General features: G+C 33.5%; 9 protein-coding genes, 1 long non-coding RNA gene and 1 pseudogene across 16 annotated transcripts; 7 read left to right on the top strand and 4 right to left on the bottom strand.

Annotated features, from left to right (window-relative positions):
- The first annotated feature begins 17919 nt into the window (after positions 1–17919).
- On the top strand, positions 17920–20673 carry LOC114264685 (Pentatricopeptide repeat (PPR) superfamily protein). Its single transcript, XM_028205385.2, has one exon. It carries the CDS (start codon positions 18024–18026, stop codon positions 20115–20117), a length of 2094 nt encoding a protein of 697 aa, XP_028061186.2. The 5' UTR covers positions 17920–18023; the 3' UTR covers positions 20118–20673.
- A 9373-nt stretch (positions 20674–30046) lies between these two features.
- LOC114264686 (calcium-binding allergen Ole e 8) lies at positions 30047–30929 on the top strand. The gene has a single exon (XM_028205386.2). It carries the CDS (start codon positions 30269–30271, stop codon positions 30797–30799), a length of 531 nt encoding a protein of 176 aa, XP_028061187.2. The 5' UTR covers positions 30047–30268; the 3' UTR covers positions 30800–30929.
- Positions 30930–35803: 4874 nt separating this feature from the next.
- LOC114264703 (protein FAR-RED IMPAIRED RESPONSE 1-like) lies at positions 35804–36561 on the top strand. The gene is made up of 2 exons (XM_082908627.1): positions 35804–36002; positions 36122–36561. Exons 1-2 carry the CDS (start codon positions 35804–35806, stop codon positions 36559–36561), a joined length of 639 nt encoding a protein of 212 aa, XP_082764753.1.
- A 103-nt stretch (positions 36562–36664) lies between these two features.
- Positions 36665–37559, top strand: LOC114264705 (protein FAR1-RELATED SEQUENCE 6-like). Its single transcript, XM_082908626.1, has 2 exons — positions 36665–37016; positions 37174–37559. Exons 1-2 carry the CDS (start codon positions 36665–36667, stop codon positions 37557–37559), a joined length of 738 nt encoding a protein of 245 aa, XP_082764752.1.
- A 1559-nt stretch (positions 37560–39118) lies between these two features.
- LOC145813949 (uncharacterized) lies at positions 39119–40589 on the bottom strand. The gene is made up of 2 exons (XR_014357413.1): positions 40356–40589; positions 39119–39435 (listed from the first exon to the last, which is right to left on the bottom strand). It is a non-coding gene; the product is annotated as an uncharacterized LOC145813949 (long non-coding RNA).
- Positions 40590–43249: 2660 nt separating this feature from the next.
- Positions 43250–53177, top strand: LOC145813343 (uncharacterized; annotated as a pseudogene).
- A 21566-nt stretch (positions 53178–74743) lies between these two features.
- Positions 74744–79994, top strand: LOC114256121 (ras-related protein RABA6a). Its single transcript, XM_028195713.2, has 2 exons — positions 74744–75276; positions 79422–79994. Exons 1-2 carry the CDS (start codon positions 75056–75058, stop codon positions 79858–79860), a joined length of 660 nt encoding a protein of 219 aa, XP_028051514.1. The 5' UTR covers positions 74744–75055; the 3' UTR covers positions 79861–79994.
- Positions 79995–83583: 3589 nt separating this feature from the next.
- On the top strand, positions 83584–85079 carry LOC145813948 (uncharacterized). Its single transcript, XM_082910419.1, has 2 exons — positions 83584–84626; positions 84947–85079. The coding sequence occupies exons 1-2, from the start codon at positions 84191–84193 to the stop codon at positions 84979–84981; spliced, it is 471 nt and encodes a 156-aa protein (XP_082766545.1). The 5' UTR covers positions 83584–84190; the 3' UTR covers positions 84982–85079.
- A 3644-nt stretch (positions 85080–88723) lies between these two features.
- On the bottom strand, positions 88724–97712 carry LOC114256122 (uncharacterized). Of its 4 annotated transcripts, none has more exons than XM_082910418.1 (10): positions 97552–97712; positions 97381–97450; positions 95472–95539; positions 94159–94220; positions 91893–91974; positions 91533–91766; positions 90753–90881; positions 90605–90666; positions 90385–90501; positions 88724–89108 (listed from the first exon to the last, which is right to left on the bottom strand). In XM_082910418.1, coding segments are annotated over exons 1-10 (876 nt in total). In that variant the 5' UTR covers positions 97603–97712; the 3' UTR covers positions 88724–89107. The 4 variants fall into 4 exon arrangements, with proteins under 4 accessions (XP_082766544.1, XP_028051516.1, XP_028051515.1 ...); XM_028195715.2 differs by having other exon boundaries at positions 88724–89114; positions 97552–97710; XM_028195714.2 differs by having other exon boundaries at positions 88724–89114; positions 94159–94235; positions 97552–97707.
- A 4378-nt stretch (positions 97713–102090) lies between these two features.
- Positions 102091–103972, bottom strand: LOC114256125 (peptidyl-prolyl cis-trans isomerase FKBP17-2, chloroplastic). The gene is made up of 3 exons (XM_028195721.2): positions 103079–103972; positions 102741–102785; positions 102091–102579 (listed from the first exon to the last, which is right to left on the bottom strand). The coding sequence occupies exons 1-3, from the start codon at positions 103453–103455 to the stop codon at positions 102222–102224; spliced, it is 780 nt and encodes a 259-aa protein (XP_028051522.2). The 5' UTR covers positions 103456–103972; the 3' UTR covers positions 102091–102221.
- A 103-nt stretch (positions 103973–104075) lies between these two features.
- On the bottom strand, positions 104076–122292 carry LOC114256124 (putative serine/threonine-protein kinase SIS8). 4 transcript variants are annotated; one of them, XR_003627065.2, is made up of 14 exons: positions 121068–122292; positions 112721–113155; positions 112354–112457; positions 110734–111974; positions 110588–110628; positions 110357–110425; positions 110105–110205; positions 108794–108872; positions 108588–108686; positions 108426–108494; positions 107984–108072; positions 106477–106526; positions 106175–106351; positions 104076–104638 (listed from the first exon to the last, which is right to left on the bottom strand). XR_003627065.2 is itself a non-coding variant. In XM_082910416.1 (13 exons), the coding sequence occupies exons 1-13, from the start codon at positions 121560–121562 to the stop codon at positions 104482–104484; spliced, it is 3117 nt and encodes a 1038-aa protein (XP_082766542.1). In that variant the 5' UTR covers positions 121563–122292; the 3' UTR covers positions 104076–104481. The 4 variants fall into 4 exon arrangements, 2 of the variants coding, with proteins under 2 accessions (XP_082766542.1, XP_082766543.1); XR_014357412.1 differs by lacking the exon at positions 107984–108072 and having other exon boundaries at positions 106473–106526; XM_082910416.1 differs by lacking the exon at positions 107984–108072.
- Positions 122293–135666: the final 13374 nt, after the last annotated feature.

The following is a 135666-nucleotide window of genomic DNA, read 5'->3' as shown; positions in this document are numbered from 1 at the left end:
AATGCACTGTGTTAGTACAAAACAATTATCAAATTGAAAAAACACAATCCACACAGTACTTTAGTCTGCCATTGTCAAATTTATGTGGATGAATATGAAGCTTCAAAACACAACACACAGAATTTTCTCTGCCATAGGAAAATTTCTCTGGATGAATTTGACAGGTACTATAAACCCACTGCCTATAGTATATATCAACAAACACACTTTAACTGATATTGAAAAATTTCTCTGGATGAATTTGATTGATATTATTATATACACTGTCCAAAAAATAAATTTCACAAAACAAAATACACAAAGTAATCATCAAATGTATTATTCCATCAATAAAATGTATAATCCTCAACTATTTAACAAAGGTTCCTTGCATGTCCTCTTATTATGGTGACCAATACTCTCACAACGACTACACTTAATCACCCTTTTAAACTCTCCAGTAGAAGCAATTCTGTTCTTCTTCGGCCTCCTAGCAGGTCTCTTGCTCAATGGAGGTAAAATCATAGCATCTTCAATGCTACACACAGGTTTTTCAACAGTTGGAACTGGGCCAATCGAAAAGGAGTATGCTTGACGATACATATCAGCATGAAAAAATGGTTCAACAAATGAATTCAAATTCTTTCCACTCCTAAAAATTGCAGCAACAGCATGTTGACATGGATACCCATTTATTTCCCATTTTCGACATGAACAAGTTCTCAACCCAAGATCAACCATAACCGAAGGAAAACAATGCACTTCAAAGACATTATCAGATGATAAACTCACATTCCATGTCCTCCCTTCCAAAAAAGACTTCTCCAACACACTATCCATACGAGGACACAAAATTTTATTCCATTTACTAGAGAGCAGCCTCCTATCAGACCTCATATTCATGATTTGCAACCGTATCATGTCCACCAAATTTGTTATTGGCAAGTGCCGAGCTTTTCGTATCCATGAATTGAATGACTCAGTAACATTTGAATACATCTCACCATAACGTTTCCCTGCAAAATATGCATCACTCCAATTTTCATATGGTAAACTTCTCAAGAAAACACTCACAATGTCTCCTCCCTCACTTTTTAACTCATTTAACTTGAAATGAAATGATGCCTTTGTTGGAGCATATGCACATTCTGAAAACTTGGACACAATCGTCTCCCTAACCAAATTTGTGTTTCCACATGACAACTTATCCCTCAAATTTCTCTTTAGATGTTCCAGACAAAATCCATGAAAGCAGTTAGGGAAAAACCTAGCAATTCCCTCCATAATTCCACAATGTCGATCTGATATGAAACTTATCACCCTTTCTGATCCTAATACTCCATATAAATGTTCAAGAAACCAACACCAATTGTCTTTATTCTCAGCATCAACAACAGCAAAAGCTACAGGAAAAAAACCTACAAAACAAATAGGAACAAGCATATTAGGTACACACATGCAGAGAAAAATAGAACAATAAACAACCAGAGAAGTTTGACACTGCCAACATCCAGAGAAAATTCACACATTGGCAACATCCAGAGAAAATTGAATAAGTGACCAGCTACAGAGAAAATTCACACAATCATAATATACAGAGAAAATTCACTTAGTGACCACCTACAAAACAACAGAGAAAAATAAAACAACCAGAGAAGTTTGACACTGCCAACATCCAGAGAAAATTCACACATTGGCAACATCCAGAGAAAATTGACTTAGTGACCAGCTACAGAGAAAATTCACACAATCATAATATACAGAGAAAATTCACTTAGTGACCACCTACAGATACAATTCACACAATGACAACATCCAGAGAAAATTCATACACTGACAAAAATCCATTGAAAATTCTCACAGTGGCCACAACAATAGAAAATCCACACAGTGGCCAAAACCAGAGAAAATTCGCATTCACTCAATTCCTACATGTATAGAAAATTCACATACTTAGATAAAAATAGATATATTTACAATTACCTTCATTCCCATCTTTCCCCGTTGCAGCAAGCATAACTCCTTTGTATCGTCCTTTCAAAAATGTTCCATCAAGAAAAAGCAATGACCGACAATATTTGAAACCAGCAATGCATGCATGAAAAGTCACAAACACTCTTTTGAAACGCTTGTTATCTTCAAAATCTAACTCAAAACGACTCCCTCGATTGTTCTTCAATGCCTCATCAAAATACTACCGTAATTGATCAAATGACAAACAAGAATCCCCATATGTACAACATTTTGCTTTTTCAACACTCAACCAACCACAGTTATAACTAATTGAGACCCCATACTTGTCTTTCATTTCTTTCACAACATCCACTGGACGAGTTAAAGGTTTTGCACTTACCTTTTCAAGTATCAGCCCAGAAACCAAGCTGGAAGTCATCCTCGAATGTTTACTCGTACGAACCGCCACACCACACGTATGTTCATTGTTCAAAGTCCTTATGTAGAAGAACCCATTTGTTTTTTCAACAGAAGCATGTACACGCCACATACATCCCCTTGATTCCTTATATGCACATTCTGCCGTAACCCTCAGCTTGTCATTTTTAACATACGTAAACTGAAAACCAACCTCAATAGCATACTTGCATAAAAAAGTACGGAACTCAACCACACCACCCTCAAACTTTTGTCCAACACTCGTAATATTATTCCGCCAACTAGCCGACAATAACACCTTTTCTTGGTGAGAACAAAACTTAGAGAGTGAATTCCTTTCAACATCCACCAGCCTATCACACTCACCATCTACAACATCTACCCAATTAGACCCCACTTCATCCTCTTCATCAGAAGTACTACATCTACTAACTGAAACATCAACTATATCAACACCGCGTGCACAAACAACCCTCAACATATTCAGAAAATCAATATTATTTCGAACCATACAATTCAGATGGCCCAAAATAGAATATGAAATACACATAGTCTCAGGTTTCAAATTCTCCCATGTTTTACACAAAATGCCAACCAATTCCTCAAAATTCAATTCGCATGAAACATTAATGACAATAGTATCATTCCCATATTTGCACAGCAACAACACTGCACTGTCCATTGAAACTGAAACAAAAAACAACAAAAAAAAACACAGAAACACTTCTCAATAACAACATAAATGTCCAGAGAAATTTCTAAAAATTATAATTTTCTCTGAACTTAAAATAAAACTCCAAAGACATCTACAAACTGATATTCACCTTCAAGATGATAAAAAACAAAATCACAGAAACTTAATGAATCACAGAGAAATTTACTGCTAACAATTAAACACAATTATAGAAAAAAAATCACATAGAATACAAGTCCAGAGAAATACTTTTCTCTGAACTACAAACTGAAAGTGAGTAACAAACTTACAATTTTCTCTGAACTACAAATACAAGTATAGAGAAATCTATGAACTTACATTCACTTTCTCATATTCTATCTCCATTACAAACTTCTAATAATATGTCCATATGCACTTATAATTTCCTCTGGACTACACAAACAATAGTGCAGAAAATGAAATTTCTCTGGTTTGAAAAAACATAGAACACAACTATAATTCATCAGCATGTTGATAAAAAACAGAGCACCAAAAATGAACTCTAAACATCAAAATCACCTACACTGTCAACACTATCTGAAATTGATCAAAAAACAAAGAATGAAAAATTAATTCCAAAAATAAAAATCAACTCTATCAAGCTGGCCTCTCTCTAAACAAAAATCAAAATACATTTGGAATCTAAATCGAAAATAAACCTAATTCAACTCAACTCAAAAACCTACGCGATCAACACACTGTCAACACTCTTTCAAATTGATTAAAAAACAAATAATAAAAAATTAATTCCAAAAATAAAAATCAACTCTATCAAGCTGGCCTCTCTCTACACAAAAATTCAAAACAAATATCAAAATGCATGTGCTATCTCCATCGAAAACAAACCTGATTCAACTCCACTGAAAATCTACGCGATCAATACACTATCACACCACTGAAATCTCCGACGAAATCTCCAACAAAATCTACACGATCGTAGCAATCTTTCTCGTCAACTCCACTGAAATCTCCGACGAAATCTCCACCATAAAATCTCCACTGAAATCTCCGACGAAAACTCCGACAAAATCTCCACTTCAAATTCGGTTTCCAAAATGTATCAGTTAAGTCAACCATATAATATTCAAACAAATTTATGTTATAAAGGAAGGGTAATTTAGGTACTTTATAACCTAAAATAAATTTGAGGGACCTTAGCCATCAAAACATATTATAAAGGACCTCTCCTCATATCAAAAGTAGAGGAGGGACCTTAGGCCAATTTTCCCTTTATATAATCTATTTTACCTTTTTATATTTTTTTAATTCCAAAATATTTACCAAACGAGAGGTGCGGTCAGCGGTGTTAAAGAACTATTCAACAAAAAAGTTACACATACAATTATTTTTACATTGAGCTGTAATAATTTCTTTAAAAAAAAATGAAGAATTACTATTTAGTCAAAATAATAAAAGAAAATTACACTCCCACTTCTTTGTAATTATTTTTGGTCACTAATTTGTAATTTTTTCAATAAAAAAAAAATAGAAATCAGCGTGTTAGTGAAAAAATAATTACACTATAAATGAAATCTTTTTTGGTGCAATTCTAATATATAAACAACTTGTACCAACCACATAAAGGAGTTGCACCATTTTTATTTTTTTTTGGGTACATCGGAATTGAAAGACTAACAAAAGGAGCTATGTCCTTACTACCTCCTCAGAGAGGTGAACTATATCCGCAATTAGCATGTTACGGATTTCCGCTGGTGGATCATTGACAATTAGTAAATCAGATGGTTGATTTTCTCCTAACTTTGCCAAAGCATCTGCATATATGTTGACTTCCCTTTTGATGTGTTGGATTGAGCAGTCGCAGCCTCTCATGATAATACGCGCATCCTCCACAATGCCCCGAAAGGGACATCGCTCTCCCAGATCTTCACTTAACAGTTGCACCACTTGCTCTGCATCTGTTTCAATGACCACTTGATTTAGTCCACGTTGGAGAATGATTGTGAGCCCTTTATAAACAGCCCAAAGTTCCACTTCAAGGCTAGTGCATATCTCTAGTCTTCCATAGTAGCCACTAATCCATGATCCAGTCTCATCCCGAAAAAGTCCACCAAAACCGCCACCTCCTCTATTGCGTCGAGTGCTATCGTCCGTGTTTTATTTGATTGTTCCTGCACTTGGACAAGACCATACAGTTAGACTTTTATATTTTAGAGGTGTTGTGATATCTAACTTGAAAGCTTGAAAAATTTCCTTAGCAAAAGTTAATATACTTTTTACACTCTGATGCAAGTTTGTATGTTTATTTTCAAAAACCATTTTATTCCTATTCTTCCAAATAGTCCATATGGTAATAAGGAACAGATGAGGAGATTTGTTCCTCCCTTTAACATTCTGAATGATCCATTCGGGCCAAGACAAATTGAGCATGTTAGAGTACCATTCCGGACTGAATATTTGACACCAAACTTGCACAGCATTGGGACAAAACCATAATAAATGATCAATGTCCTCCAAGTTTTCACAACATGGGCATTTTGGGTCATTAGTAAGGCCCCTCAATTGTCTCATAAGATTTGTGAGGATTTTCTCATGGAGAACAAGCCACACAAATCTCTTAAGCTTACGGGGGAGCTTAAGCTTCCATTTCCAACCCCAATCCCCTTCTTGACTTTGGTGATCAACAATTAATTCATATGCACTTGATGTAGAGAATTCTTCATCAGGGGATTTAACCCATCTAGGAGTATCCACTTCATCCCTATTTCGAGGAGGTTACATTTTCAGAATTTCCACAACCATATTCCTTGGTAAAAGGTTATGCATATGATTCAAATCCCATTCACCATTCTCCTTAAGAAGGGAATCCACAGTGGTATTCCCAGAATTTGGGAGTGGGTAAGTGGGAATGCTCAAATCCTGTTCAAGGACTCAATCACCACACCACCAATCTTTCCAAACTCTAACTTTGGACCCTCTTCCAAGGTTCCATCTCACCCCTTTAACAAGAAGCTCCATTGAGTTAAGGATGCCTTTCCATATATGAGAAATATTCTTGCCTTTTTTCTTGTGTAAGAGGGGTTGCTTCCCCAAATATTTGTTTTTGAGCACAGCCACCCATAAACAATTGTCCTCCTTTAACACTTTCCATCCCAGCTTGGACATGAGAGCTAGGTTCTGATCTCTAGCCCTCCGAATCCCAAGACCACCATCTTTTTTCATCCTGCAAACTTGGTCCCAATTCACAAGATGAACTTTCTTTTTCTCTAGGGTGTCACCCCAAAGAAAATTCTGATTTATTTTGTCAATCTTATCACAAACTTTCCTTGGAAATTCCATAGTTTGCATAGCATAATCTAGAATAGCACTGGCCACAGATTAAATTAAAGTGGCCCTCCCTGCCATGGACAAAAGGCCAGATTTCCACCTAGCTAACTTGGTCTTTAGTTTTTCCAGGATATAGTTAAAATTATCTTTGCTTACTCTAGTGTGGAGAAGAGGAACCCCAAGGTATCTCCCTAAGTTTTGAGTTAAGGGGCTACCACACATATTACTCAAACTTCTAGCTCTTCTCCTTTCAATATTAGGGGATACAAACATATGGGAGTTATTTAAATTGATCTTTAAACTAGAGGTAGCACTAAACTCATCCAAAATTTTCAAAATGGTGGAACAATTTTGATCATTAGCTTTAGCAAACAAAATCAAATCATCCGCAAAAACTAAATGAGCTAAATTAGGACCATTCTTAGTCAATCTTAGACCAATCCACTCTTTCTCATGCACTTTCTGGTTAATCATAACAGAGAGCCTTTTCCATGCATAGCACAAAAAGGTAAGGGGATAGAGGATTCCCTTGTCTTAAACCCTTAGCTGGGTGGAACTCATCAAGAGGTTCACCATTCCATAAAATAGCAGTACTCACACTAGTGACACAACTAAGGATCAAATCCACCATCTTCTCATCAAAATGGAACTCTTTTAAAGTTTGTTTAAGGAAGTTCCAAGATATGTTGTCATAAGCCATTTCAAGATCTACTTTAAAAATCATGTAACCCACCTTCCCTTTTTTCTTCCTCAAAGTGTGTATTGCTTCGTAAGTAATGATGATGTTATCATGAGTGGATCTACTCGGAATGAAACTACTTTGATTCGGGCTAATGATATTCTCAAGGAGAGGCCTGATGCGGTTGACAAGGATTTTGGAAATAATTTTATAGGTTACATTGCACAAACTGATTGGCCGAAACTATTTCACGGTCTCAGGGTTAGAAACTTTAGGAATGAGAGCTATAAAGGCTCTATTTATCTCTGGGGGAATGTAACAAGAAGAGAAACAATTTTGAATAAAATCAATCACACTCTTGCCCACAATATCCCAAAAGGTGTAATAGAAAATGGCTTGGTACCCATCGGGACTTGAGGCCTTGAAGGCTTTGATGTTTTTAACCGCCCTCTAAATCTCAACATCAGAAACTTCCCTACTCATCTCAATTTGATCATCAGGGCTTATATGTTTAGTCAAATTATTCCAATGATCAAGGCAAATAGTGTGGCTATAAGTAAAAATCTTGTGAAAATGAGCAGCCACAAGGTTTTTTAATTTATTAGGATCATCATTTTTCAAAACTAAAATTTTTGTCTTCCTTTTCTTCATAATGGTAGACAGATGGAAAAATTTGGTATTGCGCTCACCCTGAGTTATCTAATTTGTGCGAGATTTTTGAAACCAAAACAACTCTTTCTGATATAGGACTTTATTAAACTCCTCAATGAGCTCATTTTCCAGTTGATGTAAATTATGAGAATAATTTTTGGCTTGAGAAATTTGGATTCCATTGATCCTACCAAGCAGCCATCGTTTTCGTCTAAAGATATTACCAAAAACATTTTTGTTCCAATCCATTACTGCAATTGTCATGCAATCCAAATTTCTCAACAAATTCTGTTGGTTATGAATAGGCCAGTTATTTTCAACTAGAGAGCGGAATCCCTCATGAGTGATCCAAGCAACTTGGAATTTAAAAGAAATACGCAGAGGGTTATAAAGTCGCGTACCTTGAGTGTGTACTATGAGGGGAGAATGATATGAATATGTGCGAGGCAAGTTTCGAACATATCCCTCTGAAATAGAGTTCTCCATTCTGTGTTACAGAGGGCCCTATCCAATCTCACCATAGTATTAGCCCACCCTTTCCTGTTGTTAGTCCAAGTAAGCCTAGGACCAACACATCCTAGGTCCATAAGATTGCAGTTGTTAACTCTATCAGTGAATTTTTGACTCCTTCTTTGGCTTTGGCTTGAGTTTTGGCTTTGATTAACAGAGTAGCTCCTTTTTTCTGTTGAGCTTGAATAATCATTAAAATCCCCTGCTACCAGCCATGGTTCTTGTATATTTTGTGCCATTGTTTCCAAATCATTCCAGAGTTCATCTCTTATCCTGGTATTTGGACTCGCATAAATGGCGGAAAGAACCCAGTCCGGGTAATCTTGGCGAGAAATTGTAGTAGTAATTATCTGGGAACATGCGTCATTTACACAAACATTGATTTGGTTAGGATTCCATAATAACCATATACCTCCACTTTTTCCAATGGGATCTACATGTGTTGAGGCAGTATACCCCAAATTATTGAAAAACATACCCATCTTATTTAATTCCACTTTGGTCTCCATGAGTATAAGCATATCAAGTTTATGCATTTGAACCAACTCACGTAGATTCCGCCGGAATCGGTCATTACAACCACCCCTACAATTCCATATCAGCAGTCCATTGGCGACATTGGAATGGTGGGCCAGTTCTTTACCTCAGATAGACCCAGAATGCTTTTCACATTTTTCTAGTCTTTCTCCATTGCTTTTGCTGGTTTCACAAGCACCATGTGTCTCACATTATGCAAGTCTAGCTCCCACTATGGTTGGATCAGAAGCTTCACTTCGTCTAACCACCAATCTATTCTGACGTAGAGATATACTTCTTTCCCGAGTTCTAAAAATAGCAGAGTTCTGCAATGGTCCACACGGTGCTCTGTCATCCGAGTGATCTCGACAACTTCTTCCATCGGTCCTCCAGAGACTTGCTTAGATCCAGTGACTTCCCTCCTCTTGCTCTCAATCGATTTGCTAAGAGTTTATCAACTGGCAAACCAGGTGAGCTATGAGGGCCAGTGAGTGGCTTGGAACCATAATTAGAATTAGGGTTCCCTTGACTTTTGTTATCACCCACTCTAGCTTGTGGGCTTAGATTGAGAATACTGGGCTGATTAGCTTGCTGGAACTCCTTATTTCCACTTAGCCCATGTGCAATACCCATCTCTGTATCATGCTTCCTATCCTCCACAGCATGTATTGAGTCCACATCCATTACTGGTGAGGTCTGCAATAGTGTATCCAGAGGTCCCGTATTTTGGGCACTAGATGTAGCTCCTGTAGCCGTATTAGTGTCCATGTCTAGATCCACATAATTTCCCTGGGCTTTACTCTTCTTTTGGCCATCACTATTTTCACCATGATCTTTATCCAGTTGTAAAACTTCAAATATGTTGCTCTTTTGGTAATGGGCCTTATGTTTCTGCTTCTCTTGTTGAAATTTCCTTCTACTGGGTGCTATAGTCTACGGCCCATATCCTTGTTTCTCTTCCAAATTATATCTTTCCTCCTTCTTTTGCCCAGTGGGCTGTGATGTTCCTGGTCCATTATTAGATTCTGGTTGGGTAACAATCACATTTTGTATCATTTTCTTCGGATGTATCACTGGAAATTCAGTGCACTTTTCTTTCCGGTGGCCAACACGACCACAAGAAAAACACAACGTGTGTAAGTGTTCATATTCCACCACGTAGTGGTATCGTCCAATAGTGATATGCGAAATAAGTGGCTTATGCAAGTCTATCTCAACACAGACCCTTGCATATTTCCCTCGTGCTGCCATGGCAGTGCTAATATCAACCTTCAACGGAGTACCGAGCACCTTCGAGATGTGGTATAGAACCTTATCATCATAATACTCAATGGGCAGATTAGGAAATCAGACCCAAATTGCCATTGTATCCTTCTCTGTCTCATCAAATTTAAAATCAGGTTGCCATTTACGAACTATCACGTATCTATCCATCACTACCCAAGGTCCTCCGGTGAAAACCTTCGTGTAATCCTCCATCATTTCAAATTTCACTATAAAGAACCCATTTCCAATATCCAAAGTTTCAAAACCGACTTGTAGATTCCACACCTTCCTTATTCTGTTTAGAAACAAATTATAGCCAATATTCCTTCCCAACAGTCTTACAAAGAGACATTTCTTCCATGGTTCTCTCACTTTTTAAGGAGGCTAGCAGGTAGTTTAACCATCGGGTTCGATGATGTCCCTTTCTCCTCCAAATTAGCCTTTGTTTCCTTCTTATTTTTCATTTCTTCATCGAAAGAGGGATAGGCCGCTTCACAATCAACACTGCGTTCTCTCTCAGTTTCATTGAATCTGGATCGCAAAAGGGCTTGTTTGAAGGACTTATGGATGCCCATGTCCTTTTTTGATTCCCTAACCTTGGTACTGTTTCGAACCCCCTCTTCCTCCACCATCTACTCATCGTTCTTTTCCAGGAGTTCCTCACTAGATGTTTCTGTAGCTTTCACTTTTTTCTTGCTCCGATCAAGGTGATCTTGCTCCTCTATTGATGTTTCATCGGTGCCAATATCACTACCAACGGTCATCTTAGAGAGAGAATGCCTTAACTACACGCAATAGATTAATGAATTGCACCATTTACACACAAAATTTGCACCATAGTAAAAATGTAGGGATAATTATCACACACACAAAAAAAAAAAAAAAAAATCAGAATTTAACCCTTGTAACAATATAAATTCTGAATTTTTAATTTTATTAATTTAAATCCTACAATTTTGATTTATTTTAAATCTAAATCATTTGCCTATTCATAAACAAAAATTGACCAAAAAAAAAAGAAGTATTTTCACTATTAAACTTGATGTAGGATATATAAAATGTCTAAAAAATCTATTTTTATTAAGTTTAATGACTAAAATATCTATTTTTTTAATTGATTTTATTTAACAAAAATAGACAAATGATTCAGATTAAAAACAAATCAAAAGTTCATAATTTAAATTTATAAAATTAAAAATTTATTTTGTTATAAAAGTGAAACCCGTATTTTTTTGTTATTTCTCAAAAAATGTAAGGGATGGGACCTCTTTAGTTTGGTATTGCAATGAGATAGTCTAGTCTAATCCATTTTGAACTTATTTTAGATCCGTTTTCATAATTTAAACCGTTTAATAGGTAAGTGTGAGACCAAGAATTATCCTCACATGGATTGTCAGTGAAATTCAACAAAGATAGTTCCATGAACCTGCAAGAGAAAAATATTGTTGATGCCATCCAACCGGGGTTACCAGCCGGGGACACTCCGATGATGAAGTTAGAATCTATGAATAAAGAATCAAGAATTATAAAGAGCTTTGTGTGTAAAGTGCAGAGAAAGATCATCTTTATATGCCATGAGGTGCCTTCATTTCATAGACAGAGGGTGCGTTGAATAAGCCCAATAGTTGGCCCTTTGGCAGGCTTTATTTGGGTTAGTCCAATAAGCTAATATTTTTTTTTTGGCTCCCACAATTGCCCCAAAACTTTCATTGTTTTCGGTAGAAGGAATGAGAGTTTTTATTGCCGAGTTATGTTGTTCAAATGGATGTTAGGTCCCTTGACAAAGAATACATTTGATAAATGAATAACATAAATGAATAGATGACTGAATGAATGCATGTACAAATATATGTATATAAGGGAGAGGGGTGAGCTAAAACCCAATGAGTAATACTATCTCTATAACGGTAGGCTACAATATTATAACCCTCAGGCAAGGGTGTAGGCCACAGTATTATAACCCTTGGGCGAGGGTGTAGGCCGCGGTATTATAACCCCCGGGTAAGGGTTTAGGCCGCGGTATTATAACCCCCAGGCAAGGGATTAGACCACGGTATTATAACCCCGAGCAAGGGTGTAGTATATTGTCGAGTGTAAAGATTGTTTCCAAATATGGACATTCGTGCCGAGCTAGAGATATTTCTATATGCCAAGCACGAAAATGATTGCCTGAACCGAATAAGACAGATTAAATAATGTAGATATATCAGCCAAAAAAGTGGACCATGATATTATTATCCCCGAGCGAGGATGTGGACCTTTGCTGATGGCGCTCCGTGCCAAGTACAAAGATTACGCTGTACTCAGACTGATTTTAAATGGCGATCAAGTGCCAATATTGCAAGGATTTTGAATAATGCATCTTGTCAGTGATGGCTTGTACCGAATAAGGTAGACTTGTTAATCACAAATAAGTGAAAATTGAAGAAAGACGATAAGATGGAAGAGCATTAAAAAGTAGCATTGCTCCGCTTGTAAGGCATTGCCAAGTAGATATTGGACCAACTATTTAATTGCTGAGTAAATTTTGGGCCAATTAGTATTGCTCAGTTTGTGTTTAGTTCAATGTAGACTTGCTTTATTGCTTTTGAATGACAGTTGCAAATTGGACTTGCTCTAATGCCCTATGTTGCGGGGCAGCTTCGGCTTTGGTGAAAAGACGGCACACAAAAATATGCGAAGAAATGCCGACTGCCAACTGTGTAATGTATGGCCCCAAAACTGGCGCTTGCTTGGAGTAATGTGAAAAGGAGCAGGAGTTTGTAACTCAAGTAAATTTCCTTGTAATGTTTGTATTGAGTTGGTCGAGTATGCAGGCATATCAGAGGTGCCGAGATAATGATCAGCTAAGGTAACGAAATGAACGATCGGGGAAGATGAAGGATTATTTCCTAGCCCCAAGATCTTACTGCTGAAAGTGCATATCGATCGGATATGCTTTGACCGTTGATTTTGCATTTAATGTTCTCGATTGGCCGATGTTTGGATCTCAATATGTGACTCAAAATTGCAGAATTGGACCGTACGGATGTGTTCAAAAAGTTCAAAATAGTTAGAAACAACTGTTGGATTGTTGAATCAGACTCCTAATGGCGTAGTTTTACCCAAAATGGATCTGGGGGCTCAAATCAATAGGGTATAATGCAACCGCGAAGCACAGGATAATTTCTGCATAGCTTGCTGGGTCGTTTTCTCCTGTGAAACAATTCACTATCCGGGCAAACTTTGATCGGCCCGTATGGCTTCGTTTTAGCTTCGATTTCGACACAGTTTATTGTGTTAGACTCATCTCAATAAGTATTTCACATTGGTATAATCAAAACTTGATTTCGATAATGTTGAAAATTGCATTTTTTTTTTGAAAATATGGGCTGTTGTGCAACTATTGGTAAGCATCGGTTACTTTTTTGCTCCTCTAGTTAGCGGCTTTGGACTCCTTGAGTCGACGCGAATCCTTTGGTATTGTTAGACATGGATTTCGGTAAGCCAAAGTGCTAGTTTTATGCCAAAATCGAAGTGCCAAACAAGATGTCCATGCTAGATAAAATGCAAAGTTGATATTAATTCGCTTTTGATAATATGCCGAATGATTTGTGAATTGCAGCGGTAATATACCGAATAAGTTGTGAATTGAGAATATGCGGATGTAGTTGCTAATATGCCAAGTAAGTTGCCGAATAACCTGAATAATCAATGTTGCGGATTTGTTTTTGCTGAATAATGTTGAATTAATATCCGTGTGTGTTCGGATCGTCAATACTGCGGAGTAATTAATGGTAAGGTTGCGTAATGTAAGTAACCCGGTAAACTTGCTGTGGCTAAAGATTTTGTGAACGGGTTATGATTGCCGAGAACGGAAGTGTTGCGGTCCGATTGTCCATTGCCGAGCTTGACCAAGGTGGCTAAAGCCATTGCTAGAAAACGGATCTTCTTACGGGATGATGACATAGCCGAGTGACATGGGTGATCTCCCCGAGGAACCTTGGTGTGGTCGGAATGAGCTTTGATGTAAAGCATTCTCGACAAAACTTATTCTCGGCCTTTCACAAGTTCGCTTGGTGAGTTTGGAAAATTGGCGGCGATCTGAAATAGTGAACGAGCTACTTAGTATGTCGGTGAACGCACTTTGTTACCATATTGGTTGCTCTTTGATGCCGAATTAGTCACACTTTGTTGCCCCAGCTTTGGTTGTGCACTTGGTGAATCTAATTTGATTTTTTAGCGCCGAGTTATGTTATAATGATTGTAGATAGCCTAGGTGTGCTGTAATGATGCCGAGGATTGAAGGAATGTCGAGTATCCTTGTATGAGCTATGGCACTGCTGAACATTGCTGAGCAATCTTTTAGTAGTTATGGTACTGCTGAATTGCACATACATGGGGTTGAGCGCCGAATACTTCTTCATAGTGAATAAATTATTCTGTTGTCTAGCAATGTTGTACTCAAAGCAATGAGCTAGCGGGTATAGACAATGTTGCTCTGCTGAGATAGGCGGGTTGACAATTCTTCGGCTTACCGAAACAAATTGGATGGTGGAACACTTGGTCGGCTTGTCTGTTTAGTTTTGTCTTTGCCGAAAGTGGTTGGTAACCTTCTGGCTTTTGCCGGGAATTATTGTATACTAAATTAATAATTACCCAAGTTCCAAGACTATTGGTTGTAAGTATTTGGGAAAACATATTAAATTAATAATTGTGATAAATAGCAAGTTGAAATGAGCAAAAGTATTATTGGCCATTGTTGTGGTGCCGAATAAGAAAGTTTAATCCACTCCAAGATATACCAAGACATATGTGAAGTATAAGTTAATGAATTTAGTAGTAGAGATATAGAGCTAAAAGCCAAAAACAGTAATCGCAGATCATGTTACTAAGTGCAGATATATATTACCACGAATCATTATAATAATTCACAGTCTAACTTTGCTGATTTCTCTTACTAAGGTTATTGTCTAGAGAGAGAGTGAATGAAGACCCAGCCATGTGTCTAACTATAATATCTACTTCTTAAGCCAAATAGGTCATAAAGACTGTCATATGACAATTACAAAAATGCACGCAAATATTAGCAAGCCAATAAAGAGCCGACTAGTATTTTATTGATGCTTGGTGCTGAGAATGGGCATGCAGCTCGGCTATTATGTTCATCCATGCTAATAAGCAAATATATTATATTTACTACCTAGTTGGCAAGTCGGCAACTATGTTGGCGTTGGTTTTTTATCTCGCCAAAATGCGTGATCAACAATTGATTTTGTGATATTAACTAATCAGTTGTGTATGGTCAGAATGCCTTTGCTACCTTTCATAACATAACTTTCTTTATTCCACTGCGTGCTCAATGGCAAGCAAATTGCCGAAGTAGGTTGCTGAACTGCCGGAATGGTCACTACAATTGCCGAAGAGGCTGCCACAATGAAGACTACAAAAATGAGTTAATTGTTAGAGAGAGAAACAACGAAATGGACCTTTGAGTTTCTTTATTTGTATCTGATTATAAAATTCATAGCACATGGAGTGCTTGGCATGGAAAGTAAAGATTTAATTCTATTGATGCAAATCACATTAAAATATAAATAAACTTGCAATAGAGGATAGCAAAAGTAGAATAGTATGTATTTATCATCTTCTTCGTTGAACTCTCAAACGATTACCATAGATGGTGGCAATTGTGAGACTAAGAATTATCCACATACATGGATTGTCAGTGAGATTCAATAAAGATAGTTCCATGAACCTGCAAGAGATAAATATTGTTGATGCCACCCAACCGGGGACACTCCGATGACGAAATTAGAATCCATGAATAAAGAATTAAGAATTGTAAAGAGTTTTGTGTGTGAAGTGCAGAGAAAGATCATCCCTATATGTCATGAAGTGCCTTCCTTTTATAGACGGAGGGTGGGCCGAATAAGCCCAATAGTTGGCCCCTTGGAAGGCCTTATTTGGGTTAGCCTAATAAGTTGATATATTTTTTTTTGGCTTCCACAGTAAGGCTCGTCAAATATTTTACTCCTAAGTTCATTGATACCAACTTCAATAATTCAAATTTGTCAAATTTGTGCGAATAACTTATTTATTTTTGCTAGAATAGTAAAGAGAGAGAGAGAGAGAGAGAGAGAGAGAGAGAAGAAATAATATATATTGTATTTAATGAATTGATCTTATACAATCGAAGGCCTGTATCTATAGACTGATAAAAAGTATCCTATTAGAAACATAACTATGAGAAAGGGTATCCTACAAGAAACCTAATTATGACAATACAAATATATCTAGAAAATTAATACCTAATATATCTAGGAATATATACCATATATACATTAACATCCCCCTCAAACTCAAGGAGGATAAACATTTTGAGTTTGGAGAGAGAAACTAAAACATGAAATAAAACTAAATAAAATAAAAGGCAAATAGATTGCAAAATCTGCACGGGAGTGCAACGGCACTTAAGATATATCAAAGACTAGAGCTAATGCTGGGAGACAGTTTATGGTCGTATCGGACAATTATAGGAATTGGCTGGAACTAATGCCGGGACAAGAGACAGTTTATGGTCATCCTAGACCAGTGAAATAGCTGGCTGAAACTAATGCCGGGGCAGTTTAAGGTCATGGCAGACCATTGTAGAAATTGATCGAAACTAATGCTGGGACAGTTTAAGTTCGTGCCGGACTGTTATCAGAATTGACTGGAATCAATGTCAGGATAGTTTAAGGTCGTGCCAAACCAATGTTAGAGGCTAACCAGAATCAATGTCGGGACAATTTAATGGGGTCATGCCGGACCGTTGTAGAGATTGGCTAACCGAAATCAATGTTGAGATAGTTTAAAGGGGTCATGCCGGATCGATATAGAGATTGGCTAACTGGAATCAATATCGGGACAGTTTACGGGGTTATGTTGGACCGTTGTAGAGAACTGAACGTTGAACCAGCAAGCATGACACACACATAACTTATGACGTGGTGTTGAACAATGATGACGACAGAAGACTGAATGTGCTAGGGGTGGCTTGGATAGTGCATAAGGAGTGGCTTAGGTTGTGCGCTGAAGGAGGCAGTTTGGGGCTTAGGTGGTTCACATGGTATATCAATATACAGTTTAAAGGGGTTATGCTGGACTGATGTAGAGATTGGCTAACCGGAATCAATGTCGGGACAATTTACGGGGTCATGTCGGACCGTTGTAGATAACTGAATGTTGAACCAACAAGTGTGACACATACATAACTTATGACGTGGTGCTGAACAATAATGGCAACAGAAGACTAAGTGCGCCAAGGGCGGCTTGGATGGTGCGCAAGGAGTCGCTTAGGTTGTGCATCAAAGGATGCAGTTTGGGGCTTAGGTGGTTCACATGCTATATCACCATGCTCACCATGATATAGGTATAATACCCTCCTCAAACTCAAATAGATTTGAAGATAGAAACCTACTTGAGGTTGAAACAGAGAGAAAGACAAAGTGGAGCAAAAACACACAAAAAAGTGAATTGCGAGTAAATATATATATGATAGAGATATTTGAGATATGAATAAATTAGTGGACAAAGGAAGGGATCACCACAAAGCGATACTAACAGGAAAATATGACAGCGGAATAGGTTGAGGTCCAGCGGGCGATCAAGGCAAGGCTGTCTCCCGCCAGTGAAGCAAAATTACTATGTACTTAACCTCGCTCTGATACCATGTTAGAATAATAGAGAAAGAGGAAATAATGTATATTGTACTTAACGAATTGATCCTATATAATAGAAAGCCTGTATATATAGGCTGAGAAAGAGTGTCTTATTAAAAATATAACTATGAGAAAAAGTATTATATAAAATCCTAACTATGACAATACAAATATATCTAGAAATACAATACCTAATATATCTAAGAATATATACATATATACATTAACAATTGTTCCCATTCCCGTTGACATTTAAATTCAAATGATTTGGTACCAGATACATATTCTATACATCCCAAAACCGTTGAATCAAAGCAATCTCAAACAAGAAATGTGAAGACAATAACAAATGTTTATCTCATCGTTCCCATCACCAAAAACACTAATCAACGACAAAACCACCACTCGATCTCTCTCACTCTTCCTCTCCAACACTATCCCCTCTCTTCCACAATCTCCACAACAACCAACCCACAAACCAGAACAACAAGAACCAGAAGTGAGCATAACCAACACCACCTACTGGACCCAAAAGATTCACAAACTCTGCTCCGTGGACCGCCGCGTCGACGAAGCCCTCCGCCTCCTCCACCACCTCCGCCTCCGCGGCTACACCCCCAACTCTCTCAACATCTCCACCATCATCCACGCTCTCTGCGACTCCCACCGCTTCTCCGAAGCCCACCACCGCTTCTCCCTCTCTATTGCTTCTAATTCTGTCCCCGACGAGCGTACTTGCAATGTCATCATCGCTCGCTTGCTTGATTCGCAAAACCCAGATGCCACATTGGTCGTTGTTCGTTGTTTGATCGCTAAAAACCCCCATTTTGTACCTTCTTTGGTGAATTATAATCGTTTCATGGATCAATTTTGCTCGTTTTCTCGACCCGTTGAAGGGCACGGGTTGTTTTTTGATATGAAGAGTAGGGGGCATTGCCCGAATGCCGTTACTTACACTACGCTGATCAATGGTTATTGTAAAATTGGAGATGTGGGTTCTGCTCAGAAGGTGTTCGACGAAATGTTTGAATGCGGAGTACGGCCCAATTCGCTTACGTATAGCGTGTTGGTTCGTGGGATTCTACGGAAGCGGGATATTGAACACGGGAAGGAGCTAATGGGGAAATTATGGGAGACAATGGTGGATGAAGAGAAGGAATTGTCGGTGAACAATGCGGCATTTGCTAACATCATTGACTCTTTGTGCCATGAAGGGTTGTTTCATGAAGTGTTTGATATTGCAGAAGATATGCCTCAAGGGACGAGTGTTCCTGAGGAATTTGCATATGGGCAGATGATAGATTCGCTTTGTAAAGTTGGAAGGCATGATGGGGCCTCAAGGATTGTTTATATAATGAGAAAGAGAGGCTTTACACCAAGCTTTGTATCATATAATTCTATTGTTCATGGGCTTAGTAAGGAAGGTAGTTGTATGAGGGCTTACCAGTTGTTAGAAGAAGGAATTGAATTTAGGTATTGCCCTTCAGAATATACATACAAAGTTTTGATCGAAGGTCTTTGTCGAGAAGCTGACCTTTACAAGGCGAGGGAAGTTCTTCAAATCATGTTGAAGAAGAAAGGTGTGGACAGTACTAGAATCTACAATATATATCTAAGAGCTCTTTGTCTTATAAACAACCCAACTGAGCTTCTGAATGTGCTCGTTTTCATGCTTCAGACCCAGTGCAGTCCTGATGTAATTACCCTCAACACCATTGTTAATGGGTTCTGCAAAATGGGGACAATTGAAGAGCCCTTGAAAATACTGCATGATATGATGGCAGGAAAGTTTCGTGCGCCTGATGCTGTCACCTTCACTACCATTATCGGTGGCCTGTTAAACTTTGGAAGAGTTGAAGAAGCTCTCGATTTATTTCATAAAGTTATGCCTGAAAAGGGTTTTAGACCTGGTGTTGTGACTTATAATGCAGTTCTTCGTGGGTTATTTAAACTACATCACGTAAGTAAAGCGATGGAGATTTTCAGCATCATGGGGAGTGATGGTGTGGTTGCCGACAGTACTACCTACACTATTATGATTGATGGATTATGCGAGTCAGGCCGAATAGAGGAGGCAAAGAGGCTATGGGATGATGTTATTTGGCCATCAAAGATTCATGATAATTTTGTGTATGCAGCGATTCTTAAAGGGCTTTGTCGCTTGGGAAAATTGAATGAGGCTTGTGATTTCCTATATGAATTGGTAGATTGTGGGGTTGCTCCAAATATTGTGAACTATAACATTGTGATTGACCGTACTTGCAAGTTGGGTTTGAAGAGGGAAGCTTACCAGATTGTGGGAGAAATGAGAAAGAATGGGCTGGCCCCAGATTCTGTAACATGGAGGATTCTTGACAAGTTACATGGCAATGTTGGGGATCAAGTCTGTGCTGACAATTCAACCGAGCAGTTTAAAGAGGACTTACAGGACTTGAATGGATAAGAGTTTTGTACAAGTGAAGCAAAATTGGATTGGACGAGCAAAATCAAGGAAAAAACAGAAAGTTTTCTTATTTTAGAGGATCATGATACAATGGATCTTTTGGCCCACCTTCAATGATTGGGCACCAAAATCTGACCTTGAACAAAATGAACAAAGGCAAGGCTTTTCTAACTGAGCTGGTGGTTTCTAATCTTTAAGGAAATGAAGTACAACGAGAGTGATGAGAAGTCCCACTGTATACATTAGTATTTCTTAGATACCAATCCATTATGGAGAATTGGCAGTCTAGTTGCTGTGGAACTGTGTATAGAAAGAAATAAAAGCTGCAACTGATACACAAACTTTGGGTTCTCGTTTATGTTTTCTGCGATCTACAGAATTGTTCTCTGTATTATTTGATCTAAGAGATAGAGATGTAGATTAGATATTAGACGTTTATTGGGGAAGCTATGAATTGCTTATTGTGATCTACTAATTACCCTCCATAAGGTATTTGTCTTTCTTCTAATTTCAAAGATTTGTTTTGGTATAATTAATATATTGATGATTACTCACCTATTTTACTCCAATTTTAATTCGTAATCTGGGTATAGTTTTGTGCTGCTAACAGTCATCTCTGCTGTATTATGCTATGCTTTGTCTAATTTTGAAGATTGGGTTTGACAAGCCAAAATGTTTATATTTTAACATTTTTTTTTCCCATTGAAATATTAGAGTTAGACATTAATGCTAGATCATCAGACAGTTTTTGCAACTTCTAGAGAGCTTATGATTGTAAAATTTCGTTCTCTATTATATCTTGGTTTTTTGTTTGCTTTTCTTACTGGCCCGTTGCGAGAAGTCAAGCATACCCCATTCACCATATATGTGGGATTTAATGCTTTTCTTTATTATTAATATTAGAAATGAGGGGAGAGAGAGAGAGAGCAACCCTCTTATGTCCATGAAATCAAGTGGTAAGAATAGCCTCTCCTAGAAATTAGAGAGGATAGACTATAGCAAATGTAGAAGAATGGCAAGATAGAGAGAAAAGTGGCACAGAAAGAAAATGGTTTAGAATCTCTCTTTTGGTGGATTGAGTGTTGAGCAAAAATTAGGGTATCAAGATTTGGTCACATGTAGGACCTATAAACATGTAAGGACGAACCAATAAAAAGGGCAGGTGTTGCTATGAGAGAGGAACATAAGCATCTTTCTAATTCTCTTCTTAGAATAAATCACTCTTAGCACAAGGTTGATGTCAGTGTGTATGTATGGGACGACGTCCCTCTTACATCAACCTTTAACTAGTACTCCCTCGTAACCTATCACGGGGCTCCACCAGCGATGATTCATGGGCTTCTATTTAATTCTCTCCATGAAATCAAGTGGTAAGAGAAGTAGATAAGAATAGTCCCTCCTGGCTATTAGAGAGGAGCAAATTTAGAAAAATGATTAGATAGAGAATCTGTAAAGAGGGAAAAGAAAGTTGGCAGAGGAAAGAAAATGGTAGGGCATATGTCTCTTGATGGATAGAGTAGTGGGCAAGAGATGAGGGTGTATAGACATGACCACATGTGGAAGCCGTATGCATGTGAGGAGCAGCCAATTAAGGTATGTGTCCCTCCTTGTGAGAGGTGGACACTTTGGGCCATAGTTCTAAATCGCAGTATCGGATAACGTAGCGGTATCAATCTCAGAGTATCGAAATCGGTAGTATCGGGAATCAGGTATTGCGGCCGTGAAATTTTAAAAATTATTAGTAATCCCTCTAAAACTCAATTTTATGCAATTTTTTTTTTTTTTACTTTTTATATCTTAATTTGTCACATTTGAATCAAAAATTTGATATGTAAGAGCACTTTTAACTCATTTTCAAATAAATAGAAAAAAAATCCTAAACATTTACACTAAAACAAGACCCCCCCCAAAAAAAAAAGTGATGAAATACGAAACAGAAAACAGAGCATAGCATGACTCACAACTCACCAAAAACAGAGCACAACAAAACAACACAAATTACAACTTGCAACTCATAGACAAGCCTTCTTTGAAGAAGCTTGAAGGTCGAAATGAACTCTACAACCCAAAGAAGCTTAGATCTATGGAGCCAAACCACAAAGAAGTTTGATTGTGAACTGCAAATCTGTAAACAAAAGCAAATTTATGGTCCGCAAAAGTGTGAAATTGCTTGAAGAAGACAGAGCACTTGAAGTGAAAGGTTTGAGTGATGTATGTGATGGGTTATTCTTTTCTTTTCTGCAATTACTTCTGCTTTTGTAGGTTCTCTGCGCTAATTTATCTGTATCGGCGACTATGAAACTGTATCGGATTGTATTGCTCTGTGTATCGAATTCAAGTCGCTACGTACCAAGACTCAGACACTACGACTGCGAATTTCATTCTCACCACTATACTGGTCCATATCCAAATCGATACTTTGATTTTTTAGTACGAATCGGCCTATACAAAATGTACCGACCGATATTTAAATCTATACTTCTCCCAAAATAAATCACTCTTAAACTAAAGGTTGATATTAGCATGGAATGAGGTCCTTATCACATCAGCCCCTTAAGTAGTACTCCCAAGTAGCCTACCAAACCACAAACAAATCAATTGGATAGAAGCCAGTTTGACTGTATCACCAAATATGAAAGAAACTTGAATTAAGGAACGAGGATAGAAAGAAACCACTTTGAATGTATCACCAAATATGAAAGAAACTTGAATTGAGGAACGGGAATAAAGACAAACGACACGACAGTAATAAATTGATTTGTTAATTTTAAAAAATATAAGACATGACATGTGAGACATACATTAAAAATATATAATTTTTATGTATTTATTATATGTAGTATAACGGATAAGCAATTATTTTATGTTATATATATAAATATTTAATTCAAATGTAATACTAATTTTTAAAATCTAAAAAAGGATAATAAGTACAAATTTATATTATTTTTTCTTTTATAATTGAATCAAATTATTTTATTTAAAATTTTAATATGTTTAATATCTAAGCAAAACACTGGCATTGAGAAGTGTCATGTTGTGTTAGTGTGTGATACGATACGGCACTTTTTTAAAAATATCTATGCTTCTTAGAACTTGAATGGTCATATTGTGAATGGTCTCCCTCTTCAAATAACACAACGAAGGCACAAGACTAATTTGTTTATGAAGAAAGTAGTGGAAAGTGAAAAGAAAGGGAAAAATAATAAAAATAATAATTTCTGAATTTATTTAGCATGAAATTGAAAATTATTAGAAAGTTGTTTTTTTCTGTTCAACTCATATTGATAATAGAGTGTTTAATTTCTGCAAATAAATAAATAAATGCAAAAAAATTTAAATTTATCTGTGCAAGAGGTTTAACTATAATTAAAAGTAAATTTCCCCTATTTTTTTTTCTGTCAAAATTTTCATACTAATGCAGTACAGTTTCTTTATATTTTTTTTCTTTCACTTTACTTTTTATTTCCTTTTCTTTTCTTGCATTAACCTCCGTGCATATTTGTTTCTTGTCTCTGGAGAATCATAATGCAAAACTCACAAGTCTCCTTTAGTGCTTTATATAGCTCCTAGCCCAAGTAGACAATAGCTCACTTTGGAAACTAGCAGAAAGTTAATTTTTTTATTCAAGTCACTACCTAAAAAGTTAGCATTCTTGACTAAAAAAGTTAAAAGTTAATTTTTTACGAACTTCTCAAAACATCGTAATAAAAAAACATACCTCTTTTTTGGTAAGGGGAGGCATCTTTCTAGTTCAAATTGAATTTGGGGTTGTTGTTAGATTTTTGTAGGCCCACAACGAATTACATATCGATAATTTAAATCATTCAATATATAGTGTTTATCGAGCATTTTATTGTTCTAAATAATCACGTTGGTCGAATATCAATAGTCACTTGATCAAATTATATTTGTATCAATGATAAGTATGATTTTAAAAAAAATTATTGATACAAATATGATTTGATCAAGTAATTATTGATACCCAATCAATATAATTTTTTATAAAAATAAAATACTTGAAGAATTTTATACATTAATAATTCAAATCATCGTCTAAGTTTCGTGATGAGCCATAGAAGCTCAATAACACTTGGAGAGAAAATGTCTAACCATATAGGGGTAACTTTTGTGCTAAACCCTGTAAGGAATCAAGGCCCAAAGGTCACTCTTAACTAACTGCTATCTAACATGACTATATGTAATGATAAGGAATTGTTTGAGATGTTTTAAATAAGTGTATTTTTTAATTTTTTTAGATTAAAAGTTGAGGAAAAAAATATGGTTGTTTGGGTTAATTTTTTAACTTTTTATGAAAAAATGTGTATTAAAAAATTGTATAAATTAGTGTGTAGAGAAAAATTATGATAGAGTTATGCAGTCGTACTTTTTGACTTTTGTTAAATAGTGATAATTTTTTAAATAACTTTTTAATTTTTTAATTTTTTTTTAACTTATCAAACTTGACCTAAGTTACAAATTCGCATACAGATGGAAATTTATACTCACTTACTCACACTAGATACGATTCTTCTAAGCTGGAAAATTTTACCTTACCAACTATACGCTGTGGTCGGACAGAAGCCTCTATTATCTTTTTTTTTTTTTTTTTTTTTTTACAGGAAAATTCTCACTCTCCCACAGGTCTAAGGCAGCGTCTCATGAAGAGATCACCAGGGTGTCCTGTTGTCCGTTCCGAGTAAGAGACTATAACCTGGAAGCTTGTCCCAACCTCCCATGGCAAGTTTCGATTAAGTCAGAACTCGCACAGCAGGGAGCATTAAACCCACACCAAGTAGTTGATTAGACATCCTTAAAGTCCAACGTCCTAATCAACAGTACTTCGTCCAAGAGATTGGTCCAAGAAAAAAATTAAACTTATAATCTTGAAACTTAAACCCCCAGACCTTACCACAATGTCACAACCACTTATTTAGTAAAAGGCAAAACATTAGTTCACTCTGTGTCTCTCACCCACATTGCCAGTAAAAATAGGTACAGATAGTCAAATCACGGTTGTTTAGGTGTCGTTTGTTTGGTAGATTATTGGGTGATATGATATTGTAAGTATTCGTCATAAGATTATTAGATTGTCAGTATTGTAGGGTTGAAGATATAAGATAAATAATATTTATTTATATACCATCGGATTGATAATAATTCTTTTTTGTTTTACTATCTTTAAATGGTATTAATATATGAAACAAAATGCTCTCTCTATTTTAAAATATTAGTTTTTTATTTTATTTTTATTACCTTAAAATATTAATTTATTTTCAAAAATTAATGATTAAAATAATATAATTTTTTTTTTATTTTGACATTCTTCTAAATTCATTAACATTGATATACATAAAAAGTATAATTATTATAATTATATTACTAAAGGATAATTTTGAAAAGTGAGTATTTTTAAAGTGTAATAATTGTATTATAAAAAAAATTAAATTCTCTAAAAATGACAATATTTTAGGATAGAAGGAGTATTTAGTGTGTTTGGTTTCAATTTTCTGAAAATTGACTTTTTTATTTTTTCTATTTTTATTTTTAGTAAATAATTTTAAATTTTTAAGCAATTTTTATTTTTATTTTTTTAGATACACTTACTTAGATGTATCTAAAAAGTAAAATATTTGTAAAAAAAAATTTAAAAATCAATAAATAGACAAGAATATAAAAAATATACTGAATTCTTATATATATATATATATATATATATTTGTATTTTTGATATTTAATAAATTTTCTAAAATTTTTTTTTACAAATATTATACTTTGAAAAAATCGTGCTCCATACCCCAGCACCCCACATACACGTGGGGGCAATGAGAGGAAGATCCAAAATTTTTTTTTTTTTTCAGCCAATCAAAAATCAATGAGGGTGGTGGTGGGTCACCCTGCTGGGGTCTAAGTCATTTTTCTATTTTCAAGTGTATTTAAAAATTAAAAAAATTGATTAAAATATTAAAAAAATAAAAAATATGAAAAATGAAAAAAATTAATTAAAAAAAAAATCTTAAAAATTCAAACCAAATTTTTTTTTGATCTTCAAGACTTTGGACCTTCTTCGTGCCCTCCCATCACGATTCACATCAAGCGTCAATGATATATTATGGGAGGTTTTGTAAAAATGATCAAAAAAATTAATTTTTTAATTTTTTTTATATAAGAGAAAATGTGAAACAAAATAAGTTAATTTTTGATTTTTTTTTTATAAAAATTATGGTTTTAAAAATCAAAATTTAAAAATAAAATTATTTTTTAGAGACCAAATATTTTTGTTACGAAAAGTGTCATTATTATATTTTTAGCAACAAAAATTAAACATTAGTGATGAATTATTATCCTTTTAGGACCAAATTTTTTGTCTAAAAAAATAAATTATTTTGAAACCAAATTATTTTATCTTTAAAAGTCTATTTATTAATGACATTTTTAAAATTTTGTCACTAAAAGTCTTGTTTTGGACTTTTCGGGACGACCTTTTAGCGACTATCCTTGTAACGATAGAAATTGATTCTTAAATATTTTTTGTAACAAAATTTTTACTTTTAGAGATCAAAATATTTGATCTCTAAAATTCTTATTCGTTGTAGTGTCATATGATAATGGAAGACCAAAAGTTAAATATAAGGCGTTTTGACGAGCAGATAAAAAGTTAATTTTTTAACTTTTTAATTTTTTTTAAAATTACATCAAGTCCCTATTTTTTACACAAAAAAAATTAATAAAAAAATTAAAAAATAAATTTTTTATCAACTTCTTGAAACCCCACGTATCAAAGTTTATTTTCAGTTTTGTCTGTTATCTGTTGGTTTGATTGATGCCCACCACCAAAATTTAATATTACAAAATAAATAAACAAGTACGGAAAATATTTTATTAAGTACAAAAACGCGTCAAACCCGTGTCTCAAATTAGTCCACACGCGTCACCAACACGGATCGCCTCCACATGCCCACGCACGTGTCTACCATTCGGCATACCCAAATTATTCCCCCTTTGAGAGCAAGAATCCCCTCCTTGTATCATTTCCTATTTGCGGGGTTATTGCGCCTACTTTTACATTTAATTTTAATAATTTGGATAGTTTATATTTTAAGATTTATTCAATATATCATACTTATAAAAAATCAAGTTAATCGGATATTAAAAAGTATGTGTTCGGAAAATCAAACTAAAAACTATTTTTTTTTAAAATTTAATAAACAGTTTTCCGAACACATACTTTTTGATATTCGATTAACTTAATTTTTTATAAGTATGATATAATGAACAAATCTTAAAATATAAACGATTCGAATTATCAAAATTAAGCCTAAAAATAAGTCCGATGACCCTACAAGTAAGAAATACATTGAGAGAATCTTGACTCCCCTCTGCTGTTCACTGCGCAACCTATCACTGTCGCGACCAATCTATTGAAAAATGAAGAATAAATTATAAATAAACTTTTTAAATTTTATTTAAAATATGATTTGACCTATTGAGTTGTAGAAATGGTTGGTGTTTTGAGAATTTGATAAAAAATTAATTTTTTAATTTTTTTAAATTTATTTTTTTTATAGATAAAAAATGTGAGGGGTAATGTGATTCAAAATGAATAAAAAATTAAAAATTGACCTTTTTTTGGCTTTTCAAAAGTCTCCCATATATCTCGTTTTTAAAATTTTTAATTTCATAATAAATAATTTATTTTATTAATAATTTATTTTATTAATAAATTATTAAATTAATTAATATTTTTTAATAATATTAAAATTTTATTTTTATTAATAATTTAAGTAATTTTATTGTTGTATATGAGAACAGTTAAAAATTTTATTTTTTAATTAATTCCATTAAATAAAAAAAGTTGATAAATGAATATTTGTAATTTTTCAGACTACAAAAAAAATCTATATTTTAAATCAATTTCAAAAAGTATATTTGTAATTTATCTACAAATGATTTATCTTGAGGTTTGATAAAAATATAATTAATCTTACAAAGTTGATATAATTATATTAATAAAGTTAAGTGGGTGTTTGGCATTTATTTTTTGGTGACTCTTTTAGAAAGTGAGTTAAAAGTCATTTTTAAATTTTTAACTTATTTTGAATCAGATTATTTTTCATATTTTTTACACGTTTTTTTTCAAAAAAAAAGTGTCAAAAAAACAAGCTTTCATCTTTCTAAAACACCCCTTTTTGTTGGCTTATTTTCATGTAGTGATTTTGTTGGCTTCTTTTAGGTCTTTCAATTTTCGAAAAAAATTTGTTGGCTTATTTTCATATTTTAGTGATTGTTTTTTTTTTTTGGGGGGGGGGGTTTTAAGCTTCTTAATTTTACCCGATGCGACGAATTAAAAAATTTAATTTTTTTTATAAATTTTAGAAAAGACAAATAAATTAATTTTTTAAGTTTATTTTAGCTCTTTTAATTTTATTATTTTTTTAATAAAAAAAATACTTTTCAAATTCATTTGCACAAGATAGATCATAAAAATAAAATTTTAAAATAATTTTTCAAAAGATACTAATGATAAAAAAAATTTAAAAAAATAAGCGACTTACTGAGCTATTCCAAACAACCTATAAAGTCATCCGAACAAGTTTGCTCTAAATATTCGATAACAATAGGATGTTACTCATATTTCATTAGTGCAGGAACTGAACAAATAGCTCTGTTTGGGAAGAGTTATTTGGGATTTTTTTAACTATTTTAGTCACAAAAGATAAAATATATTATTTTAGTCACAAAAAATAAAATATTACATTTAACTCATAATCATTACATTCTTCTCTCACAAAAAAAGTCAAAAAAATCAAAAAGCCAAAAAATTCTTCCCAAACCAAGCTTTTTAACCTAGGCTAAAATAACCCAAAAAAGTCAAAAAGCTAAAAAATCAACCCACTTTCTAAACGACACCTTATTTTTAATGAGAATGTTGTGAATGTGATATTTTAGTAATTAAATATTATTTTAATATATACTCTGTTTTCAAATGATAAATACGAAGACAATTACATCATACAAATTTTGTATTTTTTTTTCTTTTTTAATTTGTATTTTATATTACATGTTAATGATAAAAATAAATTTTGAAATAGAAGACCACTTCGCTCTCTATGTTTGGTCAATTTTGTCTATTCATTTACAAGGTATTCATAACTTTGTCTTAATTAATCTCTCTAAGGTCTCTTTTGACAATATTAAAAAAAAAAGAGATTAATTTATTAACTTATTGCTCACATTATTTTTTTACATTTATATATATATTTTAAAAAATATATAAAAAATATTAATAAATTAATTATTTTTTATTTCTGAAAATAAGTCTAAATACATATCAAATAATTATTAAATTAAAGTCTCCTTGAGATTCGAATCCATAATATCCCCCATGTGAAAGTTATAATTTATAGCTGACCGACACAATTATGTCAAATTTAGCATGGAAAGTAATATTTTTCTTTGTAATTTTATTAACATGTCTAAGATTAAAAATTGAAAAAGTGTGGCTAGAAATTTTTTTACACGTGAAATCACTTTAATGAGAGCAATAAGAAGTGAGATAATACGATTTATTTAATTATCTTAAGAGAATTTTACTATATACACTTTATATATTATATATTTTTTTAATTATATTATTTTTTTCATTATGATAATTTTTTTAATTATGATATTATTTTAAAATATCTTATTATATCTCATGTAATGTTTAATCATATTTTTTAATTTTTTTTACTCAAATAATATAAAGTTATATTATTTTTTTAATTATAATATATATATATATATATATATATATATATATAGTGCAAACTATATACCTTTTAAAAAATATATATCATAGAGCTTGTTTGACATTTCCTAAATAGTCTTTCCCATTCTTTTATTATTATGGTTAGAAAGGAAAAAAAAAGAAAAAAAAAAACATTTCCTAAATAGTCTTTCCCATTCTTTTATTATTATGGTTAAAAAAGGGTAAAAAAAAAAAAAAAAAAAAAAAAACAAGAGCGAATATCTTCTCTCAATTTCTCTCTAAAACGGTCGTTATCCCATTCTCCCCCTCCACTCATTCTCATGTATAAATACAGGCAACCTCCCTCTCTAATCTCTCTCACACACACACACAATTTTGAAACCAAAATCGGGAAGCAGCAATGGCGACAATCTCAAACCCTAACCCTAACTCAGGTTCAAAGCCATCAGTATACCTGCAGGACAAGGAGGAGGTGAAGAAGGTGTTCAACCGCTTCGACGCCAACGGCGACGGCAAGATCTCGGCGACGGAGCTCGTGTCAGTCATGAAAGCTCTCCAATCCAACATATCGGAGGATGAAGTGAAGCAGATGATGGAGGAGCTCGACACCGACCTCGACGGCTTCATCAGTCTCGAAGAGTTCGCCAGTTTCTGCAAGGGCGGCGGCGACATCGCCGGATCCACCGGAGACGACGGCGGTATGGTAGGGCTGAAGGATGCCTTCGAGTTGTATGATCAGGACAAGAACGGAGTGATCTCCGCCGTTGAGCTCCACCAGATCTTGCAACAACTTGGCGAGAAGTGCTCTGTTCAGGACTGTGGGAGGATGATCCAGTCCGTCGATTCGGACGGCGATGGATTCGTCAATTTTGAGGAGTTCAAGAAGATGATGACCAACACCACTGCCAACGCTAACAGGTCGTCGAATTAGTCAGGGAAATAAACGGTTGATGTAGGGTCAGGCACATGGTATATTTAATACCTGCGTGTGTAGGGGATCCTTCCTATTTACTGATCTCTACGATTTGCAAGATGAATGCGTTTTAATATTTTCATTTTTATTTGACTAGTCTACTAATATTACTTTTTAGTTTAAAAGTTAAAAATTATTAAAAAAATAAAAAAATTAATAACTTATATTAAAAAATTAATTAATTTTTTCTCTTTATGTTTTGTATTTTATTTTGAAAAAAATTAAAATATCATCCCTAATATATTATTATTTTTATTTTATATTTTAATCAAAAAATTAAAAAAGTATTAAAATAACTTGTTCATAAACAAACCCAAAAGTGCCTGAAGTTAAAAAAATAGAATAACGCTAATTTTATTGTAATTAGTGGTTGACACACGCGATGTATGTGCAAATTAACTAAATAAAATAAATAAAATATGTAATATATATTGGTTGTAGTCTCAAGTGATAAGAATCTTCCTCATCAAATTTGTGGTCTTTGCCCATTCTCTTCTCTAGTTTTTTTTTTTTTTTGGATAGATCACTGGCCACTTGGCATGAAAAGAGACAAAATTTCAAGAAACCAATCTAAGTGCTCACATATATAATAGGTGCGATCTTTCTTAGTGACATATTGTCTGTTTGGAAAGTTGTTATTTTACTAGATTATTTTAATTTTTAGCTATTTTAGTAAGTTAATATTTATATATTTGAGAAGATAGGTGGTGTTTGCCAAGATTTTGGTTTAGGTTTATTTTTTTTATTTTTTTTACTAAAAGATAAAGTTTTTGCAAAATCAAAAAAAACAAATACAAACAAAATATCACATTCAATCTCATAATCATTTCACTTTTTTTCTCACAAACATCACATTCAACCACAAAAAAATTATCTTTACAAACACTAAATTTTTTTTATACAATAATATCCTACAACTAAAAAAACTTCCATAAAAACTCACTTCCCAAACACTCACATAGTTAGATTTTTTTATAGTTAGATGTGATGTTTGTGAAAGAAAAAATAAAATAATTATAAATTTAATGTGACATTTTATCTTATTAATTACTTTAATTTATTTTATTTTTTTTTATAAATTTTAGTCAAAATTGACTAAAATCTCAATTGCCATACACCACCATTATATGCTTGAGATTATTCAATCATACAACGCGTTATGCACAGATCCCTGATGAATAAGTGGCCCATCACAGGGTGAATTTTCAATGCTAAACACGTCAAACAAGCACATGCACATATATTGGAATAAAATAAATGTTACAAAATTAAATATCAATGGTTGAAATTGGATTTTTGTAGGTAGTGGTAAGTCTGATTTTTCCCTTGTTTTTTAGTGCATTGTCTATGTTTAGTTTTCTTGGGTCATGTCTTAACTTTTAGCTTCTGTTCCATGTATGTCACACTGTTGTTTTGTTTTGGATGATTTGTATTTGTACTTGCACACTGTTCTTCATTACTGAAGTTCTTATATTTATATTTTGATAATACATGCACATAATATTTATATGGGAAATGATTTGTAGCCCTAAAAAGTTGCCCCCTAATCCCCTAATTTCCAATTTTGGAAACTGTTTTCTTTTTTTCTTTCTTTTTTCTTTTTTTTTTTTTTTTTTTTTTTACCTGAAATGGAAATTAGGGGGATTCGGGCTCCCCCATTTTCGGGGGATGAATCACTACCCTATTTATATTTACAGCCGTGATTCAGGGCCCGAAAACAGGGGGCTCGAATGCCCCGTATTTCCATTTAAGGTAAAAAAAAAAAAAAAAAAGGAAAAAGAAAGTAAAAAAAAAAACAGTTTCCAAAAATGGAAATTAGGGGTATTAGGGGCAACTTTTTTAGGGCCACCAATCATTTTCCTTATATTTATTGATAACAACAATTGGGTTGAGTTGGGCACCGAAGGCACATTGAGCTCGTGAGGGCGTTTTTCAAATTTATTTTGATAATTTTAATGGTTTATATTATAGGGTTCATTGTGTAGACGGATTATTTATGAAAAAAATCAAGTCAATCAGACATTTATAATAACATATAATAATATCATATTTATGTTTTTAAAAAAAATTGATTAGTATAATTTTGATAATTTTTTTAAAAATAATTATAGTTTGATCATGGAGCTATAAATATTCAATTAATTTTATTTTTTATGTTAGAATAGTAGAAAGAGAAAAAAAATAATATGTATTATATTGAATGAATTATATTGAATGTAATTATTCTATACAATAGAAAGCCTCTATATATAGGCTGAGAACGCGTATCCTACTAGAAGAGTATCCTATAAAAGACCTAACTATGACAATACCTAATATATCTAGGAAATCAATACCTAATATATGTAAGAATATATACCATATATATATTAACATCCCCTCAAACTCAAGGAGGATAAACATCTTGAGTTTGGAGAGAGAAATTAAAACATGAAATAAAACTAAATAAAATAAAAGGCGAAAATAGCAAAATTTGAATGGGAGCGCAAGGGTGCTTGAAATAGATCAGAAATCGGAACTAAAGCTGGGAGACAGTTTATGGTCGTGTCGGACCATTGTAGGAACTGGTTGAAACTAATGCCAGGACAATTTAAAGTCATGCTGGACCAATATAGAAATTGGTTGGAACTAATGCCGAGAGACAGTTTATAGTCATGTCGGACCATTGTAAGAACTGGCTAGAACTAATGCCAGGACAGTTTAAAGGGGTCATGCCGGACCGATGTACGAGCTAACCGGAATCAATGTCGGGACAGTTTGAAGGGGTCATGCCAGACCGATGTAGGAGCTAACCGAAATCAATGTCGGGACAGTTTGAAGGGGTCATGCCGGACCGATATAGGAGCTAGCTGGAATCAATGTCGGGACAATTTAAAGAGGTCATGCCGGATCGATGTAGAAAACTAGATGTTGAACCAGCAAGCGTGGCACACACATAACTTATGACGTGGTGCTGAACGATGATGGCAACAGATGATTGAGTGCGCCAGAAGGCAGCTTGGATGGTGCGCTGTGGGGCAAGTTTGATGGTGCGCCAGAGAAAGCGGCTTGGATTGTGCGCCAAAGAGGGGCGGCTTGGGTTGTGCGCTAGAGAGTGTGGCTTGGATTGTGCGCCAAAGGAAGCGGCTAGGTGGTTTGCATGGTCTATAACCATGTTCACCATGTTATAGGTATAATACCCCCCCTCAAACTCAAATAGGTTTGAAGATAGAAACCAATTTGAGATTGAAGTAGAGGAAAAGATAGAGTGGAGGAAAAAAAAAATGTATTGCGAGTAAAAAATAAAAAAGGAAAAAAAATATGATAGAGATATTTTGGGTAAGAATAAACCAACGAATAAAGGAAGAGATCACCACGAAACGATACTGACAAGAAAATATGACAACGGAATAGGTTGAGGTCCGGCAGGCGGCCAAGGCAAGGTTGCCGCCCGCCGGTAAGGCGAAGAACACAAAGAGTTTAACCTATAGCTCTGATACCATGTTAGAATAGTAGAGAGAGAGAGAAAATAATATGTATTATATTGAATGAATTATATTGAATGCAATTGTTCTATACAATAGAAAGCCTCTATATATAGGCTAAGAAAGAGTATCCTACTAGAAATCTAACTATGAGAAAGAGTATCATATAAGAGACCTAACTATGACAACACCTAATATATCTAGGAAATCAATACCTAATATATGTAGGAATATATACCATGTATACATTAACATTTTATATGAATGGTATACTCAACAAATTTTATAATATGAATAATTTAAATTATCAAAATAAAAATGATACAAACCTAACGGGATTGTCACAGCCCTGTCCTGATTGAGTTGACTTCAAAATCAGCCCTGGTATGTAACCTAAACTAATGTTACTTATTAATCAAACTTGAGTAGATGTCGGCTTGATTAGATAAATTTATATCTATTATCAATAATGCTACGTTTACTTATATTCTTACTAACAAGTCTATAGAAACCTTACATGGCATTCCACATCACTTTCCTAGGCCCACTGCCATAAACAAAAGAATTAAAAAAAAAAAAAAAAGGAAATAAGAATTTGCAGAGTCGTCCGAAAAGTTGCGGAATCTTCGACTTCCTTTCTTCATGTCGTTTTGGTGAACTGAGTATTCGTTCATCTCTCAAGTTCTCTTTCTTCGTGGGTTTGACTATGTCTCTCTCACATCTGTGGTAATCGACTGAATCAATGATAAATTAAACCCAAGAGAAGAATCGAACGAAGGCTCTTTCCCTGGCCTCTCTCTTGCCTACTGATTTCGGTAAATCATTCACTGTTGCTTCCTGTTTTATTTAAAATATGAAGGCTATTAGTGCTCAATTTTTGTTCAACTAGATTTGTCAGTATGGCTAGTCCTCTTGTTTATTATTTTTGTCCTGATGGTTTCAATTCAAAGTGTATGTGGGGATGATCTTGAAAAAATATATATACGAGATGCCCATATACTTTTATTGCTTTTAAATTGGGATTGGGCATAATTCTGTTGTATACATAATTTGTAAACAAGAAGTTTAAAACATGGGTAATACTATATAATATATATATATATATATATATATCCCTCAAAAAGAGTGTATCATATTATGATCAAATGACTTTCTGTCATAATTTAATGGATCAAAACCAAACACCTTTAAAACATAATTAAAGAGCTCTCATAACTCAATTATAACCAACACCACTAGGGGCGGAACGATGGATTTTGTTCGGGAGGGGCTAATGTATATGCATAAAAAATATTGAATTGGTTTTGATACATTAGTAATTGAATATAATTTTTTATACAAGTGTTGCTAAAGAAGTATTTCCATATTCTAGTTAACAGTTAGATGTATGAATATGTTACTTTTTAATTGAAGAAGACTGGTTTAACAAAGTAGACTTTCTAATTTATGTTGTTTTTGTTTTGTTCATTGATTATTCTATATATTATAATATAGACACATGGAGGAAGTATCAAGTGGTTCTGAAAGTGTTGGCTTAAATGAAGGTCATAATGAGATTGAAATAGAGAAGGCAAAAAGTGTAGAAGATCCTAAAGTAGGAATGTTGTTTGATTCCATTGATGACCTTGTTCAATTCTATCAAAGGTATGCGATGGAAAAAGGCTTTGGCATGCGTATAAAAAGCTCTAAAAAAGTAGGTATGTGACAGTTGCTTGTACTCATAGTGGAAAGCCAAAGATTAAATCAAGCAAACTCCATCAATTACATCCACAATAAAAAACGGATTGCAAAGCTAAGATTTGTGCAAATCTGTTAGGTGATGGAAAGTGGATTTTGAGATCTATGGTTCTTGACCATAATCATGGGGTGAGTCCAGGAAAAGCTCGATTTTATAGATGCCATAGGGTTCTCAATTCAGCTGTGAAAAGGACGCTTGAATTACATGCTAAAGCCAATATTAGAATGAACAAGAGTTTTAATTCATTAGTGGTTCAGGCAGGAGGGCATGAGAAATTGACATATTTAGAGACGGATTGCAGGAATCATATGGATAGGGTCAGACGTATAGAGCTTGGAGAAGGAGATGCTACAACAATGCATAATTACTTTTTGAAAATGCAAGCTGACAATTCTGAATTCTTTCACATGATGGATTTAGATGAAAAAGACCGATTAAGGAATGTATTTTGGGCAGATGTAAGGAGTAGAGCTGCATTTAAAGAGTTTGGTGATGTAGTTACCTATGACACAACATAGTTAACAAATATGCAATGTCATTCGCTCCTTTCGTAGGAGTGAACCATGATCAGGTGAAGACACAGAGACCTTTACATGGCTATTTCAGTCATGGCTCACATGCATGTCTGGATGTCCTCCTTCTGCAATCATTACGAATCAAGATCAAGCAATGAAAAATGCTATAGAGGTTGTTTTTCCTAATGCACGACATCGGTGGTGTTTGTGGCATATCATGAAAAAGCTACCTGAGAAATTGAGAGGTTACAATCAATATGAAGCAATTAAGTTTTCAATGAAAAATGTTGTTTATGATTCCTTAACTATAGGAGAATTTGAAGAAAGTTGGGGCAAATTCATTGAGAAGTATAAACTTCAAAGCAATAAATGGTTATTTAGCTTGTATGATGAAAGGCATCGTTGGGTGCCTGCCTTTGTGAAAGATACTTTTTGGGCAGGAATGTCAACCACGCAGCGTAGTGAAAGCAAGCATGCATTTTTTTGATGGGTATGTTAATTCCAAGACCACATTGAAACAATTTGTAGAACAATATGAAAATGCTTTGGCAAAAAAGGTAGAAAATGAGAACAATGAAGAATTTAATTCTTTCAACTCTTGCATCCCATGTATAGTTGGTTATGAAATGGAGAAGCAATTTCAAAGTGCTTATACAACGGCAAAATTTAAAGAGTTCCAGCAAGAGCTAATGAGGAAGATTTCTTGTGATTTATCTTCATATAAGAAAGATGCTTACATTTCAAAATACGAAGTGGATGAAGATATATTATTTGGAGAAAGTCGTCGACGTGTATCTTTTAATGTGTGCTTTGATGAAGATACTAATGAGGTTTATTGTAATTGTCGGTTATTTGAATATAGGGGAATATTGTGTAGGCATCAAATTGTGGTGTTCATTCACAGGAAGGTTGATCAAATACCGGATAAGTACATTTTGAAAGGATGGTCCAAAAATGTTAAAAGGAGCCATACAAAAGTGCGAATCAGTTATGACAACTGAGCTCTCAAACGTGAAGCACGCCGATTTAATAAAATGTGTAATGTTTTCTATGAGGTTGCGAATTTGGATATAGTGTCAGAAGATTGGAGTGAGAAGTTCATAGAAAGAATATGTGAGTTTCGCGTATGTATGAAGCAAGATAGTTGCCGAAGCGATAAACAAATTTCTGTACGTACTCGAAATGGGTCTATGTCATGTGGAGATGGCATTGGAATTTCAAAAGTGAGCACAAACATACTTGATCCCTTGGTAGCTCATTCAAAAGGGTGCCCACCATTTAAAAGAAAGCAATCTATGGTTGAAAAAGTTACTAAGAAAAAAAAAAGAAGGAAAAAAAAAGATTTATAGCCAAACTTGCAAGGAAAATGTGCACAAACATATTGTGAGAAATCTAGAGAAGGTTGCAGTGTTAATGAATTTTATTGATTACTTATAATGGTTATACTATTGCTCTTAATAATTGCTAACTTTATTAATTTACATTTGTGTAGGAGCTGCAGGACAATGGGAATATCCATGGTGCAAGAGTTGTTGAACTTGTGACAGAGAAAAATATTCACTTACATGTAAGTAAAATGTTTGTATCATAAATAGTTGGTAGTAACTTTAGAAAGGGTGAAAAGGTTTGACTTTAAAATATTTGTATCATAAATAGTTGGTAGTAGCTTTAAAATATGACTTTAACCATTAGGAAGAGTGAGTTATGGCTTTAAATTTTGGGTTGTAGAATTCTGAAATGCAACCGTCACTGCATATCGGATAGGAAAGTTATGACTATAACAAGGGATTGGGCATGTGGCCAAACATGACTAGTCATCCAAGTATCATTGGGATGAGTCCATATTTCGGTCAACCAAATCTACTACAAAGAGGAAGTTCGTCATTTCAAGCAAGTATGTTCAGACAAGGGGTTGGCATGTATCCATTCGAGGTATGCACTAATTTAATTATATTAGTAAATCATAGCTTAGTTTAGTGTATTCTTTAATAAGAGTAACACTTTTTATTTTATTTTATTTATTATTAGGGTCATCATCATCCGTCTCCATCTTGGAGGCTAGACTTAGAGATGGAAGGAGTTATGCATCCCAACAATTTCAATGGAATGTTGACAATGAATGATATAGCACAAGCTAAAACTCCAACATTGCACAAAGATGACAAAAGTGAAGAGCATTGACATCACAGTTGTATTTTTTTAATTTCATTACACATTGTGACTACTATTTGAACTCAAGTGATATTGTTGAATCTCTATTTGAAGTTAATGAAGATTGATTGTTTTGTTTTGTTTGATATATGTTTAACCATTTCGACAGCATTTCTGTACCATTTCAGCGACATGTGAACAAAAAAATAGCACATTTTGACAGCATTTCGACAATATTCTGACAATATTAATCTATTCTGACAATATTTCAACAACATTTCGGCATGTTTTTTGTGAACAATAAACAATAAAATCACAACCACCATAGCACATTTCATTTATTCAAAACTACAACACACAACAAAACCATCTTAGCCACTAAGAACAATATTTATTACAACATGAAGCATTCATTACAATCACATAACTGTTTCATTACAATATAAGAAGGCAAAATAATTTCATTATAAAATATACAAAAAAATGCCTTCATCTCACAAACAAAAATAACTACTTCATTGAGAGTACAAACAAAAAATTTACATCATTTTGCAAAAAAGAGCACAAAAAAAAAAAAAAAAACATTCCTTCATCTCAAAAGCAAAATCCAGCCTCCCTTAGCTTGTCTTCTCCAAATCTACAACTGTAATTGTTGCTCTCACATGAAAATAGGATTTCATTATTGATAGCTGATATCAAAGTAGTCACCACCTTCACTTACACAACCTGTAAAAATAATGCAACTAGATAAAAGCAATATCCAAATATGCATGCCTAAAAGAGGGAGATAAAAAAAAAACAATAAATAAAAAGATAAAACTTAGCTATGAACAATCTTAGAGCTACTACTGTATCAAAATAGCAAATTTGGAGCTTTCCTTGAACAATCATGCATTTTTTTTATTTATAATTTGGATTGGCAAAAGATAAAATCTTATTCAAGAAAAATAATAAATGATAACATGTAAAAAGCTTGACTATGGAAATGGAGACAAGCTACCATATAACAAATGTTAATAGCAAAGCTTCCAAGTAATAAGCAAAACAGAGCCTGAGACATGATAAAATTCATCTAAAAAGAAGAATAAAAAAAGAATTCATAACCACAAACTCCCACCAAAATAATACTCCTCCACCAAACATAAGAACATTTCCTATCCATCCAAAACTCAATCAGCAGCAAACACATTGATTTAATTGTGTGCTCCTATTTGTGGTGGTAAGCTCATGTTCTTGAACAAACCATTTGAACTACCCAACAAATAACATAGTAGACAAAGAGAAACTTTTGTTACTAGTATTCTTCTTGGCTTTTAACTTCATTGCATCGATATTAAAAGATAACCCTTGAATGTTGCAATTGAGTCTTAGCAAAATACAGGGAATTCAAACTAGACAATACCAAAATGAATCATAAATTTTAGTTGGATGAAGTATGGATTTCAACAAAATTTGAAATCTTAGCCAAAACCCAAATCAAACGAAATTTTAGTTGGATTTCAAATTAGAACATTTTGAAGTCCAATATTTGATGATTTTCAGTAATATCATGAATTAAATTTGTGAACTCCCAAATCAAAATTTTGAAGTTTCTACTCCAAAAATTATTCAATCAAAACAAGAAATCCCAAAAATTGTTAAATTACCTATCTTTTTTATTCTTCTTCCTCTCCTCTTTTTCAGATATCTGTAGATTTCACCGGAATATTAGCGTTGATCATTAGTTGAGAGAAAGAAGGGTGAAAGATTGTGTGTCAGCCGAATCGTTTTCTTCACGCGAGAAAGAGGCGTGTAATGGAGAAAAGTTGCAGAACTCTAAATTTTGTTCTTCAATGTAATTGTAATGAAGGAATTGTGGGGCCCATGAAGTTGAGGCAATGGATTCCTTGTGATTCATATTTTTATTTTTTTTTAATTCTTTTGTTTATGACAGTGGGCCCAAAAAGTGATATGGAATGCCACGTAAAGTTTTTGTAGGCTTGTTAGTAAGAATATAAGTAACCGTAGCGTTATTGATCTATTATACATAGTCAAACCAAATTTAAATATGTTTTGATTTATTTATTAAGATTTTAATGAGTTTGAATTCGAGCTCGAACTCAATAAAAATTTAACGAATCAAGCTTGAGTTAAGTTGGTTTAGACTTGACTTGAGTTTGAACCTGTTTATGAGTCTTAAAATAAGAGAAAAAAATTATAAACTCATATTTGTATATGAGACTAAAGTTATAATTAAAATTTTGATTATACAATTATATTATATATATATATATATATAAACATACTGAAAAAAATCAATATCTTATTAAAATAATAATATCTACAACTATTATTATATAAATATATTATCTATAATTAGTTATTAATAAATTTAGCTATTGTTTATAAATATATTAATAAGATATTTATCCTATTTTTATATATTTTACATTATTTAATATATAAATAATATATGTATTTTTTATTTAAATAAATATTAAATAAGCCAGCTAACAAATCAAACTAATAAGTCGAGTTTTATTATGTTTGAGCTTATTTATTGAAATTTTAACGAGGTTGAGTACGAACGTAATAAAAATTTAACGAATCGATTTCAAATAAATCCTTACGGAGTCAAGTTCGAACCTATTCACAAACAACTCTGTTCATTTGCAGTTCTAATCACAAAAAATCAAAAAATTTAAACTTGATTCATGTTCAACTTGTTAAAATTAGTTTGAGATAAATTTTTTAATAAAAACAAATTAAATTTAAATATATTTTGAAACTTCTTAAATTTTCAAATTTTCATACACTAAACTTGAAGAATTTATTTCTTGACTTACTCAACTTATTTACCGTCGCAAAGTTATCTACAAAATACAAGATTATTGTCAATTTGTCAACCTTAATCTAAAATTAGCCCAATTATATGACCTTTTAGCTATTGGCCCAATTACTTTTCTGGATGTTTGGGCTAGTCCCTGTCTACTTGGGCCTATTAAGTTTGGAACACTTGTGAGAGATATGGTGGTGTAAATTAATTTATGATAATAAAAACCACACTAAAGGTTATGAGAAAATTTATGCAAGTATAGATCAAGCATGAAACAAGCCATTGGAAAGTTCAATGTCTTACTTTTTTGGTTTTGGTATTGAAAAAAGGGGTGACGCAGGCTCCGCCAAACTCCGGCTCCGAGTTAAGACATTGCTTAAGGCAACGTTAATAAGGACATCACACCGATAACTGACGGAGAGTCAAATTAGGATAGAAAGTATTTTTAAGCCGACCCTTTCCACTTAATCCCCCAGCCTTGGGACAATCTAAAACTTTAGTTTGACTCAACTATTAGTCTACTTAGGCCTCGTTTGGCAAGTGTTCCTTTTAGCCAAAAAGTTAAAAAGTTATTAAAAAAATCAAAAAGCTAATAATTCATACCAAAAAGTTAAAAATTCTATTTTCTCTCTACTTTTTGCACATCTTTTCGTAAAAAGTTAAAAAGTCATCCCAAAGATACTAATTTTTTTTACATCACATTTTAGTCAAAAAGTCAAAAAGTTACTAAAAAAACATGTTCCCAAACGAGGCCTAAGTCACTTAAGATAGATAAAAAAAAAATCTTAAAATATTCTTATTATTGAAGGCCTCAAATTTTAATAAACACAATAGAATAATATTGTATTTTAATATTTAGCTTAGAAACTTTAAAAAAAATTTGAGCCGTTAACTTTTCTATTGTGGAAAATTCACGACAATTAAATTTTTAGCTCAATAGAGTAGTTTTAAACCGTCGGATCATCACTAAAAGATGGGCTACTCTTGAACCTTTCTCACCAAGCATGAGAAATCATAAAATTGTGTAGTAATGCTAATGTACTGATCTTCTAATTTTTGAAGACATGATGCGTAAGATAGGTTATTTTGGACGGCTCAATATTTTAATTTATATAATATTTAATTTTTTTCATTAATAATTTATTATTTCTGTAAATATAAAAATAGTATTGTTATATATTTACGACAATGCTACGTAATTCAAATTTTGTAGCTCAAAAGTGGCTCAAATGGCCAAAACGACGTCGTTTTGAGTACAGAACAACATAAAAATGACCAAAACGACGTCGTTTTGGCCATTTGAGCCACTTTTGAGTCACAAAATTTGAGTTACGAGACATTTTCCATATATTTAATATTGAAATGTATATTTTACCTATATACATTTATTATTTCAGTCTAATCCAGATTTTGGACTGGAGGGGATCCTCTTTTAATTATGAATACATTTTTTGAGATTTATTTAAAAGGGAAAATTATCAAAAAGTCTTATTTACCAATCTATTACTCCATTTGGTCCCACATTCATTCTTTTGGATTGACAAGTCTTGTTTGACATGTTTTGTGGACAGTCAGGTCTCATTTTGAATTTATGTGATACGTGTGTGGACAGGTTTGTCCCCTTTTTTGTTTTTTCTATAGAGGTGTATATTGAGATTGAATGCAGATTTTGTGGGATACGTTTGCTGATTCACGTTTGGTAATTTGGATCTCATGTTTTGAACATGGATGAACACTGTAGTGCTGGTGACTTGCATTTGAAACTTCCGCAAAAACAGAGGACCTGTTTCGGGGATTCTAAAAGGGTATGTGGGTTTAAGCATGTCACGACCCAAACCCGGCCCTATGGGTTTAGCACCGTAACCGGCCAGTAATCCGAGATTACCGAAGGCTTGCAGAACAGTAGAATAGTAAAACAGAGTATAGGGCCTGGCGGAAGCCAAAACAGTAAATAAACAATGTCCAATGAGCTGTGACAGTCTGTATGCAAAAAGACTTTCATACATACATACATAATCAGTACAGAACAGTATGCACAAAATACACAATCATTCAGACTAGGGAATCAACCTTTCACATCACAGTACAGTAAGCATTCGGTCTATACAAAACAATAAGACAGTACAGAAGGGGGAATTGTAAAACACCCCTAAGCCTTAACATGATAGGCTCGGAACCTCGCAGTGAGGCACATAGGCTGGCTTGACAAAACTGGAGTAACCCTGACGCTCCTAGCCACGGTCTGGTGCCTGAACACCTACATATATATATGAGCAGTGAGCTAAAGCCCAGTGAATAACATAATGCGTAAAAGGGTTAAGAATGAATGTCCTTACAGTATGAAAACAGTTCATTTAAACAGTATTTCAGTCATTCAGTCAGTACAGTCATATGTGGTACATCCATTAGCATATCAGTGCAGTAAACAGTAGGTCTTAAAAGACCGAACAGTAGTGATGGCCATCAGTCAGTAAACAGTGGTGGTTCCAACAAGGGAACCGACAGAGATCTCTGCAACAGTAACAGTAAACAGTAGATGCTAAGGATGCCACAATACAGTTCAGAATATAGGACATACATTCATTCAATTAACAGTATCAGTTCAGAAAGCAGTACAGTTCAGTCGTTCAGAAAATAATCATTTGTGAACATATCTTTACACGATCGTTACTCACAGAGTTTGGGTTACAGTATGCTAGAGCGTGCCTCCCCAGTCGCCAACCCTACACAGTTAACAGAGTGAATACACTAAGCTACACAGCTGGGAAAGATAGTAACTTAATCCCTAAATGCCTCGGTGTGTTCTACATTTATATCCTCAACAAGACGCCTTAAACTAGGCCTAAGAATGCCTAGAATGGGATGGGGATGCAAAGATGTACTCAAAAAGCAGTTTCAGAAGTTTCAGAAAAACAGAGTCCCGCTCGAGCAGACATGCAACAAGGTACACGCTCGAGCGTTAACTTTCCCGCTCGAGCGTACTGTAAAAGTACTGGATGGGTGAAATCCCCGCTCGACGGACGCTCGACGCCCGTTCGATCGTGAGACACATGCCTCCGCTCGATTGCCTAATCCTCCGCTCGAGCGGACTGTAAAACAGTGCAGAGAAAATACTGGATGCTCGGATTCCCCGCTCGAGCGCCACTTTCCACGCTCGAGCGGGAGTGCAAAATCTGGAAAAACCCAGATTGCACCACCAAGCTCAACTCACATTCAAATGCATCAAAACCAATCCTCTTGGGCCCATTTTCTGGAAAACATTTGTATACACATGAAATAACATGGTTCAAAGCTCAATTTGAGAAATCAAAGCCCAAGGGTGTTTAATTCAAACTCAATTCCAAACCATTTTTCAAGAACAAGATGAACATGCAAACATGCATGAATTCAAATCATTTTGAAGCTTCAATTTGATGCTCTAAGGAGCCAATTGATCCAAAAACAAGATGAAAACATGGACCATTACAAAATTATGGACATGCATGTACCATTTTATCATGAAATCAACTCACAACTCAACAATTCGAACATGCATGCACGAATTATGCTCTATATCAACATGTATGAACTAAAACATGACTTAGCTCTACAATTTAACATGGACCATGCACGAATTAGCTCAAACACAAGAATAAGAAGATGAAATCCTTACCTAAGTCTTGTATTCAAGGTTTGGGGAGCTCAAATATGCAATCTATACTTCAATCACCAAGCAATTCTTCAAGTTGACTAAGCCAATCCCTCAAGGACAAGTCTATTCTCTCCCTCTCTCCCTCAAGGTCGGCAAGAACAAGAGATATGGACTGATGAAATGTTTGTTTCAATTGAAATGAACTCAAATGTGTATAGGTAGTGGCCCACTCAAGGGCAAGGTTGTAAATAAGTCAAACTCTTTCAATTTCGCTCAATTTAATCTAGTTTAATCATACTTACTCAGTTTTCAGATGAATACACCATAAAATCCCATTAATTATGAGGGTCGTGGAACATCAATCAATTCCGGATTTGGCCGCCGATAAGGCCTTCAATTAGCAGTTTAAACACTAAAATACGAACAGATCAAATAATCAATCAAACAGATAGAATACAAATTAACATACATACTTAGTCAATTCAGTTCCAATTTTTAATCAGTTAGTTCAGTACTTTAATCAGTTCAATTATCAGTCATAATCAGTTCAGTTCAATGGTAATCAGTGTTCATTCGGTAAGCAGTGGTGAGGGTTCTTACAGTCTCCCCTCCTTATAAAGAGTTTAGTCCTCTAAACTCGAGTTACCTTCGTTCTGGAAGAAAACAGGATTCAATGGAAACAGTTCAGGATATCTTTTAGCCATGTCCTCTTCCCTTTCCCAAGTGGTATACACACCACCATGGTTTTGCCAGTCGACTTTCACCAGTGGGATCGCTTTGTTTCTCAGCTTCTTGATCCTTCTGTTCACAATCTGTATAGGCCGTTCCTCGTAAGTGTAGTCATCACTCAGCACTATACGAGTAGGCTCTATTACATGGAAAGGATCCCGGAGATAGTCTCTCAACATAGAAATGTGGAAGACGTTATGCATATGCTCCATTTCAGGAGGAGGCGCAACTTGATACGCCACCGGATTGATTTTCTCAATAATCTCATATGGTCCAACGTATCTCGGTGCTAACTTGCCTTTGACTCCAAAACGAGTCTGGCCTTTCATCGGTGTCACTTTCACAAACACGTGATCACCCACTTCATACTCTCTGTCTCGTCTTCTAACATCAGCATAACTCTTCTGTCTGCTCTGCGCAGTTTTCAGTCTCTGTTGTATCAGTTTTACTTTCTCAGTTGTTTCATAAACAATCTCGGGTCCAAGCAAAGGCCCGTCTCCAACTTCTGCCCAGCAAATCGGAGATCTACATTTTCTGCCATACAATGCCTCGAAAGGCGCCATACCAATACTTGAATGATAGCTGTTGTTATAGGCGGATTCAGCCAATGGCAAATGGCTTTCCCAGTTTCCCTGAAAATCAAGGACACACATTCTCAGTAAATCCTCTAGAGTCTGGATGGTCCTTTCTGACTGGCCATCTGTCTGAGGATGATAGGCACTACTCAGTCTCAATTTAGTACCCAATGCAGTCTGTAGGCTTTGCCAAAACCTCGATGTAAATTTCGAATCCCTGTCAGAAACAATGGACACAGGCACTCCATGTAGTCTAACAATTTCATCAATATAGAGTATAGCCAATTTGTCCGCATTATAAATTGTCTTAACAGGTAAGAAGTGAGCAGATTTAGTCAGTCTATCAACAATAACCCAAATCGAGTCCATACCTTTACTGGAGCGAGGCAATCCCACAATAAAATCCATAGTGATATGTTCCTATTTCCACTCCGGTATCGGTACGGGCTGCAATAAGCCTGCGGGTCGTTGATGTTCGGCTTTAACTTGTTGGCAATGAAGACATTTCGATACAAATTCTGCGATTTCTTTCTTCATTCCCGGCCACCAGAAATTCAATTTCAGGTCTTGGTACATCTTCGTGTTCCCTGGATGGATAGACAGTTTTGAATTGTGGCCCTCTTGCAGAACTCTTCTTCTCAGTTCAGTATCATTCGGTACACACAGTCTTTCTTGAAATTTCAGTACATCATTCTCAACCTTGAAACCCGGTCTAGGTTTAGTTTCCCTTTCTTTGATGATCTTCTTCAAGAAGTCATCCAATTGCTGTTTCTCTTTAATTTCTTCGATCAGTGCCGGTCGAGCAGAAATAGCAGCTAAGGTTCCACCTTGTTCTCGCAAAATAATTTCAATTTCAGATTTTTCAAGGTCACAAAGCAGCTCTTTCTGTCCAGTGAGTAAACAGGCTAAGTTTCCAATTGATTTCCGACTCAATGCATCGGCAACGGTATTGGCTTTTCCCGGATGGTACAAAATCTGTAGGTCATAGTCTTTAATCAGTTCTAGCCATCTCCGTTGTCTCATGTTCAGTTCTTTCTGTGTGAAGAAATATTTTAAACTCTTGTGGTCGGTATATACTTCACATGTCACCCCATACAGATAGTGACGCCAAATTTTCAAGGCAAATACCACTGCAGCAAGTTCCAGATCATGGGTCGGGTAGTTCTTTTCGTGCGGTCTCAGTTGTCGGGAAGCATAGGCGATTACTCTCCCATTCTGCATTAAAACACACCCCAAACCCTTACGAGAAGCATCACTAAACACAGTATAGCCATCCGTACCTGAAGGTAAGGTAAGAACAGGTGCAGTCACTAATCGAGTTTTCAACTCCTGGAAAGCAGATTCTCTTTGGTCAGTCCAGTCAAATGATATCCCCTTCTGAGTCAGTTGAGTCAACGGTAAAGCAATTTTGGAGAAATCTCTGACAAATCTTCTGTAATATCCAGCCAAACCCAAAAAGCTTCGGACTTCAGTCACGTTTGTTGGTCTAGGCCAGTTCACTACAACTTCAATTTTCTGCGGATCAACAGAAATTCCATCTTTGCTAACAACATGCCCCAAAAACATAACATGGTCAAGCCAAAATTCACATTTAGACAGTTTAGCATACAGTTTCTGTTCTCTTAGGGTTTGTAGGGCAAGTCTTAGATGATGTTCATGTTCTTCTATACTCTTGGAGTAAATCAATATGTCATCAATAAATACAACAATAAAATTGTCAAGGTATGGTTTAAAAATTCTGTTCATGAGGTCCATAAATGCAGCTGGTGCATTCGTGACTCCGAAAGGCATAACTAAAAATTCGTAATGTCCATACCTCGTTCTAAAAGCAGTTTTATCAATGTCATCTGATTTAACTTTCAACTGATGGTATCCGGATCTGAGATCAATCTTCGAAAATACTTTAGCACCTTGTAACTGATCAAACAAGTCATCAAAACGCGATAATGGGTATTTATTCTTTACAGTTACCTTATTCAGTCCACGGTAGTCAATGCACAGTCTCAGTGAGCCGTCTTTCTTCTTTACAAACAAAACAGGCGCACCCCATGGTGAGGTACTGGGTCTGATGAACTTTTTGTCTAACAGTTCTTGCAGTTGCACTTTCAGTTCTTTCAATTCAGTTGGAGCCATTCGGTAAGGAGCTTTAGAAACTGGCTGTGTTCCGGGAACCACATCAACAGTAAACTCAATCTCCCTGTCAATCAAATCCCCTAGCAAATCGTCTGGAAAAACATCTGGGAATTCTCTGACTATAAGAATACAGTTCACATTAGCATTATCATCAGTAGATACAGTCAGTACAGAACACAGATACCCTTTACATCCCTTCCTAATCAATTTAACAGCTTTCACAGATGAAATCAGATATGGGGGAGGTACTACTCCAACCCCATTAAACACAAATTCAAGCAAACCAGGTGGACGAAAAACTACTTGTTTCGTTACACAGTCTATGGTGGCATGATATTTCGTTAACCAATCTATCCCCAATATCACATCAAAATGATCAATGTTCAATGGCAGTAAATCAATAAATAGATGTGCATCTCCAACAATAATTTCACAAGCAGGATACGTATATGCACAAGTCATAGATCCCCCAACGGGTGATGATACAGCTAACAGATAGTTCATGGGTTCTAAGGGTCTATTCAATTTTCAAGAAAAGGCATGCGATACATAAGAATGCGTAGACCCCGAATCAATCAGTACATAAGCATTCTGAGTACAAATAGAGAGAATACCTGACACAACGGTCTCGGTATTCTGGACGTCTCCCGGTACTAGGGCGAACACTCGGCCCTGCCTCATAGGCTCTTTCCCAATAGCTTTGGGATTCGATTTTGGTGTAACAGTTGATGCCGCTACGCTTGGTGTAGCTTTACTACTAGCTTGTGGAGCAGAGGGGCAGTCTTTAACCATGTGGCCCACCTTGCCACACCTGTAACAGGCTCCTGATATCTTATAACAGACTCCCTTGTGATTTTTACCACATTCAGAATAGGGCGGTATTGTACGGTTTCCTTGACTAGACGTAGTCGTTGACCTCGTATTCTGTTTCTTGTTCAATGAACTATGCTTGCCTTTCTTAAACTTGAAACCCTGCCTTTTTCCACGCCATTCAGACGCTGGTGCTTCAGTCTTTAATGCTTCAATGTTCGATTCAGCCATCAAGGCTCGGTCAAGGACATTCACGTAGTTCGGTAACTTCAGTACATTTATTCTGTCAAGAATTGCAACATTCAGGCCGCCTTCAAATTTTCTGGCTTTCTTATAATCAGTATCCACCATATGCGGTGCATATCTAGCAAGCTCGGTGAACTTCGTTTCATATTCTGCAACGGACATTGTGCCCTGTCTCAGCTATTCAAAGTCAATCACCTTTCTGTCCCTTACACACTGAGGGAAGTACTTTTCAAAGAAGGCTCCTTTGAATTGAGCCCAAGTCAGAACGGTATTTTCATCACGGATGAGTATCCACCACCTTCTAGCTTCTTCTTGCAATGTAAAGGTGGCTAACAGTACTTTGTGTGCTTCAGAGCACGGGAAAACTTCAAACAATTTTTCAGTCTCCAGAACCCAAGCTTCAGCTTTTAACGGTTCAAGGCCTCCCTGAAAGGATGGCGGTTTCATTTTGCTGAACTTCTGGGCGAGAGCAATTATGTCCCCATCATTTACATTCACATTCTATTCCGGTACGACTGGAGGAGGAGGTGGGGGCTGTTGATTCAGTTGTTGGTCCAGTCTTGCAGTTATCAGTTCCATCATTTGTTCCAGTCTGGCCATTCTGGCCTCAGAGGATGAGGTTTCAGTTTCGTTTGCAGTGTTTGCATTATCCATTTCACTATAAGCAGTTATGACAGTTATTAACAGAGGCAGTCATATGTTTAACAGTTTAACACGTTAGCATATATTCAGTCATAACATAACCACACACTTATCATGCTCATGCGATGCCCTAATTACTTTTCTAAGACACCCTATAGCTCATTTGGACACGTGTGTGCGGTATAACTCGTGGTTAAGTATCGCTCTGATATCACTCTGTCACGACCCAAACCCGGCCCTATGGGTTTAGCACCGTAACCGACCAGTTATCCGAGATTACCGAAGGCCTGCAGAACAGTAGAACAGTAAAATAGAGTACAGGGCCTGGCGGAAGCCAAAACAGTAAATAAACAATGTCCAATGAGCTGTGACAGTCTGTATGCAAAAAGACTTTCATACATATATACATAATCAGTACAGAACAGTATGCACAAAATTTACAATCATTCAGACTAGGGACTCAACCCTTCACATCACAGTACAGTAAGCATTCGGTCTATATAAAACAGTAAGACAGTACAGAAGGGGGAATTGTAAAACACCCCTAAGCCTTAACATGATAGGCTCGGAACCTCGCAGTGAGGCACATAGGCTGGCTTGACAAAACTGGAGTAACCCTGACGCTCCTAGCCGCGGTCTGGTGCCTCAACACCTACATATATATATGAGCAGTGAGCTAAAGCCCAGTGAATAACATAATTCGTAAAGGGGTTAAGAATGAATGTCCTTACAGTATGAAAACAGTTCATTTAAACAGTATTTCAGTCATATGTGGTACATCCATTAGCATATCAGTGCAGTAAACAGTAGGTCTTAAAAGACCGAACAGTAGTGATGGCCATCAGTCAGTAAACAGTGGTGGTTCCAACAAGGGAACCGACAGAGATCTCTGCAACAGTAACAGTAAACAGTAGATGCTAAGGATGCCACAATACAGTTCAGAAGTTTCAGAAAAACAGAGTCCCGCTCGAGCGCAGTTTTACCCGCTCGAGCGTCAACTTTCCCGCTCGAGCGTACTGTAAAAGTACTGGATGGGTGAAATATCCGCTCGACGGACGCTCGACGCCCGCTCGATCGTGAGACACATGCCGCCGCTCGAGCGGACTGTAAAACAGTGCAGAGAAAATACTGGATGCTCGGATTCCACGCTCGAGCGCCACTTTCCATGCTCGAGCGGGAGTGCAAAATCTGGAAAAACCCAGATTGCACCACCAAGCTCAACTCACATTCAAATGCATCAAAACCAATCCTCTTGGGCCCATTTTCTGGAAAACATTTGTATACACATGAAATAACATGGTTTAAAGCTCAATTTGAGAAATCAAAGCCCAAGGGTGTTTAATTCAAACTCAATTCCAAACCATTTTTCAAGAACAAGATGAACATGCAAACATGCATGAATTCAAATCATTTTGAAGCTTCAATTTGATGCTCTAAGGAGCCAATTGATCCAAAAACAAGATGAAAACATGGACCATTACAAAATTATGGACATGCATGTACCATTTTATCATGAAATCAACTCACAACTCAACAATTCGAACATGCATGCACGAATTATGCTCTATATCAACATGTATGAACTAAAACATGATTTAGCTCTACAATTTAACATGGACCATGCACGAATTAGCTCAAACACAAGAATGAGAAGATGAAATCCTTACCTAAGTCTTGTATTCAAGGTTTGGGGAGCTCAAATATGCAATCTATACTTCAATCACCAAGCAATTCTTCAAGTTGACTAAGCCAATCCCTCAAGGACAACTCTATTCTCTCCCTCTATCCCTCAAGGTCGGCAAGAACAAGAGATATGGACTGATGAAATGTTTGTTTCAATTGAAATGAACTCAAAGGTGTATAGGTAGTGGCCCACTCAAGGGCAAGGTTGTAAATAAGTCAAACTCTTTCAATTTCGCTCAATTTAATCTAGTTTAATCATACCTACTCAGTTTTCAGATGAATACACCATAAAATCCCATTAATTATGAGGGTCATGGAACATCAATCAATTCCGGATTTGGCCGCCGATAAGGCCTTCAATTAGCAGTTTAAACACTAAAATACGAACATATCAAATAATCAATCAAACAGATAGAATACAAATTAACATACATACTTAGTCAATTCAGTTCCAGTTTTTAATCAGTCAGTTCAGTACTTTAATCAGTTCAGTTATCAGTCATAATCAGTTCAGTTCAATGGTAATCAGTGTTCATTCGGTAAGCAGTGGTGAGGGTTTTTACAAAGCACCGCTATATTCACCGATCTCTGCACAACTCTGTCCTCCTCCGACCCTACAACTTTCCTTCTCATGCTCACAATCGTCCCCTTCCTCGTCTTTCTCATCGCCATTCTCTTCCTCTGCGAAATCCCACATTCCTCCACCGCCGGCCAAGACAAAGAAGAAGCTTGGTACTTTGGAATCATCAACGCCGTCGCCGTCGTCGTAGTCTATCTCTTGCTATTCGATGTCACCGGAGCTCACAATCGTTTAATTTCTCAATCATTCGCAATCATCCTTCTAATCCTCTTAGCTTCTCCAATTTCAATCCCACTGTACATCACAACCCATAATTGGATTCGATATAATTCCGAATCAAATTCGGACCTCGAGGGGGTTGTGACTGAACCGTTGCTGGGTATGCCGGAGAAAGAGAAGACGGCGATGGAGGCTGCGGTGGTGGTGGAGAGGAGAGCGCAGGTTATCGGAGAGGATCACACGATAATTGAGGCGTTGAGGACGGTTGATTTCTGGGTATTGTTTGTGCCATTTCTGTGCGGAGTTATTTCACGTCCCACATCACGCGCCTGTAACCCACACCGTCAAAAAAGAATACTATTACCTTTTTTTGGGAACGTGAATCTCACACACCCCTTCCCATAAATACATGCGCCACATCACGCGTCTGGAACCCACACCGAACGTGAATCTCACACACCCCTTCCCATTAATACACTGTCAAAAAAGGGTATTATTACCTTTTTTTTGAAACGTGAATCTCACACACCCCTTCCCATAAATACACGCGGGTCCACAAACTCAAATTTGCACTTTAATGGCAAAATAGTAAACAAATAATCCAAAGGACTAAACGGTTTAAAAGAAAACAATTAGGACCACATGATCAACAAGATGACAAAATGGGATTTACTGGTCAATTCCCCTATTTAAAATATGAAATACTCATTGTAATTTTGAAAATAAAAAATATTTCACTGTCAATTTTTTTTATTTAACAGATTAATAAAAAAAATAAAATTTCTAACTACTCTTTTATATAATAATAAAATTATCCGTATTGTTAATTAAAATATATTTATAATATTATTAAAAATAATTAATTGACTTGATTTATTAATAAAATAAGTCATTTGTTATGCAATAAAAAAATTTGTCATTCTTTCTTAAAATTATAAGAAACAATTCGTATTTTAAACAAAATTAAAAAAATATATTTATAATTTATCATTCTTTTTTCTAGTAGTTGCCGATATTTCTCTTTCAAAAAACATAGACTTGGACAAGCTGCCAGTTTTTATAATTAAAACTATTTATATTGTAATGTTCGTCGAGTAGATTATTTATATAATAAAAAATTAAGTTTATTGAACATTTTATAATCTCATGATCAAAGCTTAAATAATAAATAGTCTATTATAAAAATTAAATTTACGGTTTATTTTTTAAAAATTAAATATAATATTTTTATGTCGCTAAAAAAGTCTGATTAATCTATTTTTTATATTTTTTTATTTTTTTATAAATAATACTCGATAAAACCTAAATATCCTTCTCCCTAAAACAGTTCGTTGCCACCTTCTCCCTCTCTACTCATCCTCATGGATAAATACAGCCAACCACACACACACACACACACAAACACAAATACAAACAATTTTGAAAGCAAAATCGAGAAGAAACAGCAATGGCGACAATCTCAAGCCCTAGCCCTAACCCTAACCCTGTCCCAAAGTCATCAGCGAACATGCAGGACACGGAGGAAGTGAAGAAGGTGTTCAACGGCTTCGACGGAAAGATCTCAGCGAAATATGTCGTAGACATCATAAAAGCTCTCGAACCCGACACATCCGAGGAGGAAGTGAAGTGGGTAATGGAGGAGTTTGGCACTGGATTCATTAGCCTGGAAGAGTTCGCCAGTTTCTGCAAGGACGACGGCGACGATCTCGAAACGCTGAAGGAAGTCTTCGAGTTTTTTGATCAGGACAACACCGGACTCATCTCCGCCGGCGCGCTCCACCTTATCTTCCACCGCCTCGGCGATAACTTCTCCATCCAGGACTGTGGTAGAATGTGTAGGACAATCTTCACTGTATTTAAAAGGATTTAATTCTGTTGTGTACAAAACAACAACAAGAATAAAAGAAATAGAGAAAAGGAGAGAATATGTTTGATTACAAAAATCAAACTCGAAATAAAAAATAAATAAATAAAAACAGATTTTATTTTGTTACAAAAACAAAATTAAAATCTGAATAAATAAACAAATAAAAACAACACTGAAAGTAATTAAATAACTTACTTGATTTAATTTCTTCGAATTATATTTCTGATCAAGTCCAGTGTTTAACACTGTGTCCTTAAGACAGATTTGTCCTCTCCACGGTGCTTTCAGAATTGGGACGTCTATCTCCCAGGATGAAATGATCTACCACAAACAATAGCAGCACTACTAACTGTTTGCCTTACGAACACACTAGGTGTTTACACTCTTTCTTTCGGAAATAAAATGCAGCAAGATGAAGAATAGAAAACAGAAGTGAAATACGAAATTTCTGAATGCCAAATATCAAATGAGGGTGGTCCTATTTATAGATGTGAAGGTGGCTCTTGGATTTGAAATAAACAGGTATGTAGCTCTTGGTTTTGAATTGAACAGGTATCATACCTGTTGGGTTTTAAATTCAAACAGATTTGAATTAATTCAAACAGATAGTAAAACGGGAAGGGCCCTGTTTGGGTGTGCATTAATTCCAAAACAGTTTATTTCTGTTTGAAACCGGGAAGGGCCCTGTTTGGATGAACAAAAAATCCAAACTAATTTAATTTGAATTCTGGATTTTATTTTAATAAAAAATAAAATTAAATTCAAATGTTTTTGGCCCAAAAAGATTAGAAGCCCAACCCAACCACGCACCACGCACCCGCGCCCAAGCCCAGGCCCAGCCCAGCCCGCCCGACCGACCTGACGGACGGCGGCGGCGGCGCGCGCGCGCGTGTGTGGTGATTTTTGGGTCCAATGGGTCTAGCCCATTTTGCCCATAACCTCCCCCTCTAAAACACTTGGGTACCCCTTGGGGCACACCCCAAGTATCTCACCCTAAGCCTTATAAACCCTTTCAAAACCTCCCACCAAATCAATGTGGGACAAGCCAATTTACAACCTTAAGGAATTTCCACCAAAACTCCATTTCCATGGAGCACACTTTGGCTTCAATTTCCCATTCACTCGGTAATGGTTTTGAGCAACCAAATATACCACGTGAATCACAACGCGGCATAGAACGCGTTACCACTTTGACCCGAGTAAATCGACACTCGGGGCCCACCTAAAAAATAGACCAAACTTGAGGAAAAATTAACCATTTCCAACAATCCCCCACATGAATGGAATTTGATGACAACGGAAATGCAACAATATGCAGACTTAACGAAAGAGTATAAGTCGAAAATATCTTGCATCAGGATAGGTAGTTTTCGGCCTTGAACCTTCCCTAGTGATAACCTATCGGACTTACTGGCTAGCCAATGGACGCGATGCCTTGAATTGTTCAGCCGTTTGTGTAAGCCAAGACAATAGATTTCACACAAAATATCTTCTAACACATCGTGGTTCTCACTGTTGTGTTCATTTTGGCCTTGAACGCGCCTGGTTTTCATAAGTGTTTCTAGAGAATTTAGCCTTTGCATTCTCATAGAACCGGCCCCAGTTCAACACTCATATAGGTGATTCTTATTGTGAGTATCTCTTTATACTCGTCTTGATTTTATGCCTTAATCAAGATATAAGTAATCATTAAAAGCAAAGCTTATCCTTATACCCCTGCAGACAACATATGTTGCAGATATCACTCTCACCATAGGAATGGGTAGGAATTTTAATCCCTTGGTGATTTCTGGCGAGCCATACATAACTTAGTTGTCCCTTTGAACTTAGTTCTTGGGATCTCCAGTCATATAAGTAGGGTTACCATTATGACGACTCTTATGTAATAGGCTTTAATCCCATCCCCTTCGATGAACTATACACTAGCTCTTTTGTCAAACCTTTTGTTAACGGATCCGCAATATTCTCTTTAAATTTTATATAATCTATTGAGATTATTCCGTTTGACAACAATTGCCTTACGGTATTATGTCGACGACGAATATGTCGTGACTTACCATTATACATATGATTCTGTGCCCTGCCTATTGCAGATTAACTATCACAATGAATGCAAATAGCTGGCACAGGTTTTGGCCATATTGGAATGTCTTCTAAGAAGTGACGAAGCCATTCTGCTTCTTCACCTGCTTTGTCTAAAGCAATGAACTCGGATTCCATTGTGGATCGTGCAATGCACGTTTGTTTCGTGGACTTCCAAGAAACAGCAGCGCCTCCTAGAGTAAAGACATATCCACTAGTGGATTTTGAATCTTTAGTATCCGATATCCAATTGGCATCACAATAACCTTCGAGTACTGCTGGATATCGAGTAAAGTTCAAACCATGATCACGAGTAAATCTTAGATATCTAAGAACTCGAATGATCGCTTTCCAATGGTCTTCTCCAGGGTTACTAGTGTACCTACTAAATTCACTTATAGCATAAGCTATATCAGGACGAGTACAATTCATTAGGTACATTAGGCTTCCAATGATTTGGGAGTATTTTAACTGAGACACTGCATCACCTTTATTTTTCGATAAATAAAGACTGATGTCTACAGGTGTTCTAGCTAAATTCAAATCATCCTTGATAAATTTATCAAGAATTTTCTCAATATAATGAGATTGAGATAATGCATATCCGTAAGATGTTTTAGTAATTTTCATTCCTAATATAACATCTGCGACCCCCATATCTTTCATATCAAATCTTTTGTTAAGCATCTGCTTAGTTGATTTGATCATGTTTTGACTGCTTCCAATGATAAGCATGTCATCCACATAAAGACAAACTATGACATATCCTTGGTCAGTGTTCTTAACATAGACGCATTTGTCACATTCGTTTATCTTAAACCCATTAGTAAGCATTGCATGATCAAATTTTTCATGCCATTGCTTAGGTGCTTGTTTTAATCCATAAAGGGATTTTACAAGTCGACAAACTTTCTTTTCTTGCCCTGATACTACAAACCCTTCGGGTTGTTCCATATAGATCTCTTCATTTAGATCACCGTTTAAGAAAGCTGTCTTAACATCCATTTGATGTATTTCTAAATTAAACAATGCTGCTATAGCAATAAGCATGCGAATGGATGTTATTCTTGTCACAGGGGAATATGTGTCAAAATAATCCAGACCTTCCTTTTGTCTGTAACCTTTAACAACAAGTCTTGCTTTATACTTGTCAATTGAACCATCTGCTTTCATTTTTCTCTTGAATATCCATTTATATCCAAGAGGTTTAGAACCTGGTGGAAGATCCACCAATTCCCAAGTATGATTTTGCATAATGGATTCAATTTCATTATTAACAGCCTTTTTCCACAAAGGTGCTTCAGGACCTGTCATTGCTGCCTTAAAGCTTTGAGGTTCATTTTCTAACAAGTATGTCAGAAAATCTGGACCAAAGGATTTTGATGTTCTCGCTCTTTTACTTCGTCTTGGTTCATCATTAGTTAAATCCTGTTGGTCGAGACTATTACTAGTCTCTTGTGTTTGATTGTCATTAGTCTCTTGACTTTGTGTACAATCATAAGTTCTTTTCTCTGAACTTAATTCCTGTCCTTTCTTGTAAGGAAAGACATGTTCAAAAAACACAGCATTCCTTGACTCTATAATAGTGTTCACATTTATATCAGGTATATCTGATTTATAAGTCAGAAACCGATATGCACTACTATTCTGAGCATAACCAATAAACACACAATCTACTGTTTTTGGTCCAATTTTAGTCTTTTTAGGAACAGGTACTTCAACTTTTGCCAAACACCCCCACACTTTTAAGTATTTGTAGGAAGGTGGTCGACTTTTCCACAATTCATAAGGAATGCTTTTGGTTTTCTTGTGGGGTATTCTATTAAGAACATAATTAGCAGACAATATTGCTTCCCCCCACAAGTTCTGTGGTAAGCCTGAACTTAGTAACATGGCATTCATCATTTCTTTTAGGGTTCTATTCTTCCTTTCAGCAATTCCATTTTGCTGTGGAGAATAAGGGGCTGTAGTTTGGTGAATAATGCCATGTTGTGCACAAAATTCATTTAATGGTGCATCATATTCACCACCCCTATCACTTCTAACCATTTGATTGTATATATTTTTGCAACTCAATAACAAATAAATGTCACTGTCATAAAAATATTTGTGACAAAAGAAAATTAAATTATCTCAACTAATGCAAGAGATACACCCCCATATTAATAAAATGGTTCATGATTTAATAAATTCTACTACGCAAGTAAAATAATTATTAATGACATCTCATGTCACATAATTCAATAATCAACATAAAAATTTCTTAAATTACTTCCCAATTAAACAGACCGATATAATTACATACATCTTCATGTTTAAATTTCTTTGGTGTTTAAACACCCATTCAAAATTGATTAGAAATATTCAAATTAACATGCTTATGTCCAAAGTCGACATAACAATTTATCATTCCAAATCACTTGAAATAATTGTTAAGAAATAACTTGAGTTGATATCATACATGCATATCAAACGCATCAACTAAAAAATAATGATTTAACAAAATAAATTAATCATGCACGATCCCATCACTTGCATCATGAAATAAAAGGATTCTCAACTCATAAATAAAATCCAACGCATTTAAACTTTAAACTTCAAAATGACAAAACATACCTTCATTTAATAAGTTTGATTTGTACATCAATAAACAAATTAAATATGCATTAAAATGTTCTTGTGAATATATATATATATATATATATATATTTTTCCCAACTCAAGTGCAGAAACAATTCAAGACTATGAATCCACATTATAATAAAAATAAAATTAGTTTGTAAAACTAATATTTTTACTCTAGAAACAAATTCTTCCATGTATACTCACGATGAACTATGATAAAGTCAAAAGAATTAACACCTTTTCACAATAAAACTAGTAAAATAAAATACCGAAATAATAACTGATTACAAAAATCAGAAAACCAAACCACAACTTAATTTTCTAGTTACTTAAACCAGAAAATAAATTATGACACAAAATCATTTTACTTTTCTTGTTACTAAAACTAGAAAATACTGTAATTTTATTTTTCTTGTTACTGAAACTAGAAAATAAAATACCACAAAACTATCTGATTACAAAAATCAGAAAAAACACAAAATAATTTTCTAGTACCAAAACCAGAAAATAAATTAAAACACAAATTAATTTTCTAGTTACTAAAACCAGAAAATAATTATAACAACAAAATAATTTTATTTTCCTTATTACTAAAACTTGAAAAATAAAATATCACAAGAATTTTCTGTAATACCAAATAATATTCTGAATTGTTAATGACACCAGTATCGTACTACTAGTAGTTGTCAAAGAAAAGAGACAGTATATTACTACTATCTGTCAAATAGCATAAATCACTATTTGTTTTTCCAACCAGAATATTAATTTGAAAACACAGAAAATTAAATACAATGAAGATACCGAAAAAGGGGTCTGTCTTAAGATTGTAGGACAATCTTCACTGTATTTAAAAGGATTTAATTCTGTTGTGTACAAAACAACAACAAGAATAAAAGAAATAGAGAAAAGGAGAGAATATGTTTGATTACAAAAATCAAACTCGAAATAAAAAATAAATAAATAAAAACAGATTTTATTTTGTTACAAAAACAAAATTAAAATCTGAATAAATAAACAAATAAAAACAACACTGAAAGTAATTAAATAACTTACTTGATTTAATTTCTTTGAATTATATTTCTGATCAAGTCCAGTGTTTAACACTGTGTCCTTAAGACAGATTCGTCCTCTCCACGGTGCTTTCAGAATTCGGACGTCTATCTCCCAGGATGAAATGATCTACCACAAACAATAGCAGCACTACTAACTGTTTGCCTTACGAACACACTAAGTGTTTACACTCTTTCTTTCGGAAATAAAATGCAGCAAGATGAAGAATAGAAAACAGAAGTGAAATACGAAATTTCTGAATGCCAAATATCAAATGAGGGTGGTCCTATTTATAGATGTGAATGTGGCTCTTGGATTTGAAATAAACAGGTATGTAGCTCTTGGTTTTGAATTGAACAGGTATCATACCTGTTGGGTTTTGAATTCAAACAGATTTGAATTAATTCAAACAGATAGTAAAACGGGAAGGGCCCTGTTTGGGTGTGCATTAATTCCAAAACAGTTTATTTCTGTTTGAAACCGGGAAGGGCCCTGTTTGGATGAACAAAAAATCCAAACTAATTTAATTTGAATTCTGGATTTTATTTTAATAAAAAATTAAATTAAATTCAAATGTTTTTGGCCCAAAAAGTTTAGAAGCCCAACCACACACCACGCGCCCAAACCCAGCCTGCCCGACCGGACGGACGGCGGCGCGCGCGTGTGGTGATTTTTGGGTCCAATGGGTCTAGCCCATTTTGCCCATAACCTCTCCCTCTAAAACACTTGGGTACCCCTTGGGGCACACCCCAAGTATCTCACCCTAAGCCTTATAAACCCTTTCAAAACCTCCCACCAAATCAATGTGGGACAAGCCAATTTACAACCTTAAGGAATTTCCACCAAAATTCCATTTCCATGGAGCACACTTTGGCTTCAATTTCCCATTCACTCGGTAATGGTTTTGAGCAACCAAATATACCACGTGAATCACAACGCGGCATAGAACGTGTTACCACTTTGACCCGAGTAAATCGACACTCGGGGCCCATCTAAAAAATAGACCAAACTTGAGGAAAAATTAACCATTTCCAACAGAATGATCAATTCCTTCGATTACGAGGGCGATGGATTCGTCAATTTTGAGGATTTCAAAAAAATGATGACCACCACCACCTCTCCGTCAGTATAAGGTAAATAATAATAATAATAATAATAATAATAATATATATGTTGTAGTCGCTTATTGTGGGTGATAAAATAGAAAAGACACTCGTTGTAATTCAAATAAGAGAGAATAAAAAAAATAATAAAATAATTAATATTATAATATATATGTTGAATTCAAAAAAATAATATGTATGTTATATAAGTGATATGAGCTAAAAGTCAAGGCCACATTACATAAGAAGATGATTTGAATAGCAAGTTCAGTCTTTACTTAGGTTTATTTTGAAAAATAGGTTAAAAGTTAATTTTTAAATTTTTTTAAAATAAGTTAAAAATCAATTCAAAAAAAAGGTAAAAAGTTAATTTTTTTGGACTTATAATCCAATTACCAAAATAGGCCTTAATAATAATAAAAAAGAGATGATCTAAATTTTTTCCCCTGTATAAGAGATAATCTTGGTATAATAAATATTTTCTAGCGAAATATCACTGTTTTTAGTGAAATATAAGATAGATTCACTAATAGATTGTTTTATTTAATTTTTCACTAAATTTATAAATCAAATATTAGAAAAAAAATTCTCGATCATTTTTTTTATCATTGCTCACTAATTGCCCTAACCAATCATGTCTCACCAATCACCCCTATATAATCCAAATTGAATGTAACACCTCTTCAAACATGTTAATCTAATAATTAATCTTTTTTTATGGTGTTAGTTTGTTAATCTTTCTGGTCTTTCTTTATGTGTGTTAGTTTGTTAGTTTTGGTTTTCTTATGTTTGGGTGAGGTTGGCTTCGGTGTTTGTGGTTGGTTACTTACCAACCCTTGATGGTGTGCTAGCATATGATTGGGCGGCCTTATCGGTGCCAACCTAGTTGGAATTGATTTGGATTGCTATGATGCTTTTTGCACTCATCATTTTCCTTTCTTTTATTGATGTAATTGTCTTCTTCTTCTTCATCAATAAAGTTATTTTTCTTTGCTGATCAAAAAAAGAAAAAAAAATTAATCCAAAAAAAAAATTTGAAGATATGAACGGTTGATCTAGGATCAGGCACATGTATATTTAATACATGCTTATGTAGGGTGTCCTTTCTATTAAGATTTGGAAGTTTAATGCTTTCAACCTACATTCACACAAAATTCTCCTCACAAAATCCCTAATGATGTCATAAGATTGGTTGAAAGATTTTGAGAGAAAATAGGATTGTAAGAGCATGGGCCATTTTTCTTGCCGCACCAGTTAAGGGTTTGTAAAAAGAAATTGTGTGGATGAAACATTTTTTTAATAATTTTTAGTTTTTTTTTTTTCTTCAGAAAAATGAATTGTTATAAATATAGAAAAATGCTGCTAACTGATGTATTCAATTTTATTGTCACTAAAGTATTTATTAACATGGGAACTTAATGTTTAGGTGTTTGTTGGTGGAGAGTAATCACCTATGCATCGAGTGATTATTTTTTCGTGACGTGTTGTGATTGATATTTAATGTTCAATCATAAAACATGTCACTCTAAGAGATGCATAATTGGCCATCACAGGTTGAATTTGGGCCTTCAACAATGATATTACCATTATAAACCTGTCAAACAAAAATGTTACAAAATTAAACATCAATGGTTGAGTTTGGATTTTTGTAGTACTCTCAAGTCCGATTTTCCCTTTGTTTTGTAGTGTATTGTCTTATGTTTTGTCTTCTCGCAGGCCCGCTTTTGGCCGAAGTCAGCAAAGTTGCCCATTTAGGTCTCGAAAATTGATTTAAAAACAAAACTTCAAAATAATTTTACATATTATCTATGAATCTATAATAATAAAAAAATTCACTTAAATTTAAAAGGTTTCGATAAATTTCGATGTAGATTCAAAATTAATAAATAATTAATGTGGTGCATTGTTTAAAACTAATTGATAACTTCAAAGAATTAGTCTATAGGGCCGCCTTTAACTTTGTAGGGCCTAAGGCGAACTCAAAAGATGAAATTCTGACTCTCTACATATTTATATATATATATATATATATATATATATTGGTAAAATAGTAACTATCCTCAATTTATTTTTATTTTTTGCTTGTACCTTCTATAAATTTTTTGCATATAATACACATAATTATTGACATAAATCATAATTATTGAGAAAAATTTTGAACATTTTCGGTTGTTAATACTATTAATTTATTCACATTTTTTTTCTAACGTAGTAAATTAAATTGTAAAATTTGATTAACTTCAACTTAAAAAAATTATTTCTCCATAAACAATTGTAACTCGTATAATCAAATAATATTCTATAAATAATTCACACATTTTGCAAGCAACTATCCATTATTTTAAAATAATTATCCAATCAATTGTTTGTTTAAATCTTTATTTTTAAACTACTAATACTATAATGGAGTCTTGGTTCATTGAAATGAAATTTAATTGAATGTAATGGTCATTCTTTAATCTCTTTATAAAATTATTATTCTCTCACAATGGTAAATAATGATTTCGTTTGTAATTTTTTTAGTAAATCAAACTTGAAAATAGACATTATGATAAAATGATTACTCTATTCAATTTTATTTTAATAAACCCAAATATAACTTAAGACCAAAATAATTAATCAAATATAACTTAAGATCCAAATTATTTCGGAGTCTTATTTTTAAGATAGAATTTGGGAGGCCGAGGCGATGGCCCTGGTCTAGTGGCAAGGCTTTGAGTCTTTAGGCCATCAAACTGAAGGAAAACCCTTTGAATTAATCGTGGTGTATTTGCAGGAAACTCTTTACTGATGGTCTGTGCACCTCTGGAAATTAATTGGGTTTTGATTTAAACACCTCGGTGCCAATTTAAAAAAAAAATATATATATATATATATATATATATATATATATTTAAAATTAATAAATGGTATCAAAAAGTGGAAAACCCCTTGTCGAGGGTTGTGCATCTCTGGGGTCAGACTTTGATCTGGAGAGTCCGGTGTCAATGAATATATATATTTGAAACTAATATATGATATCAAAAATCCTATTGATATGAAGAGTTATTTGAAACTAATGGATTATTGTTTTTCAAATTTATGCACTGTGTATAAAATATGATTAATTATATAATTACAATTATTTCTAAGAAAAAGAAATTCCAAATTTAAAATGAGTTAAACCTTACATTTGGTAAACTACATCACAACAAAGATTAAATAAATTAACAATTTTATCTATTGGAAAATATTTGTTGATAAATTATACTATGCAAGTTTGATTAACAATTTTACAACTAAAAATGTTAGAAGGGTGATATTTAAGTAATATTTTGTTATAATTTGTTTATTTTTTATTTGGTACTTAAGTTTAGATTATTTTAACTCCGTTATATATTTAAATAAATTTTATGTGAAATTTTTTTTAATAATTTGGGTGAATAATCTTTTGATTACAATTTTTTTTTTTTTGCTTCAATGTATAAAGTATCCTCGTTAGAAAAAAAAAAAAAACAATTCAGACCCAGCCCTCCTTTCTCGGGACATGCCTTAACTTTTTGCTTCCATGCGATGTTACAAATAGCACTGTTGTTTTGTTTTGGATGGTTTTGTATTTATATACTGTTCTTCATTATCTCAAGTTCTTATATTTTGATAATATATGCACATAATATTTATATTTATGTGATATTGATAACAATAATTAGGTCGAGTTGATCTGAAAATCAACCCAACCTTATAAATGAAAATATTATTCATCGAGTTTTTAAGTCACATTTAAATAATTTATTACTTGATTAAATAAGTTTATATAAATTATAAAAAAAATTAAACTACTTGAGTTATACTCATGTTTGACTTGTTAAAACTTGTTTGAGTTCTTAAATATATTTTAAAATTTGTTAAGTTAGTAAGTTAAACTTAAATAACCTATCGGTTGCGCTCATTTACACTTTTAAAATTATCTACAAAATACAAAATAGTAGTCAACCTTAATCTAGAATAATGCTTGGGACCCCCTTTTGGGGGTCACCCCCTCACCCCCTTTGCCACGTGGCAAGGGGTGATTGGAGGAGCAGGAAAAAAAAGAAAAAGAAAAAGAAAAGGTAATCAATGAGAGAGAGGGGGGTCAAAGGGGTGGGGGAAAAGGGAGGATGAATTATTACTCCCTTAATCTAATATTAACCCAATTATATGACCTTTTAGGTATTAGCCCAATTACTCCTCTGGATGATTGGCCTAGTCTGCGTCTACTTGTGCCTATTTATTTTGAAAAACTTGAGAGGTACCTAGTGCAAATTCTGAAATGAGAAAATTTATGGAAGCAGAGATCTGGCATTAAACAAGCCATTGGAGAGTTCAATCTAAAATTCAAGCTTTTTTGTCATGGAAAATCCACAATTAAATTTTTAGCTTTATTTAGAGTTTTTATATACCGTCCGATCATCAGTAAAAGATGGGCTACTCTTGCACCTTTCTCACCAAGCATGAAAAATCATAAAATTGTATAGTATGCACACTAATCTTCTAATTTTCAAGACGTGGTCTGTAAGATAGGTTATTTTGGACTGTTTAAGACTTTGATTTACATAACACTTAGTTTTTCTTACATCAATAATTTATTAGTCTTGTAAATTGGGAAAAATAATAGTCATCTATTTAATATTGAAATGAATATTTTATTCCTGTTTATTCATGTGTTTGCAAATTATTTGTATTAATTTTGGCTCTTTTAACTTTACTTAAGAGGAGATCGGTGTAATTGATGGGGCTTATGCTAATTTTATTTGATAGAAAATTCCAAATAATTAACAATGCGATTTAGGACATGATCTTATGAATAAATTCTAAATAAATATAATTATTATAAACCGCGTGTATCACTTAAGTCCGAATATACCATAATAAAACTCCAATGTTCAACTGGGTCACTCAGTGCATTTTTTTTATTCATTTAATCCTCAATTGTATTTTATTGCCTCCAACCCAACACATGAACAAATCTAAATGAAAATGAAAAGATTAAAAAAAAAAAAGAAGTTGTACTAACTAAATAAATACCCAATTTCAACATAAATTTTCTTTAACAAATAAACATTATTTTATAAAAAAAATTTCTCCTCGGTTTTTTTAACAAAAAAAATTAAAATAAAAAAGATATCTTAAATTATTTCAGCAGTAATTTTATAAAAAAAGCTTACCCTGAAATGTTAAAAAAGTTTACCCTGAAATTTTTATAAAAAATTTAAACTAAAAAAGCTATACTAACGAAGGATCAAAATTTTCAGCAATAATTTTATCTTCCAAAAAAAAAAAAAAAAAGCTACTAGAAAATTTCTTTATTGTTGAAAACAGAACTGATCCTGTATTGCTTGGAAAGCAATGTCACGGCAATATAAATTTTAAAGAAAAAATTCACTTTTAAAGAAAAAATTCACTTTTATGTCATTGTACTCTATCATGCTTTCTAACTATTGGAAGATATTTTTTAAAAAATTACTATATAAATTTTGAGATTTTAGGAAAATGTTAATTACTATTGACATCCCTCAAAAGATAGCTTTGAACCCTTTACTTTCAACCTCATTATCTGAACACTACTTTGAATACATCATAGAAAACATTACTTTTTGATTATTTATTTATTTTTTCATTTTAATAAGTTTAGAAATAGTGGAAAAATTAAATGAGAAGAGATACTTATTAATTACAATTTTATTTTTGGGCAAATTATATATACTTCCTTCGAGGTTTAGCTAAATTACAAATACCCTCCTGATGTTTGAGAAATTACAGATACCCTCCTGAGGTTTATATTTTCATAACAAATTGCCTCATAATTTATCATGCAAATATAACCTTCAGGGGGTATTTATAATTTCTCAAACCTCAGGGGATATCGGTAATTTTACTAAACCTCGAGGGGGTATATGTAATTTGCCCCTTTTTTTTTCCATAACCAACAATAAGAAGATAATAATAATTTTTAAATTAATATTAAGTACAAAAACTTAAATATATTATTATAAAAGTATTTCACATAAAATGTTTTAATTAACTTCAAGTATAATCAAAAAGAAAGTATTGCGTATAATTAGTATATCATGAACAATGTAAAAAGTCATAAATTTAAGTTTTAAAATAAATTATATAATGGTAAGATAAATTAAATTTGGGACATTTAACACACAAGTCCTAATTTATGAATTTATATTTCATTAAATCCTAACTAAGAACTTTTTGACCTTTAAGTCCCATTAAATTTTTAATAGTTGAAATTGCCCTTCAAACAATGATTATTTATCATTTATAGTTATCTATAAAGGAATACGATGATTTGATATTTGTTTTGATTTTCAAAACTTTAAAATATCAACTTTCAAATTAAAAAAACTAAAAAAAAAAATGAAAAAATTGAAAAAGCTGATTTATTTGTTTGTGCAAAATTGAAAATTTTGTGTCTATAAAGGAGCATGATGATGGAACATTAATGTGCAAAACTATAAAAAAAAAAAAATTAAAAATGAAAAACTGATAACGTTCTCAGTTTTATTGGATAGTTGAATTAAACCAATAAGTAAAAGGGAAAAAATGTTTAATCTCATACTATGTTTTTTTTTTTTTTCCACTAGTTAGTGAAACAATTATCTAGAACATTACTATGTACAATTAATAATGTTCTTAGTTTTAAAAATTGAAAAAAATTGATAATATTCTCAGTTTTACAAAATAAGACTTGTTAGTTCAAAAAAAATCTTAAATAGGACCTGAACTACCATAATATTTGTAAATAAGACTTTTAGGTAATTAACTCATTAAATTTTTATAAAATTTGAGTAAAAATTTCATATAATAGTGATATCACGTTATCATTGACATATGATATCACCAATCAATAATAAAGGAATATATGTATGGTGAACTCCACATGCAAATATGACTAATACTCTAATAACTTTTACATATATATAATGAGATTAATTATATTTACATATCAATGATAATGGCTATTACTTTTATATTGAGATTTTTTTCACAAAATTTTCATACATAAAAATATAATTTGTTATGGTCCTTCATTTTCAATAAAACAATAACTATTGTTCTCATAAATTTAGAAATACCATTAACAATTTTATTCTAAATATTATTTTTTTTTTAAATTTATTTATATACATATATATAAAAAAAATTGTAAATCCAAAAAGTCGGGGGAGGGAGAGGACGTGACCCCCTGGCCTCTATGTAGCTCCGCCACTGTTTAGAAATATAGAACTCATCAAAATATTAACCACCAAGAAGAACAAATATATATATGCACATCTATAAAAGTACTGGGAGCTCTCATTTCATGCACGAGCCAACCTTTGGTCGCTCAAGCCAAGGTTGGAAATAAAGGGTGGCCGCTCGAGTAGTCTTTTGATTGCTCGGGCCAACCATCATTCTCTGTAAAACTTCTGAAAGATTGAATTTTACGCTCGAGCGAATCTTTAGTCGCTCGAGCCAAGTGCTCATGTTTGCAAAACTATTGGGAGCTTGCAAACGACTCTATAAAACAATATTTGAATTTAAGTATTTTCTAAACAATGTGATATGATTTGTTTTCTGAAATGCTATTTGTGAATCATGAATGATTGTCCAGTTTTCTAAAATGTATTTGTGGCATCCTTAGTATCAAGTATTCATGTGGCCTTTACCTGGGAATAACAATATTGAGGTCTATGTTCATGTGACCCTTATTCAAGGGTAACAATACTAAGGTCTATGTTCATGTGGCCCTTGTCTGAGAATAACAATACCGCGGCCTATGTTCATGTAGCCTTTGTCTGGAGGTAACAATACCATGGTTATATATGCACAAAGTCGATACCGACTATGGTCTTATTAACCACGTACTCTGCATGTGAGTCTTTATGATCAATCTGATCTGTTAGCTAATAGATGTACCACGTATAACTACTTATGAAATCTGTATAAGTATGTGAATCTGAATTTATTTCTGATATGAACTCTGATTTCTGAATCTATGTTGTACATTATTCATAAAAACCTTTACTTTATTATCATTCACTGGGTTCTAACTCACTGTATTATTTATGTATGTAGGTGGTTAGGCCCAGGATCAGGCCTAAGATGTTAGCCTGGAATTCTGTTTGTCAAGCCAACCACCGTGCTTCCTGAGGAGGTTCCCAAGTGTTTCAGTGTTCAAGTCAAGTGCATGTGATGTCTGTCTTTATCTTTTCTTTCTTTTGTTGAACAAGACTTTTGTAAATTCTGTATATAAGACTAAGTCCCTTTTGTTTATCGGTACATGGGATGACATGTGTATGACGTTATATATAAGATGATTATAAGTTTAAATCTTCTATCTCATATAAGTCTACACAACTCTATGGACATTGTATTTTGATATTTGCTTCCGTTAATCCCTTTATTTTGTTTATCTGTTTCAGAGGCCTTCAATAATCTCAGAATTACTGACCAGTTACGATGTTAAACCTATAGGAACGAGTTTGGGTCGTGACAACATCGGACGTTAAAATCATCATAAAAAGAATAATTTCACTCAAATTGTTCTATTTATATTTTTTGTGGTTGGTTATCTATATGTTAGTGTACTTTTTTGTTTAAAAAATAGTAATACATTAAATTTGCTTTGGACAATTATATATCACCAGATCATTTCAAAACTCTTCACATTCTAGATAGTTCTCACTAATTTTTAAATGTGATAAGTCTTAGACATATACATAATTTTTATTTTGTTATATCCATAAGAGGCGAAATAAATTCAATGAGAAATAACATTTCTTATTTTCGTTTGTTTGACTTAAGAATTTTAAATTATTTGTTGATTTATTGAAAATAAATATGATATAGGATTTACAAAATGTTGGCTTGTTCACACTCCTGAGAATCACTCTACTTTTTATTTAGCAGGACAAATTGCATATAAGTACAAAATATTGTGTGTGTGTTTTATTTATTTATTATTGAAAAAGGGGTAATAATATCACTTTCATGAAACTTAAATTTTTAATTGACACTACGGACAAAAAAATTCTAGAGTCGCCACTGAACTAAGTTTACCTAATTTGAAAAACTAAAAGTTTAAATATCTTATTTTAAAATTAAATTTTAGAACAAAGTCGGAAAAAAAAATATGTTATATTTCTCCACCTTCTTGAAAGTTGGGTTGATATGGAAGATGGAAGATGGAAGATGGAAGATGGAAGATGTTGATATGAATGGTAAGTTTGTAGACTCAATGCTTGTATCAATGCAGGTGTTGTCGTCCCCCACCTTCCACGCGGAGAAGTTATGTTTTATCATATCTACGGAAGATGTAATAATTGGTTTGATATTAAGGATGGTAAAAAAATTCATTACCAAACACTTTTAATTGAGAGAAAGATTTGTTTGGACGGATTAGATAAGGAATGATTGTAATCTTTCAGATTATTAATCCTTAGATTATTTGGTTGAAAATGATATATATCTCATGTTTATTTTCTCATGTAATTAGATGTTTAGAAATAATTATTATATTACATCAAATATTAAAATATTATGAATAAAGGAAAATGCTCAATAAATTATGTTACCATCTTCAATTGTTTACTAAGTAATAGTAATATTAAATCTGTCATTAATATTTTAATTTTAAGGAAAATTTATCCATAAGTCCTAGTTTTTGAAAAGTTGAACCATTTAGTCCTAAAAGTTTTCTTATGCTCCATTTAGTCCTATTTGCACATCAATCTAATGTTCGAAACATTAATATGATGTTCGAAAGCTAATGTTCGAAACATTAATCTGATATTTGAAATCTAATATTCGAAACATTAATCTGATGTTTGAAACATTGTAATGGGACCTTTCAGTCTATAAGAAAACTTTTAGGACTAAACAGTGTATAAGTTATTAATTTGGGATTTATTTGTGCATCCCCTAATTTTTTTTGGTTAGATTAAATGAAATTTTATTTTATTTTTTAAAAATTAAATAAATTTATTTTTTAAAATCAAATAAATTAAATAAATAAAACATTAATAAAACTTATGTTATTTTTAAAATAAAAATTTAAATAAATTTATTTTAAAAACTAATAAACATTAAATAATGAAATTAAATAAAAAATAATAAAAATTATATAAAATATCAACAAAAATTTAAAATAAAACATAATTTATTTAAAAAATTAAATAAATAAACATCAACAAAAATTAAATAAATTTAATTTATTTTATTTTTTAATTGAGATTTTTATATTTTATTTTATTTTACTAAATACAATACATTATGAAATCAAATACTTGGAAGGTAAATGTATCATTTTACAATTTAATTTCTATGAGATTCCAATCCCACAATTTCTATTCTGCATTCCCTTTAGAACACAATAATCCAACATATATAACCAAAAAATAAACTTGATGATGGATTGGAGATAGAGTCTAATTTTCCCTTCAATCCTTCTAAACATTCAAAAGGACAGCAATCAAGCGGGGTAGGGAAATGGGTTTGTAGTGCCCTTGTCCTATATTATACAGGGACAGGATAAATCAGGGATTGGAGGGGTAGGGCAAGACTAGGCCGAATTAATATTTTACATATGTAAGAATAGTAGTATTAATAAAAGTACAAAATGATATGGTATATATGAAAGATGATTGATAATAAGTGACGAGAGTTTATAAAATTTAAAAAGATGTGAGATAAGAAATGAAAAAAAAGAAAAAAAAAAGAAAAAGAAAAGAGTTTATATTAAAAAATTGAACAGATATAATCAAGGTGGGAAAAAAATTCCATCTTTGCACTTTCTGATTAAAATGAGGAAAATTCATGCAGGGAGGGACAAGGGTTGCAAGAAAGAATCATGACATCCCTAACTTGAAGCATATGTAGAACTGCAAACGAACTGAATTATTTATGAACAGTTTGGCTTATTTAAACTTAACTCATTTATTAAATGAATGAGTTCAAACTCAATTTTTAAACTAATTTATTAATCGAGTCGAGTTTGAGTAATTTTAAACTCGGCTTGATAAGACTCATGAAAATAAATAAATATTTATTTTTAATAAAATATCAAATCAATTTTTAATAATTTATTTTATTTTTCTATTTGTGTTTGGTGTTTATGTAAATTTATATACGTTGATTGATGAGATTTATTATTAATATAAGCATTATTGAATATTTTACTTATAATTTTATAGGTTTTTTTTATTAATAAGTAAATTAATTTAAGTTTTTTTTTTTTTTTTTTTTTTTTTTTTTTTTTTTTTTTTTTTTAAGCTCGAGTTCAAACTCGAATTTGGTTCGTTTATGTAATTAAGCGAGCTCAAGTCAAGCTCAAGTTTATTAAATATTTGACGAGTCAAGTTCAAACTCAATTATTTAAGCTCGACTAATTATTAATAAACAAATTTAAACACTCAAAATCTCTCGATTTGTTTGTAGTTCTAGTCATATGTATCTATCTATATGTACCATTGAATTTAAGAGGCATGAAAGTCATTAAATAATTGACAAAAGGTTTGGTTTGATTTGGTTGGAGTTCAAGGGGGGGGTTTTTAAAATTGAAAAAAGTATTGTACTCTCGGTAAAGTAAAGTAAATTTTGTCCTTTCATTTGAAAACACACTAAACCAACCTTTCCCGAAAATAGAAATTAAAAAAAAAAAAACGCAATTATAAAGTTTTTGACTTATGTGGTGGTAAGTGCAGTGGCTCATTCCCACAACACCCCCCCCTCCCTCTTTCTTTATATGATTATATGATTAGGATTTGTTTTTTATTTTTTTGGCAGCATATGATTAGGATACTTATTAGAAGTGGTTGGCTTTTTGATTTTTTTAGCTATTTTAACTTGGGCTAAAAAGCTTGGTTTGGGAAGGATTTTTTGACTTTTTGGCTTTTTTGACTTTTTTTGTGAGAGAACAGTGTAATAATTATGGGTTAGATGTGATGTCTTGTTTGTTGTGACTAAAATAGTCTATTTTGTTTTTTGTGGCTAAAATAGCCAAAAAAGCCTCAAATCTTGTTTCTCAAACGGTGCCTTAATAAGATATTATTTCTGATAATTTAGTATTCAACTAATATGAGAAATTGGCCCCATAAATTGTTTACACTAAGGAAGTTTTGAATACGAGATCTTGGGGGAGCACATTCCCAAATTCCAAACTTTGACAAGATATTATTTGTTATAAATAATTACTTAATGATAGTCTTTAAATAAAAACATTAATTATAAGTATATATGTAAATCGGGATATAAAATAATAATAAAAAATCAATAATATATAACATTTCTCTAAATCAATTTCACAACTACTCAAAAATGCAATTACCAAAAGCATATCAAGTTTGGTGATTGATACGGGGATTGAAATTTTATAACCAAGTAATCAAACCATGGTCAAATCCAACCACGGTCAAATCCAACCACATGTTTTCTAAAAGGAGAGAATGGTGAATGATTGTCCATAATTACTTTATTCTTAAGCCACTATTTTGATTGGATTCTGTTAAGCTCACTGTCTCACTAGCAAACAAGTTGAGGAATGCCCAATTAATGAATGCCATATATGCATGAAATTGATCGCATATTAATGCAAACCCAATAGGCACAGTTTCATTGGCCTTTCTAAGAATTGTGAGAATGGTAATGTAACTCGTAAGGTAACTAACCAAGTGAAAATTATTAGGTAGTGTTGGTACTTAAGTCGTGCGTCTAGCAAATAAAAAATTACAAAACACAATGAGTCATTCATTATTTCTGAATTACCTGATAAAAGTAAATAAGTATTATCATACCAGTAAAGTTTTATAATATTGATTGAGAGTATCGTATAATTATCATATGATATTTTAGAAGTATCAAATAATTATACTCGTTATAAAGTAGTGTCATCCAAAAATTTTGGTGAATTAAAACTACATACTTAGAATATGTATTCAAATTTTAACTGTAAAAATATTATATAGTCTAAATTCAACTCTTTTATAGTGGGTTCTATAATTAAAATGAAAATCATTATACAAATTAATAAATCTTATAATAAATATTTTTTACTATCCAATATGTCATACAATAATTAAATTCTAAGATTTGAAATATGACTCACTTCAATAATATGATAGATTAATTAAAACAAAATTTGTAAAGTTTTATTAATTTATGTAAAATTACTCACTTAAAAATCAATCTAAACCATTGACTTTTTTAAATAAAATTATGGACAAATATTAGTATGCAAAACAAAAGACTCTGACAACATCAAGGCATAGCCATTGAGTCTTTATCAATGTTATCACATGCAACACTCAACACCTTTGATGGCCAATGCCAAACAAGTCCTTATGAGCTTAATTCACATTTAAATATCCAACCATGACATACCAACATACCTTGGCTATACATTCTTTTCCCTCTCTCTTGTTTTTCACAAAACAAAAAAATGTTCATTGTTTCCAATTCATCTTCTTCTTGAGAGAATATCCACCTAAAAAATTCTTCTTGAGACAATACACAGAAAAAAAACAACAACAGCAAAAACAAAAACAAATATGGCAGGTGGTTCATTTGATGATGAGTGTGATTACCTATTTAAGGCTGTTTTAATCGGAGACTCGGCGGTTGGAAAATCAAATCTTCTCTCCAGGTTTGCTAGAGATGAATTTTATTTGGATTCAAAGCCAACCATCGGAGTCGAATTTGCCTATCGGAACATCAAGGTTGGTGATAAACTCATCAAAGCTCAGATATGGGACACTGCAGGGCAAGAAAGGTATGTTTTTGAATTTTTCTTTTTTAATTGATTGTTGAATTGAACTAGATTGAAATGTATTTTCTTGGTTTTCTTGTTTTGGAATAAGCGAAAAAAGTGCTTACAATTGAGCAGCTCAGGCGAAGAAGTAGATCGGAGCTGCTAGTTAATTTTCTTGATTTTGAGTGTGAATTGTTCAAAAATAAGTTCATCATCTCTCTCTCTCTCTCTCTCTCTCTCTCTCTCTCTCAATTCTTGGTTTTTAATCAAGAAGATAAGTATACATGAATTTGAATCTTAAAAAAACAAAAAAATAGAAGGGTTACTCTTAAGGTTAGCCTTTCAAGTAGGATATGTATGCTAATTTGTCATCTCGATGTGAAAACATTGAGACAGATTTGATCATGTATTGGTACGATAATTAGATTACAAAATGAAACATAATCTTTTTACATGGGTGAGATTCACATATTTAATGGCTCTTCATTCACATAAAAAGTTATGTGTCTGATACTGTGATTAGAATTAGTATAGTTAGAATTATTCTATACTTTTAGTATGTATTATTTGATTAAACTTATGTGCTAATGTAAACATGATTTCTTGGGATCAAATCATATTAGGCTTCTAAAGTGAAGAAATAATATTGTCCTTCCAACCATGAAGAGATCTTATGGAGAATTTTCTAGATTAGTGTATATGAATATTTTACAACATTAAATCCCAAAGGATGTTTTTTTTGCAAGGAAGGTCCAATTTTAATCTGTGGTCCAAATCATGCTTGCTGGACCACACCTCATTTTGTTTTGAACTTAACCATTGAAAGGGTCAACTTTTAGTCTGACCGCGATTTGCTCTTAATTTGAAATAAGTTTGAAATATAAAAATCGGTAATAAAATTAAATATTTGTATATAAATAAATAATATATATTTTAAAAAAAAATAGGTCTCACCAAAAAATTGTATAAACACTGGGGGAAATTATGTAAATAGTTTTTATAGTTTACACGATATGTCAATTTGGTCTCTATTGTTTCAATTTGCTCGATTTAATTTAGCGGATTGTGTCATTTTAGTCCAATAAATAACGGTTGTTAAGTTAATTTAACGAAAAGTCAAACAATGTATCAATTTGATTCTTGTATTTTGCACAATATATCAATTGGATTCCTGTATAAATCGATAAAATTATAATTCTTTCTTTCGGTGGGAGCCTATAGATTGCTAATTTTATTTCCTTTTCATAGGGCAGGTTTAGCTACAAGTTAATTTGCATACAATGTGTATGTTTTTCAAAGCTGAAACTGCGACCCCACAAATTACATTATTTATTTTATATTTTTTTAAGGAAAAAAAAAACAAAAGAAAAATGACTTTTCCTTTTGAGGTGTTAGGATAGGAGTACCATTCAAGTTAGACAAGATGATGGTGCATACTGCATAAGCAAAGGCGTTATTATTAAAATGTCACAATAAATTTTTTTAATTTGTTTTATACTTTTGATAGATTGCAAAGAATATTATTCCCAAAAAACGCAATATGTAAGCCAGGTGGCAGTCACATAATGTTATGCCATTTGGTCAGGATAATTATAATGATCTTATTCCAAATCACTATCAGTCACATAATCTTGTGCCATTTGGTCAAGATAATTATAGTGATCTTATCCCAAACCGAAAGTTTAACTGAGTAATTTTAGATGTATAAGATATCAGTAGTTTGTAAGTACCTAATTTGTAAGTCATGCTAATGAAAATTTCAAAAATTCTGAGAAAGTGGATTATTTTTATTAAAGTTTTTTGAAAATTATTTTTAGAAACAATTCACTAAATAAGTTTTTGTGTTTTTCAAAAAATAAAAATAAAAAATGAAAATGATACCAAATATACCCTAAACTTTCTTTCCAAATTAGTTTTTCAATTATTCAGAAAAACTCTTACAAATATGTGCACCTGCACCCATGCTCTCTATTACAGTTCTTTGCATAGGAAACTTCGTGAATGGTCCTACTTCGACTTTAGCAATATGTGCACTTTCATTTGTTTTTTTTTTTTTTTTTTTTTTTTAAATTCATAACAAAGGGTTACTAATTTGATATTTTAGAGAAAAAAAATTAGAGCATAAATTGTAATGGGAATATGATTTGAAAATTTATATTCTTTCAAGTGTCACGGGATCAACAATACTATGAATTCAAAAAACTTATCTAGAAAATATACTCAGAAAAAACACGGTATAATTGTGATTTATTTTAAGTGTAGGTACCACTATACAATAATTATATTTAGATCACTCATTACTTTTCAAGATGAAATTCTCGACCAGTTTTGTTGGTTCCTAACTTTATGAGTCACAGGATTCATAACCTAAATTTTAGAAAGCAATAATAAGATTTAATTCTCAAAAGCAAAAGATTTGTATTAATAATAATCTATATCATACGGAGGGAGTCACGGGGTGCACAGACAGAGTGAGCCGTGAAAAGGTTATTTTTAATCATTCCACATGAAATCATAGTGTTAGTTAACATGGGTTGTGTCTTTAGCTGTAACATTTATATCAACTTTCTCAACCCTAGTATTATACCTAGATCTGTTGGTTTGTAAAATAATTTAGTATCACGTGATTATGTCACAAATTAATTATCGACTCACCCAAAAAGTAGTCTAATTGGTCAGTGAGTATGCTCTCCTCATATCCAATTCAAGTTGGACTCTTGTTAGCCTCTTTCGGTTGTCTGAATCATGTGATTAGGAAGTATCGCTCGATCCCTAAACCCCAAAGAATCCCTATCTATGATACGATTTTCATTTATCCAAAATATAAAAAAATAAAAGTAATAATTTAGTCTCTGTCTTCCCAATCCCAACATAAGGTGATAAATCCTATCGTTTTCATTAATTAGAATATTTGATGTACAACTTGACCGTGCCCGGTTTAAGGTGAAATTTCAGTTAGAAATTTTTATGTATAACTATTAGTTTTAAAAAATATTTGATAGCTGAATTTTTAATTTTTTGTAAAATTCATTTTTCTCTTCCATTATTATAACTAAAGTTCTAGGGATTTATTTAGGGGGAATTACAATTCAGTGAACTTTTGAAAATATATCTACAGGTAAATGAAAGGTTTAAAATTTTATTTGTTAATATTTATAAAGTTTACCACTAATGTGTAATTATTTTTCGAAGTTTATATTGAATAGTAATTTCCGCATTTATTTATATGTGTTACTATTAGGGCTTCTGGATAATGAAGGTTTTTTCTTTTAGTTGGGCTTTTGGGTAAGAATTTTTTTTTTATCCGTCATTCATAAGGATAGTTTTTACTAATAGAGGTCTTTAGATAGAGAATTTTTATTTATTTATTTATTATTATTATTATTATATGTAGCTGATTTTTTAGACGAGGTTTACCCTTTACAATTTGGGAGCATTTGAACGAGGAGATTTTTTTGCCTTATCCTTTGCACAAGATATTTTCTCGAGCATTTGGACAAGATATATTTTTGATACTTCAGACAATGAGATTTTTTCATATTAGATTTTTTGATAAGAAATTTTTTATTGAACGTTTTGGACAAGGAGAATTTGAGACATGTTTCAAAATGGGGGAAGAACCATGGGCATGTTTGATATAGTTTAATGTAAGTTAAAACTAATAATTAAAAAGTAAAAGTTAAAAAGTTCCTCTCTCCATTTCTAAATAATTAACATATGTCGATTTATTTAAATTATTTCTACCTTAATTGTAAACAAAAATTGTACCAAATAATTTGACACAGGCTCTCACAATGTATTAGGGAATTGCCAAAAGATTAGCAATGGAAAGTAACCCTTCATTGAATATTACAATGGTTATGTTTTTGGACTTGTTGAAATTCTCTAATTCGGAAAATAAGATCAAATTGACCATATGTTCTTCTATTAAAAAAAGTAGCATACCATGTGTCTTGTAGATCAAACTTACTAAATAATTTTTTCAAAATTCTAAATACACATTATTTCTTATAAGTTAATATCTATTTTTCTTCCATCTCTCTTTCTTGTGTTTCTGCGATACGTAGTGTAACGATGATACTACTAAGATTGTTTTGCTATTTATGTGATCATTAAAATTCCTTCTTTTATTTATTTTATTTTGTGTGTGTGTGTGTGTGTTGCAGATTTAGAGCCATAACTAGTTCATACTACCGTGGAGCACTAGGCGCCTTACTAGTCTATGATATAACTCGCAAAGGGACATTTGAGAATTTGAAGAAATGGTTATATGAACTTAGAGAGTTTGGTAATCCGGACATGGTGGTGGTTCTCGTTGGCAACAAATCCGATTTAGCTCAATCGAGAGAAGTTAGCTTAGAAGAAGGGCAAAGCCTTGCGAAGCTAGAAGGCCTATTCTTCCTAGAAACGTCTGCACGTGAGAATTTGAATGTGGAAGAAGCATTTCTACATATGATCACTAAGATCCATGAAGTTGCAAGCCAAAAAACCCTAGAAGCAAAGACTAATGGTGATCACAAAATGCCAACACTTCATGGAGGGAAGCAAATCATCAATGTTGATGAAGTATCTGCCACTAAACATACAAGTTGTTGTTCAAATTGAAACAAAATATGTATTTTGTATTTTTGGAGACAGTGTGGTTGAAAGAAGGAAACGGAAAAGAGGGGAGAAAAATGGAAAAGAAGTAAAATAGACCCAAAAAAAATTCAACTAAAGAAATTATTTATTTTCTTTCATTATTGGTTTGGTTGTCTAGCATTTCTTTGTTACGTTTGTTTGGGTCCATACGATGGAGAGGATTAAGAGTACGGTGGGATTGAGTAAGAAAATAATTAGTGTGGTGGCATTAGGTTAGAGATGTAGGACAAAACGTGTTTGTTTGTATACCACAGGATTACGTTTACTATAGATAGTATTAATATATAAAATTAATATTTTTTAAGTTTTAGTATTTTTTTAATATTATAATTATTTTTTTATTCTAAAACATATAATTTTTGCTTAAAAATCATTTAAAATTTCACTAATCCCCTCACTCAATTTCTAATCCCAATCCTCCGATAACTTTGTTAGTCCTACTACATGGGGAGATTAGTAGGTTGCACGGACTATTAGTATAATATCCCTTTCTAAAGAGCCAAACAAACATGACCTATAAGGAAACAAAGAATTTTTTATAACAACCCAATGTTAGCCCGATGATAGACTCCTTGCTTACCTCCCATTCATAGTCGGTTCCAATTCCCTCCACATTCCCTCTCCCTTTAAAATTTTACCATTGAACTTCTCAAGATTTTTTTTTTCAAAAAAATGTCATGCAAATCCCTTCAATTTTGTTTCCCCTTTTATATAACTAAACCAAAGAAGGAACAATTTTTCAATCTTTTCCTTTTTAGTATTGAAATTCAAACAATCTAAGTTGACTTAACTTGTAACAAGTTTAAAAGCTAAGAGTAATGTTAGAGATTTTAAAAATTCGATCAAAATTTTTACTAAATGTCTTATATGGGAGTAGGGATAACAATTTGAACCCGACCCGGCCCCCCAACCCTGATTAAAATGATTTTTTCTCAAAAAATACTCCCGACGGGCAGGGGATGGTATTCGAAACTGAATCCCTAACAATTTTCGAGCCGAGGACAGTGATAGGTTCCCCCATCCGGTCCCCATTTCCACCCCGAACTGAAATTACTACTATGCCCCCATATATTTGTGTGTGTGCGCGTGTGTGTTTTTCTAGAGATTTTTTTGACCCATTGTAGGGTTTAGCTGATAATATTGGTTGTGCATGCTACTTTGCAAAATTCACAAGTTTTTTTTTTTTTTTTGATGTGGTGTGGGTGTTGTTTTGTGTCTTGTTTGTCATGTTGTTGTGTTTGGATGTTTATGTTTGGACATTACTGGATTATGCTTTTATATATATTATTTTTATTTGCCTAAATAAATAAATAAATAAAATAGGATATGCAAAATTCAAAAAAAAAAAGGGTCGAGAATTTTTCGAGGTCGGGAAAATCTGATCCCCGTCAGGGGGCAGGGACGGGGGTGATGGGTTCTCTGTCGGGGATCGAGGGCAAGGACGGAAAATTTTATACCTTCGGGGATCGAGAATGGGGAGTATAATCTCTGGTCCCTGCCCGGCCCGTTGTCATTCCTATACGTGGGTAGAATTCGGACCATGTGGATCTCATGTGAATTCCACATCCAGATAAGACATTTGATAAAAAATTTAATAGAACTTTTAACATCTTTACTATTTTGAAAAGTTAATAATCTGAACACTTAAACCGAAAGGGAAGGAGATTGTTTGCGAATGCCATCTTGTAATGTTCTATTACTTTTAATAAAACCTTTACTTTTTGCCGAGTAAAAAACATAAAACAAAATAAAATAACAATCGTTATTTTTTTTCCCTAGGAATTGAAGAGGTTTTGTAATATATAATTTTTTTATTTCTTTCTGTTTTACTAAGTTGGTACTATCAAATTTTTTTTTAAAGAAATACTAAGCTGGTAGGTGGGCCTTTTTAAATTTTTGGAGTATTCTTAAAGCCAGACAACATCATGGTGCATAAGCAAAGCATATATGATTGTAAAGTTGCAATGATTATTTTAATTAATTAATTAATCTTATGATTATAAAGTCGCAGTATAATTCTATTTTTAATTTTAAAAATTTTGATTTTGATAGATTGAAAAACAAGGACGTCTAAAAACCATATAATTTCATCATTTGTTACTAGTCACATTAGCAAGAATAAAATAAAGACGTTACAACTTTGATCCAAAATATTTTATCAACTATCAAAAAATTAATGTGATATTTTTGTGAAAGTCAAAATATTGGAATATAAATGTAATGAGAGTATGATCAGAAAACTTCATAGACCTTTGTAGTTTTGTTATTGAACTGAGAAATATTGCATAGAAATGTAATTATATCTATAAAAAAATAATTGTTTCATTTATATACAAAATGTAATGTTATTGTTTATAAACTGTTTAAGATGTCAGAGAGTTTCACAAACCTGAACTTTACTAAGCAATAGAGTAGGTACGTATGTGGTTAGGTGAATTTCAGTTTTTTGTGTGTTAACATTGAAAAATTATTGAATATTCCCGAAATACCGCGTGTTTGTACTCCCTAAATAATTATCATTCAATATACCACTCATATTCCCTAATTACCCAACACAATACCCACCCACTCACATTCTCTATCAATTATAATACTATAGAATATTACGTGTCTATATTTCAAAATTACTGAATAATTACCCGTTAACATTATAGCCAACAATTAAGGTTTTTATTTTTAAAGCAAGGTTCACGGGCTGCGCAAAAAGCCATAAAAAGGTTCGAAACACGTGATGTTAGAGGCATGTTCAATCACTAACATCTATTGTCGAAAGAAATCTAACAGCAAAAGGTGTTAGTAAAACCTAAAACAGAATGAAGTCATGAGAGAGCAAAAGGAGAAACGAAAATGAGACAGCATGATCTAAGCATTTGTTGCACACAAACTAAAAATCATAATAAAGGTGATTCCGTGTTTAATAAAAGTTTTTCTTCTCCAGTCCGTCCGTGATTGGACTGGAGGAAAGCCATCCCCTTAATTATAAATGAGGATTTAGGTTCATTGAAGGGTAGGGAAAAAGGGATGATCTTTTCAAAAAGGCCTATGGTGTGAGTGATGGAGCTAGAAAATTAACCTAGAGGATAATTATTAATCACAATCTCAATTTAAAATATATATATATATATATATATAATCCCTAATCAAAATTGCTAAATTTAGCACAAATCACTACAAATCGAAATCCCTTATGTCAGTACATCAAATGTTGAAAATCAAGCCACGTTTTTCATCAGATGCCATATGCATCAAGCCCTTTTCTTTATTTCATATGCTTTCGGTGATTATTTAATTCATATGCTTTCGGTGAGTGTTTATTTAATTCATATGCTTTCGGTGAGTGTATGCTGATATATATGTAATATATATTAATGTATAGTTAAATATGTAGTGGCCTCGTGGCCTGCTTGTTTGTGTTTTTGGCCTCGTGGCCTCGTGGCCTCCATCTGATCATATTGTATAAACCTCCTATATAATGGAGTAGCATTGTAAGGCTTAAGATATTGAAAATAAAAAGTCTATGTTTAGTCTTTCAATCACTCTCTCTCTCTCTCAATATTAATATTTTTCATGGTATCAGAGCGAGTGTAATCCTGTCTCGTCATTTTCGCCTCTTCAGTCAATATTCGAATTTTTCTCTTCTACTCAAATATATCCTTCTATTGCATGACTAAATACGGTCCAGCTTTCGGAATGACTATCAACTCATCCTCCTCTTCTTCTGATATTATCATCTCATCATCTTCATCCTCTCATCAACTGGAAACCTCTCATCTTCCGATCACTGCCCATAAACTGAATGGGCAAAATTATTTGCAATGGTCTCAATCCATGTTAATGTTTATACGGGGAAAGGAGAAAGATGACTACATCACCGGAGCCTCGGCGCTACCAGAAACCACAGCATCAACCTACAAAAGGTGGATAGCTGAAAATAATATGGTCATGTCGTGGCTCGTCAACTCTATGACCACTGACATTGGCAAAAATTTTCTGTCATTTGATACTGCCAAAGAGATCTGGGACATGGCAAAAGAAACGTTTTCAGACAAGGAAAACACATCTGAAATCATCCAGCTTGAAAAACTCCCTCCACAATTTACGTCAAGACAATCTTACGGTAACTGAATATTTCAATACCCTTACTCGTCTATGGCGTCAACTTGATACGTTTGAGGTTCATAACTGGCAGTGTGTTACTGATGGTCTGTTATATAAAAAGATTGTCGAAGGGAAGCGTGTGTTTAAATTCTTGTTAGGATTGAACACAAATCTTGATGAAATCAGAGGAAGAATTATGGGAGTAAAACCGCTCCCTAACCTTAGAGAGGCATTCTCTGAAGTCCGTCGCGAAGAAAGTCGGAAAAAACTCATGATGGGATCTCATCAACAACTAAATATGGCAGAAAGCTCGGCTCTTAAGACTCAATTCGCTCCTATCGACAACCGTCAGAAAAATAAAGGAGGTAGGCCTTGGTGTGATCATTGCAGAAAGCCGGGTCACTCGAGAGAAACTTGCTGGAAGATTCATGGAAAGCCAGTAGATTGGAAACCACGTCAGCCTCTTGAGAAAGAAGGACGAGGTAATCATGTAGGTACAAATGAACCATCACCACAACCTGAAGCAAGCCCTTTCACCAAGGAGCAAATGGAGATGCTCCAGAAACTACTACAGTCACAATCTGGTTCGTCTTCCAACCACATCATAGGATCCGGAACCTTGGCTCACAAAGGTAATTCTTTGAACGCCTTTACTGTTAGTAAGAAACGTAAAAAACCTTGGATTGTGGACTCAGGAGCATCTGATCATATGACGGGAGATGCAACGATTTTTGATACATATAACTCATGTCAAAATAATTTAACGGTCCGAATAGCAGATGGTTCACTATCAAAGGTTGCCGGTACAGGTTCAGTTGTGCTGTCTAGGAATCTTATTCTCAACTCTGTTCTCCTTGTTCCTGACTTGGACTGTAATTTATTGTCAATTAGTAAACTCACTAAGGAAAAGAGGTGTGTTACTAATTTTTTCTCCACTCATTGTGAATTTCAGGATTTGGATTCGGGGAAGATGATTGGCAATGCTGAGGAATGCTCTGGACTCTACATCCTTAAGGAACGCCACTATCCACAAGAACAACCTCAAACGGCAATTTGTGGTAGTTCTTTTTCGGTTTCGTGTCAAAATAACGATAGAACAATTATGTTGTGGCACTATCGCTTAGGTCATCCTAATGTTATGTATCTCAAGCATTTATTTCCTTCATTATTTAATAAAAATCCAAAACCTTTTGATTGTGAAATCTGTCAATTTTCTAAGCATGTACGGTCCCATTTTCCCATTCAATCCTATAAAGCGTCTCGTCCATTCTCACTAATTCATAGTGATATCTGGGGTCCATCCAGAATAAAAAATGTAACTGGTACTAGGTGGTTTGTCACATTCATAGATGATCACACTAGATTAACCTGGGTCTTCCTCATGAAAGACAAATCTGAAACGAGCCAAATCTTCAAAAATTTTCAAATTATGATTCAGACACAATTCCAGTCAAAAATCCAAATTCTAAAGTCTGATAACGCTCGGGACTATTTCAACTCAATTCTAGGAGATTTTTTAGCAGACAAAGGGATAGTTCACTTAAGTTCATGTGTTGACACCCCACAACAAAACGGCATCGCTGAACGGAAAAATCGGCATTTGTTAGATGTTGCTAGATCACTCATGTTTTCCACAAATGTTCCACAATTCTTCTGGGGGGAAGCTGTTCTTACAGCTGCCTATCTTATCAATAGGATGCCATCTAAGGTACTACAATTCCAAACTCCTTGTCAACTTCTCCTAAAATCCTTTCCCACTACTCGCCTCATCTCCACCATCCCACCCAAAATTTTCGGGTGTTCTGTCTTTGTTCATGTCCATCAACAGTATCGAGGTAAACTTGATCCCCGGTCGCTCAAGTGTGTCTTCATTGGGTATTCGTCACATCAGAAAGGGTATAAGTGTTACTCTCCGGTCACTAGGAAATTCTACACTTCCATGGATGTCACATTTTTTGAAACCCAGTCTTACTACCCTAAAATTGATATTCAGGGGGAGACTCCAACCCAGGAATATCAATTTTGGACCCCTGAGTCATTTAGTGAGCCATCCATCACCACCAAAAATCCCACTCAATTTTGGACCCCTGAGTCATTTAGTGAGCCATCCATCACCACCAAAAATCCCACACCTCCTGAGTCATTGAATCCATCTGTACCTGCCGAAAATTCCGAATTCATTGTTGCCTTGCGGGATAATGAACACATCCAAGAGGAAATGGAGGAAGGAGCACTTTCTCAACAATCCCATGAGGCTGAACCGGGTTCTAATCCAAGCAACATTCCAGGTAACAATCTTCTTACCACAGATAGTACTGTTGATTCTGAGTTAGAAAACAGTATTCTTAATATGCCCATAGCTTGGAGAAAAGGAGTTAGATCATGTACTCAGCATCCCATTGGGAACTTTATTTCTTATGATAATCTATCACCTTCGTTCCGTGCCTTCACTTCTAGCATCACGGAGATACACATTCCTCGGAATATTCAAGAAGCCTTCAAGTCTCCTCAGTGGAAGGCAGCAGTCATTGAGGAAGTTCGGGCTCTGGAAACGAATGGTACTTGGGAAATTACTGATCTTCCAAGAGGTAAGAAACCCGTTGGATGTAAATGGATTTTCACAGTAAAGCACAAGGCAGATGGTAATGTGGAACGTTATAAAGCTCGGTTGGTTGCCAAAGGATTCTCCCAATCCTATGGCATTGACTATCAAGAAACCTTTGCTCCGGTTGCCAAGCTCAACACTGTTCGTGTACTTTTATCCTTGGCAGCTAATCTCGATTGGTCACTTCACCAACTTGATGTAAAAAATGCCTTCCTCAATGGTGACTTAGCGGAAGAAGTTTACATGGACATTCCGGCTGGACTTGAGACGACATCAAATTTCAACAAAGTTTGCAGACTCCGAAAATCCTTGTATGGTCTCAAACAATCTCCCAGGGCCTGGTTTGAACGGTTCACTAAGGCAGTAAAAGGGTACGGTTTTGTTCAATGTCAATCCGATCATACATTATTTGTGAAGCACTCCCTAGGAGGGAAATTGGCAATTATCATTGTTTATGTGGATGACATAATTCTAACAGGTGATCATGAAGAGGAAATTGGCTTACTTAAAACATTCCTAACAAAGGAATTTGAGATTAAAGATCTTGGAAATCTTAAGTACTTTCTTGGAATGGAATTTGCTAGGTCAAAGAAAGGTATAGTCGTCTCACAACGTAAATACGTTCTAGACTTACTGAATGAAACAGGGATGCTAGGATGCAAGCCGGCAGAAACTCCTATGGACACAACTATCAAATTGGAAGAAAGTGACGGTAGTGCACCAAGTGATAAAGGGAGATATCAACGTCTTGTGGGAAAACTCATTTATCTTTCTCATACAAGGCCAGACATCGACTTCTCTGTTAGTGTGGTCAGTCAATTCATGAACAATCCTACCGACAAACACATGACTGCTGTGACCAGAATATTGAGGTACCTAAAAAAGACACCGGGAAAGGGTCTCTTCTTCCAAAGAACAACAAATAGAAAAATTGAGATTTTTTCAGACGCAGATTGGGCAAGTTCAGTAACTGATCGAAGATCAACCTCTGGCTATTGTTCATTTGTTTGGGGGAACGCGGTTACATGGCGAAGCAAGAAACAGTCAGTGGTCGCCCGTAGTAGTGCTGAGGCAGAATTTCGTGCTATGGCCCTAGGTATCTGTGAGGGAATCTGGTTGAACAGACTGTTAGAAGAATTACGAGTTCCATCTGAGCATCCCATGGTTTTATACTGCGACAACCAAGCCGCCATCAGTATCGCTAAGAATCCTGTTCATCATGATCGCACTAAGCACGTGGAGATAGATCGACACTTTATCAAGGAAAAGATTGAAGAGGGAGTTTTTCAAGTCAGCTACACTCCAACAAACTGTCAAAAAGCTGACATTCTCACCAAAGCTCTTGCTCGAGTTAACTTCGAAGATCTGACGGACAAATTGGGCATGATTAACATCTACAACGTTGCTTGAGGGGGAGTGTTGAAAATCAAGCCACGTTTTTCATCAGATGCCATATGCATCAAGCCCTTTTCTTTATTTCATATGCTTTCGGTGATTATTTAATTCATATGCTTTCGGTGAGTGTTTATTTAATTCATATGCTTTCGGTGAGTGTATGCTGATATATATGTAATATATATTAATGTATAGTTAAATATGTAGTGGCCTCGTGGCCTGCTTGTTTGTGTTTTTGGCCTCGTGGCCTCGTGGCCTCCATCTGATCATATTGTATAAACCTCCTATATAATGGAGTAGCATTGTAAGGCTTAAGATATTGAAAATAAAAAGTCTATGTTTAGTCTTTCAATCACTCTCTCTCTCTCTCAATATTAATATTTTTCATCAAAATTCCTAATTTTGACACAAATAATGACAAATCAAAGTTCCCAAATTTTTGCAAATCATAACACATTTTTAGCACAAATAAATTATAATATAAAATATATTAAAAATACTATTACAAAATAAGAGGAGATTTCTTGCTTCAAATGTATGAAAACCGGGGTTTTCGGAAAAATTGTGTAAATGGATAAAGGAGTGTGCTGAGTTTCATCATCTGTTATTATTAATAATAACCGCCATCACAATAATTTGGTCTGAGATTCAAATTCAGATTAGAGCAATTCCTGAGAATATCAAAACTGTACATACCACACCATATGCACATTGTCACAAAATGAACTATGACAGAGAAAAGCAACTCCCTTGGCCAGATATTAACCATCATTCATGGTTTTGGTTCCTCTTTCCAATTCAAGCTTTTATAAATTACAACAATTAAACAACCCAATGCACTTTTTTTTTTTTTTTGTCTCCGGGGAGAAAAGAATAAGGAAATATAGAAAACATGAAAAAAGTACTAGAAGAGAGAAAAGTAACTACAACTACTACAAACATCCCTCGCCCAACTCACCTGGGGCACCGTTGGAATGCAACATTAAGAAGGAAACCGTGATAAATGCGACTGAAGTTCCCGAGTTCCATAAGCAGGCCAGTGCAAGCAAATAAAACATGGAATACACTTAGTTAATGCATCTTCAATCCACTGCTTGTCTGTCCAAAGCTTGTTCTATTCCTTGCACAGAGAGCAAATCAAGTGAAAACCCACATTTATTTTCAGAGAGAGAGAGAGAGACTTGTATGTACATATTGGGCATATTTGATTGGATAGATTAGAGTATGAAATTGGGATTATTAATCCATGGCCCAATTATTCTATGTTTGTTTTAACATTTTGGTTTAGGATTATTAATCCAATGGATAATTAATCCAACAAATTTATAGGATTATTAGTACTGGGGTAGGGTTGAGATTATTAATCTAATGGATAATTTATCCTATTAATCCAATGGATAATTTATCCTATTAATCCAATTAGATAGTGAATATTATTAATACCTCACTATTAGTCTTGTAAATCAAACATGGCCATTGTGTATTGAAGACTTGTATTCTCTCATCCTTGGGCAGGAGGAGCTTTGTATGGTTTTTGGAGGAATGTACATATTGAGACTTGTAGTCTCTTTTGGTTCGCACTCCTCAATGCATATTGTGTTATCTTTTGTTCTTGAGCCATATGTTAACAATGCAAATATAATGTATCAAAGTTCATTTAATGACCGAGCGCTTGCTCTTATGGGGAACATGACGATTTATAGGTTAAAATATGTATGCTTCCACCATTAACACAACTTATATCCCCTATAACTAGAGTACTATACATTTTGTACAATTAGGCCTTTGGTAGTTAGTGACTAATGACCAGTCACAACCCTATCCTTGTTGAGGGTAGTGACACTTCTATTCCCCTGTTGTACTCATGTCCACTAGATATGTAACGGGTAAAGGTATGGGATAGAAATCCCTTTTTCTTAAGTAATAACATCTATGTCATTATATAATACACTATACAAATGTATTAGATGTTCAAGACATGTTTGCATACACATACCTAACTTTTGGATGCCAAAAGAAATCCCTTCACAAGTTTTGGATGTTCAAGACAACATAGTTAGAAAACCCTTCATATGTTTTTCTTTCATTCTTTCATGTGTCAATTACAAGAAATTAACATTCTTCCATGAATTGACATATAGATTGCCAAAAGAAGCATAAAAATGATTAGAAAAATGGTAATCAAACAGTGACATGGTGGTGGTGTACTTGTAAACTTTCAGGTGGCATGATAAATCTCAACATCCTGTAAAAGTATTGCATATATATATATAGCACTTCTCAAATGATTAATCTGAAGAACAATGAACCCAAACATAGACATACACGATTTACCCATATACAACAAATTTTATTAGAATTGCAAACATGTCTTGAGGAATGTGTATTACCAGTTTTGCCCTTCTTGAGGCAGATTTCGATTGTACATAGGGAACTCAAAGAGGAAAGCTTTCTTGAACCATGAGGGCAAGTTCCCATAAACTACAGGCGGCAGTGGAATCAGAGGGCTGGAACAAATAAGGTGCTACACTTAGTTCTTTTTGAAGGGTAAAAATAAGATTTAAAAATAAAATAAAATAAAATAAGCAAACAAACAAAAATGAATCTGACCTGGTTGTACTTTTATATACCCTGTATCCAGCCACATTGCCAAACTTTTTATCCGCTGAAACCTGTTTCAATGTGTAGTTAACACCATGAGCATATCCTCAGATGGCACTAATATTTGTAACTAAACCAAATGAAAGGGATTACAGACCTCAAGCAATGGTATGCCACTGACAAAAAGAAGCAACAATGTAAGGAATAACGGCCCAAGGATAACGAGCCAGTCAGCACCTTTCAATACTGGTGTAGAAGCCACGAAGATTCCCCACCAAAGCAAAATCTGAACACAACATACATCAAGAAACAAAAAATGAAATCAAGGGAAAGAAGTGTTCCACGTGTTAATATATAAAACCTGATAAGGTACAAACGTCTATTATCCAGAAATTTGAGATGACTCTGCCATGCACAGCCAGCTACGTTCCCAGGCCCACTAGAATTAACATAAGTAACTTTCCTCATTTGAATCAATGGCCGCTGTATCAATTATCATAGGTTGGGCAGAAAGGGAAAGGATCTTGGCATAAGCTTAAGCTTAGCCCTCTCTAACAGCTTAAGCTTTTAGATGAGTTGGTGTGTTCAAACCTCACCACCCACCATATAATTAAGATATTTGCATGTGTTTGGCCAGCCTATGAAGGAGATTCAGGTCACACGTGAGGGGCATGTTGAGAATATAAATAATAAAGTTACCTGCGATCAAGGTGGTGAGGTAGCTAAGGGTCGCACAAACAAAACTAACTAGTATTATCCACAATCAGTTGTTGCATCAACAAAATAAAACTTCAACCACAAGATATTTATTTACAAAATAGTAATTTTAATATTGTCTCAAAATTTGTGGCACATAAGTCTAGCTTGAATTGATGAAAAATGAGTGAAGCATTATTTGGGCTCCACATATAAAAGCTGACAGAATAAGCTTGCTAACCTCACCAAAATAGTTTGGATGACGAGAGTATTTCCAAACTCCAACACTGCACCATTTTCCTCTGTTTTCTGGGAAGTTTTTGAAATTCAGCTTTTGTTGATCAGCTGTAGCTTCAATAATGATACCAATGGACCACATAATCCACCCAATTATGTCCTGAGCTTGAATAGAGGGATTTCTGTCACTTGCATTAACTATTGTCACAGGTAAGCTCACAGTCCAGACCCAGACAGCCTACCACCGTTGAAGAATAAACTGGTTACAAACTAAGTAAATATTTTTAACACTGAGCTATAAACTGCATGAACTGCAAACATGTAGTTATAGAACATCCAATGGTCAACGAGGAGGCTAGAATACCTGAAATGTCCAGAACATTGCCAATTTGCCGAAATTGCCACGCATTTCATCAAAGCGTCGATCTTCTCCCCATTGTAAAATCCTGAGAAAAGACAATCAAGAACGATGACCGAAATTAATCTCCAAATGATACTTCTAAAGGAATCTTCCCAGTTCCACATTGCATCAGATGGCACTTGTTAGGTTTTTGTAATTGGCAATCTCGTTTAACAAAACTCTTTTTAGTTATAATTTTATTCGATCTTCTATTTTTTTTTTTGATAAATAAACCAACTTTATTAAAAGGCATCAAGGCGATGCAAAGAATACAAAAGGTAGACTAACAAACAAAAAGCAGCCTAAACCGAAACTACACAAACACATGAATAAAAGCAAGCAAAAGAACTATGAAGACAAATTCTCTACAAATTCAACAAAACACAAAACAGCCGGGTCCACAGTCAACGCTAAGTGAGGCTATGAGTTTTTAGATATGAATCCAACCCGAATTGTGCCTATGTAGAGGATTTTGTGATTTTAATCCTATCATATTTGCCACTTCGCTGACTATGTCGGGGATCAAGCTGTCTGATCAGCTCGCGAGGGTCCAGGGGGCAGCGCCCCATAGCGGGTCCGAGGCAACGCCCCTGAAGCAAAAAGCAAAATTGCAGTTGAAGTTGTTTGTCCGCTCAAACGGCCGATTGTGCGCTCGAGCACAGATGCAATCCTTTCAGAAGTTTCACTCGCTTACAAAAGTACTGGGAGTTGTATTTTTTCGCTTGAGCGGCCTTTCTTACGCTCAACCGTAGATCCTTATTCTGAAACACACGTTTTAGTCAATCCGCTTGAGCAGCCATTCTTGCACTCGAGCAGAGATCGCGATTCTGTTTTTTATAAATCTACAATGAATTTAGTTTCTAGGGTACGGCTTCCAAATCTTTTTCTTAAACATTAGGGTTTTCATGTGGAGCATCTTTGCTTGTTTCCTTTGATATCTGTGAAAGTTTATATCATGAATTGAGTATATTATATCAAAGGATTTGTTTATTTTGTTTTATTCAAAAAGAGAGAGTTGTTCCTCGGTGGATTCCGTAGAATTAGAGCCTAAAGCTTTGGTGAATTCCGGAGTGGCTCATCGTCGTGGATTCGACATCAGTTTTATGGATTCAACGTTGGACAAGACAATTCCGAAGTGAAGACGGTGGTGGAAAAGGCACATTGAGGTCGGTTCAATTTGGGCGTGGATTCGCTCGGTAATTGAGAGTATACTTGTATAATTCTTTTTTGTCTTCTTAGTGGATTGTTTTGTGGCTTTGTTCCATGATTTTTTTTTATCACAATTAGAGGTACTCCAATTATGGTTTTTCCATGTTAAATCGTTGTATCGATTTGTCTTTGATTGTTTGATTGGGATTGTTATTTATTGGTTAAATTTGATACATAATCACAAATAAACATATCGGGGATTTTTAGATTTTACGAAACTGACAAAAAGAAAAACAAAAAAGCATGACATCAAAATAGACTGTGCATGTACACTCACAAATCCTTGTTCTTTTGTAAGAATAAAACAACCAGACGTCATGAACTAAATTTCAGAGATGAGAAAAAGTTCTGGTGGCAAGGATGCACAATTGCATTCTCTCTCCACCTACATGAAGATTCTTGCACTAAGGCGGGGGGAATAGAAAATTTCCAATCCCATTTCCTTGGACATCATTTTCTCATAGATATGGGCATATCAAATTTTCCAAAAATGTTGCAGCTCAAAAAGAAGATGCTCCCCCAAGCATAGTCACTGAGACGGGCAAATTGGTTTTCACAGTGAAAATTTGATGTTAAGCACATCAAGAGGAAAACTAACTTCATGATTATTTCTCCAGAACCTAAAAAATCATTTTCCCCATTTTGCACGTTACTTTCACCCTTGAATCATTAAATCTCCCATTCCACCTTCGGTCTCAAATCCTATAGAATTGACCGAGGTCCTGTCTATAATCATCTTTTCCATCATGTCTATCCCTTTCTCACCTCCATCGAACTAAATGAGAGAGAGAGAGAGAGAGAGAGATTGTAAAGGCGCTCTAAGGCATCATTATAGAAGGCTTTGTTTAAAGGAGTTGCATACAGTGAAGAGAATATAATCAGAATATCCAACAAACGAACTTCAAAAGTGTGAACACTGGGGCAGCACAAATCTAATACTATTTCATGAAGATAGAAATAGACATTTATGAAAAATAAATAAATAAAATAAGCTTTTCATGCAATATTATCTCAATCTTACCTCATCAATAGAAATAGTCCCAGACGAAGACCCCATATTACTACAAGCAATGACAAGACAACCTGGAAAAAATAGTACTGTAATTTCATACATAAGGAAAGAAAACCTGAAAAATAAAACCGCAATATCATACATAAGGAACAAGGTCAAATAAGAAAGTGGGCAGCGTCCGACTGTCGGGTAATATTCTACAATACACTTTTAGACAACAACTCATTTTCTTTCTTTATCAATTTATAAGCATTGGTTTATAGTTTTAATCCAGCATTTATAGTTCTGAAGGAACAACAATAAACATAAGAAGACCTTGAACATTTTCTAAAATGAAAAGAAGCATGGGAGTTGAGTAGTACTATGTTACTAAACTTACAACAATTTGCAGCTTTTTGTAAAAAATTAGCAAGCAGGGAAAAAAGGAGTTTTAAGTTGTGAAGCCGAGGGCCTACACATACAGCTAAAACAGATAGATGGGTGTTTCTATTTTGGGACAATAAATTGTCATCCACATTTAAAGATTATATGAGGGAGAAGTGGTGCAGGACATAATAGAAAAGTCATACTAACATCGCCTACAATTGGTTTTGTAGTGGGCTAGGGTTATAGAAATTTAGTGGCTTTAGGCATTGGAGAAGGTCACTACATTTTCAAGGTGTGAAATTTTTAATTTTTTTAATTAAAATAGCAAACCTATTGTTGATAAAATTAAATATTTGACATAAAATAAATATTAAATATTTAAAAATATGAAATATAATAAATATATAAAATTATATGTTTCGCTTGTCTCGCCAACGTGTTGTGTCTTGCAGTTTTTGAAAATTTGAATGTCCACGTGTCTGTGCCGTGTCGTGTGTCTGTGTCCGTGTCCGTGCTTCTTAGCTATTAAGTTTTATAGGATCGTTATATGGCAGTGAACAATAATTTAAGAGTACCAACTTAACGAAGAAGAAGAAAAAGAATCAAGAAATCCCATCAACAATTCCTTAGGGATCATTCCATGAGGTAAGGTAGCTTGAGTATCACACAAAGTTTAGAAAGTTTCAGAAAATTTAATTTAAAATTTACGACAGCGCTTAGAAATTATATCATTGTTTGTGACGTACTACTACGTTGGACCTTCTCTTAACTCTACTAAGATTTAGACTACAAAATGTAAAACCAAGAAACTTCCTTCATTAAAAACATTCTAGAGCTAACAAATACTACTTCTAAGGCCCAAAAGGATAACTTGACCCAGGAAGGCTAGTGAACCATTACATCGACCACATCTAGCAAATCTCAGATTCCAGAGAGAGTGAGTGAGGTCCATTTACCTGTCTAAAATGCCATGTTCCTTTAAGAACCACGGTCAATACAGCAAGTATAATAAAATTGGTACTACCTGGCAGAAACAACCGCAACTAATCAACATAACCACATGACTGATAAAACAATTTTAGGCATCAAAACTAAAAATTTACAACAATCAAAGCTAACATAATTCATCACTGTTAACATGGAATGGAATTAATACAATTGGGAAATTAATTATATTAAGACAATACTAGCTTCAAATTTCCAAATAAGGGCATATCTTCTTTATACTTGAAAATGGTGAAGGGAAAGGAAAAAGGATAAAGAAAAAGAAAAAGAATTCCCTTGCACTTTCCACCTACTTTGAAAAAAAAAAAAAATTAAATTAAGAAATTCTCTAGATGATCACAAATTATGGAAAAGAAAACTAAATTTAATAATTTGATATTAAGAATTTCTCTCTGGCTTGACCTTATTCATTTATTTCCCTCTCCATTTTCCATCCATTGAACCAAACAATGAAAAATGGTTTCCTCTATGTTTTATTTCCTTTCTTTCCCTTTCTTTCCTTAAAGATTTACATTATGTGAGGATCGACTGATTTTTCAGAAATATAATCAAACCAAACTCTCTAGTGAATAAAATAACAAAACAAAACAAAAATTTCCAGAACAAATTTTCTTCAAGGCTCCACAAAAATAACCAGAAACTACGTACATAAAGTACCTTGACAGTTCCTTCGTGTTTGCCTAGGCCATCTCCAACCCTTACTTATACTTTAACTTAAATTGAGTCAAAGTTCGAGTAAAAAGCTTCATTTGGTATGAGGCACTCCAACGGATAAATTCAAATTTGAGTAAAATTGCCGAAGTGTCAAGTTTTGAGTGGGTGCTAGGAGTTGGAGTAAAAGAGAATTAGGAAAATCTGAGTAGAAGTGCCCATGTGTCAAATTTTGATTGAATAGAAATTTGAGTAAATGAAATGGATATCCCTTGGTTTGAGTGAAAATTTGAATAAAACTCAATTCGTATAGGTTTGAGTAAACGAGTGGGGTGGATTTTAGTGACCTTTTACTCAAATTTAAGTTTGAGTCAAGATTTGGATACGGGTTGGGGATGCCCTTACAAAGAAAGATGAACCAAAATTGTAATTCCGAAACTTGCTATTATGCACTATTTGAAAATTTACACCCTGTTTGGTTTTGTTTTCAAAATTTGTTTCCTAAAAAAAAAATGGTTTGGCTATGTTACATGGACTCTTCAAAATAAATCAAATACTAGACAACGGTATGAGATATGTGTCGGCTACTTTTCAACAGACATTTCTTATTAAATTATATATAACACTATTATTATATATACATATTGTTGTATAATTGTTAGAAATGTCTTTTTGACACCGTAAGTTACGTTACATATGGCACTATTTTATCTCACACCCTTTATGAAAAACATAAAAGTATAACATTTTTTTGCCGAGTCAACGTATTTTTAAATTTATGGTTTGATGAATCTGACCTTTAGATACATACGGCACCTAACACCCGTACTCGAGTCCGTTTGGTGGGGAGAAAAAAAAAAACTGGTATGGTGAAAAAAAATGGGGGGAAAAAACCAACAAAAAAAATACTCAAATGATTTTCTCTTTTTTTGAAAGAAATAATTTTGAAAATTCAACAAAAATAAACACCAAAACGATATTGTTGAATTTTCAAAATTAAATTAATTTCTATTTTTAAGGGGAAAAAAATTAAAATTAAAAACAGATTTTAAAAACAAAATTATCTAAAAATTGAAGCTCTAAACTATTTCCTTATACTTCTGAGCAACCAAAAGCACAAAATCAACTGAAATTTTCAGGAACCACGATCAATTCGAAAACACCACAACAACAACAATAACTGATTATTAAAAGAGAGAGAGAGAATACCAGCGAAGTCAGTAACTTTGTCGAACTTGAGAAGAGCTGTGATTAGGAAGAAGATGAACTGATACCCCACCTGTAACACACAATTCATACAACCTCATCTATACCTACATACATATACATATAGAGAGAGAAACAAAGAGAGAAACTAGAGAGAGAGAGAACGAGACATACAGTCACAAGAGCAGTGAGGGCAAGAAAATGGGAGTCGATTACGGTTCCCATAATCTTCTGCAACTGAAAATGAAGACCACTCTCCTACACACACACAGATACATGATACATACCCATAGCTATATATAGAGGCTCTGTTTGGTCGGGGCTGTGAAAATGTGCTTGTATTTAAACAGCTTATAACTTATAATTATAAACATAAATTAATTTTTAACTTATAAATTAATTTTTTGACCTACTCAAAAAAGAAGTTGACTTCTGATTTTTAAAAAGGTATAAGTTATAAATTATAAATTAAACCAAACACATTAAAATAACTTAAATTAAATTAAAAATTAAAATAAACAGTTTTTAAACGGCACCTAACATGCCATAGACATTGTTATGGCTATTACCAGAGCATAAATTTCTTGGGGGCAGAGCAAGAGCAAGAGGTGCTTCAATAGGATGTACTGTACAACTCAATTAAGCTCAGATTTGACTATCATTTTGGAGCTAAAAAAACACACAAAATAACAAAATAGTTTAAATAAATTAATAAGATAAAACATTAAATCCAACTTAATAATTATATTTCTTTTCACAAAAAATAAAAAAATAAAAAAATTCAAACTAAATAAGACTAAAAAAAAATTTAATATAAAAAATTAACTATATTAACCAATGTCAAATCGTTGGTCCACTGTTCCGTGTGGTTGGTATTTGAACAGCGCTTCCTCCATTTTTTTATTTTTTATTTTTTATTTTTTTTTACAGTTACTTGCTGTTGTATTAGAATTGAAAAGTATTTTGGTCTCAAAAGATATTCTACTTCTTTTTAAGCTCGGGTTTATCTATCATTGTGGAGCTAAAAAAATATAAAAAATAATAAAATAGTCTAAAGAAGTTAATAAGATAAAATATTACATCTAATTTGATTATTATATTTTTTTTTACAAAAAATAAAAAAATTCAAATTAAATAAAACTAAAAAAAATTAATATAAAAAATTTACTATGTTAACCAATGTCAAATCGTTAGTCCACTGTTCCGTGTGGTTGGTATCTGAACAGCGCTTCCTTTATTTATTTGTTTATTTTTTTTATTTTTTTTATTTTTAACAGTTACTTGCTGTTGTATTTGAATTGAAAAGTATTTTGGTCTCAAAGGGCTTTATATTCTACTTCTTTTGTTGAATTTTCTAATTTTTTTTAAATAAAATTAGAATTAGTTTGATAAAATTAAATATTCAAAAAAAAGTTTTAAAAGTTATTTTAGTCTCAATAAAAAAAAAATTCATATAAAAACTTTTTTCACCAAAATATTTTTAAAAAAATTGGTGAAAATTTTAATTTAAAGAGAGTATAAGGTATTAGATTCAAAGTAAAATTTTGTTTGGTAAAAAAAACATGTTAGAAAAGTCGGTGTCGATGACTGGCAGCAACAAGTAGTGGTGGTGATATAGAGAAATGTGTAATATTCAACATATAAAATATTGAATAAGTAACGTGTTACATTTCAACAAATAAATAATTTGATAAATTTCAATAAATAAATATATAGTTGCCCTTTGAAAAAAAAAAAAAAAATGTGTCCTTTTGCCCCCAAAGAAATTAGAGCTTAAGCCCTAATGGCCCAAAAGATTAAGAAATATGCCCCTTTTTTTTTTTTTTTTTTTGGTGAATGTTAAGAAATGGACCTACGACCCAAGTGCCCAATAGTTTAATTGAATTATTATTTTTTAGGTCCTATTTTTCTCATGTGATACTATTTTAATTTTCAAAATGATAAATTATACTGATTGCCTCAAAGTTGGAAAAAAAAAATTCAAGTAATCACATAATTTTGATATAATTATATATACTTTCTATTTTAGTAAGGTTAAAGAGACCAAAACTAACACAAATAGTGTGGAGACAAAAATATAAGTAAGGAAGAATATGCATTTAAGTAAAAAAAAGATGGCAATATAAGCTTGCGTTTGTTTGTGTTTTGTAATTATGATTTGAGAATATGAGTTGTATTTTGAATTTGTGGGGTTTGGAATTATGATTTGAGTGTAAAAAATTTGTTTGGTAAAGAGTTTTGAAAATAGTTTTGATTTGAGTGGGGAATTGTTAATGTGACATTTGATATTTGATACAAAAATTTACAACTCATAACTAAACATATAACTCAAAATTATTTTAAAGCACATAAAATATTTTAAAATTTTCAGAAAATGTTTTTTTCGATTATACAAAAATTAACATATCAATTGCAAAAAAAAAGAAAAAAAAAAAATCACTATTCCGGTCAATTGGCTGGACGACCGGCCAGACATCCCGTCAGGCAAAATTTTCAAAAAAAAATTCTGAAAAGTGCGGCTGAGAAAGCGGCTGAGACAGAGCTCTCCGCAGAATTTTCGAAACGTGATTCTAAAACACTAAATAAACACCATATTCAAACTCTGGTGTAGAAAACTAGTTTGAAAACATATAATTTAACTGATTTTTGATGAAAAGAAAATTAAATATTATGTGAATTAAAGCTTAATGGAGGCTAATATAATTATATCAAAACTATGAGACTTGTTAGATTTTCTTCAAATCTCATGAAAGATTAGTGTAATTTACCCTTTTAAAAATTAATCAAGAGTGCTGCTATTAGCACCTCATTTATTACTTTGGACAATCTATTTTTTTGGAACCCCACTTACAAATTTTGAAACCCTTAAAATTTCTTTCATTCCTTAAATAATACTAAAATTATCCTTACGAAAATTTTACTCCTACTCAAATGCACACTCACACACCCTTAAAAATTATTCTCTCTCAAAACTCTAAAAAAAAACAAATAAAAAAAATAACTCCTCAAAACTCATTCTCTTTCTCTCTCAATGGTGGAAGGAAAATGTTTGTGAAGTGAATTGATCAATACAAGAAACGTGTTCTCTATGACTTCACTTTTTCCTTCGCATTAAGTGCAGATGCCTTCAATTCCAATCAATTTCTTTTATCAACCCTAAACCCTAAAGACAGATATAAATATATATCTATGTCTATGTATAGTTCGAATGGAGCAAATTCGTATTTTGCTCAGTTTCAATCTCGCCCCTCTCTTATCCTCCAAAGTCTCTCTTCTCTTTCTCTCTTTCACTAAGAATGTTCGGATCTGTATTCCCAAACAAATAAACTATGTTCAGGTATGTATTCCCGAACAAATAATCAATGTTCAGGCTTGTGTTCCTAAACTTGATAGAATGAAAACTCCTGCAAATGTGAACATTTTTAACCCTTCAAACTGTATCAATTTTTTATGTTCAAACTTGTGTTTTTGAACAAATAACCAATATTCAGGCTTGTGTTCCCGAACAAATAAGCAATATTCGGATATGTATTTCCGAATTTTGATCATATGTTCGGAAGTTCAATATCCAAAAAAGTACAATAGTTTTCATCATTTTTGACGTGTTTTTCAAGAAACTATCCTTACAAAAACTATCCTTACAAGGCTAACTTCCTCCGAGCTGAGAACACCATCAGAGTTATGAATCTTCTCTAAATTTACATTGTTGTACTCTTCTTGTTTCATAAAATTATGGTTGGTGAAGAAACTTCTACTCATTGTCATTGCCGGAGAAGTGTGTGTAATTTAATGATTGCAATCATTGTCACCGGAATATCGTTGCCGGAGGATTCTCAAGGTTTTGAGGGTAAGATTTGGGAAAGATTGATGGATAGTGATAGAGGTGGGTATTCTCATAAACTCTATCTCATGATATGGTGTGTGGGCTCAATTATGAAATGGAGTGTCCCAAAATAATTAATATCCTCTTTAGTAATTTTTTTAAGGTTATTATTGTAATTTTAAAAAGGTCAAAAAATAGGAGTCCAAAATAATAAATGGTTTGTTAATAACAGCACTCTTAATCAAATATATTTTGTGGTGAAAAGGGCATGGGAATAGAAATTTTTTGAACATAACTAAACACCAACCAAACTATTTGAGTTCAATAGTTGTTCAATTTGTTAAAAATCTGTTCAAAATCAACTCACTATGAAAACAAACCAGTTAGGAACACATTTCCAATCCTAAAAGATTTTCAACTCAAATTTAAACAATCTACTACTCTATTCAATAAATTTATATTTATATCCACTTACAAAAAAAAAAAAAGTAGAAGAAGAAGAAGAAGAAGATACTTGAGTTGGGTTCATTTGATGAATATGCCATTTTTATTTTTTTTTATTATTTTATTTTTTTATAGAACTAATGGTGAATTAGTTCTATGCCATTTTCCTTCACTTCGATTTCTGGCACACAAAGGTTTCTGTTGTATTTATTTTTCATTCTTTCCTAGACTGTATTACTTGACAGATTTGCAAATTCTGAGGTACTAAAATTTGGGTTTGTTTGTACCAGCATAATCAAACAACATAATCAATCTGGGCCTCTTTGTATCTAGGAGACAATTCACTGGTAACTCAGTGCACAACATCGAGAATTATATGCCAATTGGAAGCCGTTTGACAAAATTTGACTGGTAGAAAACAGAATTGACTCTCTAAAAGTCACAAATAACTGTCAAATGCAATGGATTCATTGAAAACACTATCTATTAAGCAGAATGAACATGCAATGTAATGTTGTACTTTTATGTAGTTTGTTTATGATCACTTTGACAGTTGCAGACACTCGTCAACTAAAAATCAAGCTGGTGCAATGGAGACCTTGTCGACCTCAACAATGTACTCAAGAGTCGCGTTCGGGGGAATTTGAACGCCAGAGCCTAAATCAGAGCCCTGCTCGCCAAATCCCAAAATCGGAGGAATAATCACTCTCCTTTTACCACCTGCCTTCATGGACCTCAAAACATACTCTATGCCTTCACACATTCCCTTTGTGTACGGTCTTGACCCCATTACTAGAGCCAATGGCTTTTGTTTGTCACCATTGAACGTGTCTACAAATGCTTCTCTGCTTCCTTCGACATTTCCCTTTAGATCAATCACAACTAGGTCTCCTAGCCTTGGAGAAGCACCGCCACCAACTCTCAATTCATAGTACCTGATTGATATTGCCATTCCTTTTATAAGGAAAACAAAGGAACAATTGTGCTATGTTTGTTTCGGCAAAAAATGTAAAATATTTTCTGTCAAAACAAACAAAGTATGTATTTGAAGTTCAAATATACACCAAGTTAGGTTGGTCACTTGAGAAATTTTTACCTTAGTCCATTAGGCAATAGCACCTCTTCTTGCTTCTCAACATCTCTGGAGCACATAAAGTCAGTTTTACATTAATTATGACGTCAACAATGAAGTTGAACTTCCATAATTGCAGACCAAACAAGAATTTATGCAATTTATTAGATGAAACATTGGAACATCATAATTTATGTATGAAACATGAAGATTTTCTAGTTTGAAAGGTAGAGTTGATGAATGCATACAGACATCGGGAACTTGTTTATTGAAATTAAAATTTTGAATAGCTTTCCAAACGTTCTATTGACAAGTTTAGTAAGAAAAACGAAAAAAAAAATTCATTCTTTGGTTTTACATACCTTGTATTTGTTTCTTGTTGGGAAACTTCAAGGCGGGTTTTGATTTGTTCAGAGACAACACCAATGCCAAGGAAGGCAGCCCAGGCGAGGCCGGCACCAAGCCCAAACCTCCTGGTTAAGGAGGAAGCTATCCAATCTGTGGAATCAGCAGTTGAAGTAGTTACAGGGTTGGCAGGCTTCTCCTGTTGTACTTTTACTGAGACGGGGGACAGTGGCTCTGTTGAGGTTGTACTTAGCTGTGGAGATGGGGAAGGAGATAGGGGTTGAGAAGGTGGAGTTGGTGGCTGAGGAGGAGGAGGTGTTTGGGAAGAAGAAAAGTGGTGAGTTCTTGTAAGTGGAGGAGAGAAAAGTGGTGGAGATCCAAAGAAGGTAGCCATTTTGGGGGATACAACTTTAGTTTAAAAGTTTTTAAGATATGGGGCATGAGGATGCAATCTGTTGTGTCACTGCAATGAGTGGACAATGGTCCCAACCTTATCCTCATGTGTGATGGAAGTTTACGTGGTAGGTTTCTTTAGCATCTTCAGATCTTTTTATGCAGGGTGCTTGGCTGCAGGGAAACCTAAATTAGTTCTCTCCCAAACATACAATGCAATGACAAGAATGTATAGTGTTCAATTGTGATGAATCATGACAGGGCATCGCGATTATGTTTTTTCATCGTTAACTTAGGCAAAAAGGGACACAATTCACACCCTAATATGCTCCATCACAACAGCTTGTTTGGTACAACTTTTTACAATTTGAAAGCTGATAATTAAAAAGATGATAAAACTAACCCATACTTTCCAATAATCAACTTCTTCAGCTTATTCAAGCTATTGATGCCTCATAATTTGTCGACATAAATTTTACCAAACATGCTGACACAGATTTTCCACCCAAAAAAAAACAAACAAACAAACAAAACTATAAGCACTGCCAAACAGGACCAACAAATTGCAAAGTACCGGTTACACATCTTGCATAACTTTGACCTTCTTGAACATAACCCACATAAATTAAATCCCTCTTTTGGTCACTAATTATGGCAACAATATGCTTTACAATTTGTTATATTATTTCACCTCTTTTTTAACTCATGCCATCACCTAAATTGACTACAAGAACTCAAAACCTTAATTACAATAAATTCAAATGAATTTTACAAACAAATACACAATTTTGACAACGGCTGCACGAACAAGCCAAGAATATAAAAGAAAGGGAAAAAAAAAAACCAGAGAGAAAAAAAAGGAAATGTAGCAAGAAGAATCACATTTATCTCAAATTTGAAGTGTACGACTGTCAGGATCTTTAACCCGGTCTATTTTCTCACACCTGTCCCGAGCAATCTGGGATTTGCATCCATTTCTAGGCATTCCAAGAGTCGCGATTTGGCTTTGCTTCTTCATTGACTCTTTTCAGCCTGTCGGGTCTTCTAAAGTGCGTGATGGGTGGCCCCTCTGCCCACTGCTTATCGGCATACTTGGTCTAGGCACTTGTGCAGCGTTTACAGGCTTTTGTAGTGGCTTCAGAGTAGCCATTATCTCAGCAAACGAAGGCCGCAGTTTTGGATCTCTAAAATGTTAAAAGCAATGAGCATTACTATTAGATACCAGTTCATATAGTAGGCTGATAATTGCACATCAAGTGCGTCTATAGTATATTATATACTCTGCAATAAAACCACAAACATTTGACTTTAAATAAATAAAATATTGTTGGTCAGCTAAAATGCTTTACTTGCACAAGCATGGAAATACTTTGATGCTTCATCACATAAGTAGTTAGCTATGAAGCATAGACACTCCAAAATCGGTGCTGTGACGTTGTCCGACAAGCGGACACGCTGGGGACATGCCAGATGGCGTGTCCCTTTAATTTAATGATGTTTTTTGTAGGGGCCAAGGCGGGGACATGCGTATCGGGACACAGCGGGGCTCACTTCTTTTTTTTTACTTCTTATTTTGCCTCTTTAGTGCTTTTGTGAAAAATATTGTTGGATGCTGAATGTTTTTCCCTTCTCGTCTTAGTTATTGTTATCGTTTATTATAATTTTTTTGTGAATGGATGATCTATTAATTTGTTTAAATGTAGTGGTTATATTTATTGAATTAATGTTACTATATTAGTGTTTGTTAATTTTGATTTTAAAATGAATGTAATATGAATTTACATAATACATAAAAATATATAATAAAAAAAAAAAAATCGCCGTGCCTATGTTTGTGTCTATGTCCTCATTTTTTGAAAATTACCATGTCCGTGTCTGTGTCCATGCTTCATAGGTAGTCAGTAATAGTGTTCCTGGTCCTTTAATATATAAGGGAGGAAGAAAACTGAAGCATGTATTCACAAAGAAATAATAGGGACAAACTTCCAAAAATAGTCTCTCACAGGTACAGACTAAGAGGAAATAATGCCACTTGTCGTTTTTCCATCCAAAATATTAATGGCAGCCAACAAAAGGACCACATTAAAATGAAATTGAAAGTTTGAGGTTTACATTGATGAAATTGAAACAAGGACCAAAGTGAATTACACTCGGATTAAAGGGACCAAGCACGAATGGTATATTTTACCCTAACAAATAAATTATGAATTTCATTTTGATTTCTCTAGTTTCACATGTGCTGTTTTTCCATTCAAAATGTTAGCTGCAACTGATGGAGGGATCACATTAAAACAACATTCACAGTGTAAGGTTTAAATTGATGAAATTGGGACAACTAGGACCAAGGTAAAATTCACTGAAATTAGAGGGATCAATGGTACAATTTATGCTAATAACTAAACTCTGAATTTTGCTTTAGTTTCTCTAGTTTCACATGTGTTGTCTTTCCATCCAAAATGATTACGGCAACTAATGGAGGGATGACTTTGAAATGAAATTGAAAGTGTGAAGTTTAAATTAATAAAATTGAAACAACAGGAACTAAAGTGAAATTTCACTCAAAATAGAAGAACCAGTGGGGCAATTTACCCTAATAATGAAAAACAATAAACTCCTACTCTAATTAGTAATCAAGTCAAGCAGAATTACTAGAGGGGTGAAATTTCACAATATATCAAAAAACAGATTGCCTGGAAGGCTTAAATTCAGAATTTACTCACGTTTGCCAGCATTTCATAATAATATTTGCAATAACGGGATCCATATCATCGGGAATGTCAAGACGACGATGCTGAAAACCCACCGCACCGACAACTTGCATTGGGTTCATTCCCCCCCACGGCTGCTGCAATGTACAGAGCTCCCATAAAATAACACCAAAGCTATAAACATCACACCTGAATTGCATCCAGTAATAATTCAGCACTGGTGAACAATTCACAAAGATAAATATACAAATAAATAAAAAATTTAAAAACATAAATGATTTACGTAGGGAAAAAAATGAAAAAGAACAACCTACTTTTCATCTGAAGGTTCATTTCTGAGCACTTCTGGGGCCATCCACTCAGCCTGTAGAAGAGTATAGTGCACAGCAGCATTATTAAAGCCGTCTTGATGTTATAGTTGTGTTTAAAGAAGTATCAATGCCAACAAAACATTTATAAAATGACAACAACAACAACACAAAAAAAAAAAAAAAAAAAAAAAAATTTCCAATCAATTAATAAACACATATAAGAAAGGAACATAACTACAATACACTATCAAAGTTTATATCTTAATACCTAAACACATAATGAAGTTAGTTTAATGAAAGTACACTACAGAAAAAGCTTAAATTCCTCCAAATGTTTTGCATCCCAACAGCAAGCTCTGATCTTGGGTTAGGCATCCTAATAGCTATCAAACTGCATACATTTTTTTTTTTTGTTTTTTTTTTGGAAGTCCTTGAAGATGTAATTTACCAACCATCGGATTAAAACATTCAAGTCAATATGGTCCATATGATCCTATAGAAGGGAGACATTCTTGCCTTGTTCTTTCCAATTAGCCTTCAAGGATGCCACAACAACACATACCAAATCCCATGTAATGTTTTAAACTTTTAGGCCCTAATTGATTGTCAAGATTGGATAAAAGGGGGTGAGAAGGATAGGTAATACCTAAGGATATAGAATGGAATATAATATGCTTAGGATGTGAGATGGATTAGGGCAGGATATAGCATGGGATAAGAGGAGAGTGATTATTTTTTCCTGTTAAATGTATACACATCTGTGCAAACAAATATGTTGATATCTCATTTTATTTTGAACTTCCATCATTACAATTTGGCCATACATTTCCATAATTGTCACAACCATGTGCTAATTTTTATTTTGCATATATATGTTTTATTGTAAAACCCCATTTGTGGGCATGTGAATTTCATGAATTTAATTTTTTTCGTTCTTTTTTTCTGTATGCAATTTTCATGACTTATTACAAATGGTGATTTTTTTAGTTCTCATAAATTATCTTCTGAGGAAGTGATTTTTTTTTTTTTTTTCCGTAAAATATTTTAAACATGAAAACTTTTCTAGTGTAAAACATTTCACATCAATCTCAACTCAGTTTCCGTCATATGGAAAGCATATTGTGAATTTGAAGGTATATTTTAGGGTAAATTACACTGACCTCCCTTGAGGTTTGAAGAAAATATAGCAAGCCCCATATTTTTTACATAATTACACTAAGCTCCCTTTTAGAAAGGCTAAAGGAACCATGTCTAATGCAGATGGTGCGAAAAAAACAAAGATAAACAACGTAGAATATACATTTCAATGAAAAAAAGATGATGCCATCATTTTTCCATCCATGACTAACAAATTTCTCATGAAAAGGGGGCTAAGTGTTATGTTAAGTAAAACCTTAAGGGAAACCAATGTAATTATGTCAAACTTGTGGGGTTTATTATATTTTCTCTAAACCTCAGGAGAGGTCAGTGTAATTTACCCTATCTTTTAACCATGGATCACAGCAACCACCTTGTTGAAGGAGGAAGTTGGCAACCAAAAACATCTCCAAAGGCCTGGGTACTAGTACCAACAGCACTGGGGTATCTTCACCAAAATGGCTGCTAATAAAATGATGTAAAAAAGATTAGCCAATTTCGTATCGCGGCATTACTGTATTCCACAAGGAAACACACCAAGTAATATAATATGCAACAGAAAGTCACACACAAGAAACAAACCAAATTAAATCCATATAAACGTAAAATATGTAAACAAAATAAGCATGCCTGTTATTGCAGGTATATAATGGACTAAAAAAATGGAAAAAAATAAAAATCTAGCAATGCAGAGAAAACTATAAAACAAAAAGTTCGAGCAAAAGTAAACAACAAAGAGTTAAAAATAAAGAAACAAAATATAAGCATGCAGCAGAGGAATAGGGCTAAATTACAAATTCACAAGTACTGCTTACCGTCCCTGCAGTTGACCTTGAAGAAAGAAATGTGCTGTGTTTCATTCGAGATAACCCAAAATCACAAACCTAATAACAGTAAAATTCAAGTCAAGATTGGTTAGCTTTGGAACATGGGTAATATTTCACCAAGTAATCTTAATGATGAGATAAAGAAGCCACCTTCACAACCCAATTCTTATCAACAAGGAGGTTTGGAGATTTCAAATCTCGATGAACTATCACCGGTGTGCAGTTGTGCAAATAATTCATTCCCCGAGCCTGAACATGTAATTATTTAAGGGAGGTACATTAATTATTCTAGTGAAGTCACCAAGTAAACCAGAAGTTCCAATGATTTATATTCAAATAAAAGGCAAAGATCATACAGCATCGAGAGCCATCCTCAAACGCCTCCGTTCATCTAATTGATTGTTAGGCCGGTGAATCAACCTATACAAACTGCCTCTGCAAAATGTAAAGCATGCTTCAAAATTCTAAATCTAAAGTAGTTACAATTAAAAAATAAATAAAATAAAAAAAACTGGATTACCCCTAACAAAACACAATACAATTTGATACTTCTTTAATGATTATGGTCATCCATGAATTGAGATTGCCTCAATAACACAGAAAAACATAACTTTGAGTCTTTGACCATACAAAGTGTTAGGAATCTGTAACACCTAATCAAGATTGGTGAAACACAAAACACAGAAATAAATAAAAACACAAGAAAGATAAACACATGCACATACAAAGAACACAAGGTTTACATGGTTCACCCCAAACTAAGGCTACGTCCACGACTATAGCAGTTTTCATTATGATAAAAAAAGGTTACAAAAGATCACAAAGATAGTTGTCTCCCCTCAACTATAAATACATCAAAAATTAGGGCTATAGGTCACAAGAGAAAGAATACCATAGATACCCTTACTCCACGGTCAAGTGGTTAGTGTTAAGTACTTATCATGATCCATACTACCCCAACACAAAATAAACTTCTCATTGAGTGAGCAATCTAGAACGGTAATATGGAGAAAGGAGTCAACATATGTGGAGGTTTCATAGTGCAGTGTAGGAAATTGTGCTTAGATCCTGGGGGAAAACATATATATTAAGAGAAGATGGTGACAGGTACAAAAAGTAACCCTATTGATCATATAGTTTAAACTCATGCAACCAATTAATAAATCTCCACAATTTCCCTACTGAAAAAGAGTATAGACAGAAATAAAAATCTCTCTAAGCAAACAACCCCACATAGTTGGAATAACTCTTGCTGCTCAATGTTTCGGAGCAGAGCTACCATTCTTCACATTTAGGCTTGTGTCAGCAGCACTCAAATGTTTTGTGGTTACCTTTCTTCCCTTTTATCGTAATCTGATTAAAAGGTCATGTATTGTTTTGACGTAAATTGATGTACAGTGATAAAGTATTTTCTTTTAAGGACTAAAACCATTAGATACTTGTCAACAACTCAATGCAATGAAGGTTTCCGAGTCAGATTAAAAACTAAGTGCAATGCAAACTCAAGGCATTTGAAGCGTTTTTTTTACTGCTTTTCTTAATCTGAGATCGGGTATTGTCATGGGACACAAAAATAAGATATTACACATCTAAACATTAAACATCGTCAAATGCATTGGTTTTCAGAAGATCTCACAAAAAGATAAAAGTATATTGTTTCAATATACCTAGGAAGAAATTCAGTAACAATTGAGAGATTTGGAGGACGAGTAACAGCTCCCATGAAAAGAACAACATTAGGGTGCCGGAGCCTTTTCATGATCCAGACCTGGCAAGCCAAACCACAAGTAATATAATGCGAATTCAATTCAACGCACTCAAATTAACCAATAGAAGGTAGCATCAATATACAAACTGCATTTTAGGCTTTGTTCAAAGGGCTTGTGAAGATGATATAAGTCACAAGACAGGGCTTGTACCTCACTTTTGAATTCTTCAAGGGATTCACCAGATATAGCTTGGTTTAGGAACTTCTTGACAGCAACTTCCTGAAAAATGATAGTGGCAATAAGTTTAAATTATTACCTTTTAAGAATGCGAAGTTGACATATTAACAAGTAAGGACTAATAAGAATACGAAAATATGGAGGAAAGAAAATAAAGAAAAATAATAGAAGTTGATGTATCAAAATTAGCATGAGAAAACTCACAGTTCCATGCCACTCTCCACGATATACCTCCCCGTATGATCCTGCAACATGAAGAATGCACCAAAGAATTAAGTCAAAAATGAAAATACCCAAAAATGTCATTATGAAACACATAAATTGACACAATATAGAGGACAGGTAAGTACCAAGCCCGATACGCTCACCCAAGGTGATATTTTCCCATGGGATCTCATAGTCTGCTACATCGTCAAGCACAGCATCAGATTTTGTGCTGTCATTACCTGCTGATCTATCTGACATTCTCTCACCCTCCGGATTTGTACCCAAAGCATCATGCTTCTGGTCACCACTACCCCGTGGCTCATAAACTGCACCATCTGCATCACCACCACTTCTCATGCCGTCCACTTGATTAATGAATGCAGCCGCGCCACTTGGCGAATGGCCACGTATCTCCAAGTTTTCACACTGCTTACTGACAGCTGCAGTTGTTGCCACTACAGCCGCAGCTGTAGCAGTGGCAGCGGCTGCAACGGGTAGTTCAAGGCTTGACTCAGTGCTTGTCTTTGCCGCGGCAACTACCATTGAAGATGCGACAACTGCTGCAGCAGCTGCTGCTGCGGCGGCAACAGGAACATTCTTTACATATTTTGGTGGAGTTACTTCACATTGTGATGAAACGGGTTGCCCAGTTACTTCTCTTAATTCTAGCTGATGCTCTAGTTGACCACGAGGACTGCCTTTAGAATGCACACCGTGATAAGGAAGAGGTGGCAAAAATCGAGGTTGATTAAGATCATCATGTCCTTTAGTTCTTTGCTTATCTTCAGTTGGGCACTTGGCCTCGACCATTGAGACATCTAACTGCTCCGAATAAATTTCAGTAAACAAGTTTGGAGGAGCAACAACACCACTTTCGAGTAACACATCGTGAAGTTTTTGAGCCAACTGAGGATTTTCTTTGGCAGCATCAATCATGTATCGAGACACATCTTTCACCTTCATTCTGCGTACAGCTGGGGAGCTAACACCTTCAGTCCAGGAAGGAGATCTTGCATGCACGTAAGGATAATTAGGCCTGCTGGGAACTTCCCAAGCCAGTTCCTTTAAATCAGAGGGATTTCTAGAATCATCTGACATCTTGGATACTTCGTCACCGTGAATAGGTCCAATTAAATTTGTAGAAGGAAGGTATTCACCTCTGTCATCAGATTCATTTCTTGCAGTACTAAGATTTCTAGACTCTGAATGTTCTTCAAATAAACTGAGAACCCCACCTCTACTAGAGGAAGCTATATGTGATGAGTCAACACCCCTAGAAAAAGGGCTAGTGGGAAAGAAAGATTCTTCATATTCTATATGTGATCCTGCTGCATCAGATGGAATAAGTGTGCCTGGGTCCGCCATTAGATCAACAATATATTCCCTGAAATACCCATTATCCATTGTTTAAAATAACAAATTAATGTTTTACAACTCCAAATAGAATAATATGTTTATTTAAGTGATACATCATTCACTACAAAGACCATTCAGTATCATTCCCTCAACAAAGATACATACAATCTGTTCATCGCTAGAGCCTGGAGATTCGTCTTTTAGAGATATCTTTACAAAATTCTTAAATCACTCTATTTCATTAATGGTCTTACTATAATATGGCGTATAAGCATTCTATATCCAGCAGGGAAAAAGAAGTTAAAGAGCCCATAGTTCAGAGGTATAATAAGTCATATCCTCTTATGCAAAAAATAGGAGACATAAGGTGACTTGCTAGCATCAGGAAAAGATAAAACAGTGATAACCTTCCATCATCCATCTTTACGAAGTTCATTGCTGCATCGTCAGAACCAGTATATTGCTTTCCTTTCACTAAGCGGCAAGGGATACCAACGCTATCAGCCAAGACCTACATTTCCATTCAAAATAAACAGCGGTTGGAAGGTGAAGCTCAAGTCTACAACCAACACCCCCAAAAGCAAAAAAGATAAAAGTGACAAAGATTGTCAGATACATCTTAAACAAAAGGCTCACCGACCAAGTTTTGTGAAATCATTCACTTGTCTATAAATAAAATCAATGGCTCACTAGTAACAAAGAAATGTCGGATACATCTTATGCATTAGATTTTAATTTTCTAAATACTTAACTACCTAAAACAAAATAAAGTACCTTGAACAACAGTGCACGGTGACGGGCCAATCCGATTGTCAATGAACCAAGAGGCAAAACCATGCTCCCAAGTGTTGCCTTCAAACTGTTACTTAGACTTTTCCATGCTTTCAACATGTTGTCTGGATCCCCAACTGGTCCCCCCATGTTATCAGAAACCAAAGCAGCAAGCTTTCTCACCAAATCACGGCCTAGAATATTTAGAAATTCCGACCTTGATTTGACAGCCATCTCCATTGCCTTCTGTTCAAGTTTTAACAGGTTCGCGTCAGCTGCCCTGTTGACCAAAATTGCTTCCCAGATGATGTCTGACACCGGTGGTCCTTGCAGATCAACAAGGGATGGCATTGTTGATGGAGTGGACTCCATCAAGATGCCATAAACGTCATAAAAACCATCCAAAACTTTGTCATCGTAGCCAAGAGCATTGTAATTCTGTGAAGCATGGATAAATCTATGATATGAGATAGGTTAGAAAGGAATAAACATATGACAAAGTAACAACGTGAAAACAAACCCAAATATTGGAAGGATTCCACCACAATATATGATACTTAAAAATTGTCCAGGTTTTGGTTTTCGGTAACTATAATAAAAGGAAAGTGCCAGAAGGGGTGTAACCTATATATACAGGCATATACCAAAGCCAAAACAAAAGAAATCCAAAACTGCCTATATATCTACAGCGATGTGCAAATTCCCCAAAAATTCAACAAAAGAATATAAAGGAAAATGACAATCATCCCTAAGCCAAAAAACAAGGATGTCAGCATTGCTCCTTTCAATGCACATGTGGAAACCTTCTTCCCCCTCAAAACATTTGCAGTTCCTCTCTCTCCATAAGTACCAGATAAGGCATAATGAAGCCACCTCTCAAGCCTTTCTATTTCCCATCCACATCATATTTTTATCTCAACTATCACAGGCATCAACCAGGCTATAACAAAACTAAAAATAACGAACTCCATAACTTCATGATCATTGTACAATGAAGAAAAGATGATTCGCTAACTCTCCTGCACAATTGTACAAAACCAATCAAGCAAAAAATTTCTTTCTTTTTCAAATTATCAATGGTCAAGATAGCCTCCATTATTGTATCTTTGGGGAGCATTTGGGCACCACACTCCTCTCCAAGAAAAGCAGCTATCACCGTGCCTAAGAAGATTCTGGTAGAAAGAAGCCACCAGGAATCTACCATTCTGACCATAAACCCTAATAAGAGAATTATGTCAATATTCTCCCCAAACAGAGCATCCTGAGGGCATGCCAAGCAACTCTGCCATTAAATTCACATCCCAATCCTATTTATCCAAATAAATAAATAAATAAATTCACATCACAATCCTGGAAAACCCTCCTAAACTTTGGCACCCAACAACTACCCCCTAAGGAAATGATCAAAAGAATGGAAAGAATTATTTGGCTTACCAATTAATGAGGTAGAGGCCATATATATATAACATATTCATGATACAATTTAGGAAACAATATACACAAGGTAAGATTCCTACAATCAAAATAATTCCTATTCTAATTCCTATTTTAATTTCCATATTCAAACATAATATTTTGATTTCTATATTCAACACTCCCCCTCAAGCTGGCGTGAAGATATTCAACATACGCAGCTTGTCAATGGAAGACTGGAGCAAAGTTGGTCCCACAGATTTTGTGAACATATCTGCCAACTGCTGAGAAGAAGAGACAAAGGATGGATGCACAATGCCAGTCCGAATCTTTTCTCGAATGAAACGTATGTCAACCTCGATATGCTTGGTACGCTCATGAAGTACAAAATCAAAGGATAACATAATGGCAAATTTGTTATCACAAAATAAAGAGGAAGGAACAGTCTCCTCACTGCTAGAATAAAGCAAATCCAAAGAATCTCACAAGTCCCATGTACCATAGCTTGATACTCAGCCTCTGCAGAAGATCTAGAAACCACTGCCTACTTCTTACTTTTCCATGAGATAAGATCATCACTGTAGAAAGTACAGAAGCCAGAAGTGGAACGCCTATCAGTCCTAAATGATGTATAGTCTGCATCGATGAAACAGGAGACCCCAGATTGGAGACTAGCGGAAAAGAATAATCCAAAACCAGGAGAAGTCTTCAAATACCTCAAAATATAATGAACCGCGTCAAGGTGCTCTTTACGAGGTGTATGCATGAACTGACTCACAACACTAACTGCAAATGTCAAGTCAAGTCTAGTGTTAGTCAAATAAATGAGGCTTCCAACAATACGCTAATACATGCCTAGGTCATCTAGCAACTCACCAGACTCTGATGTGAGTTTGACATTAGGATCCATAGGAGTAGAAGCAGGTTCACACCCTAACATATCAATATTTTGAAGCAAGTCGAGGGTGTACTTTCTTTGAGAAAAGGAGATCCCCTCCCTTGAGCGAGTCACCTCAATTCTCAAAAAATATTTAAGACATCCCAGATCCTTAATATCAAAAGTTTGGCCCATGTACTTCTTTACTTGACCAATGCCAACAGAGTCATCACCTGTGAGAATATTATCATCCACATAAACTAATAAGACCATATGCTGACCTCCAGAATCTGGCGAATGAAACAAGTGTGATCAAAGTGGCACTAAGCAAAGCCCATAGGTATAATAACAGAACTGAAGCGACCAAACCATGCTCGTGGAGACTGTTTCAGACCATACAAGGATTTGCGTAACTGGCACACTTTTCCTGAACACTCTCCCTCAGTCCAAAAACCGAGTGGAGGAGCCATGTAAATCGTCTTAAGGAGATCTCCATGGAGAAATGCATTCTTGACATCAAGCTGATGAAAAGGCCAAGAATGAGATGCTGCAAGAGAGATAAAGAGATGTACAAAAGTAAGCTTGGCGATAGGGGCAAAAGTGGCACCAAAATCCTTACCAAGAATTTGTGTGAAATCTTTGGCCACCAAACGGGTTTTGTAACTGTCAAGTGAGCCATCAGCAAGGTATTTTATAATGAACACCCATTTGCAACCAATTGTGCTTTCCCCAGGAGGTAAAGGTACAAGATCCCAAGTGTGATTCTGTTCTAAGGCCGCCATAGCCTCTACCCATTTGGGATTCTGAAATGCCTCAGACACAAAACAAGGAGTGGACTTCAACTCAAGCTTACCAAGAAAAGAACGGTAAGAAAGGGAAACCCTGTCATAGGAAAGATACTGGAAAATAGGATGATTAGTACTACTCAAATAACTCAAACGATTTGGAGGATGTCGATCCTGATGTGGGTTACGATGAGGAGGTGGAGGAGGAGCTAAAGGAAAAGAGTTACTAGACCCAGAGATTGGAGAGGCGGCAGGGGGGACTAAGTGCATGGGCGACGGGAGTATACTTGCAATGGGGGAAGAGGCGAAGGTTGAGAAGGAGGAAACGGGACAACCTCACTCTCAACCTCATCCAAAATGGTCACCGGACGAACAGTGGAAGTAACAGAAAGAGAAGCCTGCAAAGAAGGGTTAGTACCAAAGAAAGGAAGATCCTCACAAAACATAACGTCAAAGTGTGGTGAAAGTGACGAGACACAGGATCATAACACCAATACCCTTTGGACATGGAAGAGTACCCTAAGAAGATACAACAAATAGATTTGTCATCTAACTTTGTACGAGTAGGACTCTAATTTTGAACAAAACAGGTACACCCAAAGACACAGAGTAAGAGTGGAAACAGAGTGATGGTAGACATAAGGGTATGAAACGGAGTGAGTCTATGCAACACACAACTAGAGATCCTATTAATGAGGTAAACAGCAGTAAGGACAACTATATGCCAATAAGACTTGGGCACACCCATACCCGAAGAAGGCACCAAACAACAAATATAATACGACGGTTTTTGCATTCAGCAACACCATATTGTTCAGGTGTCTGAGGACAAGTAAGTTGTTGAAGAATATCGGTTTCATTAAGATGAGAACGAAATGCATTAAAAATATATTTCCCACCATTATCAAAACGAATAGTCCTAACAGCTGTATGAAATTGAGTTTTAACTATCTATAAAATTGGACAAAAATGGGAAAGACATCAGACTTACGACAATTTAGATAAATCCAAGCGCACCTAGTGTGATCATCAATAAAAGTCACATAATATCTATGGCCAGAAAAAGCAATGACAAGGGAAAGACCCTAGACATCAGAATATATAAAATCAAAAGTACTAGGAGCACAAGTCATATGAGGGATATAGCTAGTACACGTATGCTTAGACAACTCACAAACTACACAATGAAACTTAAAATCTTTCCAAGCTTTATTAAATGAAGGAAAAAGTTGACATAAATACTAAAAATTAACATAACCCATACGAGCATGCCATAATTCTAAAATTTGAATATAAAAAACACAAGACATGGAAATAGGCAAAACAGAGGCCTGAAAACTAGCTAAAGAAGAAAAGGAAGGTTGGTCCAGTGGATCCCCAAAGTAGTACAAGCCATCATGCTCATAGCCCTTGCCAAAAATCCTCTTCGAACTCAGGTCTTGTAAAATGCAAGAGGAATAGCGGAATACACTAGAGCCACAGTGCGAGAGGTGCCAGCACCACGAGGGCGAGAAGAACATTGCCTCAACTTAGGATAAAGTTTGAAGCAACGAGCCTTAACATGACCAGAAACGCCACAATGATGACAAGTAACTGGACCAGTAGAACCCTGAGAACCAGACTTCGCAGCAAGAGCCATCTAATTAGATAAAACTGGAGACAGAAAAGAAGGATTCGGCTGAACCAAATGCCTACGACGCTCATCACTATCAATAGTGACAAAGGCCTCATAGAGAGAGGGCATAGGTGATATGTTTAAAATCTGAATTCGAAGGGATTCAAACTCAGAGTTTAAACCCATCAGAAACTACTACGTATGCTGGCGAGCAAGGCATTTGGACACAAGAGAGGTAGCATCTGCTGGTAACTCGGTCAAGGGCTCATATTAAGCCAATTCTTCCCAACGAGCCTAAAGATATCCAAAGAATTCTGACACAGAAAGACCCAAGCCAGACTGGGAAGCATGAGCAATATCCTGATAGAGCTCAAAGATGCGAGCATCGTTATGAGCATGAGCATACATCTGTGATAAGGCATGCCATAGATCGGAAATTGTGTCGCAATAGAGAAACATGTGATAAATACGATCTTCCATAGAGTTGAACATCCATCCCAAAATAGTATAGTTATCAATATCCCACTGTGCACAGGTAGGATCTGTTGCAGCAGGCTGGGTAGTGGAAGATAAACGTCAACGAGCTTTTTCCTTGCCCCCTAAATAGAGTTTAAAGGAGCGGCTCCAAGCGCTAAAATTTTTCCCATTCAACACCACACTCGTAATATGATAAACAGGAGTGTGATGAGAAAGAGAAAAATCAAAACTAATTGGGCCAGGCTTGGTGGGTACATCAGCAAAGGATGGATCAGTCATGGTGGGAGAAGAGGGGCTGAAAAACACACAAAGATAGCAACACAGCCCAAGAAAAAATAAGAAGTCAGAAAAAACTCAACGGCTTATCCAAATAGATGCTACTGAATAAACCCGGTAACCCAAAAGAATAAAAGGACAAACAAAGGAGCTTAATACATCAGTCCAATCACCGCAACAAAGGGAAAAAAACAGCCACGGACCACCTAAAGAGGCAGTCGAAGCACGTAAGAGTAGAACCAAGTCTGGTCGACAGTAACTAGAGCCTCAGCAGGGATAAAGAAGGCCTGCCGAGGTGAAGACAAGGAAGGAGGGGGGCTACGAAAGTTGGATTGAGGCTGGGCTGAGGCTATTAGAGGCTAGAGAGAAGAAAAAAGGCAGACGGTGGTGATCAGTGGCTGAGAGAGAGACGGCTAGGGAGGCTCTGAAACCAAAAAGAATGGAAAGAGTTATTTGGTTTACCAATTAATAAGGTAGAGACCATGTATATATAATATTCATGATACAATTTAGGAAACAATATACACAAAGTAAGATTACTACAATCAAAATAATTCCTATTCTAATTTCATATTCAAACATAATATTTTGATTTTTATATTCAACATGACCAACCAATTGTACAGCCAAAATCTTACTTGATGATGTTGCCACCTTAATAGAGGTGAGCTTATGGACTTCATCTCACAACTTCACAATGCTCTTCTATACTCCTACTCCATGAGACCTTCAAGTAGGCCTACAATCCACTTCCCCTATCGCCCAGACTTCCTCACCACCACCCTTGTCCACAAACCTTCCTTCTCAAGGAGAAACCTCTACAAAACAAACATTTGCCTAGATGGGCCTAATTAAACAAAACCAAGTCCCTAATGCGCAACACACCTCCTTTAACACATGCACAACTTTTCAATCATCAAGATGATATTTGTGCTCTCCCCTAACCCTCCCAAAAGAAAGTCCCTCATTAGTTCTCCAACCTATCAACCACCAACTTGGAAACAGTAAACAATGACATAAAATAATTAGTCATGTTGAATAACGTGCTCTGAACGAAAGTCACTTGGGCATCCTTAGATAAATAGTCTTTTCCATATCACCAACCTCTTCTAAAACCTTCCACAAAAAATTCCCAACCACCTTGGTTATTATTTTTTTTTGATAACTGGTAGTCTGGGCCGACTTACGGGCACTTCGACTAATTTCGGAATCTACGCAAAGTGCCCTCTTCACATAGATCGGGTAAATCTCGAGCAGAGTCCGCAAACGTGGCCCCAAGTTGTTGATAACATTTAGTGAGAGTTGAACTTGAGACCTGAAGGGAGCACACCCCCAAGCCCTAAGTTGCACCTACTAAACCATCCCCTTGGGGTTCCCAACCCACCTTGGCTTTAAATGAATTCCCAAGCATCAAACCCAGATAAGAAGAAGATCAAGGAGCTGAATTGATTTCAAGGCCCACCAGATAATCCGAGTCTTAGCCAGGTTAATCCTAAGTAGCCTCAAAGCAAAGCAAAATACACCTCACGAAATTCCCCCACTTTCAATCAAACCATTCTTGAAAAATGTGCCTCCAACACCTATTCTGGTTTGTTCCACTCACTAATCCAGCCAACCAAGCATCTACCAAGGAGGCCACCTTGAAAACGAACTCAGCTCCACCTCAACATACACACCGTTAGAGCTTTGTGGGATGTTCAATTACTAACAAGAAGCAGCATATGGAATACACATCTAGATGCAAAACCTGTTCCCAGTTTTGTGACCATAGTTTATCATAGGACTCTCCTAACAGCTGCATATTACAGTTTCAGTCAATATATAATTTGGCAGTTTGCACATCTCCTTAATGCTAGTGTTCCATACATTGTGGACATTGCAAATATAAGTAAATCTTTTGCTACCCCCGCCTGCTAGCAGGAAGAAGTGATACATAGTTGTGGGGGCCGAATACATGGAAAAATCAGATGGTGCGTATCATTGGAAAACTGATATTAACCGGTTATATCCTACGAGAGTGGGGAGCCGAATATAATATATGTGCCGAATAAGTGTAAGTCATTAGGGCCCAATAAAAGAAAGGACAATGATTAAAAAGTAGGCCTTGGCCCCGAGGATCAAAAAGAACAGGTATAAATACAGGAACAATGGTTGTAGAAAGGTATGTAAGAATCACTTCACAAAACTTAGTAAAGAAGCTATCCTGAGTGTCTGAACTAACTTGTCCGTCGGAGTGCTAATTCCGGCACCCCCGACCGGAGTGTTTGTATCTTTTCAGGTGACTAGATGAGGATCACTAGTGTCTCCCAAGATCCGAAGAGTATTTCCAAACCACTTCTCCACAATAGTAGTTCGGATTTTATTGTACTATCAAATATGGCATTATCTGCAAAAATCAGATGCATTTACTTTTTCATAGTTGGTAAGATTTCCCATACCTGAGGGCCACCGACTTATTTTATTTATGCAACTCTATGTCTTGATTGCTATTACTACCATAACATAACTGAGCCCAAAAAAAGAAAAAGAAAAAAGCACAAGCATAACTCAAGCTTCACATTGGAAGTCATTTATGTGCTTAAAAAATGACCATCCAGTTTACTGACCTTATAACAACGCTTGGGTTTTGAAAATTGAAGCAGTGGATTAAATTGAAGTTAATTAACGCATCATAATACACCTCCAGAAAGAAAGAACAAATGAACATCTTCTCCCATTATTTGCCAAGAGGCAACCATATTGATTTCATCTGGTGACATTGAAGTTGACTCAACACCACAATTAATTTAAGCACATAGTCAAGAGGAACATGTCATCTAATCCATCATGATTTTTCGAGCATCAAACAAATGGCATCAAGTCAACTACATTGAACCAATGAGAAAGAAAGCTTGAAAACAAACTTACCCAGTATCGATATGCAACAACTTCTGCCGGAGTATTCTCAGATGGACAGGAGCCCAAACTAATCTGCTTAACAGCTTCAATCTGAACTGCTTCAGGATCCTCCCTTGCACTCAACTCCAAAGCCAATTGTATTTGATACTCCTCCTCAATATCAGGATCCCTCGAATTGCTAGAACCCGAATCACGCATTGTGGCTTCCAAAGCAGCATCTAATCCACCACTGCTAACTGAATCAGACGGTTCCAATCGCTCCGCTCTCACAACATTCAAAGACGATGAAGGACTAGGACTGTTTCTATTTGTCACTGAATTCAACCATCCTGAAAGACCTGAAAACGCTTTATTCTCGGAATTGTGATGGGACCGAGACTGGGAAAACCTCTCAGGTGGTGACCCATCATTCAATCTATTATTGCCCTTTGATGAAGCAGACCCCCCTTCTGAATCTTCAGATTGATTGGACCCAATATGGAGTTTCTTTAAAAGGTTCTTCATAATCTTTCCACAAAGCTAAAAGTATTCAATGCTAAAGGAGAAAAAATCTGGCCATAAACCTCTCCATTGTCTTGGACCAAGCATGAAATCTCAATCACAAATCTCTACAGCAAGTGCAAAGTTGAAATCCCAAAAAAAACACTTTGGTCAACAGCTCTTCCACCCCCACAAAAGACTCCAAAAACACAACCCATCAAATCCAAGAACAACCACACCTATTTCGAGCAATACCCAGTAAAGGTTGCTTATATATAACACTACCCAGATGCCCAAATTGCAAGAAAACACCCTTCTTTTTCACAGAAGATCAAAGACCCAATCTTGAAGATAATACAAAAACAAAAAATTCCAACGAGGAACACAAAAATATATAATACAAACTTTGACAACAACAACAACAACAAAACAGATTGCGTTTCTACTACCACTGTAAATTAACAACAACAAGAACAAGAAGAAATCAATTCAAAAAGTAAAAAGAACTGAATACATGGGATTGCGTGAAGAGAGAGAAAATTGATATTTGTATCGAGGTGGGGAAGAATGAGAGCATTAAATTAGAAAAGAGAGAGAGGGAGTCGGAAAAGAAGAAGGGTAGAGACAGAGAAGCACCAGCAAGTGGGAGAGAGTAGGACCTCAACAAAGATGACCCACTTGGGTTTTGAGGCATGGCCGCACAAGGATTTCACGGTCCCAGAAAAAGGTTAAAGGGCAAATTACATATACACCCCTCCAGGTTTGACAAAATTACAGATACCCCTGAGGTTTGAGAAATTACGAATTCTCCCCTGAATGCTATATTTGCATAAGAAATTAGGGGGTAATTTGTTATGAAATATAAACCTCAGGGGGTAAATTGTTATGAAAATACAAACCTCAGGGGGCGGGATGTAATTTCCGAAACCTCAGGGATATCTGTAATTTAACCAAACCTGAAGGGGTGTATATGTAATTTGCCCAAGGTTAAATTGGTGGGAAAAACATAACCAACTCGTTCTCTCTCTCTCTCTCTCTTGCTGGCTGGCTCATGCGCCCTTTCTTTCTCTCTCCAACTGGCACTTTCTCTCTCTAAACACCATTCTCCAACTCGTGGACTGGCAGTCACAAACTCCAAGATGTGGCCCTGAGTTGGAAATTTGTGGTTAAATATTCTTTAATAATGAAATATATATTAGGGAAACTATGGGTTGATTTGTGAAATTGATTATAAGTCAACTTCAAATTTTTAATTTATTTTAGAACATATTATTTTTTTATATTTTTTACTTATTAAAAGATTAAAAAAATTTAAAAATTAAAAAGTCAATTTTTTATTAATTTCTCAAAACATCCCTGAGTATTGAAAAAAAAAAAATATATATATATATATAAGAGTGTAGGTATGTCTGTAGTGAGGTGCAAATGAAAGAATGTAAGGGTGTAAGTGTCACTTGTATCCCTTTATATATTAATAATTTTTTTTCTAACTTTCACCGGCAGTTCCCTTTAAAGGTAAATTATAATTTGTCTGTCTTATGCTTAGTTATATTTTACTCTTTTTTTTTTATCAAATGTTCGGCCTATTTATGTGTATCTCGACTAATTTCGAGAACGTGACCCCAAAGAATTGATAACAACTAATAAGAAGTGAACTTGAGACCCGGAAGAAGGACATCCCAGACTCTAAACTACACCGATGAGGTCAACTCCTTAGAAATTTTTGACCTTGTCTTTAAATTTTTTTGTTGTCATTTTAGTCTTTTATGTATTAATTTTTTCTTAATTTACTCTAAAAATTAATTTATATTCAAAATTAAATATCACACTTCTTAACAAATCTAAATCTTAATAAATATATTTTTTATATTGACAATTAATAAATATATTTTTATATTGACAATTAACCTAATATTTTATGTTTAATTTTGAACATAAATTAATTTTAGATGTAAATTGAGACAATAATTAAACATAAAATGAAAAAATATAATTTATTCTAAAATAAAATAGAAAAATTATATGTAAGTGGGAGAAGAAAAAAAAGAGTAATGTTAGGGACACTAAATTTTCTACCAAACAAATGACCAAATGTCTCACATGGGTGTGGGGTCCACAATTTTATGGACTCCACACTCATGTAAGATATTTGATTATTTATTTAATAAAAAATTTAAAATCTCTAACATTTTTCGAAAAAAAATAACCATAAAAGGTGCAAGTCACACTTGAACTCCACATCTTTTATTTACACCTCTTTACACTGCTACGTGTCCCATCTGCATGTAGTTTCCAATAAAATAAGCAATTTTAAGATGATTCTGTATTTCCAGCTTAACTTTTGCTACTTTCAGAGATGAATATTATTTTGTCGTATACGATTTGTGATGTCTTTTTCACTAAAAGACAAAATTCATGTGATTGGGAAGTAGTAAAGTCTTGAAATCAACCAATGGCAATCAACGGTGGCTTTTGCTTTGTGTTTTTAATGCACGCAATGGTGTGATTGGAGAATTTTAATATGCACACCACATGTTTTACTTTCTCCAAATTCATTTTTGAGAATAAAAAATATTTACGCTTTTTAGTAACATTTTATTGTCCTATATAGAAAGGGTGAAGTATTCAGAGATATTTGTCAAAGAATAATTTAAAAGTAATATTACAAATTCATCTTTACCAATTCAAAAATTAATCTTCTTTTTTTGGTAAATATGGATAGTTATAAATATATAAATAACTGAATTAGTACAAAATAGTTCTAGGATATAGAATTCTCATAGCATCATACAAAATCGTCTGCGATACAAAGGTAGATAGAGGATAGGGGAAGACATGAAAATTCACATCCATCATAAGCATCCCATAAGTTGCTAGGGCATCCATTCTTTTATTTGCTTTCCTAAAAGTGTGTTTAACAATTGGCGATCTGAGGCTGTCGTGGAGGAACCTGCAGTCATGAACAATATTACTAAGATGGTATTGATCATTACAAATGTTTAGTATCATGTGTACATGAGAGCATCAGATTCGACTTCAATTGATGTGAGGTCCAGGTCAAGAACCAATTTGAGACCATCTCTAAGGACCCATAATTTAGCGGTTAGACTGTTGGTTTTGCCGAGAAATTTGCAGAAATTCGAGACCCAATTGCCATGATGGATGGGAATTAATGTTCGCCACATTTTATATGGATCTCACGCTATATAAATTAATTTCACCACACAATACTCAATCAAAAAATTCTGAGTAGATAAGTCTAGATTACCAAACTTTCCTTATATTTAAATTAAATGAATGTTAGATAAATTATATTACAATTAATGATAATCAATTTTTCAAAATTTAATACAATATAATAAAAACCGTTTTTAATTCTCAATATGATTCTTTTAATTATCTTGACTTTAAACAAGGATATATGATTCTTTTATTTATCTTGACTTTAAACAAGGATATATAAATAGTAATTAATACAGCAAATACAAGTGGTTAAAAACCTCGCATTATGACTTATTTGATAATAATTAAAAATTAAAATATTAATTCATTTTTTTTTTTTAATATTAACAATGTTAGAACACAAAATGATTCACAAAAAACACAATAAAATATAGGGGTTAAATTCAGTTGTAGAACGGTCTACTTTAAGAATAAATGAGTCATCACCCGTGTGAGGCACAAAAATTTATTTTTAAAATAAAAAATTAATTTTGAGTCTTAATATTTTATGTGTAAAAAATTTTAACAATTGAAAGTCAAATATAAACAGATTTGCTAATGGCTCATAAAAAATTTTCTCACGAAGTGTAATTCTATATAAAATGATCATAAAAATAATTCATTTCAAAGTTTTTTTTTTTTTAAAAATGTATTCTCAACCTGAAATCAAATTTTTATTTATATTAATCAAATTTATCAAAAATTATAAATTCCACTTGTATCAAAATATTTTTTTTGAAAAAAATAAAAATAACAAAAAATTATATAATATAGAAACTATGACTTGGTTAAAATTTATTGTGAATTATATTGTGATATGTTTTACAAAAAATAACATTAATTTTAATTTTAATGATTTAATAATTTTAGTTTTATAGTTCTATAAAAGTGTTATACTTATATATAATAAATTTAGTTAAATTATTTATTTATTTTGATAATTCAGCTTTATTGTGTTATAAAAATGTAATTATCATATAATGATTTTATATGATATATATTAGATTATAAGATAGTAAAATAAACTATCATTTTGATATTAAAAATAATAGTTAAATTAGAAAGAGAATTAGTAATATAAAACTAAAATTGATTCTAATTATTTTATTTTTATATTTGTTTGAAAAATATGTTGTGATTGGATTAACAAGAAAATACATAAATTAATTATGTAGAGTATTAATTTTTTCTTCAATATTCTTTTTGAATTATTCATACATATTGTATATAGGTATATAAAATTTAAATTAAATGTAAATATTTTGTAATAAATAATTTCATGTTAAATAAAAATGAAATATAAAATAATATTAAGACATCAATAAGATATACAAAAAATAAAAATAATAATAATTTGATCAATGTGATGCGCATAATTAAGTACATTTATTGTGCTATAAAAATGTAATTATCATATAATGATTTTATATAATATATATTAAATTATAAGATAGTAAAACAAACACTCATTTTGATATTAAAAATAACAGTTAAATTAGAAACAGAATTAGTAATATAAAACTAAAAGTGATTATAATTATTTAATTTTATTTTTATTTTTATATTTATTTGGAAGTAGCCACAATACTTGAACCCATAACCTTAAGGTTAGGTGCGTACTCAATTTTCTCCTCCCAAATACACACAATGTGTACTAATTGGACGTTGTTTTTATTCTTTTTGAATTATTCATACATATTGTATATAGGTGTATAAAATTTAAATTAAATATAAATTAATATTAAGACATCAATAAGATAGACAAAATATATATATATATATATATAAAAGAAAATTAATATAATCTGTGCGATGCACAGAACTCGTTTAGAATGTGGGTTGGCTTTTTAACTTTTTTGACCTTTGTAAGAGGAAAAAATGAAATGATTATGGATTGGATATGACATTTTGTCATATTTGGTTAAAATATCATATTTTATCTTATATGGCTATTTTAGCCCAAAGAGGCATGCCAAACAAACGCATAATTAAGCATATTCCGTCTTATTTATTTATTTATTTATTTATTTATTTATTTGTATATCGGGATAATTTTTTTTCAAATATTATAATAATTAAATTAAAATATTAACTGTATAAAAGAAATCTGATAATGACAAAATTGAATACACGATGAAAAATATATAAAAAATAAATATTTCTCAAATAAAGTTCATATAAAATAATATATATATATATATATATATATATATATATATATATATATATATATATATTATTAAAAGTAGTGTTTTTTTCATGCAAAGGTGGCACATTATAAATGCTTACTTTTTTCTAAAAGAACCACGCCAACATATATTTTTTTAATTATACATAGAGTTATACACAAATTCAAACCTGATTTAAATTATACTAACTTTACTTATTTTATATGGACTCTATTTGACAAATATTTCTTTTTTATACATTTTTTCATCATAAATTGAGATAATCCACAAACTCAATACCAATTTTATGTTCACATTTATTTGTTAATTCTTTCAAGAGTATTAAGATTTTTTTTTAATGCTAAATTGTCTTCTTCTTTTTTTCTTATTTTTTCGTGCATTATTCTATACCCAATACCAATTATATATTATTTTATATTATGAATTTATCATTTAAATTTTATAGTGATTCTATATATGAAATTATACTTCATTTTCTACATTATTTTATATAATCACAACTCATGGGTCGAAAAATATGCACAATAATAATATTCTTGAGAAACCTCTAAAGTTTGGATTTACTATCTGAGTTACTTTTTTAATTATTGAACAGTAAGTTTTTTTATTTTTTGACATCATATTACGGATTATTAGTCACTTCACACACTGAGATGTATCTATCATTTAGATGTTTTCATTATTTTTTTTTTCTTTTTGGATTTAGATGTTATATGATTCTTTCTTGATTAGTCGTTATTGAATTTCTTTTATATAGTTCATGTTTTAATTTAATTAAGAGTGCGTATTTTACAATCTTATATATATATATGTCTCATATAAAATCATTATATGATATTCCAACTACAATATATTTATATTTAATTTTTAAAATAAATTTTATATAATTTATGTTTCTACATATTTTTATTTTCTAAATAAATATAAAAGAAAATTAAATAGTTAGAATTAATTTTAATTTTATGTTGCTAATTCTTCTTCTAATTTAATTATTATTTTTAATATCAAAATAAGTATTTATTTTATTATTTTATAATTTAATATATATCATACAAAATTATTATATGATAATTACACTTTTATAATACGATATAATTAAAATTATCAAAATACACAAATAATTTAACTAAAATTAATATATGTATATATATATATATATATATATAAGTATTCAAGTAATAATTTTATAAAACGATAGCGTCAATATTATCAAAATAAATAATCAAAATCATAGTTTAATTTTAATTTTAATTTTAATTTTAAATTTAAATTTAAATTATTCTTTTATAACACACATTGTACCATCAAATATTTTTTGAAAAAAAAAATTGTACGTACATTGCACAGGTCAACTGTTAGTTGGTTATTATAATTGAAATTGAGTTTGTGTAGAACTTTATATATAAATGGAAAATGCATCCTAATGTGGCTTTTTTAGAGGGGAAAAAAAGAGAGAATGTGCTGCCTAAGTAAAGAAAAAATGCTACTTTTAATATATATATATGTATATAATTTGACTCAACCATTATATTTTATGTCCCACATACACATTCTATGTTTTAATTAGAGTTTTAATATAAAGATATCATTAATTATACCTTAAGAAATGCTCTAGAGACACTTTAATAAGAATTATCATTTGACCTGAAAGCTTGCAACCCGATTTAGGCATGTCCAGCTTTGACCCAACCCAAGTCTATATCTAGGTAAATCGAACTAGTCAAATAAACTTGGTCAGGCATCAAGCCTGAGTGTTGAATTCCAACCCAACTCAATAGAGTTTTATTGACCTAAGCTCGCACCCAAACGGATTGGGCTAGCCGGATGGCCTTGGGTTTTGCCTAAGCCTAGATCTTGAAGCTCCCCTTAAGAAGCTTCCCATAAGTCAATAGTGGCATTTTGAGCTCGCTAAACATAGAAAAAATAAATAAATAGAAGAAAAAATAAAAACTGGTTTTGGTAGAAGTAAGGGCGTATAGCTGGAAATATCTTTCCGTCTCATAATAATTGGAAGAATAATATTAGGAATCATAAAAAAAAATATTATAAAATTTTTCATAAAGATTTTTTCTCTTTTGATTAGTATATAGTGTTTTCTTATATATGTAATCTGATGATGGAAAATCTTTCATAATTATTTTCATGATATTTTTTTCATGATACTTAGCATTACTGCACATACACTTTTCAGGCTTGGTTTGGGAAGTAGGTTAGCTTTTTGGCTTTTTGGCTTTTTTGGCTATTTTAGCCTGGGCTAAAAAGCTTGGTTTGGGAAGGGCTTTTTGGTTTTTTGGCTTTTTTGACTTTTTTTGTGAGAGAAGAATGTAATGATTATAGGTTGGATGTGATGTTTTGTTTGTTATGGCTAAAATAGCCTATTTTATTTTTTGTGGCTAAAATAGCCAAAAAAGCCTGAAAACCATCTTGCCAAACAGAGGCTCAAAGGTTTTGGCTCTGTTTGGTATAACTTTTGAATCATGATTCTACCTTTTAGTTTGAGTGTGGCATTTGTTTGCGGTTTTCAAAACACATTTCCACACCCGCATTTGAAAATTCGTGTACCCGGATGTCCCCCGAACGTCCGGTCGATTGACCGAAACAGTATTCTTGATTTTTTTATTTTATTATTATTACTTTTTTTTCTTTGCACTAGTTATTTTTATATGTTAAATAAAAAATATTTTCAATTTTTTTAAAAAATTTTTATGAGTTTTAAATAGAATTTTGAGTTGTATATTTGGTTATAAGTTGTAAATTTTTATATAAAAATTATGTCACATCACTCAATTCAAAAATCATTTTCAAAACTCATTCACCAAACAAATTTTTTACATTCAAATCATAATTCCAAAATTCACAAACTCAAAATATATCTCATATTCTCAAATCATATTTAGAAAACTCTACCCAGCGCAATCTTTAGGAGTACTTCTTGTGGTTCTCTAAAATTGATTACTTTCAGCTACCTTTCTTAGAGTTCCCTACTCTTCATGAGTTAGTTTTTAGGTTATAGTTTAAACAAGCCATATGTTTGATATATTTATATTTTTTTTAATTTTTATAATGATTAAAATAAATCATGTTATTTGATAATTTTATTCACCTTTTAACTTTTTGGTAAGGAGGTTTTTTTTTTTTTTTTTGGTCATTAGAGATTTTTTTTTTTTTAAATTTTTAGTTTCTTTTAACCTAGATGACCCTAAGAATTTTTAAAATAATTGAAAATTGAGAAAAATTACTAAATAGAAAAATAAGCTAAAATATCACAATTTTACTCCCAATACTTTTTTAAAAATTCTATTGTGTAAAGCTCCACAATACTATAAAGATAATGAATAAAGCTTCGGACCCCAGTGGGGTGCTGGGGTCCCTTCCCATTGGTCAAAAAAATAGTTTTTTTTTTTTTTTCAGCCAACCCCAGGCCGACACGTGGCACTGGGAGGTCACTGGGAGTCTGTAGCATTGCTGAAAGATAATATAATAATTTTTCTCCAAAAACCAGTTTGGAAAGACTAAAAAATAACATTTTTTTTAGAAATTACGAACAAAATGTTTTAGATTCTTAAAAAGCAAAAAAATTAAAAATTAAAAATTAAAAAGCAAATGTCAAACTCCATATGTTAGTGCCAAAGAAAATAAGTCTTTTTTTTAAACTAAAATAAATCAAATTATATACTCTTTAATTTTTTGACTAATTGTATAAAAGATAAAATAATTTAATATTCTTTTGATGTGTGATAAATAAAATTTTATTAGTATTATTTTTACTTATTAAGCTAAAAACACTAACTTGGGTGATTGGGGAAGTTGGTTAAAAATTGACTTTTTGATTTTTTTGTCCTTTTATGTGTAAAAAATGTAAGAGACAATGTGACTTAAAATGGATTAAAAACTGAAAGCTAGCTTTTAGTTAGTTTCCCAAGTATTTCTAGAAGAAAGACCTTATAATACTAAATGCATCACATAGGGGTAACTTCTAGGGTTAAATCCTATAAGGAGTCAAAACTCCAGAGATCACTCTTAGGTGATTGATATATAGTAAGGTTACTCAACCATATAATAGTAAGTTACAGACTCGTATATAAGTGGGGATTCAAATCCACACACTTAACACTAGGTATGATTCACTCAAGTCTAAAAAAATTATTCTACTAATTATATGTATTGTTGCCTGAGTTAGTGATCCTAAAAAAGTGGAACTTTGTATCTCAAAGCTTACTCTCTAAAATTTTACCGAAGTGTCACACGCCTGTATCCATAAATCCCATTTATGTTGATGCCTTTCTTTTATCCAAAACTAGGGTTGGAAAAACAAGGTAACTCATAGAAGGATAATACCAACAGAGATTTAGGGGGGCTTGGGACGATGGTTTGTTGTTAAAATAGTCAATAAAAATAAATAAATTAAAATAATTAATAAAATAAACATCATATCTTATATATTATTTAATCCCTTATTCTCTCAAAATTATCTTTTTAATTACAAAAAAAAATTATAAATTATCATAAACATAACTTTTTTTTTCATTAACTAAAACAATTAAAAAATCAACTAATAACCAACCTCTCACACGAGCCGTCATACTCCCCCACTCCTCTTTTTTTTCTTTATCTTTTTCTCTTCTTTTTTTTTTTTTTTTCCCCTTTTTTTGTCCCATTAATCATCACTTGTGAGTGACTTTGCACACCTAATTGGATGCATGCATATCCTAACTAAAAATGGATGATGGATGATGGATGATGGATGACTACTTTATTGTCCCCGTGGAATTTTCAATTTTGTTCTATTCCCAACTAGATATGCATCTATATGTGCATATATATATTTTTGAAAAATAGAATTGCAATATAGTCATAATTTAGAGATTGTTTTGGAAAGTAAATTAAAAATTAATTTTTGAACTTTTTTAGTTTTTTTAAAAAAATATATAAAAAAATAAAGATGTGATATAACCTAAAATAAGTTTAAAGTTAAAAAATTAACTTTTAACCTATTTTCAAAAGAGATATAAGTTCATAAATTTATTTATAATGATATGATAAGAGAGTTAAAATTTATATAATTAAGTGTATAATAAATTAAAAGTCAGTTCCTATCATATAACGTCATTGTAGATCTAGTTGGGCGAGTTATTTTAAGAGTCTCAAATTACCTCTTAAAAAAATATTCTCATAATTTAGCCTACAATAATTTGGCAAGTTAAATATCAACTTTTAATTTGTCACACATTTAATTTAATTATATAGGACTCTCTTACTGCATCATTATGGGTGAATTTGTACCTAAAATTTCATGAAAGTCTTATAATTAAGACCCAGGTGTAAAAATGGTTCGAGACTCGTGGGCAGCCCAAAGCCCGCTCAATGCCCAAGGTGGGCCTGGCCCAGTTAGACCTGGGCATAAGCCCAGCCAGGGACCTTAGGCCTAAGCCATCATTTTGAAACTCAGCTCGACACAACCAAGCCTAAAAGCCCACCTGCCCTCTTCTTCTCTAACTGAGCAATGATCAAAATTCAAAAAAAAAAAAATATATATATATATATATATAATAAATAAATAACTATTCATTGTCTGCTCATACGCAAACTGATGCGCTATAATTGCCAAATGAAAAAATAACAACAATGATTCATCCCACTAAAAACATCACCACTAATAGCACTAATGCATTAAAAAAGTAAAAAAAAAAAAAAAAGCACAACTCCAAGACCAAAACATCACATCATTAATGGCGGGACCCACTGCCACCTAATTAGTGGGAGCACTAATTAGTGCTCCTAAGCATTTTTCAAAAAATAATAATAACAATTATTTAAATTTCTGCTGTTGTAGACTAACGTTATATATATATATATATATATATATAAATTCAAACGGTCACATGACCGTTTAACACAACGGCCGAAAAAAAAATTATTTACAAATTCACCCCATCCTCCCAAACTCCAATAAATATCCCCCCTTTCATTTTATTTCTCACAAATAATTCTCTCTCTCAAACTCTCAATTTCTCTCAACTCTCAACTCTCAACTCTCTTAATTAATTTTGAAATCTCATCTCTAAGTGGCAATTACAATCATGCAACAAGAAATTTTTATCAGAAGAAACTAATTTTTGTATCGCATTCGCCAGTCGGTAACATTAATTAGTTTAATTAAATTTATTAGCTACTAATTTTTTTTACATTAGTTATTTCTTAACATATATTAGTTGTTATTGTTTACTCATTATTGTTTATTCATTATTTAAATTTATTGTTAGTTCTTATATGTTATTTTACTTATATTACTATGGATCTTAATATTCCTAATGTTTATGTCGATATTGATGCATATACTACACAATATGAATTTGTTGATTCTCCTCTAATATACCTAATATCCCTCTTTCAACAACTGGATCATCATCTAGGGGCACAACTAGTGGTATTTGGGAACATTTTGAAAAAATATCTATAAATAATTCTGATGGTACAATTACATTTAAAGCAAAATGTAAATATTGTACAAATTTACTTAGTGTTGCATTTGCAGCATCTGCAGGGGTACTAATCTTCTAAAAAGGCATGCTAACAGATATTTACAAAGTCAACAACCTGATATTATAAGTCAAATACAATTAGGGGTTTCATCAATCAATTATTTGCAAGCATTTTCATATGATTCTATACTTGCACAAAATTCTGTAGTTGATTATATTATTAAAAAAGAACAACCTTTTACTACTAGTGAATGTCCCGATTTTGCCCAAATGATTAATAAAGTTTTGCACCACAATATCAAAAATTTTCAAGAAATACTACTAGAAATAGGATTTTAAAGAAATTTAAAGCTATTAAAAATGAATTATTTGAAATTTTCAAAAAATCGAATGGAAGAGTTTGTTTAATATCTGATTTGTGGTCAAATAATGATTTAGAATATCAATGTATCACTGCACATTTTATTGATAATGATTGAAAATTAAATAAAAGAATTATTTCATTTAGATTACTTGAACTTCTATACATAGATCATTCGCTTAGTGTAGAAATAAAAAGTCTATTATATGAGTGAGTTTTGCAAAATAAAATATTTACCATTAATTCAGATAATGCCAACATATTACAATCAGGTTGTAACCCATTTGAAGTCAACTTTAGAATTACTTGTTGGTGGTGATTTATTTCATATTCGTTGTTGTGCCAATATTTCAAACTTGATTGTTAAAGAAGCTATGCACGTATATGAAACTTCCGTACTGGTAATAAAAAAATACGGTTGTTACTATTATGTCTTTTGCTAATCAAATTTCGGAATATAAGAAAATTTATCAACAAGAAGGTATACCATTTAAAAAATTAATTTTAGATATAAATAGCAAGTGGAATTTAACGTATAATATGTTAAAACTAGCTTGTGAACAAAGAAAAATAATAGATTTATTTTTTGCAACAACATCAATAGGAAGAGTACTGACTCCTACAAAACTTAATTGGTGCCAAATAGCCTTGTATAAAGATTTTTTAAAAGTTTTTATAGTGCAACAAAATTATTTTCTTATATATATATATATATATATTCCTATTTCACCCTTTGTTTTCCATATGTTAGCAGAAATAATTAAAGTTTTCGTAAAATATATGGCTAATGAATATTATGTAATCATTATTATTTCAATGAAAGAAAAATTTGATAAATATTTTGATTCATTGCCTCATCTTTTAGGTTTAGCCTTAATAATTGATCCTATGTGTAAAGAAATTGGTTTACAAAAATTTTTGGAATGTGTTTTTGCTTATCACAAATAATTTGTCCCTAGTATGCAAACATGTAAAACATTATTTGAAGAATACAAGGCAGCTGCATTTACAAATACACTTACACATACAATACCAGCAGCCTCATCTCAAGGAGGGAGATTAAGTATTTTTTCAGCAATAAAAAGTATAATAATATCTCAACATACAAGCATACGTAGTTCTAAACTACAACATTATTTGGAAAGCCTGTCAGTGGATGATTTCGATGATTTTGACAATTTGAATTGGTGAAAACAAAATGAAACTATGTCGCATGTAGTTTTATAGATGGCCCATGATATATTAACCGTCCATATTTCTACAGTTACTTCGGAAACAGTTTTTGGTATAGGTGAATGGATGCTAAGCGATTACCGCAACAAGCTTTTGTCCCAAATGGTTAAGTGTCACGACTCAAACCCGCCCCTATAGGTTTAGCATCGTAACCGGCCAGTAATCCTTGGATTACCGAAAGCCTCTGTACAGATTAACAAAATTAAGAGGCTAGCAGAAGCAAATACATTAATATAGTTGTCCATTGAGCTGTGCTGACTTATATGAAACAGAGTATTTAAAACTTTATATACATATCCGATAGTTAACCACACAATATACCCACACACATTACAGTATCTTAAGTACAGCTAACAAAATCAAATCCAGTCTCATACATATACAGAATTGTAATAACCCCGACCCCTGATTAACGTAATCCGTACTTAATTATGTCTAATAGTAATTTAGGAAGGATTTGGGATTAATTTGCATGTGTATTGCATTATTTACGTGTTTCTATCTGTTTGTGATAAAATGATCTGTTCATTTCTTTGACTTTAAATTGCGAATTGAAAGCCTTATCGGCGTCCGAATCAGAAATTGACTTGATTTATATGCTAGTTAGGATTTATAGAATTTTATGGTAGGTTTAATTAAAA

The sequence above is a fragment of the Camellia sinensis genome, chromosome 15 (assembly GCF_055761805.1).
Source record: "Camellia sinensis isolate YWXY chromosome 15, ASM5576180v1, whole genome shotgun sequence".
Taxonomy (NCBI): Eukaryota; Viridiplantae; Streptophyta; class Magnoliopsida; order Ericales; family Theaceae; genus Camellia; species Camellia sinensis.
This window is presented reverse-complemented; position numbering and strand designations above follow the sequence as displayed.

Coding starts and splice junctions, on each gene's coding strand:
- LOC114264685 (XM_028205385.2), top strand. CDS start 18,024: ATGTTTATCTCATCGTTCCCATCACCAAAAACACTAATCAACGACAAA.
- LOC114264686 (XM_028205386.2), top strand. CDS start 30,269: ATGGCGACAATCTCAAACCCTAACCCTAACTCAGGTTCAAAGCCATCA.
- LOC114264703 (XM_082908627.1), top strand. CDS start 35,804: ATGGAGGAAGTATCAAGTGGTTCTGAAAGTGTTGGCTTAAATGAAGGT. Junction 36,003..36,121: donor AAAAAGCTCTAAAAAAGTAG/GTATGTGACAGT, acceptor CAAATCTGTTAG/GTGATGGAAAGTGGATTTTG.
- LOC114264705 (XM_082908626.1), top strand. CDS start 36,665: ATGTCTGGATGTCCTCCTTCTGCAATCATTACGAATCAAGATCAAGCA. Junction 37,017..37,173: donor AGGAATGTCAACCACGCAGC/GTAGTGAAAGCA, acceptor TCCCATGTATAG/TTGGTTATGAAATGGAGAAG.
- LOC114256121 (XM_028195713.2), top strand. CDS start 75,056: ATGGCAGGTGGTTCATTTGATGATGAGTGTGATTACCTATTTAAGGCT. Junction 75,277..79,421: donor GACACTGCAGGGCAAGAAAG/GTATGTTTTTGA, acceptor TGTGTGTTGCAG/ATTTAGAGCCATAACTAGTT.
- LOC145813948 (XM_082910419.1), top strand. CDS start 84,191: ATGGGAGTAAAACCGCTCCCTAACCTTAGAGAGGCATTCTCTGAAGTC. Junction 84,627..84,946: donor CGGAACCTTGGCTCACAAAG/GTAATTCTTTGA, acceptor TGTGAATTTCAG/GATTTGGATTCGGGGAAGAT.
- LOC114256122 (XM_028195714.2), bottom strand. CDS start 97,602: ATGGGAACCGTAATCGACTCCCATTTTCTTGCCCTCACTGCTCTTGTG. Junction 97,451..97,551: donor CCCTCACTGCTCTTGTGACT/GTATGTCTCGTT, acceptor TGTGTGTTACAG/GTGGGGTATCAGTTCATCTT. Junction 94,236..95,471: donor GAACATGGCATTTTAGACAG/GTAAATGGACCT, acceptor ATGAAATTACAG/TACTATTTTTTCCAGGTTGT.
- LOC114256125 (XM_028195721.2), bottom strand. CDS start 103,455: ATGGCTACCTTCTTTGGATCTCCACCACTTTTCTCTCCTCCACTTACA. Junction 102,786..103,078: donor CAACAAGAAACAAATACAAG/GTATGTAAAACC, acceptor TATGTGCTCCAG/AGATGTTGAGAAGCAAGAAG. Junction 102,580..102,740: donor CTATTGCCTAATGGACTAAG/GTAAAAATTTCT, acceptor AATATCAATCAG/GTACTATGAATTGAGAGTTG.
- LOC114256124 (XM_082910416.1), bottom strand. CDS start 121,562: ATGAAGAACCTTTTAAAGAAACTCCATATTGGGTCCAATCAATCTGAA. Junction 110,426..110,587: donor GTGGAGAGTGGCATGGAACT/GTGAGTTTTCTC, acceptor ATCATTTTTCAG/GAAGTTGCTGTCAAGAAGTT. Junction 108,495..108,587: donor ATAAGAATTGGGTTGTGAAG/GTGGCTTCTTTA, acceptor TACTGTTATTAG/GTTTGTGATTTTGGGTTATC.